The sequence below is a fragment of the Barbus barbus genome (genome assembly GCF_936440315.1).
Source record: "Barbus barbus genome assembly, chromosome: 13".
NCBI lineage: Eukaryota > Metazoa > Chordata > Actinopteri > Cypriniformes > Cyprinidae > Barbus > Barbus barbus.
The window spans coordinates 24,480,663-24,624,841 of record NC_136741.1 but is presented as its reverse complement, the minus strand read 5'-3'; the positions used below and the strand labels follow the sequence as shown (position 1 = coordinate 24,624,841).

The following is a 144,179-nucleotide window of genomic DNA, read 5'->3' as shown; positions in this document are numbered from 1 at the left end:
ATGTTCTGCAGTAATCAGCTTTAAGACCTTGAGTGCCCAAAGGTCCTTCGAACAACTGTAGAATAATTGTTCTTCACAGGTATTTGAAGTCCAAATTGCTTAATAATCATAAATTTAAAGTCAAATATGGTAGCAAAGACTTAAAGGCAGAGTCCTGGAACTTTAAATGTGCCATTAGCAATATTAAATCACTGAACAAAGGCAGTTGTAGTCGTAATTCTGTCTAACGTCTGTCAAATTATGCCCCATCTCCAAAAAAAAACTGCAAATCTTGCTATATTGCTAAATGTGATTAGTAATTAGCGAAAACAACAAAAACGTAAGGCACATTTTCAGGCCCACACTGAATGTAATTTTGAAAGTTTCAGAAGGTTCTTTTATTCTTGTACTTGTATTTTGTTGCTTTAAGGACAAAAATGGTACATTTCATACATTTCAACTACCAATAGCATTGTACAATTCTAAAGGTCCTTGCACACAGAGTCAGATATTTTTGTATGCATTTTTTTTATTGTTTTTTCGTATTCATCATCCTTTCCTATCAAAATGCTTGCTACGGATGTGAAAAAGCAGAAAATTGAACCTGGTCCAAATTTTTTTTATGACAGACGAAAGTTTCGGAGGCAGTGTGCATAAATGTGATTGACACAATGTGAGGTCGTATTTATTTTTTAACGTCCAAAATGTTTGGACGAGAAATATGCTGAATGACATCCTTATCTTCCAAGAGACACCTCCTCTTATTCGCAAATCAGTTTGAACTTTTGACAGCAAGTGAGCAGTTGGTCGCACTGCACTGTTGAAATCATTTAATGAACAATTTGGCGCATACACACCACCATTAAAAGCACATTTGAGCACAACAGTCCAAGGTAAGACATCAAACAGACCCAGGAACACAATAAACCACTCACTGTTGGAACACGCCAATCAATGAATACCAGCTGTTGTGAATGTTTACACTGCACTAGAGGGTCTTTTACTCTGTTTTGTAGTTGTATGCGGTCTACCTTGAGCGACGAGTATTTGAGACATATCACATTAAAAGATACAGGGGGATATGCTTCAGATTTGTCCCAATTAACCTTGTAATAAGATGTATCAAAGGCCTTATTAATGATGGTAATGAGAGAGATGAATTGACAGTGTTTAAAACAGTGCTGTATGAAGATAAGCCTGCAGCATTAGTAGATGGAGGGAGACCACATTCGTGAAAATGTAGGACAAAAAAGATCCTTACCAGCAAGGACACACACACATAGAGGGAGAGAGAGAGAAATACAAGGCTAGCATTGTGTTACCCTTGACTCTTAAAGTATATATGAATCAAGGAGCTTATTATCTGGTTGACACCATAAGAGAGTTGTTCCTTCCTCAGCACTACTTAGGGCTCACCTCATAATGTGCCTGCGCTTAAACCCAATCATAATCTGTCTTACGCAATAACAACAAGACAATACTTTACTGAGAATGTCTGATGTCATATCATAATTACACTAATGGTAAAAGCTCTCTTTGCAAAAAAATGCTTTTTTACTTGTATGGTTAATTGTTTTGTGCTAAATGACTGGCCTTGGTTTTCTTTCATCAAATAAAAAAAAAAAACACTCAATGAAGTCAAAGAAATAGAATAAGATTATATATTTATATTATATATCTATACAGATGGAATATATGGAATTTTGATTATGGAAGTCAAACAACATATAGTTCAAAATAAGTTCAAAAAGACAAATGTGACTACAAAATGTCTTAGCAGGTTAATATAATCTGCTCCTCAGACTGGAATATCTATATTCTACTAGAATATCCATTTAGTGCCAAGACAATATTTCCAGGAATATCAATAATTCAAAAATATTCATCAAAGATGATCATTTTGATTTTGACATCTAATTAAATAAAAAACAGAGAGTCAAATAGTCTGCCTTCAACCAATGTGGGGCTATCAGCTAATAGAAAAAAAAAATCTATTTAGTCATTTACTGGGTTGAATAACTTCAAGGGTTTTCCGAGCCCCCCTTGGATCACCCTGGGAATTCCCAAGTGAAGCCATCGCCTTAGGAAACCTTCACTTTCTTTGTTTGAGAGAGAATCCCCAACAGATTTAAGTCATATACTGTTTAACTTCACCAAATCCAATTTCCTCCTTTTCTCATATTCCTGTGATATTTTGCAGTATTGTGAGGCCATTTATCTGTAGTCTTAATTGGAAATTCTGATATCTATTTTGACTGTCCTTGGGAGGGATATTTCTTTGTCATTTTCACTGGAATAACCTGGTATGATGGCCTGGTCACATAGCTGTCCTCAAACATTTGATAGAAGCTGACAAAATCGGGAGATTTATTGACATTATTAGGAGCCTGATGACATCATAACCTTCTTCGAAAATTGAGGAATTATCTGCTTTAGATAAAGTGTCGGGAACAATTGGAAACTTAAAGCTGAAGCGTGTTAATTTTAACCTTTTTTTTATATATACACACACATATATATATATATATATATATATATATATATATATATATATATATATATATATATATATATATATATATATATATATATATATACTTTTTCAAATATTTCTCTTAAAAAGCTTAATATGCAGAGACAGCTGCTTGCTGGCCTGTTGTGCCCAGAAAACTTTTCAAAATTAATATGTTTGCCATTTCATGATACAAATGGTGCAGAAATTACACACTTGAGCTTTAGAATCCTTCAAGTAGCTTCATTTTACTCCAATCAATCCATTAGAATCTTAACTATGAGTCTATCAAAGTCATTCTGTTTCAGCTCATCCATCATCATGTAAATCTAGGAACGAAGTGTCTGTGTATGGGGGATGGGAAGCTATATTTATCATTCAATTTAAAGCAGCAAGGTTTTTCTCCTTTTATACAAATGAATTAATCTATTTTTGTCATTACGCGTAATGTATTTCATTACTGGAGGATAAAAGAGGGGTTAACTCATAAATAATTTAGAGAAAGGGAATCTGGTTGCAGTATAATTAATTATCAACTGGATTTAGAATATGACTCCATGGATGATCATTTTATCTGTCTTTGTCTCAAGGTAAGAAGGAAATGTTCTATGAGACAGAAATAATGTTTGATGAGACAGCATATTCAAACATGTCTGACATTTTACAAAGGTCTACATGCAAAAAAGCAAACAAATATATATGCGTTGTATGTTGTCTTTATGATATATAGCTTAAAAACACAGCACTTACTCAACACTTGCTTTTGAAAAGGCATCTGGTCCAGTCTATCACGCATTCATATTTTTTCCATTAAAAGGCCCTCTGTTCTGTAAACATATGTAAACAAAACTGATTAAAACTGCATATCATTGCATGTTGGTCTTAGATGATATATAGCCTAAAAACCTTGCAAAGTTTGATATATTTATCAAATCTGTACTTATTAAGATTGCAATCCTTTATAGTGAATTATTATAATTTTTTTGGGGGGATGAAACATGAACTGCACGGAACCTACAACATTTGATTGATTTATTTAAAGAAAGTTTGTAGCCGTGTTTGTAACCAAACGTGACCGTGCATTCTGACTATTTTTCCTCAAGCAAATTTAATGTATTATAGTTGTTTTATAGTTAGTATAATGTAGTTATAATATAGTGTAATGTATTATAGTTGTATTATATATGTCACTTCACTTTGTTTTTCTCTATCTACTGCTTTAGATGTGGGATTTGCTACATGACACACATTTCATGATAATCATTATGGCACAAAGGAACATATTGCAATGAATCCTTGTGATCTGAACATAATCTGTATCCTGCCTGTTGTATCCAGTATGAAATATTCTTCCACAGGGTGCTCTTCACACTTAACCAGCAGTCGCTGTTGAAGAAGGCATCTGGCACGGTCCACTGCCACAAACATTCCCACATCTTAATTTTTCAATTAGCAGGCCCCTTGTTCTCTAAACATATGCAAACACAGCAGGGCATCCTTTAAAATGCAACTCTAATCTGCAGGCTAGTTAGAGTAAATTGGCAGGCTTGTAAACCTTGAGAAATCTGAATAGAGCTCATTATCAGTTCATCTCTGCTGACTGGCTTTTATATGAGAAGCACGTGTTGAAGAAGCTGAGCTATGATTGTTTTGTGTGAATAGGTATGTGTAGACATGTTAGTGTGCAATGAAAAAAACTACTGAACTTCACTGCAGTAGTGCTACAGGCTACAACATAAGGCTCTGAATAAAAAAAGTCTCTCTTTTTTTCCCCTTGTGAAACTGTGAATAATGCTGGAAGAAAGTAGATTCATAATTGGGTGTTTCTTCCAACTTATGACACTTTTATGTCCCAAGGGTTGATTTTTATTAACACTTACAACTTTTTTTTTCCTTTTCTTTTTGTTAGGCTATATCCAGTTCACATTCAAATGGTCTTGCAAAGTTTTTACCATGCTTTGATTATTTATTTTTCGAATACCACTAGATTTTATATCGTCACAGACTGAGACTTTCAATCTTACAACATGAAAACCCATCATGAATGAATTATTCAACTTAAAAAACAGTAATAATATCAAAAGTACTGTATTATACTAATATATTTCAATATTTATAGTATGCATATTATTTATATAATTTGTTTGAACGTTTTTTTCTTTTTAGGGTTGTTATTTCCAGCACAAACAATTATGCAAGTGTTTTTTGTTTGTTTTTTCCCCCATATTAGTGTATTTGTTTACCGAGTACAGAAAAGAGAAGTCAGAGAAGAAAAAAAAGCGAAAAATCTTCTGTATTGCACATGTCGGCTGTTGGACACAGTTATTAGACAAATTTAGTAAATAGTGGGATTGTTAAAACAATGCCAAAGTGTCAAAATGCCTATAAGTTAGTTGAAGAAACAACTAGGCTAACTGTGGAAAAAGTGCCACATCTCTGAATCATCTCTGAATGATATAAATGATAAAACGCGATTTTACCTTGAGTTTTTGTTGTCAAACACAATCCGCGTCACGACGTCGTCGCTAGATTTGGGTGCGTCACATGCGTCAATCAAAGTTGCTTCTCTCTTTAAACCAGCAGTGACGACTAGCGGGAGTGTGAGAGAAACCAAATCCTCCCATTTGCTTTGATGACAGTCTCGCTAACTGTCTTAATAACCAATCATTAGTAAAATAGCTTTATCTGCTTGAGTGAGATAGGAATCATTTTTGTGTTGCTGAAGGCGTGTCGCGCATCTTTAAATCTCTCACGTGATGTCTTTATATTCCCGTCACTAAGATAACTGTATATCAATGGTAAGTTTTCATACACAGCTTTAGCATTGTCTTTGTACTTTTTTCATGAATCGGACCATAAATGACATTGTTTTGATATCACACTGTTAGACAGATGGCTGGACAAAACTCTGAAATCGAGCTTGATTTGATCAAAACTGGAGAGAGAAGCTCTTTGGTAAAAGCTGGTAAGTTAAATAATAACAAACATGTTCGCATATTAGTCTAACACAAAGAAACGATTTTGGTTTGGTGCATGACATATTGAGAACAATGTTTTCTCACTCATTTTGAGATGGTTATTGATTGAAGGGTGCAACAGTGCATTAGCTTTCACAGCAGAAATAGATGAATCCTGTCCCCTGTCTTAATGGGTCTGTTTTTATCTCGTTTTTTCACTATGACTATCCCTTTCCCTATCCAGTAAATCCCCCCCAAAAATGTAGTTTTTATGATGGTTTAGTATGCTCAGATAAGGGGTGACCGGGGCTAGTTGTCACACTGTCTATTACTCCATAGATTCCCACATTTATTTATAAGAAAGACTTGTATTAGAGATTATACCATGCATGGTTATGCATGACAGCTGTGCTGTGATTGTGAACAGCTGATAATGGCACACCTGAGAATCTGCTCATTTCAAAGCTGCTGTTTAAATCCTGAGAATGTGTTCTCAAAGAGCATGCGCTCTCCTCTAATAAAACACGAAAGATTAATCTTCTACGTCTGTCATATCATAACACGTTCACTTCACAAAGCGAGAACACGGTGAAGACAAACCACAGAACTTTCTGGAGAAACAATTCTTTATCCTCTTTTCTAAATTATTCAATCTGTAGGAGAGAGAAAGAAGAAGAAAAAAGGCCAATACAGCCCAAAGCCATTTTCATTTGTCTTTCCCCTGCTCTTTTTTATTTTGGACTAACAATGCAGATTCCTCTATGGAAAATATGTCCCGTGTGTTAATTAATCATAAGTCATTAAATGTTAAATAAAAGAGAGAAAAGCACATTGAATAATTCATTTGGGATAGGTGGAAGAAAAAATAAACAAGGTAGTGCAGCCAAAGCAATGATTCATTAATAGTTTGCATTCAGATCTGGCAGATTCATTATTGAATGATTTCTGGGCTCACTTTGAGACCAGTGAGAGCACAGGAACACATCTCAGCATGTTTTCTAGACAGGCCTTGATAAACATTGCTTCAGGATGAAAGAACTTTTGAAATGAGAACTGACACGGTGGATTAGAGAACATTGATTCCTCTGCATATATATTGGTAGATTTGTTACTGACAGGGATGTTTAGAGTATTTAAAAGTGATGTATTTTAGCACTGCAAAAATTACACTTTCTTTGACCAGTTAAATGTGCAGAGACAAATATATAAGTAAGCTTTCCAATACAGTGTAAAAAAAAAAATGTGGCTCCATGGCACTTTCAAAACATTGCATGAAATGCTGGAGTCTGGCTCAGACAATGGCATGAGTTTGAGGCGTGAATATAAAGTGCAATAGTGCCCACCCCCTTTTTCAGCAGACTTGGTTCCAGGAGTAATTTTCAGTTTAATTTTTCTCTTAGGGATTTTTTAAAAGTCCTTGTTAAAGAGTAATAAGCCATGAACCAAACCAACCAGCTGTGCAATCACAACATTACAAACTTTGATTTGAAGCTAAAAACCAGTCTACTTAATGGCTTTAATAAGTGTTGCGAATGTGGAACAATTATTTTTTACACTCTTACAGTGAAAGTGAATAGGGACCAGGGCAGTGAAGATCCAAAAAGGACAAAAAAAACATAATACAATTTCCCCATACAACTCTGACACTACATTCAAACTTTTCTGAAGTCACCTCATAGGAAAAGACTGAATTTATGTCATTATTTTCTCAAAATCCTGCTTTGAAAACCTGGTTCCTGTTCACTTTCATTATATGGATATTCTGCTATAATTACCTAATTTTCTGTTCTTCAGAAGAAATAAATCCATACAAGTGTTAAAATTATGACAGAATTTTCCTTTTTGGATGAACTTTTTCTTTAACACTTTAGAGGATTTTATGAAAACCTGGTTACACTTTATTTCTATAGTCCACTTTAGACATTCTACTAACTATAAGTAACTTTGTAACTACATGTCAACTACTTCTCATTAATTTGCAACTACATGTCTACTAACTCTCAGTAGGGTAGGTTTAGGGTTAGTAGACATATACTTGCTAAGTTTCTCATAGTCAGTATGTTGTATGTTGTGGACCCATCAAAATAAAGTGTTAGCAGATATTAAGCAGACAGCCTACTAATACTCTAATGACTGCTAGTTGACATGTAGTTGCAAAGTTACTTACTGTTAGTAGAATGTCTAAAGTGGACTATCGGAAAAAGTGTTACCGAAAACCTTTTGTATAATCTCACTTACCAGGTGAACGTAAATCAATATATTGCTCAATAAGTGTAAACATGCAGATTATTCAAAAACACTTTCTCTTTTGCAATACAGAGGTATCCAGCACTGCACCTGGAAGGCTCTCACCCATTCCTGAGCTGGATCCCTGGGAGATAGAAGCAGAAACGAGCTCTACAGAATTCACATACTCCTTATGCTCAGTGGACAGGTACAGCACTGCCTCCTCCTCCAGCAGCTCCCTATCTGACTCCCAGGAGAGAGGAGGTGAGTCACACATCATCACACCTGGCCAGCTTCCTCTTTCCCAGCCCACCGTACTGCCCTAAAATGCTCTAATGAATAATAATTACAACATCAACTGCCACCGCAAATTGTCTTGTATTAAAATTCCAACTCTTAATTTTCTCTCAAATAAGCGCTAGTTTTATACATTATCTTGTTTTAAAAAATCCTTTGATTTTTTTTTATGAATTTATGTGTTGCCACAAGCATATAATTATGCATTTTTAAATTGTAAATTATTAAAATCTATCTATAATTTAAAATGAAAACTAAGGAAACGCATGTGATTTTAAAGCTGTCTACATCAGTTGAATAACTGAATTAAGCAGCACATTCGATTAAACTTGCATATAGAGATGAATTATTAAAGCCATGCACAGAGAACTCTTGTGCATGACTATTATGATTCAACAGCTTTTTCAATATGAAATTAATTAGAACAATATATTTCCCCTCATTCAGCCGGTAGGTTCAGATGAGTTAAGGTGCAGTCATTATGTCGTAGTGTTGAGGTTTACACATGCGTTACAATGCCTTTCCTGGTACAATATTCTGAGGTTAATCTAATTCCTACTCTTATGCTCAGAGGCAAGGGTATTTTGTCCCGCATTATGCTCAAATCTGCTTAAAGTCTTGAAAGCCCCATTTGAAGCTTGGCTTATTTTATTTTTTTACACAAAACCTTGGGCTGTGTGGGAACATTTTTTAAAAACAGACCATCACATTAAGTCGACTACACTAAAATCCCCCTAATTTTTTGTTTCTGTTTCATCCCCGTTTATGTAATCACCTGGAAGCGCCTGAAAAGGAAAAACACCTATACAGACAGATGATAATTGATTACATCTCCACACAGCTCTATTCCTTTTCTCTTTGGAAGGAAAAGGTGATTCAGTAAATTATGCATGTAGAAGTGTTGTATACAAGAGGTGCGGACAGACTTCAGGTCATTAAGGGCCTTTGAGTGTCTATCCCCATCAGCCGAGATCCCAAGGTAAGAGTTTTCAAAGAGGTATTTAGGTTCTATAACATATGTAACGCTCCATGGGCTTTTTAAGCTCTTGGCATGATCATACAAACTGTACTTTTACAGTAAATTACTGTAAATAAAATCCAATTCATCAGTATACTACTTTAATTCATTCATTTATAGATTTCATTAGATTTTATCATTTTTACATGGAATTCATTTTATTTTTACTCTAGGTACTACTGGCATTCAATTAAAACAGACACAATAATTACAAATTATCAAATTCTTTATTTAAAACATTGCATGTATAACACTTAAAAATACAGTCTTCCAATTCTGGAACAGTGCATCTTCACCATTTCTCCTGTCTTAGGACGTTTTGCAATGCATTATCCTCACAAATAATCTTTAGGCAACAGAAACATAATGGGGGAAAAAGACAAGCAACAAAAGAATACATAGCCATCCACAAAATCCAGGTGCTGCTTCAAAACCTGGTCACCACCTTTGCTCACCTTCCACTTTGTTAGTGACAGAAATGTCTTCTCTGAAAAACAAGAAGTAGAAATGACACGCTTTTAAAAGGCAAACCTCTAGAATACACAAACCTCTCAAAACCATAGTTGTTCTCTTACCATGAATTATCAGTCTCAGGGTGGCTGGCATGCTCATGTATTTCTTGATGCTTCATTGTAGTTGCCTTTAAAACACAAATACAAAAAATGCAGTAAATCTTAAATTCCATTAAAAACTATAACAAACTAATTCTAAAACTAGAAAGGCAGCTAGCCATAAAACTTGTTTAACCTAGCTAGCATACGATTTTATTTTCTTAATAGACTATGGCCAACACTAACTACTAACACCTGAACAAAATTTCACATTAGTTAACCTAATGTTAATATAAGATAAGCGTTGCTCGTTAAAAATTACTCGACAAAAGACAATATAGAATCCATTATATACTATCTACAGTGGATGTGGACAGTAAAGTGAAGCCCCGGTATATTTCTGACATACAGATGTAGCCTACTCCAAGTGCTGTTTCTGACGTGAAAGACAAACTGATTTTCCAATGACTACAAGCGATTGTAACACATCCAGTGTAGTCAGTCCCAAGCTGTTGCGGCATTGTAGACACGGTGTAGGGCAAATCGTGTCAGTCCAAATGTAAGAAATGAGGGGGAAAAAACAACTTCAAAAGAATGGCAATTTAAAAAAAAATACAATAAGTCTCTGTATGTGGGGTCTGACGTCACAGAAAATTCCCATGATGCAAAGGGTATTACAGTTATTTACTGTAAAGGGAATTTGCAGTATTATACTAGGTGATATACAGTAAATAACTATAGCAATTACAGAAATGTCTAACAGTGCATGTTTCTGCTAACTAAACAGATAGAAAACGGCAAGTGTACTCTCCATTAGGAAGGTTTTACACGCTTCTTTTAAATACACTTCCTGCAGCTGTGAAAAAAGTATAAATGCTTTAGCATTCCCTGTTGACTGCCCACAATCCCATGATTTCTTATTCTTGTTATTCAGAGTTCTGTGCCGGGATTGTGCTGAATTGTCTCTTCTGCCGATTCTATGACTTGTTCCTCATGCTACCTGAAACATGTGAGCGAGCTGCTAACTCCATCTGCCCTGCCTACATGCTTTTCTCTCCGCCTGCGGAACCTGCACACAATAACAAGTGGAACTGCAGTTGTGATTTTGACTGTGGCCTTATGGACGTTTGCCACGAAACAGGGGAATGTCTTGAACTAGCGATGGAAATTTCGGAGGTTTGCTATCACTGAGGTGCCTGCAAAACTGAAGATGTCGCTTTGTTGGGAGAAAACTTTACAATTCCACTTCACCAAGTTGGTATTTTTCATCACAGAACACAACAGTCTATGCCAAGCCAAGCTAATGCATGCTCATTTGGACCTAGCATAATCGAAATAAGTCATTCTTGGTTGGAAAATAAATGTAAACATGATAAGCTATTATTAGTGATTTCTGCGCTACTAGCAACAATTTCGACTCTTATATCTAATATAGTCCAGCCTCTAAACTCACGCCATTGGCCAAGTTTTCCGATTGGTTAAGGTGAGTGGCTTTCACTTAAATAACAAAACCAGGCTCCTTGACAAAAAGTGTGTTTTGACTCTTTTCAGTCACACTATCGAACTGATCAAATACTGAGAACAGAAATAAACTCGCAAGCACTTTCAGGTTTGGCATCGAAAGGCTGATGAAATGATCCTATCAGCTTCACTAGGTAAACAGTTCTACACAATAACAGGCCCTTGTGCCAACGTATGTCGATTTTTATCACAATGAAGAGCGAAGTGGAGAGAAAAGGCCTTCAGTGTGTCCCTGTGTAGATGGCTTGTTTAAACTAGAGTGCAGTTGTTAACAGCCGATTTGAGACGGTGTTTTGTAGGACACTTGTCCTTCTAGGGCCCATCAACCTTTGTTCTTTGTTCAGGAAGACTGCTCTCTCGAGTGCACGGCGACAGTGTAATAGATTGTTTTTGTCAGTGCCAGGCTCTCGTCACGTAATGGGGAAAGCGACACTTGTGTGTGTGTGTTTGTGTATAATTCAGGCATCTATTGTATAATTCAGGCATCTATTTCAGGGAGAGGTCAAGGTAAGAGAACGATTATGCCAGGCAGTGGGCTGGAGTGTTATTGTGTTGGCTTGCTAAACATTTGTTTTCGGTTATCAGATAGAGATACCAAAGGAGTAACCGGGTTGTTCAAACAACAGGAAAAGCTCAGCGCAGATAGCCAAGAAGTGGGTAGTGCTGTTTTTCCCACACAACATGTCATGGCGTCAAAATCATATGACTTTTTTATCAGTCTACCAGCAAATCAAAATGCTGGGTTGTCACAATAAGCTCTTTCACTGGATTTACCATATTAGTAGCATCATATCTTAGAATTGTTTTCAGTTTTGATTAAAGGACTTGCTAGCATGTAAAATTGATATCTACAAGCAAAACTGTATAGCCTGTTTTGTTTTCTGCAAAATGTATTTTTGTGTATATATCTTTATTTTTTCTGTTCAAACGTGTGTGTGTGTGTGTGTGTGTATATATATATATATATATATATATATTAGTGCTGTCAAAATTAGCGCGTTAACGCAGGCGATTCATTTTTTCAGTTTTAACATGTTAAAATTATTTAACACTGTTAACGCAGGGGCGGAGCCTGGGTTGGCCACTCCACTCATAACTGCTAATTCTGTCTCTTTTTTTTTCTTGACAAGAAGTGCATTTATTCAGTCGCAGGACGTCTTTACAAGCACTTCAGCATCAGGCACGAGTCAAACGCAGCGCATGCTCTTCAATACACGCACAAAGGTGCCAGCACGCACATAGCCTGTATCATTTCATATCAAATCGCGAAAGAAACTACGAGCATGCAATGTCATGATCAGTTAAGTCATGAAGTTACCAAAAAGGCGATTAAAGCTGCCATAAAACTGTGCATGCATGTAATATGCTAATTTTTTGAGAAGGACCTGTATATGAGTCATTAAGAACATGTCTCTGAAATGGTTTTCAAAACTGTCCTGGTGCATCCTAGCACTGTCTTCCTCATCTAACACACTCGATGCAACTTGTCAGCTTATTAGTAGAGACTGAAATGGGTCCGACCTGAAGTCGGTCAGAAAAGGTAGAGTTGAGAGAAAATACGATGCGTGTCAGATCCGTGTCATGTTAGGTAGCGGCATCTCTTAAAGAAATAGCAGCCAAAATAACCTAACAACCAGCTGCTGTGATTGTTCATCAAGACCAAAAAAAGGAAATCAATAACTTTTATAGTTTTAGGTATTCATCTGTATTTAGTCTAGAATTTAGTGTTTGATAACTTTATTCAATTTCTGTATATTTCTGCTGAGGGGCACAGGTCGATAAATATGACATTTATTATAATTGGTTTATGTGAAGATTATTTTAAGTTCACTTAAATAAGAAGTTATTTTTAAAGTCTAATAAGTGTTAAAATTGAAAGCTCTTAATGTAATGTTAATGGTTAAATATTAGGGAAATCAGTATTAATTGCAGTGATACTGGCCTTCAGCCATAAAAAAAGATGGCATTAAACAAATGTTAAAAATATACTGTCTTTATGTTGTTTATACATTAATATGAAGATTGAATGTGAAATTATTGCAATATAAAAGTATATTTAAAAACTTTTTTTTAATTTTCAGAAAAATTTGCGATTAGTTAATTTTTTTAATCGATTGATATATTATATGTGTGTGTATATGTGTATATATATATATATATATATATATATATATATATATATATATATATATGTATATAATTACATACGTGTATGCGTGTGTGTGTGTACACACATATATATATATACATACGGTTTTGTACATATGTTTTGTGTGTGTTTTGCTCCCCATGTGTTCCCTGTGACCCAGTTTCTCCCTCATGTTGATTATTAATTTGATTCCAGGTGTGTCTCGTCTTCCTCCCTGATTATCCTGTGTTTAAAAGCCCCAGTCCTTTCAGTTAGTGTTTGTCGGTTCTTGAATGTCTTCCCTGTGCTCTATGTTCCCCGTTGGACTATTAAAGACTCTAGATGTGCTAAATTCCTTGTCTCCTCGTTCCTTGCTCCTGGTAAAGTGTGACATATATACAGTGGTGGCTAAAATTGTTAGAACACTTGGCATATTTTATAGGTTTCAGTTGTTTTTGTTGAATTGATCATTATAATACCCATAAAATTAACTATTGCTGGAACTACCTGCGATGGAAGGAATCTGCTGGAAATGATGGACTGGCTTCCTCAAAGTCCGGACCTCAACCCCATCAAGCAAATTTGAGGCGAGTTGGAAAATAAACTGGACAGATCTATTGTACATTCAAAGGAAAGCCTTTGGCTTGAGTTGCAGAAGGCATGGGACAACATTAGTGTTGGAAGTTCTCAGGAAATATATTGACACCATGCCAGAGAGATGTGCTGCTGTAATTGCTACAAAAGGTGGACATACCAAATATTAAAGTTAAAAGTGGATAACAATAGTATGACTCACTTCATCTGATATTTATTGTGCTCAGAGCAATTGTCTGCATGTTTCATGGACATTATGAAATGAAATCATGTTTTGGAGGCAAAAAAAGATCAATATTTTCAGATTTCATATACTGTATATATATATACACTCACCTAAAGGATTATTAGGAACATCTGTTCAATTTCTCATTAATGCAATTATCTAATCAACCAATCACATGGCAGTTGCTTCAATGCATTTAGGGGTGTGGTCCTGGTCAAGACAATCTCCTGAACTCCAAACTGAATGTCAGAATGGGAAAGAAAGGTGATTTAAGCAATTTTGAGCGTGGCATGGTTGTTGGTGCCAGACGGGCCGGTCTGAGTATTTCACAATCTGCTCAGTTACTGGGATTTTCACGCACAACCATTTCTAGGGTTTACAAAGAATGGTGTGAAAAGGGAAAAACATCCAGTATGCGGCAGTCCTGTGGGCGAAAATGCCTTGTTGATGCTAGAGGTCAGAGGAGAATGGGCCGACTGATTCAAGCTGATAGAAGAGCAACTTTGACTGAAATAACCACTTGTTACAACCGAGGTATGCAGCAAAGCATTTGTGAAGCCACAACATGCACAACCTTGAGGCGGATGGGCTACAACAGCAGAAGACCCCACCGGGTACCACTCATCTCCACTACAAATAGGAAAAAGAGGCTACAATTTGCACGAGCTCACCAAAATGGGACGGTTGAAGACTGGAAAAATGTTGCCTGGTCTGATGAGTCTCGATTTCTGTTGAGACATTCAGATGGTAGAGTCAGAATTTGGCGTAAAAAGAATGAGAACATGGATCCATCATGCCTTGTTACCACTGTGCAGGCTGGTGGTGGTGGTGTAATGGTGTGGGGGATGTTTTCTTGGCACACTTTAGGCCCCTTAGTGCCAATTGGGCATCGTTTAAATGCCACGGCCTACCTGAGCATTGTTTCTGACCATGTCCATCCCTTTATGACCACCATGTACCCATCCTCTGATGGCTACTTCCAGCAGGATAATGCACCATGTCACAAAGCTCGAATCATTTCAAATTGGTTTCTTGAACATGACAATGAGTTCACTGTACTAAAATGGCCTCCACAGTCACCAGATCTCAACCCAATAGAGCATCTTTGGGATGTGGTGGAACGGGAGCTTCGTGCCCTGGATGTGCATCCCACAAATCTCCATCAACTGCAAGATGCTATCCTATCAATATGGGCCAACATTTCTAAAGAATGCTTTCAGCACCTTGTTGAATCAATGCCACGTAGAATTAAGGCAGTTCTGAAGGCGAAAGGGGGTCAAACACAGTATTAGTATGGTGTTCCTAATAATCCTTTAGGTGAGTGTATGTATATATATATATATATATATATATATATATATATATATATATATATATATATATATATATATATATGAATATTCAAGAATTCATTTGTGATTAGTTTGCTTTCACGTTTCTAATGCATTGCACTTACAATATTTCACTTAAATTGCACTCTAAAAAGACTTTAGGAGCCTGTCACATTTTCTCTGACATAAACTGTGCCTGAGCAAACAGATGCCTGCTTAAACGGTAAACATCTGCATGTCTACAACTTTTGGATCTCTGTCAAATTACCTGATAGCTGTGGGAGCCACAGGGGCTGTTGGGCTTTACTAATGGTTCTGCATATGGTCTTACCATCTATTAAAGAACTTCCCAAAAATTAATTTTATTTCTTTGCATCTGTGACTTCTTTTCATTGTTGAAAATGACTTTATGGCTGTTGTACCAATCAGGGCATGACAGGGGGGGAAATCCTATAGACCTACACTGAAGGAGCTACCATCTATCATAAAAAAACTGTATGCTAAAAACCACTCCAAACACCAAAACAACCCTACAGCAGTGCTCTAGCAACTAACCACAATGCCCTCCTCTACATGAGCAAGTCCAAGTTATATTTTCTTAATGTAAAAATCTAGTCTTTGTCAATGTTACTGAATGTTAAAAAAGAAAAATCTAGTGTAAATAAATTTATATGGTAGCCAAAAATATCATGTGTTCTTATCATGTGAAATGATCTCAGAATTATGAATGCTGAACAATGTAGGTGTGAAGTCCATTATCCCTTATTTCCCAAGATTATTTAGTCCCCAATAGGCTATCAAACAACTCGTGGCTTTTGAATCTGGGCCATCCGAGTGTGGATGTATGTCAGCCATATACACAATCAAAAAGTGAGCTCCCCCTCTTATGAACTAGGTTGGGTTTTATGCCTTTGGGCTATGCAGATGTTCAATCCCAGTGTGTGTTTCACGGGCCCATCAAGCCCATGGGCTCATATCAGAGATACCTTTCAATCAGTAAGAGATCCCCATCTGACATGACAGGTGATTTTCCTCTGCGTCCAATTAATAACCTCATTTTAACAATTAACAGTGGAGGATTGTGGAAAGCCCTGCGGAAAGGGAAGGCCTGAGGGATTGGTAGCAGTTTTAGGTTTCGCTGAAGCAAAGCAGATCCCCCTAGGTTGGCTCCCATCATCCCTGGTCAGAAGGCCATGCCCTTTTCCAGGTGTTGCCCTATGAGAGGTCTCAGAGGACGGGACGAGGTAAAAGGTGGAGTTGAAGATGGTCTGGGGTGGGAGAGCGCATATGGCAGGGAATGATGAAGTATGGAGTGAAACCTCTCTGCCTTTACACCCTGCGGAGAAGAGGAAATTAAAGACCAGGCGGAGGGAAGGAGCGCATTAGGGGGTGTTTGTGGAAGGAAAGGGTGATTTAAGTGTCAGGACAGGGGGGATGGGACTGTGGAGTTAATTACTGAGTAATGAGGGACAATTTATTGTGTTCTTGTTAGACACATCAAAATGCCTATTGTGAGACTCTCTGTTAATGTGTCCCCTTAGAGCTTGGTGCTAAAGGTCCCAAAAGCTTGTCTGGAGCTTTAGTAGCCTGTCCGAGTCTGATTCAGCCATCCTGGGACCCCAAGGGCCCCACGGAGCCACTGAAATAGCACCAGGTGCTTTTAGTGTCGGTCCCCGAGTCAGGAGAATTTATTCCGAGAAATAATGAGAGTTGCATTAGCAGAGTATCGATCCCCCTCAGTGTGGCCTTCCCTCATGAGCCTGCAGTAAGTCTTTAGAGGCACCTCTCAACCCCACTAAATCTCCACTTCCTCAGATACAGCCCTCTCCTGTTGTTTCCTACCTCGTGTCCATCTGTTTTATTTTAGGTCAAAGTTCGTCGTTCATCTCTGGAAATACTAAAACTTGAAAAAGAAAGACGTGATTAGATGTTTAATCTCTCTATGTACAGTAAAACAATGAGAAAAAGAGATATATGAGATATATTTTGAAAATATTTACATGTATATATTTATATTATATTTTATATTATATAAATATATATAAATATATTGAACATATAAGCATAACATATTTTTCTTAAATATATACATGCATGTGTTTGTATTTATAGACATAATAAATATACACATTATGCACACACATATTATGTAAACAAACATTTAATTTTTGGATGCGATTAATCGCGATTAATCGTTTGACAGCACTAATAAATACATACATACATGCAGACATACACATATTTTGAACTTTCTATTCATCAAATAATTAAATTAAAATCTGAAAAACTAAATATTTCACAATTTTCACAAAAATATTACGAAGCATAACTGTTTCTTTAGCAGCAAATCAGCATATTAGAATGATTTCTGAAGGATCATGTGACACTAAAAACTAGAGTAATTGCTGATGAAAATTCAACTTCAAAATCACAGGAATAAATTACATTTTAAATGTATTACAATAGAAACCAGTTATGCTAAATTGTAATAATATTTCACAATATTACAGTTTTATTTTAATTTTTTATTAATGAAGTAGTTTATTCATGTATTTATTTTATTTAAAAAGTGCAGTCTCGATGAGCATAAGGGACTTATTTCAAAAAAAAAATTAAACCAATCTTAGTATGTAATTTAATAGTAATTATGTAAAATATAACATTTTATATAATTAAATTATATACAATTCTTATTAATTTAGTATGATTTTACAGTAATAACTATTGTATTTAGGTGTAACCCATGGTATGTTTTCATAAGGAGAGAAATGATGCAAAACTTTTTCAGCTGTCAGTTCAGTGAACTAAAAGTGCACGTGATTCTCAAGGCCACTTCTAATAGACAATTTTGGAGGAAAAGTCAGTAAAATCATCCTTCAGCCCTGTCCTAGAGAGAGAAACATCAGCCTTTGATGTGGTGCATGTGAAATCAGACCACAGAACAAAGCTTCCGTCACCAACAGCCAAATGTCAAAAGTGATCTGCACCATTATTATTGAGACCTGTAATGCATGATTCACAAGCAGCGGTATCAATAGAGATATGTATGTCTGCATGACATATAAACCACAAAGGAGATGATATAAATAAAATCAGCTCTAAATAACACCTTAAGCCATTGTGTTCAAATGAAACATGCTTAAAATGCTTATTTTTGGTTTTCTTCAACAAACTTGCATAACCAACATCTTTTTTTTTTCTTCTTCACAGCAGATCATAATCTAAACCCAGTAGTAATGGCATTTCTAATCTGTGATAATGCAATTCTAATATGAATTGTGTTCCTTGTTTTGTTACTCAACTGAGTATGTTCCATCAGCAGCTGAATCTGCCTTGGAAATGATCTCTCTGGACGCACGAGTAGAATATGCGATTTCTATAGAATGCAAATGAGCTTTCTCTCGACGTGCATAAATTAAGCAATGAGGTTCCAGCAATAACACAAGGCTGCGAGGAGCATCTATTAATAGATTAATAGAATTTGAAATGAGGCTTTATTTACGACTCCACTCTGAGAACTCTGTCCGGTTTATCATGGAGGCCTTCTACAGGAAAACGCATCACTTTTTGCATTACAAACAAGAACTGGGTGTGCTGAAAGTGCATTTTAGTGCTTTCTTTATAGCACAGTTGAAAGCGAAAGACACCACAGCAACTTACGGGTCACATTTACAGTGCTGTGCTAATACATACCGAACGCCATACGTTGACTATACATTATTGAACTCCTCCTGAGTGGTTTTCTAAGACATATTCGCCGTGTTGTTTTCCTTTGTTCTCCATACGTCCCTTAGGGGCGACCGGCAGCAAGCTCAAACTCTTTTTGAAGAGAGACAACAATTTTCCACCATACGAGTCAACTTTTTCATTCATCAAAATGGCAGAACACATATGCATCCAGCTCCCCATAGAATTCTCCCCTTAGGAACATGCTTGTCAGTTTGAGAAAACAAGTATACCAACACTGTGTTAGGTAATAGGCCACCTCATCAATCACCAGAAGTTATAGCTTATGTAATGGCAAAACAACCTCAGCTCAACAAACTCATAACTTTGTGTTTGGACTCATGTCATGTACAAACTTGGTTGTACTATGATTTTTTCCCATTTTTAACTAGCAGACAAGCTGCAGTCGAAGACAAATATACAGTACATAATGGGAAAAAAACGTGTCTGAGGATGAGGGAGCAGTAGAAACAAATGGATTTTGCAGAAAACTGGTGTTTGGATGAAAGATATTACATTCATCTGTAAAGGCCATGAGTGTTTCATGTGGAATTTTCTTTATTAAAAAGTTTAAAAGTGCAAATATGGTGTTCTGTATAGCACGAGGTAGGTTATATAATACAAAAGACAATGTCAACTGTATAAAAGGCTGCAAATTCAACCAAAAAATATTTAGAATATATATTTTTTGATTTGAGAATCACAAGCAAAGTAACTAAACCTAATTTTCAACAGTTCAAACAAACTACAGTATATTTATCACTGCACTGTAAATAAATATTAAAAAATTTAATATTAAAGGCTTACAATGGAACATCCTGTATGTACATACATATATATTTGCATTAGCTGGATCAGTTTTTTTTGTTTGTTTTTTAGCTTTGAGCTTAAGAAGCACAAATTATGATACCATTCTCGAGTTTATTCCTAATGCCATTTAAACATATCACTAGCTTTGTTTCCATCCAAAGATTCAAATTTAACTTATGTGCATAAAACATTTGTGAATAAAGCACCGTTTCCATCAAACGAGTCAAAAAGAACAAAATCGTCACTTCCTGATAAACTGCCACTAAATATCACTAAGAAAAGTAGGAGAAGCCAATTAATATAATAATTTTCATATATGATAAATTACTTGCACCTCAGAGCGAGCAGACGAAGCACAATAAATGCTGTCATTGCTTTTGGAGGTGGATGCCTGCTGTTTGCAGTCGTGTAATGTATCTATATATGTTAATAATTTACATTATACAGAAATACTTTGATGACAGGCTTTGCTCAGGCATTTCAGAATGACCAAAACATTTCAGTTCACGATTGATCTGCTGGTTAAAGTTATCCCATTCCAACTTGCAAAGTCACATGATTTTTTTGATGCACATGGTGGAATTTATTTGGTAAATTTGTTTCCATCGCACTAGTTTATGCACATTTTTTCTTATCAGATAAAATTTTGATCCTACTCAATTGTGCACGTATATTTTTATGCGCGTTTCCATCCAGCGTTTTTTTATGCAATATTCCAAAATGCGTATAAAAATAGGTGGATGGAAACATAGCTATTGAGAAATATTTTCAGAGAATTTGGTCTTTCCTCATTCAAGTAGAAAGCAGCGATACATAACTAAAAATAGTTGTTAGGATAACTGCAAGTGAACTGACATACCTTAAAAAGAAGCAAAGCATTTCAATGTTAATCAAATGTTTTTTGACATGACTTCTGTGACAGCACATCAATGAAAGCCAACTTTTATAATTTATGATGTTCACATTTGTTTTTTATAACAGCTCATTGGTTTTGTTGTGACTCAGAAATGCAAACTCTCAAATAAAAATTGTGAATCAGTAATTCATGAGGTTTAATGTTTAGGCAGCTACAGTCAAAACAGGCCCTTAATCTGCGAGAATGATGTGTTGTACACTGCTGAGTCGTCTACATGAATAATGCACATCTGTGTGGCCGGTTTCCCACCTCTATTTGAATAGAATCGAGAGGTACGGCACACATTGACAAAATGTTGCCCTTTTTATTATTTAGTGGTAGTGTGCCTTTCTACGTACTGTAATGTGTTTTGAAGTCCTGTATGTCAGCAGTTGAGTTTGATCCGAGCAAACAGCACAAGCTTGCTATCATCAATATGACATGAGATCACAAACAGGGCATAAACAGAGCTTACACATCAGAATTAAACACTTGTACACTCACAAACATTTGGAAATGCAACTAAAAGTCTTCACCTGAGAAAGAAGCCTGTTTATGGTCAGCTATTTTGTCACTGAAGAGAAACTGTATGAAATAAAATTTCATGACCAGAAAAAAACAGCTAGCACTGCCGTGATAGCAAGCCCCTTGGGGTTGAGTACATTGCGTTTATCGATAATTGCTCATTTCAAAATGCATGTAATTACAACTCACAGTTATTCCCAAGTTTGAAGCAAGGACTCTCAAATGTCAACTGTTTAGCAGCGAAGAAAGGTTACAGTGCGGTGGCATCTGTGCGAATATAAAATGTGTGTGCGTGCCTGACATTTGTATACTCAAGTTATAATATAAAACAGAATAAAAATCACTCTAGACAGCTTATTAATATGGACTAAGAGTGCTGCCTAATGTATCTATATATGTTAATCATTTACAACAAATCTAAAACTGTAGATGTTTAAGAATAATCTAAAGATAATTAAAAAAAATCATTCAAATAAATATAAGGCTTAAAACAATTTAAAATATAATTATAAAATTAAATTTTAATATGTTTAATTTATTACAAATTTTATCTATCTGCATTTGCAGTTTGCGTTTGTATATATATATATATATATATGCCTTGCAGATTATGATGTCATTAAATCATCCTGGCGACCCATTTTTGACCCAGGGTTTGAAAACCTAGGCTGTATAGTTAGGTCCATGCAGAAATTTGTGAACGATGCACTTATAGTTGTGCCATCACCGTTTAGTGACGTCATTGAATGTTCCAGGTAAACTGAAGTTGTATTATCAGTGTCAGTCACGGCGGCTTTTAACTGCTGATTTGGATCCGGCATGTTTCATTTACAAATTAAGCACTGTGCAAGGGGTATGTAAACTTATGAGCACAACTGTGTGTATATATATATATAAATATATATATATCTACATTAATCAAAGTTCATGTGAAGAATGTATAGGCTACTCGAGAGAGAGAAAAAGCAAAGCACAAGTTTCTTTTTCCACTGAAGACGTGTTTAGCACAACAGCCGTGCCCATGCTCCTGACAGTAATTGCAGCTCAAGGAGGTCATCAATAATGTATTCAAGATCACTTACACATCATGGAGCAGTCATAGGTTTGAAGAGAGCTGCTTCCACCCTAGCCTAAAAAAAAACCTACGGTGCAAGAGGTTCAGGGAAAATAAGGTCTTCAAAGAGAGCTTAGAAATAGTATACAGCCGTAAACACAATATAGCATGTATAACAGTGTTTAAGACGTTTTCTGGGGGGGAAAATCTGAAAAAAAAAAACTTATGCTTATCTTTAGTCTGTTACAGTTATGGACTTTTGTTTGTGTTCTAGTCCTCCTGCCTTAGTCTTCTTTTGACCTAGTTTTCTTTAGTTGCCCTGATTAGTTAATTAGCTCACACCTTTTTCTGTTTCTCCATGATTGTGTTTATAATTTAAAGCCTGTGTTCTCCCATGTTCCTTTGTCTGCTATCGTTTTGGATTTGTGTTTGGTTGTGCCCTGCTCAGTCTGTGGATCATTAAAATAACTATTTATTATACTCTTTCGTCGTGTGTTTTGGTTTACACACCAGACACGTAAACAGAATAGCAGACCCTCGAAGTTGAGTAAACATTAGTTGTGTTTTTCTTTCTGTTTATTTATTTATTTTTTCTCGTTCCTCTAACCGGAATGGACAACCCAGCCGCCCAACTCCTATGCCTGGAGCAACAGGACCATTCGCTGGAGGACCATACCAGGGACTTTTTAGATCTGGCATGCCTTACATAATTCCCAGACCGGTCGCTCTGCGTATTCTACATCACCAGCCTAAACGAGCAGTGTAAGGCACGCCTACCAGCAAACGGTCCCAAGGAGAATTCCGTCGCTTGTGTGGAGTGGGTGCTGGAAAATAATGGGTTTTTCTCTGTCTGCCCTGTCGAGGACAACTCCAGCCCCACTCCCAATCCAGAGCCCAGTCAGCCCTCACAATCTCGCTGCACAGAGTGTTCGCCATAGCCCACCGCAGCCACAGAGCCCGAGCCGGCCACGATTTTTAAAGAGCCAACAACAATTAAAATGACAGATCCCCGGAGCCAGGACTCAATGCGACTGACCAGGTGTGTGAGCCAGCAACACCGTTCATCGTGGGAATTATTGTGGAGATCGATGGAATGGAGGATAACCCCACCCACACTCCCACCACTGAGGGTGAGCAGTTACTGGACTCTGAACTATTGGACTGTTTGAGTGAGGAGGAATTCTGGCTTCTCCCTTTCCCGCTGGTTCCGTCCAGCTCTCCAGAGCCCCTGCTGGTTCCGCCTAGTACTCCTTCCTCAGCCAGCTCCTCAATGAAAATCTCAAGGAGGTTCCCTCCCAACCTCCCACTCCCTCCTCCTCTGTATCAGCCAGCCTGTCCATCAGCCCTGTCTCGGCTACCTCAGGAAAGTCCCTCAGCACGCCATGTCCGGTGGGTCGGTTGCGCTTCGGGACTTCCTATCACCAGCTACCTCGGGGTTGGAGGATCCCCAGTCTCCGCCTCCAGTCTTCGAGACCCGGACTCCACCTCGGCCCTCCGACCCATCCGGCTCCACCTTGGTCAGTCGTCGACCATCCACCGCCTCGGGACTCCACTCCTCTGGCTTCGCCTCGTCACTCCATCCCTCTGGCTCTGTCAGGCTCCTCCTTCCCTCCGGCTCCACCTTCATCCTCTGTCACTCCGGCTCTGCCGCGGCATTCCGGATCCCTGCCTCCGCCTCATTCGCCTGAGCCGCTGGCTCCGCCTAGACCCTCCAGATCCTCTGTGTCACCCAGGCTCTGCAGCTGCTCTGCTCCAACCTGGGCTCCTACTCCACCGGTGTCATCTCTGTCAGTCGGCCCCCTGGTGTCGGCGGTCCCATCTCCACCATGGCTCCTCCCGCCGTCGACTCCACCATGGGCCGCCATCCTGGCTGGCCTCGGGATTGCCACCTGGCTCCTCCTGCTCTGGGCTCCTCCCACCCTCCACTCCCCCATGGACTTATTTTTTGGACTTTTTCTGCCCCTTTCTTTTTGCCTGCCCCTCATCTGCTCCACGCCCGCCTCCTGAACCTTCCCTCCTCTGTTGGACTGTTGTCGGCGCGAGGACGCGCCGTTCTGGGAGGGGGCGACATGTTACAGTTATGGACTTTTGTTTGTTCTAGTCCTCCTGCCTTATTCTTCTTTTGACCTAGATTTCTTTAGTTGCCCTGATTAGTTAATTAGCTCCACACCTGTTTCTGTTTCTCCATGATTGTTTAGTATTTAAAGCCTGTGTTCTCCCATGTTCTGCTATCGTTTTGGATTTGTGTTTGGTTGTGCCTTGCTCAGTCTGTGGATCATTAAAAGAACTTTATTATACTCTTTCGTCATGCATTTTGGTTTACACACCAGACACGTAACAGTCATTTTGCTTCTCAAGTAAATGCATTTTGATTCAACAGTGTTTAGATATTTATACAAGAAAGACAAATTAACAAAATATATTTTGCAGTGCAGCCCCATACTTTCAGATAGATAATATTTATATAATCGTAGTAGTAATAATAATGTATATAATTTAAGTGTATATAATAATGTTATATTAAATGTTAACATAATAATGTACACACATACATATGATTAATATATCAATTAAGTTGTATTGTTATAATACTATTATAATATTTATTAATAATCAAACAAATTAGAATAAAATAACCTTTTACGCACTTTAGTGTACAGTGCATTTTACTACTAAATCTAAAGGTCACCTGTGAACTGCATAAAAAAAAGTCTTTAAATATCAATAGACTGAATACTAAAGCAAACATTTAACCTAACATCCTAAATTTTATTTGAAATAGTATGAGCAGCTTTTTATATTAAACATCTTTCCAAAAGGAGATAAACTCCAGATTCCCTATGTACAGAGTGTAGACAATGGGCAGTGACAGTTGGATAGTTCTTCAGAGATATGTGCTGGTATAAAAAGAAAAAAAAAGAAGCACATGGTGAACTGAAGCTTTCTGACTCCATGCTTCCACTTTGTGGACAGATACTGAATCACACTTTTAATCTAATCACTGATTCTCATTAAGTCTTGCTGATTTTTAAAGCTACTCAGTGTATCTGTTTAATATAACTTTGCCATTAAATACAAATTGTGCCCCGATTAGTAGTATTTCTGACTTTAAACTCATCCAAACATGCATATTTTGTATTCTTGGATCTAAAAGTGAATATGTTGACAGTTAATATGATGCTGGGCTTTAGCAGAATGGTCGATCTAACATAACAGTGAAGCTCTCCAACACCAATCTCCTCATTTACAGTACTAATTATGTAAATATCTGGCCAAGTATCTGAGCTGATGGCATGAAATTATAGACATTTATGTGCATACCTGCTGTCCTATTGCTTTACTAATGGAACTAATTGGCCACTCCTTTATAATAATTGCAGTGACTGGGGTCAAGTTCTCCACTGGCCTTTTCATTCAAGTATTGTTTTTCAGCATATACACAGAACAGAGAGCAATTAAGATAGCTGTGGGAGAGGCCCTTACAGGATCATGCACGACTGCTGATGGTGAAAGAGACCGGTAGTGTTATACACAAGGTTGAACATGGGTGGATAGACCTGAACGAGTGTGATAGCAGGTAGTATTGGGGTGCGTAGCATTGCAAATGCACTGTAAAAGTTATTTATGATGCATCTGAATCAGGGAGCAAATTTAGTAGTGATTACATTTGGAGAAAAGTTGTGCTACACTTATTTGACCAGTGTTCAAAAACAGTTCGTCATTTCCAAGCCAAAATTGTAAATCTGAACACTTCAAAAAGTAATAACACACCTCTCCACAACATGGTATTTATTTGTAAGTCGCTTTGGATAAAAGCGTCTGCTAAATGACTAAAAGTAAAGTATCAACCATGCCTATAACACAAATGATATGTGATGAGTTATGTGCTGAAGTTTAATACTTGCTACAATGCATTTTCTTACTTAGTATTTGTCTTATTTTCCAGTCCAAATATCTAAATGTTCTTAAATCAAGATAGGCCTACATTTACTTGAGAAGCAAAAGGACATCAAATAATTAATCTTATCTGAAAAATGTATCAAAATTAAGTGAGTTTATGGTTAAAACAAGAAACAAATGTCAACGGGGTAAGAAAAATAAACTTAATTCAAAGGAAAAAGGAAAATTTCCTGCCGTATTGGCAGATATTTTTTTCTTGTTTATGCAAAAACGTTTTTCAGAAAACAAAATCTTACAGTAGTGCATGTCATTCTGCTTCTCAAGTAAATATATTTTGATTTAAGAAAGTTTAGATATTTGTATTGAAAAACAAGCTAAAAAAATGCAGTGGTTGAGGTTATTTTTTACCACAAAATAAATATGTGAAACTTTAAAATATACGCTGAAAAATTTGGAGAATAAAAACATTGTGGAAGGCAGTGTTTATTTGTAAAAGTGTTCAAATGTGAAAACCTTGTACAAAATGCACTAGTTAAATAACGCACAAGTACAGTTGCTTACAATTGAGACACTACACACTAAACAAGTTCTTGGACCCTTTGATTACTTAAAATGTACAGTACATACCTTCATGTACTGCATCATTAAAATAAAGTTAGTGACCCAGTATCCTTTAGGAACTCTAGGTGAAAGTGTATTACCAAATCTGAGAGGCAAACTTTCTCTACCACAGACTCTGACCACCCTCTATGACTAAGTTATGCCCTGTCATGTAGTCAGAGGCATCAGATGCCAAGTATACCACTGCAGCTTGGAGGTCTGTCACTTGAGCCAGTCGTCCGGCTGGGATATCTGACAGCCAGCGCTGAACTAGAGGCTCCAGACTCTCTGAATGGATGAGAGGGGTGTCAACAATACCACTGTAAAGAAAAAGAGAGAGACCGACAGAGACAGATCAGACATGAGAGGCAGAGAGACAGTGTTGTTTCAGGGCCACTTGTTTCAGTTATAGCAGTCACAGTGACATAAAATGAAGTTGGCTGTCCTTTAAGGACCTCAGTACTGAGCAGAACAGCTCTGATGGTGTTTACACTGGTTCAGTGTCCTTTGATGGATGGATAGTGTGATTGACTCCCTCCAAACTGAACTTCAGAAGTCTGAAAGTCCACATGAAATCAAAACTGACCTACATTTACTTTCTTAAAACCTGGTTCCTGTTCTTATTGTGCATTCTTGTTTTCATGATCTTTCATAAGATCAAATCTATTTGCAACACCTCTAAAATTGCTTACCTATTTGAGTGTCACCTAAGCCAAACAGCTATAACTCCTATAAAACAGCAGCCATTTCACCAATGGTCTTTAATTGATGTTTAGCAAATATCATAATATATGTGACTAATGGTGATTAACTAAAATAAAATGCATTACAATTATATATTGGATAAATACTGTTCTTTTGAACTTTCTATTCATTGCAGAATTCCACAGAAATATTAAGCATCACAACTGTTTTCAACTGTGATAAGATTAAGAAATGCTTCTTGAGCACCAAATAAGTATATCAGAATGATTTCTGAATGTGACACTGAAGACTGACAGGATTACATTTTTTAAATTGTAATAACATTTCACTATATTACAGTATTTTTGGTAAAAAAATTAATTCAGCATGTTCTAATAAATTTATTTAAAATTATAGACAGACATTAATTGACACAACATACAAATATACAAAAAAAAAAAAAAAACAGTATAACTTTTTGAGAGTGAGCTTCCTTCACCATTCACTTCATGGTCACCATCATGGTAGAGACTTATATAAATGTCCCAGTAATAAGGCAACAATCATATCCAGGTCTGGCTCCATTTGGTACAGAATGCACACACTCCAATCAATTTCCAAAGGATAAAATCAATACTTCCCCTTTTTTCTTTTTCAAATGAATTGGGTTGCTGTTGCGATTGCCATTTCATTATGACTGTAATATATAATGAGTATATTTCTAATGATATAAGCAGCACAAAAAGAGCTGCATGTGTTAAACTGGTCTACCAATTCTCCACATCAACTGTGATTTTGAAATTACGTTCAAACTGGAGTGGCATTTTAGTCCCTAACTAAAGGAAATGCACTCCAAATTGGAGCAAATGTACTTCACTACGGCGCAGCCGCATGGGAAATACAGCCTGTCTGTTCACACACTCACAGACAGCCCAAATTCCCAACAGCCTTCCGCGCCATTTACGAATAGATTCCATTCGACTTGATACCAAATCCGACACCGCAGCTAAATTAGCAGCGCTGAAGTAGCATGTGACACCTTTGGTTAACATATTTAAATCTCAATTATATTTCTCTTCAGGATTGCTTTATCTGGGAACCCGTCCTGGCAATCAAAGGCTTACTGTTTTCCCTCAGCCAATTTTGCAGATAATGCGGCTTATCACTGTCGCGGCTAAAGTTGCCAATGAAATCAGGCGGCAGTCAACCTCACACGTGCTAATTGCGGTCCCCCCTGCCCGTATGCATATTTACCAACCGTCACTTACAACCGTCCTGAGAAATCAGGGGCCCATTGAGAGACCTTGTGTTTGAGGGAGGGGTGGGGGTTTGACAGAGAGAAAAGAATTGCTTCCTCGCAAATTAAAATTAGAAAACAATCTGGCGCTACATAGAAATGAATAAAGAGCACATGTGCGCGTGTTGCGGATTTGCTGTGGGAAGCACGGGGGCTTGGGGATGCTTGGCTTCAAGCGACACGTGCACGCTTCCTCTTGCTCTTTTCTTCCTTTCCTCAGAAGAACTGCGCTGACAAATAGATACAAACAAGGCTGCCATTGTTTTGCTGACACTTCTGCTGAAGAGGCTAATTTGAATCCCTAATTGAATATAACAATTAAAGAAACTGTTTGCTCTTCTCATCCCACTAGACGTCATCCAATTAAGCAGGATTGCATTGTTTCACACTGTAATTTAGTAACTGAGTCTCAATTGTGTAGCTCATTGTTGAAAATAATGCATTTTGACCCTGTCAAAACAAATTAAGTTTCCACTTAAATATCAAAACAGTCCTCTCTGCTTAATTGTTGCAATTGCACATATGAAGAGAGAAAGGCCTTTTTTTTGTTTGCACAAAAAGTTGGCATTGATTCATGTGTTACATTTGAAAACATAATACTGGGAAGAACCAGAGGACGTGACTCTGCTTAAGATTGCACTAAGTAGGAAATAATCATGTTAGCAGCAATGAAAATGTATTTCAGTGAAATTTTGACTTACGGGGAGATGCAATTGACTCGAACGCCTCGGTCGATCCACTCTGTGCCCAAGGTTTGCGTGAGCTTTACCACCCCAGCTTTGGATGTGTTATAGGACAGTTGCTTCTGCGGATGCGGCACTATTGAGAAGGAAACAGGACATTTAAAACTTAAGAACATTTTATCAGTAATTTCAAGTAATTTTAAGAGTGAAATCCCATTACATTAAATAGTCATTTGATAAAAGAGTCAAATTTCCTATAGCTGGACAATTGTGATGGTACACTTTTTCAGAGGCCTTGAGTCGAAAGGTATTTTTCCAATTGATTTTCTCCATAAAAAATGCTGGGTTAAATACAACCCAGCATTTTTTAGAGTGTAGGGATTTAAAAAACGTTTTTAATAAACAGTTCTGTTAGTGTTGTCATCAAAAATCCATTTGCCTTTGGAGAAAATGAATTAGATTTTAAAATCAAAACCTTACTGTTGCACTACTTAAACCAGAGGACGTGGAGGGATATATCGAACCGACTATCATTTATTAACACTCTTAAAAATAATGGTTCTTTATTAGTATCTACAGTTCCATGAGGAACCTTTAATATCCATTTCCACTGTAAAAAAAAAAAAAGGTTCTTTATAGTGGAAAAGGGTTCTTTAGATTATTAAAATGTTTTTTACACCAAGAAAAAAATTGTTATTTTAAGAACTATTCACTGAAAGCTTCGAGGAACCCAAAACGGTCAACCATGTCATCCCTGCAAAAGCCACCTTTTGGAGGTTTTATTTTAAGAGTGTAGCCTAAAGTCTTTAGTTTATGTCATAATAGAAAATCCCGATTTGCTTCATCCTGTTAAGTCACCTCCAGGTGGCTTTACTGCTAGATGACATTTTTATTCTAGATTAATTTTATTGGACAAAACATTTATATACACCTCTGTGTGCAAGATGAGCCATCAATATTTTTGTGCATTTTCCCTGAAGAACCTGCTATGCATCTGCAGCGAGTACCACATGTTAGAACCAGCTTTGAAGTAATTGCTTTAAGTATTACATCAATAAATTGAAATGAATTAAACCAACTTTTCAACTTTTAAACACACATTAAAATCCATTTCATACTCTGTAATGACCTAAACATGTGATTAATACAAGGCCCGATTACTTCATTCCCTCATAACTCAGCGAGAGGGTCTTGAACTCCAATGTGACATGAAAACACTTTCATTAGCTTTTGGGACCCCGCAGATGAAGCGATGTAAAATTAATTACTTGGGATATTCGAAGTGCATCATCTTCAGGAACAAAGGCAAAACGCCATTCGTTTGCCTTGACCATCACAGATGCTCGACGCTGCATGCGATGCGGGGAAAAAGGGGCTGGCTTGATTAATCATCATGAGGGAGGCTCCAAGTTAGATGCAACTTTAGTAGTTAACCTCGTCACCCGGTGATCTCACTGCCAAATTGCCGTGGTTGGGAGCGAGATGATAAATACGGCACAGCTGTGTGAAGGCAGTGGCCGGTCCTGTGGAGATGGGTTCGCGCTCTCCGGCCCCTCGTTTGTTTTAAAGGAGAAATGCTAACCGGACAATTGTCAGGCTGCGCTGGGCCTGGTTTTCAAGGGAAGCTGCTGTTGTTCAAAAAAGAGGCCATTCTTTGCCTACAAATAAGCTTTACGCCTCAAGGTTCGTCTTATCGGAACACAAAAAGGCCAACATGTATTAATCCTAGCAGAAAATGTGGCAAGAGAACAGGTCTTTTTACTGTATGCCTCAGAGCGGCATTGATGTTTTTAAAGAGTATTGTAGTTTTAAAGAGCAGTCGGCTGGAGAGGATAAAAAGGAAAGTGAAACATATCTTAAATCACATTTAACATCCATCCAGATTTTCATTTCACGTTTTAAAAGCAAAGAAACAAGGCTCCGCTCTGATCTGTAAATTTCAGAGATGTTGCAGGCCAAAGTGATGTCATCAGAGCCTGATTTTTTTCATCCAAGGCCCATGAGGGTTAAATGTATAGTTCACCTGCCAAAAAAGGTAATTCTGTCATCATTTAGTCACCATCATGTTGGGCCAAACCCATATGACTTTATTTATACCGTATGTGGTATACAAAAAGGGATGCTTTGTGGAATGCTGTCACTGGATTTTTTATATTTTCAATGAATATGTAGCATTAACATTCTTCTAATCTTTTCTATTTGTGCTCCACAGAGAAAAGAAACTCAAATGAGTTTGAAATTACATGTAGGGGAGGGCAGTATATCGCCCTCCCCTACATGTCATTTCAAACTCATTTGAGATATGATTAACTGGGAGAAATTTGTCAACCAGTAGAGATTATGGACTATCATCTCTATCATGGTTACATACTCGCATGACGTTGCTGTGCTACGTGGTCACGAAAACGTATTGTTTGCATGCATTTTTAAGCATTGCGGTTTAAAACTAGTGATTTTAAGACATTCAAATGCAATCAGCAGCGGAAGATAACTCATTTCTCTATATGCACACACGGTCTTAGAGCGCTCTCAGGAAGGTTCTCAGAGTGCGGTAGAAATTTTCCCCGCTTTATAGGCCTTGAACAGTTAAATACACACACTTGTATGTGTCAAAATGCCCGTCTTTGCAAGTATCCTTGTAAACACAGTAATTTAGGTCTTAAATGATAGCAAACAGCTGAGAAAGAAAACACATGTAACAGTCTATTGGATCCGGGTAGCTCTTAAAGTGACAGCAATCTCATATTCCTCCTGTCTGTCATTCATGTTAATAAAAAAACAAAAGAGAAAATCTCTCACTGCTCTTGACTAATTCACTATTGTAACTTTAATAAGAAGAAATTTAATTTACACAGTGAATAATATGCAGTTTTTATACATTTGATTACTTTATACAAGGTAACATGTCTTATTTATGCTGTAGTTTTTTTTCCTATTGCTTGTAATTAATAATAATGCATTTTATTTAATGGCGCCTTTCAAAACACCCAAGGTCACCTCACAAGCAAGCAAAGATAAAAAAAATTAAATACAAATCACTGCACAAGACAAAAACACACAACAAACTTTTACTCCGCACATACAAATAAAATGCAGTAAAGACTCAATAAAACATATTATAAAAACGTTTACATGGTATCAAAAATTTTGATATCATAAAGACCTTATTTAAAGCAAAAATATGCCTAATTATATTGTGTTATATATCGTTGCCGTAAAATAAAATTACTTCTATAGTAACAAAATATTTTGGTGATATAGCCCACCCCCTAGACACATGAATGTATAACTGATGACATAATTTGTATTTTTGGGTCAACTAGCCCTTTAACAGCCAGTCTGTTCAGGTATCACTTCATTTGTAAATGCGCAATGCCATTTTAGGCTATATCCACGGGCTGTAAAGCAGGAAACTACAAACCCACACAAATAATATCAATTTTACCATAATGCATTCATAAAATGCCCATCCACGGTGAAGGGAATGCAGAAGAGAAAGAAGAAGAGAGGGGAAAACACAATGCTATTCACCAGATGGACAGAGGCAGTGTCACTGTGCATTTTAATTGAACTTTCAAGATGTATTCCCCAACTTGGCTACAACAGCCCCCATCTGATTACACATTATGACAATATTATAACAGATGTCCAGGCCAATAAAGAAAATTCCTGAAGGACTGTATGTAATGTGAGTAATTGATCACTTTTTTCCCTTGCCCTCTAGTCCCCCTTCCTTTTCTCTTTTTCTCTCTCTCTCTCCACTTCCTGTAGCAGCATGCTTCTGTGTTACAGATTGCACCCACAGTTGGGACTAGCGTCCATATGGTACACAAGTTTATTGGCTACTTGACTACACTGTTGATGGAGTGCTGCTGTTGCACAGCAAGGGACCTGTTGGAGCAATTGTGCTACACTGCGTAGCAAATAACGTTCCTTTATAGCGTGCTGCATAAAACCCTTTTTTTTTACCGTAGTTCAACACGGAGCACCCAGGACCGGCGGCATACCAGGAAGTCCCTTTACACAAGACTGAACCACAAGTTGCAATTTACAGCCTTTCAACAGCATTACACAGTTTTCATGTTTATAATGATGCAAACACAGGCTTGTGAGGGGCAATAGGGTTATGGGTTCTAGTTGAACAAACAATAAAAGGGTCAGTGTATTTTAGATGGTTGTACACACACACACACACACTATATTAGATCTGTTAAGATGTATTACATACAATTTAGCAGCTGTCAGTAGTTTTACGGAGTTAAAAGCTATGCGGTGCAGCCTGTGTACAAAACTAAAGATGATTCTATGAAGAGCATGTTTTAATTTGTGTATTAAAATTCATTTTGATGTAGTAGAATGTCAAAAATGTTAGGGTGATACGACAGTGAAATCATGATGAAAAAGTTTCATTAAAAGGACAGAATTATTGAAAAGAAAACCTTTTCAAGTAGTTTGGCATAACTTTTATTAGTATGTCTTAGAGGGATAAAAATATATTATTTTATTAAATATATTTCAAGGTGATTTTGTTTCTCTCTATATAAATACATTTTCAATTTATTATTATTATTTATTTATATATGTAACGATAATATGCATACATGTAAATGTACATTTTTACAATGATTAAGAAAAATGCTATTACATTTTAATTGATAGTGACACGTTTTTTTAAACTGAAACTTTGCATATAATGATATATTTTTTTAAACCATATGAAACCAACGTGACAGAGTTTGGCACATGTTTTAACCTAGATTTCAAAACAATTTTTCCTTGTCTTTATCATTGACACGTGTGTACGTATCTATACCCTATAACAAAAAACAGTCAAGTTTTCTTTCTCTTTCTCTATTTTACTTGTCTGATATTCTCTTTCCAAAACCCTATCCTTACATATGATGATAGTATTAAATTCAGAGGGAAGAGACAGTGTAATATCTCAGCTTATGGCGGCATAAAAATCATCACTCACCTATTAAACTGGCCATGGAAGCTGTGTTGATTATCTTGCCGTATCCTTGCTTCAGCATGACACGACCGGCCGCCTGAGGCAGTAATTTGAGGGAGAGAAGAGACAAATGTGCTTTCAGAAGAACGTCACAGTATTGACACCTTCACTAATCAGACTTCCACGTCTACAGGGAGAGGAATAACAATCCCTGGATGAGCAGAGACAAAAAGTGTCAAAAACTCCCGGCGTTCATTTTAATGCGCGTGAGGCATCTCCATCACCTCTCGGTTTTGTGTAAAACAGCTTACTCTGATTTATTTGGTGCCTGGCAGGATTTAATGTCTTCTAATGCTGTAGGTATGAAATCACTTTCCTTCACACCTCTCTTTTCCCCTATCAGAGCTTTTATTCCGTCTCCTGGGAAATGTCAGAAACTAATGGAAAAGTTGTTGCTAATATACAAAAGCAATTAGAATCTGCAAAAGTTTGGGCAAATACAAGTAATAGCAACCCACGTGGCAAAATGTTAAAGCTGCTCTTTTACATACAACAAAAATGCATGGTGATTAATGGCTGTTAGGTACAGTGGCAATTTTGCACCTGGGATTTGAACCTGGGTTCAGGCTCTTATCTGGTGACAACATGATGCTGACTGACTGTGGGACTTTGAAATTATTTGTAAATGCATGCCGCATTATTAACAATAATTTTTTCAGGAATGCCTAGACTAAATGGTTTATCTCAGCTGGAATTAATGACAAACTAAATATATAAATGAAGTGGTACCTGGCAACACATGAAAGTCCCTCTGAGGTTAACGTTAAAGGTTTGGTCCCATTCTTCTAGAGTAGTGTCCTCACTAGCTGAGTTCTTGTTTATGCCAGCGTTGTTACAAGCGATGTGAATTGTGCCCCATTTTGAAACAATGTCATCAATCATCTTCTGAACGTCCTCTGGTTTGCTAATGTCCGCGGACACAGCCATGCTGGAAATGCCTGGAACGACATGACACATAAGAAAACAAATGATAAGACAAAATCCAACATGCGCATGAACAGACAAAGACCACTTTATTATATAAAGATGTAAACGCGGGGTTTGTCCCAGTTTTAAACACTTCCTCAATCATATAAACTATACAAAATTTATACTGTATATATATATATACACAAAAAGAAGCAAAAATGTCTTGGAGTCTTGTTGTCTGAAAAAAAAAGTCAGTTTTTGCTTATAACAAGACAAAAATATCTGCCAATGGGGTAGGAAAAATAATATTAATTCAAAGGAAAACAAGATTATTTGTCTTACCCCTTTGGCAGATATTTGTTCTTGCTTTAAGCAAAAACAATTTTGATCTTCTTTTTTTATATTTTTTCTTTTTTTATATTTTTAATATTTTAAGTAATTTTGCTTCTCAGGTAAATTTATCTTGAAGCATTTTAAAATAATAAAAATACTAAGAAAATAATAAAATACTAAGTAAGAAAATCATTTTTTTTGGCAGTGCACACACAAAATTGTTAAAACAAAAGATGTCAAAAATAAGTCTGAACAGCTTTGAAACAGTTTGGTTCTATGATACTAGTGCACCATCTGCTGGTTAAATTAAGTAGTGTAAGTATTATAAATATAAATATAATATAAGTTTGTGAAACTAGTGCACTATTTATCAAATCCAGTATGCCTATAGGACCCCTAAAATCTGTTATTTTAGCATTATTTATATACTATAGTATTTATTAATATTTTGGATTAGCTTTTAATTTTATATTTTCTGTTTTCATTTTAATCTTGGTTTTCAGTAATAGTTCAGTTATTATGTTATTCGATTTTAATTTTAATTTTAGATTTAGTAATTTTAGCATTTTAACATAGTTGCCATTTCTAATTTTTAAGTTATTTAACTTTACGTTTTTAATGTAATATTTTTTTTTAAACTTTATTTAGTTTAAGTTGCAGTTTTAATTTTAGTTAACAGTGACAAAACTGCCTGAAGTACAAAAACATGAAAGTACCACTTACCTTTCAAAGTCAGTTCATGGGCCACATTCTCTGCCTTTCCTTTGTCCATGTCTATGATGGCGACTTTGGCTCCAGCCTCTCCGAGAGCATGTGCGAAGGCCCTGCCGATGCCCTGACCGGCCCCGGTCACGTAGGCCACTTTTCCATCCAAACGTAACCTGTCCAGCACTTGCTTCCCTTGAACTCCTCGGAACACCTCATCATAGGTCACTGTACTCTATGAAGCATAGATCATCAGTGTTCTGATCGACAGCTGTACCGAAGCTTTATATTAGACATGTTAATTAGCATAAATGTGCATTTGAACACACACTTAAGCAATTATTCTTGATATTCTTGTATACTATACCTTCATCTGTGTGTTTGCCTGAGGTGTGTAGGGCACTCTTCGTATTATAGTGAGGCCATCTCTCAGAGGAATAATGACCTATAAACAGAGATCAGACAACAACAAATCAGTCCTACATCTGTCTGGGTTGCCTCACTGTTGATCGTAGAACATAAGTTTTATAAAGTGAATAAAAGCTCATGATTGAGAGAAAAACATGCACACCTGCTCTACTCGAGGATCATTTGTGACAAACTGATTAAAATCTTGCAAGGCTTTTCCAAAATCATCTGCTGAGTCCTTGAGGTAAACTCTCCCTTTAAACAGTGTGTTGTCTACACATATAACACCATCTATCCGCAGCAGGTTATGGTCCAGGAGGAACTTGTAATAATTTATGTAGTTATGTTTGTCTGCATCAATGAAAACCATGTCAAACTGCTCTCCCATGGCAGCTAATTCCTGCAACATAGTACGCTTTTTTAAACAAAATAATCACATAATCAAAATTCATTTCTAGACAGGACATATTTAACAGTTCAAATGCCTGTAGAGATGTAAGTGGGACTTGTTTTTCCCCACCTTCAGGGTATCCATAGCAGGTCCTGTCCTCACGGTTATCTTTTTACCATGGGGAGACTTGTCAAATATAGGTTGTGCGAAGTCTTTCAGGTAAGGCTCGAGCTCACAGGCAATAAGTTGGCCATTCTCTGGTAAGGCCTCCGCCATTGACAAGGCTCCATATCCTGTGAACATTCCTATCTCTAAGACCCTCTTCGCTTTGCTCATATGGACCAGCATCTTCAATACCTGACCTACAGAATGACAATAATCAGTCTTAAAGAACAGTCTGCATGTATATGCTACTGTTTAAAAGTTTAGGGTCTGTAAGATTTTTCAGTGTTTTATAAAGAAGTCTCTTACAGTTGCATTTATTTAATCAAAAGTCAGAAGTCAGAGAGAGCTTTATTGCCAAGTATGCTTGTGCAAACAAGGAATATGTTTTAGTGTCACAAGCTTCCAGTACACAGAGACATCAATACACAAACAATAAAAAATAAGATGCGAATAAAAATATACATGTAAATATAAATAAACAATTGAAAAATAAAATCAATTGTATGTACAGTTGTGCTATAGATAGAATATAATAAAATGTAAGATGAATAGAATAGAATAAAATAAGAAAATACAAGAAAAACTGTAATATTGTCAAATATTATTACAATTTCAATTAATTATTTTACATTTTAATATATTTTAGAACAGAGCTTATTCCTGTGAATGCAATGTCACATTATCCTTCAGAAATCATTCTAATAAGCTGTTTTGGTGCCCAGGTAACATTTCTTATTATCAATATTGAAAATGGTTTTCTGCCTAATATATTTGTGGAAACAGTGATATTTTTCAGGATTCTTAATGCATAGAATACATTTAAAATATAATTTTTGTAACATTATAAATGTCTTTAGATCAATTTAATGCATCCTTGCTGAATAAAAGTATTAATTTCTTTCAAAACAAAAAACTTAACAGACCCCAAACTTTTCAACAGTGGTTTATACTTTTGTTTTATGAACTGAGTATTTGTGTGTATCTATGAACACATGAAACAAAGTACACAATAAATAAATTTAAATATTCACAAAATGTTGCAATTAATCTAAAAAAAAAAAATAATTCAAAGCTAAAGATTTGTATTTTAAAGATGTATACCTTCTACCTGTCCAGTGATGCATGTAACAGGAAGCCTGAATAAGGTTTTTCCATCCTCATGTACCTTATTCCAGTCATGAGAAATTGATTTCCTTCAGAAAATAATTAAACAGATTTATGATGTGCATACTGCATATACATACACGTCATAAAACATTAAAATAGCGTATAATTGCATGTGACTGGCAGCCAAAATAATCTTGCACTGCATAAACACTTCCAGGATAAACAAAGTGTAACCACAAACACACCCTAAACAAAGGTATATCATTCACAAAACTAATAATCTGCAACCCACACAGAGTTTCAGGTGAATAGTTACCTATACAACTCAGCCAACGGTTCACTCTCCCGGCTACTCATTTGTTCAAGATAATCATCCAATCCACAAGCGATGTCCAGGGCCCTCTGAAGATTATCACGCAGCTCAGCGGGAACATTTGCATTATTCTCTGCGATCTCTTTAGCCTTCAGCAGGTACTCAACGACAAACTCCACAGGAGTGTCTGAAACTAATATTCAAAAGAAGGATTAGTAAATTAGTAGTATGTAGTGTTGCCACCCGTCCCTTAAAATACGGAATCGGCCCGCATTTAAAGGTAAAATGATGCATCCCGTATCAAATCAATACGGGACGCGATTTGTCCCGTATTTTACGGGGTTTTCACAGACATTTTTAACCTTTCCCTCTCTCTGTCTGTGGTTCCCTCATGCTTCAAAAAATCCATCATTGTGCCCATACCAAATAAAAATAAAAATCACATGCTTGAATGACTGGAGGCCCGGTGCTCTGACACCCATCTTCAGCAAGTGCTTGGAGAAACTCATCAGAGACTACATTTGCTCTGTGCTGCCTGTCTCACTGGATCCGCTACAATTTCCATATCGCAGCAACCGTTCCACAGACGATGCTATTGCCTTTACCCTGCAAACTGCTCTCTCCCACCTGGAAAATAAGAACACCTATGTGAGAATGCTGTTTGTGGACTACAGCTCAGCATTTAATACCATAGTGCCTGCCACACTGGTTGAGAAGCTCCAGACTCTGGAACTAAACTGATCTCTGTCCAGCTGGATCCTGGACTTCCTGACAGGCAGATGTCAGGTGGTCAGAATGGGCAACAACACTTCATCCCCGCTGACCCTCAACACTGGTGCTCCTCAGGGCTGTGTCCTCAGCCCACTCCTGTACTCCCTGTACACACATGACTGTACAGCCACACACAGCTCCAACGTCATCGTCAAATTTGCTGACGACACAACGGTGATAAGCCTGATCACTGACAACAATGAGACGGCCTACAGAGAGGAGGTGAAAACCCTGACTAAATGGTGTCAAGAGAATCACCTCTCACTCAACATCGACAAGACCAAGGAGCTGGTGGTGGATTTCAGGAGACAGCAGAGAACACACACCCATCACAATCGACATGACACCTGTGGAGCAGGTAAACAGCTTTAAGTTCCTCGGCATTCATATCACTGAGGATCTCACATGGTCCGCTCACACAGATGCAGTGCTGAAGAAGACACATCAACGCCTCTTCTTCCTGAGACGGCTGAGGAAATTTGGAATGAGCCCCAGAACATTCTACACCTGCACTGTGAAGAGCATCCTGACCGGCTGCATCACCGCCTGGTTTGGAAACAGTACGGCTGGCAACCGCAAAGCTCTGCAAAGGGTCGTGCGAACTGCCCGTCACATTGTTGGAGGTGAGCTTCCCTGCCTCCAGGACATCTACGCCAGGCGGTGTATAAGGAAAGCCCAGAGGATCATCAATGACTCCAGCCACCCGTCCCACAGACTGCTCTCACTGCTGCCCTCAGGAAGACGTCTCCGCAGCATCCGATTCCCCACTAGCCAACTGAGGGATAGCTTTTTTCCTCAGGCTATCAGGCTAATGAACAGTCAGAACTAATACACCCTACAGCGTACTCCCACCTTACGGTATGCCACGCACTGCACTTTAATTCCAATACAGTTCAAACTGGACTACCAGTACAAACTACACTAATACAACAATCTTTTTGCTACCACTGGTTACCATCCAATACACATCCATGACATTTTCGTATTCAGCTTATGTATAATCTGCTGCATCTTCGCATATTATTGCGTGTATATATGTGTACATAATGTAGAATGTGTACATACGGTGTATAATGTGTATTGATAACTGTAAGTATGTCTAATAGTACACTGTGTGTACTGAGTATATGTATGTGAATATTACACATACGTCTGGAGCACGCTCTCGAGAATTTCACTCACCAAGGCACATGTGCTGTGGTGATGTGACAATAAAAGTGATTTGATTTGATTTGAAATGCCAACATATAGTTGAATCAACAAATAAGTATTTTGCCCTGTTTATAATACTAATAGCAATTATAATTAAATCAATTTCATACGAGGTATTAGAGAAGCTCATTTGCACGTGATTGCATTTTGGCGTCTTTGTTTTCATAGAGTTTAGCACGAGCTAAACAAACCTGTGCGGTTTTAAAACATTTAGGAGCTCACGTCCGCCCTTTGAACACAAGGCTCTCCAGATGTAAGGCTGAATGGGAAAGTTATCAATGGGTCTGTCCAGTAACTAATGATGAACGCTCAGTTTGCAGAGAAGCATTTTAGTTGCTCACGGTGAACTGTCGGACTTAAAGGGATGGTTCACCCAAAAATGATTTTTTTTTGTCATTGTTTACAAACCCCCAAGTTGTTCCAAACCTTAACAATTTCTTCTGTTGAACATAAAAGATGATACTTTGAAGAATGTGGGTAACCAAAAAGTTTCTGGTCCCCAATGACTTTTTTTTTTTTAAGTTACTGAGGACCAGAAGCTGTCTTCTTTTGTGTTCAACAGAAGAAAGAACTTTATGCAGGTTTAGAACAACCTTGGTAAATTATGACAGAATTTTCACTTTTGGGTGAACCATAAAGTGACAGACAAATCTGTGCTTCAAGGTATAGGCCTACTGTTTTAATAAAATTTGGATAGTCTGTTAATATAATAAATACATTATCAGAGCTTGGTAGACATAATTATTATATTTTTAGACATTATAGACAGATGAATTAATGGATTATAATTAATGTTAGAACCTATTTATTAATTTATAATTTACATTAATCATAAATATATACAATTTGGCATTTAAATTGTTTTTTTTAAATGCTGAATTATTTAGATGAAAATGGGACAATAAATGTAGCCCTAATTTGAGCAAATGAATATAAATAAATAAATACAAATTCATCCCATCCAGGTAACAACTGCAGAACTGTCAAAAAAGACTAATAATAATTAATAGTAATAAATAATCTAATTTAAAATAAAATATATTACTATTACTATGTTCTGTTGGAAGTTTACATACTTGAGCATGGGTCGTGAATGGGTGTCCCTTATTTTGCCTCACTGAAGGTGGCAACCCTAGTAGTATGTATGTGATTGATTTTCATAGAGGTACACCTAACATCACATGACCTTGTGGCCTTTGAAAAATCCTAAGGTATTGTGCGTCATCGTGTTACTTGCCATTGTCTTGTAACCATTACAAGATGCAAAAACAACAATGTTTGTTGCTAAGAGGCAGGTGACCATAAAAACATTTAACTTAATTTGCCATTTCTTCTCCCACCTCACGAGCCCCTTGCACTTCGGTTGTGAACCGCTAGGGGTCCACGAAACACGAGGTGAGAAAACATCCACTAACTTGCAGCGTTGTGTGTCGACCGAAACCGGTTTCTTCTTTTTTCATTAACAACTATAAATCTAACTGTTACTGAACATTAGTGTATTTGTTGCTGTTTTAAAAAAAAGCAATAAAGACTTTACAAAATGTAGATGTGCCTCCGTTGGAGGCTATTACAGAAACTTAGTAGGCTACTCATTTTAAAAATAAAGTTAGGTTATTCCCTAAATGAAATTATCATGGATTCTGATACATGAAATAGCCTACATGGGATGTTTCTGCAAAAATTAATAGATTTGACAGAGTAGCCGTAACATTAAAATTAATATTTTTGTATTAATAGGTATATTTTTCAGAACTACAGAAAATACAGAAAGTAACTCTAGTGTTTCTACACAAACCTCTAATTTTCCATAAATAAATACAACGACACATGATTTTCAAAGTAGGCTAAACATGGAGTTGGCTATTTCTATTGTCTATGCATCTTATTGTTTGCTGCACGACCAGTGTTGATATTGCGCTGTCAACTTGATACATCATCCAGGTGGATGCTGCACACTGGTGGTGGACGAGGAGACACCACCCCTCACAATGTAGAGCGCTTTGAGTGCTTAGAAAAAAGCAGAAAAGCGCTATATAAATGTAATGAATTATTATTATTATTATTATACCACTGACCGAGTTTAGTAACACACTAACCCTGACTGGAATGGCGTTTAAAGTTATTTTTGGCTGTGTGTAAATTCTAAGTAAGAGCTGTAAGACTTTGTATTGAACATGCTTTAGGTCTGCTACAACAAACAGAACTGACGTTACTTCAGAAAATGTAAAAGCTGTAAAAAGTTTGGGAATACAAAGTGACGCACGTAAACATTCCTACCTTTTTCTGCCTGCATTGCGAATCTTCGGAGCTACAACTGGGAGGGTTGTGTTGTCCGTGTTCCCCGTTGCACAATCCCAGTTTACAAGCATAAACCTTATGCAAATGATCACGTCACAAACTTACACAAGGTAACGAATTCGCCCTCAGTGCACCGCTCCGTTTCTCACGTGTGCGTGCACAGACTGCGTAACTGCGCTTCCGAGAGTTGAGTTTCGAGGGCTTCGAGACCCTTACAGTCCACGCCCCTCGAACCCACCGGTTTGAGCTCTAACCATTGCGCACCTTATGTTTTATGAAGTTTCAATGTGTCAAATATGTAAATGACTGCAAAATAGATTTCTTACAGGCTAACTGTCACATGGGTTGTGGGTTTGCCTTGATTGGCTACCTGTCTTGACAAGGGTCTTCGAGAATAAAAACAGTATTAAAAGCTGAATTATTATTAAGCTGCAACACTTCAAAAAAATCAGGATATCATTCATGTACAACATTTATAAAGAATGTATATGCATTAAATCTTTTTATTTTTAGTTTTTCAAAACAATCACAGGGAGTCACTGTTGAAACCCCTGTATTTATAATGTAATGAAAGTTATTTTATTATTTTTGACTGATCATTAACGCTTCTGAAAACTATATTTTATGTTTGTTGAGAGAATGTACATTACATTTTTTAAATGTTTGTAATATAAACTTGCTTTATTGAAGTATTAAATGTTAATTAATATTAAGAAACCTCACAAACAAGCAAACATGATAGTGATTCCAAAGTTCCAAAGTATTGGATATTGGAAAGCTTGACATGGGCCATGCACAGATAAAAAGTCATTATTTTGCAATATGACTGACTGTGTGTTCTTTCTTTTCTTTTCTTGTTTTTTTAGGCAACCTAAATGTTTTTAATAATATAAATTAACTTGTTTATTCAAATCTTAAATCGGATGAAATATTACTAAAGGTTTTATTACTAAATTTTACTTTTAAAAAAAAAAGAACATGCAAGTGATTCCAAAGTATGTTGTATAGCTTGCCACGGGGTATGCAAAGTTCAAAAGTCAAAATATTTTTTAATGTAACTGACTTCATGTAAAAACTCCATAAGATCTCATTCCATCTCAAAATCATAACATTTCCTGACAGCATTATTACAAATTATATCTACTTAAAATAAAAAATGCTACTAATATGCAGAAATTCTACAAATCATAATTCATAATTTTACATTTTTGAATATAGCAAAGGTCAAAACTGAGGTCTGCACTAACTTTGCTTGTGTACACATGATTTCTTATCAAACAGTCAAACCTATTGAACCAGCTTCTCTTTACACCAATGACTTCAGTGGTCTTATTTGACTTATTTTGTTATTGTTTTATTTGTATCAGATTAATTTTGGTGTATCCATTAATAATCATTTATCTGTTTGTGTGTGTGTGAAAGAAAATTCCAATAACTGAGATAAAAAGAGGATGGGTGAACCTTATGACTGTTATCAATGAAAATACACAATAGCAGAAACATTGCACACTCTAAGCATTATCTTTGAATCTATCATCATTGAAAAGTCATCGCCCACTTTAAACATTGATATTGACATAGTGCTCTCGGAATGGAGCACTTTCTGACATTCTGCATATTCATGAATACAGTGCACTTTGGTGCTCCATTTAAGAAAAAATAAATAAATACATTTGACTTCATAATCGTGGACAGGTCCATTTACTAAACAGCACCCGGCCAACATCTATATAACATCCAGTAATATTTCATAACTCACCCACCTCTGGGCGTTTTGCGCACGCGTGATCATCACATATAACTGTTCCTAAAGCGAACGTGAGTTATGTAAGTTCAAATTCAGTGAGACATCACGGTTTTGGAGAGAGAGAACCTTTCATAAGTTTTCCGCGCAAGCTCCTCCCAGATTCCTGCTGATGCACCTCATGACATTATTTATTGACGCTTCACTTATGGAGAGACCTGGGGAACCTTTAACAGTTAAAACACCTGACATTCGCCAGCCAGCTGTTCCTAGCCAGCCATCTCTGGAGAACCCGACGATGGAAAACCTCAACCGACAGAAGGAAACCGTATTCAGCCTGGTGCAGGTGACGGGGACGTGGAAACGCAAAGCTGGGCAAAATGTGAAGCAAGGAATAAAAGGGCGCGTGTCAGCTGCCAAAATGTGCGTATAAATCAAAAAGTATTGCGAACATTTATAGAAAACTTTATTTTATTTCTAAAAATATGTTGTCGTGTGTTTTATATGGAAACAAGGAAGTGTGTTTATGGAAACAATGGAAGGAACTGGTTTTATTAAAGTCAGGCTGAATCTACATGCATTAGGGTCAGAATTAAGGTCACATCGATTTCAAATAACTCATACTGTCCTGAGAGACTGGACACATCTGTAATCAGTTTTGTGACCCACTTAGAAACATAAAATATATGGATTTGCAGGTCTTAAGGATGTTTTTTATCTGATGTATAATGTATTAAAATGTAATGTATTAAAAATATTTATATATTTAGAACAAATACATTTAATTTGGATGGATTAACAATATTTGAACAAAAATGTTTATGTGCAGAAATGTATGACAACTTCTGTATCATTTTGCTATTAGTAAATGGACATACTAATAGAGCTATGATTTTTGTTCATTCATACATAGGCTATTTCTTTTGTCTTCAAACTAAGTCTCCAGTAAGACAGGAGGAGTCATATATGAGCTCACTTTACTTATCCAATACAATCATCCGCTTCTGCAAAGCAGGTTGTATCAGTATTACAGCAAAGTGCTGTAGTAGTTTGTGTTGCTATGCATCCATGGGGCCTTTTACACCTAAATATTAGAAAAAGATATAAGAAATTATTAGAAAGTATAAAATATTTAGCTAAATTAAATTAGCTTACAGTAGTAAATACTTTAGATTTTTATTAGTTTGAAAACAGAAATATTGCAGTCAGGTAGCACCACTTATATTTGTGATATAAAATCGTGTTTGCCTGACAAAGGTCTTCGGACCAAAACGTTGCTTTTTTTTAAAATTTTGAATAAAGGGAATAACAGTGTGCAGATATTTTTTCTACTTTTTAATATATAATCTGACATATTTTTTTTTAATCAAAAACAAGCTACAAAATGAGTCATGAGCTTTATATGTTGCAGTTACGAAAGCACCTCCTCTAGTGGCACCACCTGGACAGTGGTCACCCCCATCACCTTCACATATACAGTTACTCAGACCAAAAACCTTCTTGACCCCAGCAATGACACTCTGCTTTTGGGCCACATCAGAGACACTCAGCAGCTTGAGGCCGTACGGTCCAGCACCAAGCCCTTAAAACGCTTCATAGTCATGGATGAGGTAGTATACAATCTCTATGGTTCCCAGGTCACTGACTACCTCGAGGCCAGACACGTCCTGTACCAGATCCTGCCCCTGCCCACGACGGAGGAGAACAAGTCCATGGAAATGGTTCTGAAGATCCTGGAGGAAGTCCACCAGTTTGGCATCGATCGGCGCACTGAGCCCATCATCGCCATCGGAGGTGGGGTCTGCCTGGATATCGTGGGTCTCGCAGCGTCCCTCTACAGAAGGCGCACTCCGTACATTCGCGTTCCCACCACTCTTTTGTCATACATCGATGCTAGCGTCGGAGCAAAGACGGGCGTGAATTTCGCAAATTGCAAGAATAAGCTAGGCACCTACATCGCACCTGTTGCTGCCTTCTTGGACAGGTCGTTTATACAGACAGTTCCTCGCAGACACATATCTAATGGTCTTGCAGAAATGTTGAAGGTACAATTCTTTCCTTTTTTGCAATATTTATAATTATAAGTTTTATCATTACACCACTCTGCATCATATTTGCAGAATGAAATCCAATACTAGTTTCTTGCTCATTTTTAGATGCTGATTCCAAAAATACTGCCTATTTTTCTCTAGCACATCACACTTTCTCACAAAATAGGATGTGCATTACAAAGTGTTTTTGCTTTCGACAACCATTTGTAAGGTGAAGAAGTCATGTATTATCCCTTAATCACTAAAAAAAACTGCCACTAAGACATAATTCTTATCTTATCTCTGAACTAGGTTTGAACTACAGTATTTGTTCAAATCTCAGTCAATTTTCACATGTATGAATAATTCTAAAGACAATTTTTATGTCTAATCCTGATTTCAAGGTTAGAATTATGGCCAGTGATGGAGGAAAAAGTAAACAAGGCCTCAGATTTTTTTCTGCTACATCTGTGGGTGTTTTACTAAATCCAAAAAAAAATAAAAAATTACAAACATTTTTTTTTGTAAAAAAGCTTATTTATTTTAAAAATTGTGTTTATGTTCTGATATTAAATGGAGTATTAGAATATATATTGATGATATTTTTTAACTCAGCATCATCAAATTATGTAATATTAAGCCTTTTTTGCAAATCAGCAGAATTTTTTTTCAAGATGCAGGCCTGTGTTTTTATTATTATTTGTCTTTTTTTATTTATGTTTATGTTTATATTTGTGTTTTATTGTTCTAGATGGCTCTCATGAAGCACAGAGGGCTGTTTGAACTTCTGGAAACGCAGGGACAGTTTCTTTTAGACTCCAAGTTCCAGTCTGGTTTGGTTCTAGAAGACGACCGCATTGACCCTGCTTCTGTTTCTACACGTGTCGCCATAGAAACCATGTTAGAAGAGTTGGCCCCAAACCTGTGGGAGGATGATCTTGACAGACTGGTCGACTTCGGTCACCTGATCAGCCCAGAACTAGAGATGGTATCTTTACTTCATCAGCTGCACATTCTACTATTTCCAAAGGGTTGGGTGGGGTTAAAAATGACAGTCTTTGATTGATCTGCTTCACCTCAAGGCTTTTAAAATATTTTCTTGTTTGAGATACATTATTTTAGGAATGTTGACTGTCTGAAAACTGCTCTCAGAATCGGATGCGTCTCTCCAAGTTAAAATGCCTTTGTACAGTATACAGTACATGCAAAATGCAGCAATAACCGCATGTGAAATACTTAATTATCTTTTTTTTTTCATTCATAGAAAGTCCTACCAGCTTTACTCCACGGTGAGGCAGTAAATATCGATATGGCCTACATGGTGTATGTGGCGTGTGAGATGGGATTGCTCACAGAGCAGGAGAAGTTCAGGATCGTCTGTTGCATGCTGGGACTGGAGCTGCCGGTGTGGCATCAAGACTGCACCTTTGCTTTAGTTCAGAAATCTCTGTGTGACAGACTACAGCATTCCGGAGGGCTCGTGAGAATGCCTTTACCAACAGGCCTCGGAAGAGCAGGTAATATATTTCAATCTTAAGGTTAAAATGCTTTAAAGGCTAGTCTAGGTTTGATAAAGAGTGGTAAATGTAAAACATTAAATACAACCAATTATATAATTGTGCATGGTTAGGGTAAACTGGCTTATCAACTTTTAAAAGGGAGCCAGGCCATGTTTTTTGTTGTTGACATCAAACATGTACTGACATTTAACTCATATTTGGCACAATTTTCTAAATCCCATTGTTAGATTCCAGCATGGTCAGGTTGTTGGACATCCCTTCATACTCGAAAACCTTAAGGACTGAGAAAATATTACCCAGACTGCTGTAGAGGCTGAAGCAAGGATTTTTATAAAAAGAAAAATTGTATTTTAACATGTTATCTGCACAAACAAATGTTGAGTTTTTATTAATTATATAGTTATAATTATCAATAATTATTTTGTAAATTATACACACACACGCATTATAATGCAGGTATAAGCAAATCTTACAAGTACGAAATTCATGACTTGAGGTTATTAAAAATAAAAGATTTTAAAGCACCCAAAAATGATTTTTAACATTGCGTGGTGTTAGTCACATGATTTTGAAAAAGTAAAAATTCTTTCCACATTCTTCACTCAGAAATCTTCAACGACACTGATGAAGGCACTCTGTTCCGGGCATACGAGAAGTGGTGCGATGAACTGAGCACCGGATCACTTCAATGAGACCTCAGCCAATGTTTACGTAAAGGGGAGCTTCTTAGCTTTAACAATTTATACACATGTATTATTCTATGACAGCTTTTGTTTCCTTTTTATTTTGTACATATTATGGGCATTTAAGTGTTTTACATTTAAAACAATTGCTTCTCATTACTATGATTGCCATTTTTGTAAATGGTCATGAATAGAAGAAGGCTGACTTGATATGTGAAGATTTTTCTTTAGTTGTGTTTAAGGGTTTCTTTCCCATCATTTCATATTTGATAAAGGTTCATTTCGGTTAATAATGACATCATTTATTAAAATGTAAAAACGTCTGCCTGATGTGTTGGATGGAGTGCATGCAAGTTTATAATAAACAATTTACTTATTAACAAAGTCTCTGTTATGATGAGAAAGATGAATTATGTTTCACATCATCATGAACCATCACACACACCACATATATGTGTGGAATACATGACACCATTGGTCTGGTGAATGTTCTCTAACCCTAAGTCTTAAAAAACACAAGAATAATGCATATTAATAAAATAATACTACTAGATTTGAATCAGATAATCTAATATGAATTTTTACTCCTGTCTTCTTCAATGATTTGCTGCATAAATAAAACTTTTTTTAATCATTTTTGAGACCTTATTGACAAAATTGCAGTAGACATCTGATAACACGTATAACATGAGGTAGAAGAGACAAGAATATAGAACAGACTTGTAAGAGAATTGTACTTTAGCTGTTCAGTAGCAAGTCATTCATCATTATATAGATAACCTACATGTATATCATTGTGATAAAAATTTGTTTTTATCAATCACGATTTTTGGTACTCTCAGGTAATATATCTTTATACAAAGAAACATCTAATCATCTAACTTTGGTTCATCAAAGTTTGTTTACAATGCTAACAGCCATTTTCATGTTCATCCATACTGCTGCTGCCGCTGCTGCTGGATGGGATGGGGGAGCCGGAGGACAGCAGGGGGTCACTGCTGTCCACTGGAGACAGGGTGTTGTCCATGAGCATGTCCTCCAGCTTGGTGGAGGCCTTGTTGGGGCTGTCGTAGACTCCCGGTTCCTCTTCTTCCGTGGGGCTGTCGTTGTAGCTGATGGTGCCGTTGTTGAGGTCCAGAGTGGTGGGACGGGACAAGTCAGGACTGGGGAGGTGTGGGTATAAATCAGACGTGCAGTCCCCTATATCAGGCTCTTGTTTGATGGCTCGAGCCACCAGTTCAGTTGAATAGAGGCTGGGAGAGGCTACAACGGCGAGTCCATGAGCACGGGCTTGCATCTCAAGCTCCTGGACACAACCAGAAATGACAAATACACACACTTTAGCATAACATGGAGTAGTGCATTACTAAGAAATGTATGTGTGCGTGAAAAGTTTTGTGTATGTAAACAGTAGGGGTATTGTGAACCAAATGCCATGTCTCAAAATGAGGGAAATTCCCCATAATCAATTACTCCAGTGTAACTCTTGAATTTCATGCAGCTGAAGCACTGAGCATAATTTATATGCTTTCAAAGCAATGTTACGCTTGGTGTTCAGCCATCTAATTAAAAAAGCGTTTTGTCAAAGAGCATGTCGAAACATATTTCTCCAAGAAAAGCTGATCATGTGACTAGTTGCCAAGAAATTTTAACCAATCACAGTGTGTATTTTGAGCTATTGTTTATTATTTGGTTCACCTGAATACGAAGCAGGAGATGTCTGTTGGCATGTTCTAGTCTCTTTTGTCTGTTTTCCAGCTCTTTTGCTTTTTGCTGCTCTTTCTGCAGTTTCCTAATATAATCCACTGAAGCTTTCAGGATGGTGCCTTTATTCCATCTCATGTCTCTGTAAAAACGAGATACAGATCTGTGTAACCACTAAATTTATAGTGATATAAAAATGGCTGGATATATAAATACAGTATATATGTAATTGTAAACCAATGTTTATATTTTTGAGACTTACGGATCATTTGACTTGGGAATTAACGTCCCCAGCTCCTTAATTCTGTCATTTATATTAAAACGCCGCCTTCTTTCAACTGCATGGATGGAAAAGCCAATAAAGTTTAGACATTATTATTATTATTAATATTATATTCTCTTATATTATACTTAACGTTTAAAATACCCAACATGTTCATGCTCATAGACTCACTGAGGTTGTGGTTGTCTTTCTTTTGTCTCTCTTTGGCCAAGGCTCTGACCTCTGCTTCTGAAACGCATAATTATATAACTGAAAAAAACTTTCTTCATAATTACTTAACTTCACTGTATAAAAAGCAAAGCTATACAACATTACAAAAACACAGAGTTCAAATTTTCATCCCTAGTGTGCCAGTAATGTATCACTGTATTAGAAAACTTGTGAATGTATGTAATTGTAATTTCAAATGCAAAACTTGTTGACACACTTTAGGTAATCAAATAAGATGTTCTGGATATGAATGAACAGTCTCACAAATCTCTTTTTTCATGCTTAGAGCCTTCAGAGGCTGAGGAAATGGAAACATACCTACTGGAAAGCCTTCAGGCCTTTGATAAGTGTCAAAGTTGCCATATGATCCAGGCTTGTCCATTATGTGCATCATGCCAGGTGCTGGGGTAACTATGTAATACAATATATCTTTCATTGATATTGTGCATTCGGAACTGCACACAATATGGATACGTTTACTAGTCCTAAGAATGGTGGGTTTTGGCATGGTAACCAAAAGTTTTCTTAAACATTAATTATAGGTAACAATGTAATTTTACCGGATAATTCCCTTTTGACGGCCGGTAGGTTAGATGGGCAGGAGTTGTTAATGGCAACCCCAGCTGGAGGAAGAGCATGATTGTTGTACATGTCCAACAGGTTTGCAGAAACTGGAATCTGGTAAATGATAACTATTCAGTGCATGTGCTGACTGTTCAGGTGCTTATAAGAATCTTGAACATAAACGTGCATGAGACACTACAATCCTGATCATATATTAGTCCTTTTACCGTATTAGTCATTTGAAGCCCTGCATCCATGAATCCTAGAATGTCATCGTTGTAGCTTGACTCCAAACTTATGATGTCTTCAATTACATCGTCCATCTGTAACAATTCCAATATTATGTAAAACCAGCATAATGTGTTTACATCACCTTCGTTAGTAATGAAGTCATGACCTGGCTAAAAAAAAAAAATTGCTTAACCAATAAGATGACTGACTGTTAGAACAATGAAATATGATCATATGCCACATTCATGAATAATTTCTAAGAACTTCTGTGCTTTTTTTCCCAGAAACCCTTGCAGCACTGATGTACTTTAGATCAAAGGCTCTACTATGCTGTCATCAATTGCTCACAGACAAAGGCAGGAACTCTCAGAAGAAATAATAAGAAACTTTTTAGTTGTGCAACTTACATAACTTGCTTATTTGATGTTTGATGTCATATTTTTAAGAAAATAAAAACTTTTATTCATCTAATGGCAGTACGGATGTTTATAATGTTATGAAAGATTTATATTTCCATTCTAATTCTAAATGATGTGTTTTTAAACTTTATTCATTATAGTATCCTGAAAAACTAATCACCTAATCAGCATATTAGAATATTTTCTGAATGATCATTTGAAGACTGGAGTAATGATGCTGGATATTCAGCTTTTCCATCACAGGAATAAATTAATTTATATATATATATATTGAAATATAGTGTATATCAAAATATTTTAATAAGAAAAATATCCAAAGCTTCATGCTTTCATACGGAGAGGGATTCTTGTTTTGCCTTACCCTTTTCCTTATTTGTCCATGGGCATTGTTCACATACATTTTAGGAAAACTAAGCTGCGCTGGAATCTTGTCACTGCATTCACCATATTTTGACACTTTAATTTGGTAAAATGTTATTTGACAATCTGATTGACATAACTGGCAATGCAAGCTTTTGCTTCTACCTCTTTCTCACAGTTGAGGGTGAGAAGGGCCATAGGGCTATTAGGAGCGCTGGCTCCTGGTCCAGGGGGCATGCCGTGCTCCGTGGAATGGCTGGGGCCGGGCCCGGTGCTGCCCTGTGGGCTTAGCTTGGCTCCCAGTGCACTGGACAGGTAATGCTTCACCTGCTGCCTCTGGGTCTGCTGTATGTGGTACTTGGAGGGGCTCTCCAGGTGGGTCTGCACCTGAGTCACAAACAGAGAGGTGATGCCAATGTGTTCAGCAAGACATTTAGACACGTGCTACTGTATGTGTTCTATAGCGATTCATTTCTATTATGCTTCCTATTTTTTGTAGAAAAGAAGCTCACATTTGGACTAAATGCACTGCATATATAAATACTTTTATAACTGCTCTGTGTACAAATATTGCAAGCATGCTTAAAAGGAAAAAACGTGCAGGCTTGGCTATGAGTCTGAGAAAGGAAATTTAAGGAAACACGATAGAAGAAACAGTCAATAACAAATTCAATCAATCCTACAATGTTTAAACATAATATGAACTATGTCTGTTCTAGATCAAGTTTCATCTCACCTGGTAGTGACTGTACTCAAGCATCTCCAACATGTTAAACAAGTTTATTTGTTAGCTTAAAAAATATTCCCTTTGTGGATTCAGTTTATGATGTGCAAAAATTGACCAGTCGTCTCGGCCAGTTGAAGATATCAATGCCAAAGAAAAGACTGAAAATGTATTTAAGGGGCTGGGAGGGGATTGCTGTTCTCATATTGTTTTTTTTACCAAAACGATGAATTTATGCCTTTATAGATTTAATTTGACGTCACCAGTCCATTTCCACAAAAGGCCCATTGAAATGATGGGTTACTAGTGTCTAAACTGAAACTGGCTTACGGCTAACTAACGTTTCATCTTTAGTTCCACTCATCCTGCATAAAACATTGTTTGTTCTCAGCATCCGGCATACAATCACTGCCACTGTTAGTCTAAAAACAAGACTAACAGTACTTTAATATGGAGTTATCTCTGAAATGTTGAAGGGGGAAAGAAAGGAAAGAGAACTTTGTTGCCTGATGGGCCTTTGGTTTTAAAGGTTGAAATATTGTGCACACGTATGTAAGTGCGCACAAACAATCTTACAGACGTACAATTCATATCCGGTTGAACCCATTGGTTTAGGACCGACAAAGGCATTTAGAGGCAGCATCTTCTGTTTTCTGTATATAAAGAGCTGTTGGGTATACAATGTTATGAAAACAATAATCCTCAAGCAACCACTTCTCAAAATGTCTAAGTAGCTCATTTTAGATTCAAACATCTGCACAAAAATACAAAAAAAAAAAAGCTTAGAAAAATATTAATGCTTACAACCATAAAACTTATGTGAATAAATCTTTGAAATGTTGTTTCAGAAGTTATTTATCATTTACATATCATTAAATATCATTTACTCTATATGGCAAGTTAATCCACACCAACTTCAAAAACTTTAGGTTAGAGAATACTTTTTCACCTCAGTATTATAAAAAAAGCTAATCATATTGATCTTAATTATACTTAAAAAAAAAAACATTTACTTTCATAAAAAAAAGCTTTATTTTCATTTGATTTATTTAATTTGTCCAGACATTTTCTGAACAACAACAACACAATAGCAGCCCTGGACCTTTGGGTTGCTTTCACAACCCTCTTCCCCCCCCCTTCTAAATGTTTTCATAGTCCTTTGGATGTCTTAAAAAGCTAAATAGTTTTTTAGAAGTCAAACAGAGGGGTGATTCAGACCTCACATTAATGGCATCATTAGTCACGTGCAGATCAAACACATGAGATCTCTGGACTAGAACTATATATTATTAATGCACTAAACCAGCATGTGTGTTTGGTGATGGTCAGATTGCACTGATTATACTGATACTAAAACTACTCAATGAACCTAGTTTAGTGGAGAAACAATCTCGGCTATGTAAATTTTAGTGTCCATTCTAATTATGAATCAATACCACACGCTATTTAACTTAAGGCATGCTTTCAAAAACAGAATAGCATAGGAATTAACAAGCTGCATGATTTATTATTAATGCATTACATTGTAATGTATTGCTATTATGCACATAATGGCACCACGAGACACATATACACTGAAAATTGTAAATTCCCTTCTGGTTAACTATTTATTTGTCACCACAATGTAAAGATTGTTGTTTAGAGTCCCTGCAGCAAAATAAATAATTATTGGATTTTTATGGATAGATTAAAACAGACAATATTTACATGTGGCAATAGTCATTGCTTTCAAAATTACATGACTTTTCTTTTTTTTTTTTTTGCACCAAATGAATGCAGGGAAACAATATTATGTTCTACCGGTCCTTTGCATAATGTGTGTGTTTATGCATGTGTTCCAATGTAGCCAGACATCATAAAATGAGTCACGTGTGGATTCTGTAGACAGCTTTAGTCAGGGCATATAAGAATGCTGCTCTTTTTCTTATAATATAAGGGGAAGGCTTTTCTTTACTCTCACTTGTACTATCCTTCTTCGCCTTAAAAAGGGTTCAATAAACCGTTCCTGCTGAAGAGAAGCAGTATTGTCTAAATGCCTACAGCTACTGCGTTTCTGAAGATTCATAAATTCATAAACAGTTTTATCATCTTCCCATAGGAGAATGGCTGAGGGAGGTAATAGTCAATAGTCAACCGTGTCCTTAAGGAGTTGGTGACATTTTATCGGTGACTCTAAGACTCAAGACTCAAAGTGCCGGGTATGTTGGGTGCTGTTCAATAAAAGACATGCAGTAACACTAAACTTAAAGCAATAATGAAATACACAAACATAAATTTAATTATTCATATTTTAAATAGTTTTTAATTATTTATTTTTTAATCTAACCTAAAATATGTTGTTACTAAATTTAATCCTACATTGTATTGGAGCTTCAAAAATAATAATAATAATAATAATGATAATTCACTTCAAGCACCGACTAAATGCTTCCATTAGGAATTGTTTTTTTTTTTTAGCACCAGGGCTACAGTCTCATACTGCCAATACTGTGTCTTTACAAATGCTCACTCATAATGCCATGCCCCTTAAAAGCCATACTAAAACAGGCTGCTTCTGATCCCCTTACCACCTAAATCAGAAGAAGGTCTGATAAAGTCAAGCTTGATCATGACTAAAAATACCTGTGGCTTTGCTAAGTAGCCTTTTGGACAGGAGGTATTGAATGTGCAAATTCTTTGAATTATTAAAGTAAAATTTGACATTTGAAAAAGTTGTTATATTATTGGTTATTTGAGAATTATATTATGGTTTATATTTCACAAACATCACTGAACTCACTTATATAAACTGTATACATATATAAACTGTAATTGCATGCAAGAAATGCAATGCAACTCTAAAGGGCTTTGTTGTAAGTCTTGATTCCAATCATTTCTATTGAAGATCTATTGAAACATCTAAAATGAGATGAATCAACTCCTTTAAGCATTTTACTGCAAAAGGATATGACATCCTTCTAGAACAGCAAACTAGCAAAAGGTTATCAAACATAGAAGACGTACATAGTTTTGGGCATCAGTGGTGTCTTGATATTTAGACAGAAACAAACAAACAAACAAAAAAAAATACTGAGCTTAAAGGAATAGTTCACTCCAAAATGAAAATTTTGTCATAATTTTCTCACCCTCATGTCGTTCCAAACCTGTATGAGTTTCTTTCTTATGTTGAACATAAAAGAAAATGTTCTGAAGAATGCTGGTAATCAAACAGCTGATGATCCCCATTGACTTTTCTCTCCCAACTATGTAAGTCAGTGGGGACCAAGAACTGTTTGGCTCTTCAAACCCCTTCAAAATATCTTCTTTTGTTTTCAACATTAGATAGAAACTTATACAGTTTTGGAACGACGTGAGGGTGAGTGAATGATGACAAAATTTTCATTTTGGGGTGAACTATTCTTTTAAGATCTGTACTAGTATATGTACATATGAACATGTACCTCCAGCAACTATTCAGCTGGTATACAAGAAGTAAAGGAGATCATGTCAGTCATGTGATTTGCTAGAATGTTTTTTGATTCATCATCTTTTATGAATGAATGAATTAAAAAATGAAATATAAAAACACTGACGCAACATTGCTGCCCATAGCAGAAAAAAATTAAGTAAATTATAATCACTGAAACTATATCAATTACATACCTACATTAAAGGAATAGTTATTTTTAACTGGAGAAAGCGATATTCTTGATGGATTTGTTCATACAAACATGCAGCTTTTCACTTTACAAAAAGGTAATCAATAGACTGGAGTGGTGTGGATTAGGATCCATTTGTAAGCAAGTAAAACTAAATTTCTCCAAATCTGTTCTAATGAATAAACAAACTCATCTACATCTTGGATGGCCTGAGGAAGAATATATTTTCTTCTTAAGAAAAAAAAAAAAAAAACACCATCCACTCCACACTAAACTTTCCTGACAATAACTTATCTGAAGCCATATGTTCATAGCATATTTGAACTTTTATGTCAACCTAAAGGCCATAAAAGATCAGTTAAGGGGTCAAAGTTCAGACAACTTATGTAGTGGTGAAAGAGGTGAGAATATAGAATGATCTGAACCACACTCAAAATGTGCATGGCCAGCATTCCGCACATTTAAGACAACAGACACGTTGTATGAGAGAGCATTTGAGGAAAAGAAAATGTGTGCATTTACGAATGTGTGCAAGATTGTACGAAGCATGTGCATATACATCAAAGAAAACATGAGTGTGTCAAACTAAAATAGAAAGCATAAGAACACTTCACAAGACATTTACATTATAAAACAACAGATATACTATTAAAATAAGAGACAAAAGGTACTGTATTTAGACACTTTCTGGTTGGACAAAATGTTCATAGATAAGACATGAACTACACCTGACTTTTGGTTAGTTTGGATAGAAGGGATGCCAAAAATATTCACAATGTTTATGGTCGCAGATGCTTGGTTTTATATTTTGTTATCTAATGCAATGACATTCAAACATTATTAAGCATGGCTTATTGGTCCAAATACTTTTGGAGCCACTGAAAGCATGAAAAAATTAATTTGCAAGTGTAGTTTGTTATAAATAAACACACAAAGTATTTATTGTGTATTGTGTGTGTATGCATGTGTGTGTGTGCATTAGGTTTAAATGCAAGCCTGAGGGGTTTGAATTAGCATTTGCCCTTAGTGAAGAGAAATTCACATTACGCATAACGGGCCATGATGAAGACACGCAGCTCAATAGGAGGGGTCTGAGACAAAAGAGCAGCTTTTCTCCAGCCATATTCGTGCAATGTGCTTTTGGGCTTGTGGCAAGAGGCATTAACAAGAAAGTACCACAGTCGGACCAGAATGGGCAACACTGGACCATTGACGAGGGATTACAAAACTTGCACTTGCTTAAATGACAGACAATACTGCTTATGTGTGCAGCTGGGATACTGTCCCAAGTCAAGTCTGATATAAATTCAATAAAACTCCAAGATGCACGCGTTATGACAGTTGGTGGGCCAGGGCAAAACTGAATACACAGTGTACCATAATGTGGGCGTTGAGAGCACAAATATTTGTCACAGTGTCAGAGGTCGGAGAGGCCACACAGGCCAAAAACAGAATGAATGATGACTTTATAGTCAGACTTATATAGAAATAAGAGGCAATTAGTCACTCTTATGAAAGTGAATAATACACTGCTCACAAGTCTAAGATTATCCAGCAGATCTGCAGAAAGCCTTATAGCGAATAATGAGGACAATGTAAGTTAGGAGACTCTTCAAAGTGAGCGAGATATATATGTTAGATCTTTTTTTATCTACAATAGATAAAATTTATAAAAACAATAATTTAAATAATTTACAAAGTATAAATTAGAGAGAGAAAAATTCTGTATGGCAACTCTGCGACAAGTTATCAAAAAAATATTTTCTACATCTTTCCATAGAATTTAGCTGTGTGCAGTTCCTTAAAACATGTGACAATTGTGTAGACTAAAACATGCATACAATTAAATTATTGCAAACTTCCAAATAAACAAATAACTGAAATTGCATATCTGATGCCAGTATAAAAAATACCAATTTAGGAAATGCATTACTGAACTGCCATTTGGCATAATAACAAATATTTCTTGATTTGATGTAAATAGATGATGTTGTTTCAAAATTCAACATTATCTAACAATTTATCAAAATTGTATTGTGTTATTAAAAAACATACTAAAATATTCTAAAAACATAATATTATTGGCTTCTTTATAGCAAATATACAATTTATTGTAGATTTTGTTTTTATAAATAGCTAGCAATTTAAATGTTTCCATGTACAGTATACTGTAGCATAGAGTAAAGTTAGCTTATAATAAATTCTCTAAAGTTCAGCATGCCAGTAAAATGTTATTTCAGTATATGTTCTTGCCGTATTCATTAAATCTTCAGTGAATTTTACAAAGGCACTGTATATTAACACAATATGCTCCACAATGCAGTTCAAACCAAAAAATTAAAACAATAGTTTCTGAATGGTACACATTTCCTAAAACGGGCAATCATAAAAGAACCAGTAATCATATGTATCAGCTTCTTATGTTTTCCATAAGACCACATATTTACATTACAGCCCAAGAAGACATTAAGTGCAGTATATGTCCCAGGGTGACTTTCTCAGCTATTACTGTAATACTCAAAGTTAGAAAAGTTTTTTTTAAACTGAGTATACAGTATGTTCTAAAGTCTTATATATTACTGAACAGCCCTTTGCATGCCAACTGTTTCAGTACAAAACCAAAACCTCTGAACGAACAATTGACACAACTCCATAAACCTGCCAGCAAAGCAATACAAACTATTTCTCAGAAACAGACTGGCCTCCTTTTTTTCTCCACAGAACAAAAGCTCTTTTTTTGTTGCTGTCTATAGGTTTTGACAGAGTACAGCGCCTCGAGCCTCAACATCTCCTGAAGCTGGCATACAAAGCAAGAGTTGTGTGTGCACACGGACAGAGTCCTGAAGCATCGCAGTCTGAAAGGTCATCCCAACCACCAATGAGCCAAGCACACAACGGTAAGCCATTCGCATGTGGAGATGAAATCTGATGGCATTTAAAGTCATCTGATTTTAGAAAACATTTGCAGGGCTATCTTACTGGAGAAATAATTACAATGATAGCATGCAACAAGCTTTATTGCGTTTTATTCAGTCACGTGAAGCTACGAGAACAGATCGCTGTGTCACAAAGCAAAATAATGTCTTGCCTCTCTTGTAAATAAGCTAATGAAGTTATCTAGCACTTTTTGAAAACGGATGAAAAACAGAGGCTCTACTTTCCATAGTAGAGCAAGCCTTTATAATGAAATTAACTTAGCAAAAACATTGTGAGCTTTTATTTCCACGTTGCTGATCATGACGTTAAACCCCGTAGATAGGATTCTGCCCTGTCATCATATCAAAGAAGTCAGATTTTTTTTTCCCTAAATAATTTGAAGAATGAGAACAGCGGCCCTAATTATGAGCATTCTTGCTTGAATTAGCGCTGTGTGTGTGTGTGTGTGTGTGTGTGTGGCAGAACTGTTTGCCTTTGTCTTTGTATCTGAGCTGATTCTTTGCTTATTTCTGGTCAGGTCAGAGGTACTTCAGCTAATTAAGAGTTCACTCAATCTTTGGTCAAACCCATCTGGGCTTAATGATTTTACTTTTCTGCTTCAGCAGTCTCTGCCTGGTACCTCACAAAAAGTCAGCCTTATGGAGACATGGACTAATCTATATGTTTTGTACCCAGAAATTAGCTAAACATGGCAAAATCTCCTAAAACCGCATTTTAGGGACAATATATATATAAAAAAAAAATATATATATATATATATATATATATATATATATATATATGTATTTGTAAAAATGCAAAAAGGTTTTCTCTTAGATTAGATTAGATTATAGTATTTATTATATATAAATATATAATTATCATTTTTAAAAAATAATTTAATTATAATAATAATAAGTAAAGTTTTCTGTTAGGATTATGCCAAAAATCATTAGGACATTAAGTAAAGATCATGTTCCTTCTGTAAATATATCAGAACATCACTTTTGATTAGTAATATGCATTGTTAAAAACTTCATTTGGACAACTTTAAAGGCGATTTTCTCAATATTTAGATTTTTTTGCACTCTCAGATTCCAGATTTTCACATAGTTATATCTCGGCCAAATATTGTCCAATCCTAACAAACCATACATCAATGGAAAGCTTTTTTATTCAGCCTTCAGATGATGTATAAATCTCAATTTAATAAAATTGTGGTCCATATATATACACACACACACACACACACACACACACACACACACACACACACACACACACATATATATATATATATATATATATCCTCCTCATTACAAAGCCCAAGATAATGCTTCAACAGATGGCCATGTTGGCATCTAACATGAGCAAGCAAACACAAGAACACCACAGATGTGTCTTAAAAATGTAAACGGATGTCAAATTAAAAATGTATTTAATAAATTAATAAAATAAATGCAACTACATTAGTTGAATTCCCCATTTTCACTAACTCTAAATGGATGGCACCTCTTTTACTTGATCAAATTACTTAAGCATAAGTTACCTTAATATTACAGCAAATCTAGTACCGCAAAATGTGTTATTGTCAAAATACTACACAATTACTGTAATATATTCTCCACAAATGTACACAAATTAGAAATCCTTACCAGATTCTTTCAGCTAGTTCCTTTCTGTCAGAAGGGTCATTTTTTGCTGCCAATGAAACTACTTTGTGTGTCTGTGCATGAGATTCGCACTATCCACTTGTGTAGTCCAATCAGACCAACCAGAAATCAAAGCCATGAAAATACATCAGTGTAGTGGAGCAAATAGGATTAAACTTTTTGAACGCCAAAAGTCTGGAAACACAGCACAAATTAGGAGAGGAATTCACTGAGTACAGATAATCCCTCATATGGACTTAACACAGTTTAGTCTTTAACACCAGTATTCTTTAGCCTAAGACACAGTCCTTGGAATTTTCTCTGGAGGCCAAGATCCTACAACTGGGATCGTAACAGAAAATCCAGTGAAGTATAGCACCACTGTATCTCAAAGATCAAGAAAACAACTTTTTGTGAGTTCTATCATGTCCATGTCAAAAAACAAACAACTCAATCGGACAGCCATTTAAAAGTCACACATGTACAATGATCAAAATAGTCCTTATCTACAGAAGGCCTCACCTTCTGTGCTTTAACGGTAAGTCAAATGTCAAGGGTTGGGATTTAACTGGTAGAGGGCGCTCTAATTTGAAGTTGCTCAGGCCACCTGATGGTCTGGTTCTTGTTTCTTTTCAAGAATCTGATCCTGGAATCATCCACAGATGGATTGATATGGTTGATGATGGCATTGTCGATATGCATGCTCACATGAGTACATATGTACATATGATCATACAGAGACCCAAGAAATTGAACACGTGAATACCAAAAATGCAATTGCCATAGAAACAAATGGCAGATTTACTTACTCTGAACTTCACGAATCATAAGAAATAGGACAGAAAAAAGTGGCGCAACAGCATCCACAAGGAAGTAGCAAGGGGAAGTAATAGATGCAGACAAGTTACAAGTGTGTCCTAGTGTAGACACACTGAGATTAAAAAACAAACAAACTGTGGCATAAAACATACCTGATGTAACATAAGCTGCACACAATCAGATGCAAAGCTGTTCATTAATGCATGATGTGCTTGTGATCACAAAATTTCAAGTTAAACGCCAAGTGTCACTGCTTTCAATATTCAATTCGACAGTTTAAAGCCATAATTAAATTAAAAACATGCAACCATCAAAGTTTAACTGAAATATAAATTGATTAGGCTATTTGGTTAAGGAAAATAAACACTGTACCATGACACCCTTGCCGCTTGGTAAAATGTGTGAACTAGTGACTAAATTCTAGGCTGGCCTCCACCTCCTTTCAAGGAAGCTTCTAACCGTCTTGAACAACTCAGGACAGCATAAAATAAAAATCAAACAATTTAAGTTTGAATGTTTTGAAAAGTTTTATAAAGTTGGAGAAATCATCTAACGTCAATGAAGGGGCAACATACATAAATATAAAAGAGGACGACTAAATGGCTCTTGCCTGAACACTGAATTTGTTTGTAACATGCACAAACTTATTTACACGCATAACACTTAACTAGTCTTGATAAAATGAGGACACGTGCAACAAAAGCATTTGGAGGCTTAAGCAAGAAACCAACGGAACCTGTCTAAACAACCTGTCAAAACAAACTATTTTCCTCACATCTAGCTGTACTGTATAATTCTGCAGAAAAAAGAAAGAAAGTTGCTCAGGAGTGGAAAATTTCAACAGTGGTTATTCTGAGTGCTCTCTGTCAGACATGTAAAATCAAAGTGACAAATGATGATCTGTGCATGTTGTAAGTGCTTATCTACTTTCTTACATGAACAATGAAGGCAAGGCATCTCTCTTCAGGGCTGTGGAACAAGTCTTATCAGCAACCAAACCTAATGCCAAAATTCATAACACTGTTACAAAACAATCACTCATCCAGAGTGACAGATCGCATAGAAACACCTGAAAACACGTGAGCTACTGGGGCTACTGGGTTCAGATATGTTACAAACAGCCTCCAGAAAAATACCTCTCAAATGAAACTGTGCCTTTTCAGGCTAAGGAGAGCAGCGCTCCCAAGCTGCAAGCTACTTGCAGTCTAGCTCAAAGACAGATCATGTCAATCAAAACGGTGGACTTGCATCACTTGTGACATTGCAGTAAAATCTCAGGTAGTATATCAGTGTCAGGCTTAAAGCTAGGGTGTTGCTCTAATACTGCTTAACTTTTTATTTAAAGAATTGAACTAAATTAAAAACTTTTGCATTCACACAAAGTATGAAAACTATAAACCTAAAAAACTTGAATACAATTATTTGAGAAGTGTGGATTTAAATCCTGGGGCAGTTTGAATAAATGCCAATAATATAATAAAGAACTGGATCATAATTCATCTTTAATTGTGCAGTACAGTTTGGAATATGTGAGACTGTTAAAATATGGATTTTTCCATTTACTTCAGCTTTTGGCAGTTCTGAGGTACAACATTTAAAATACTCTGCTGCAATTTGAATACTTTTAAGAAAGGAAGGGAAGAGCTTGCAAATCTTTTTGTGCATGTAAGAGAGTTTTTGTAGCTCTTAATTGAATTACAGTTACAATTTAGTATTGCTATAATGATTTTCCTATCTATCTATCTATCTATCTATCTATCTATCTATCTATCTATCTATCTATCTATCTATCTATCTATCTATCTATCTATCTATCTATCTATCTATCTATCTATCTATCTATCTATCTATCTATCTATCTATCTGAGATGGTGTGTCCCAAACAAATAAATAAATAAATGAAATGAGGTTGTTCGGTATTTTGGTTGTGATTTGTGAATATTCATAATTGTTACAGGGCATGATCATTTTTACGCTGGGAATAAATGTGAACATTATGACTCACAAACACAGCTGGTCTCTCACACTTGGACCACAAAAACATCCAATATGAGCATGGATGGACAGAAATGCAGGATTTTTAATTAATGGAGAAATTTAGAAGAAACGCAGCCTTTTTGTGAGATGGGTTTTCCTCGCAAGCAACGGTCGACAGTTTTCTGTTGACAGTAAATACTGTATATTGGAGCACAGATTGACAAATTTTAGGTAAAGGTAATTCAAATATATCATGAGATGTTTTAACGAACATCAGAAAAGTCTTTAATTCCAACCCTGTAATTTAGCTAATTATTAAAAACAACTGTGATTCACGTTATAACAAACACAACTGAATGCACTTCTTGTGACTGAAGTGAAGAATGTTTCCATATCTGACTTTTCAGCCTTTAATGAAATGTTTCTCCAGCAGATGGTGCTAAACATTTCTCCCTGACCAGTCACATATGTTTTATCCACTAGATGGCAGTAAACAATAGCTTGTCATGAGGAAATGGGAGCAGAAATCCATTGTCTTTGCACAGGTCGTTTAGTCTCTTAAAACAGGGGAACAGAATATAATTTATCAATTTCCACATTAATGCACCAAACACTGTGTTGGCTCATTCAGTGTTGGCTCATTCTTCTCTGTGGTCGTTCTGGTTGTTTAACAGATCAATACTGAGAATTCATGAATATGTCCTTTATTCAGTAAATTATGTTTTTCTGAAGGCATCAAAAATAGGTGTTTTAATACTGAACCCTGTAACAATATTTGAGTTTATCTGATTGACAATAGGACAGTAACAGAGGGGTGCTATTTTGTTGTTGTTGTTTGTATGTACATTTGATGTGAAACTAAAAACTGCAAGGTCCATCATATAATAATATATTGGCTAAAAGCCACACTCTTCCCCTTTTGTAAATTTTTCCTGCAGTACTAGGCCTATTGTTTCTGTTTTTGGGAGCTTTTCTATTGTTTTGAGCATTGACACTCCCTTCCTTCCCCACCGCACTCCCTCCTTCTTTCACAAGCTCTCTCTTTCACTCCCTGTGCTTTTTCTGTAGTTTTTGCCGTTTAGAACATAAAAAGGCATTTTATAGTGGAAAGCTTACCTCTATGTACACTACACCTCATATTTTTGTAGACAAAGCAAAATTAAAGTAGTATGATGATTGGTAGCATACACTATAACTAGGCTATATGTGATCAGTTGTGTGCATGTTGTTGGTACAATTTGTCATTGGTGTCATCAGTAAAACTATCATCAAAACCAAGAAAAAAAACTTTGTATTTTTGATTTGATAAGAAAACATGCAGTTATACTTTTGACTTCAGTCAATATGAAGTTCAAGGTGACATGTCCTTCATCAGGACTGTAATAGGTCTTAACAAATGTGTGTTGTGAAAATGTCCACTCGTTTGCTGTGGTCGCTGAGGTGAGAAGTGGAACTTTTCTCCGATGACGAGTCCAGAGAACTCATTAACCCGTCTCACTGGATAATCAACTGAATCAAAATAGGTGTGGGAGTGCAGTGCTGTCTAGCCATGTGTGAAATCACAGAGCTGGACAAGATGAGGTGGCAATCTCTCACACTTATCCAGGATACAGAAAGGGTCTAAGAAAAAAACTGGGATCCTTTCACCAAAAGATTAATCAATTTTATTATGTATTTTACATGTATTTAGCTGATGTGTCACATATTGTTTTTAGAGTAATGGTTATATAGAACCTATTAACAACACACACCTGTAAGAGGTATAGGGCTTTACATTGAACATGTCATTATGACACTGCTAATATACATTATCAGTGTAAATGTGTGGGAGATTCCTTTCAAACAAAGGATACACTGCCAAGTTGAAATTGTATATTTACAGTGTTCTTTGGACCCACCTAGTCAAATTAATATAAGTTGTGGTTTACTTTTTCTGATGACACTAAGATTCTTCAGAAAAAGCCAAACAACAACAACATTACAAGGCTAAATGTCCAAAATCATGTACTATTTTTCTATCAAGTGCATAACTAGTTTCTGTACATAATGATTATTTGATTTGGTAGATCCCCATTGTTGATATAATTTTTGGTTTAATGATGGAAGATGTACTTACTCAATTTGTACTTGAATTTTCATTTTTGGGCACATTTTATATTAATAAATGTAAGAGCCTTAAAACAAAACCATTGTTTTCTGTTTTTCAAAGGGAATTTTGGATGTAGGCTTACTGTCAATCAGTAAGATTGTTAAAATGTAAAACTGGGAAAAAAAAACTGTTCTAGTTTATTGTAGAAATTTAAACTATTAGAAGACTATTGTGTAATTTTTTCTTTCTTTATTCTCTCTCTTCTTGTAGTTTTTTTTATAGCTTTTTCTTATTTTAGTTTCATTTTGTTTTGTGCTCTGTTCTATAGACCTTCTTATGATCTATCGTCTTTTTGTATGTGTATTTTCATGCATTATAATTTTTATTTTTATTTTTCCCCAAACTTTTAACACCATCAAATGACACTATGCCTTAATTTTTATTTTATTTTATTTCCATGCACTGTAGGTTCAGCCCGCGTTCGCGTCAATGGCATTCGTATCCCCATGGCAGCAGCAGAGGGAAATTCATTTGCTCAGTCTGGACTGACTGTAGGGAGCAGAGAGGGGCGGAGGAGGGGTAGATGAGGGAACCGACGGACGGGACTCTACCGACAAGAGCCTGTGTCCTCACAAAGCTGACATGAACTATATCACCGGCTGCTTGTATTTTGTGCATCGGTTTTCCTTTTGTGTTCATGACTTTGGACGCGAAATCATTGAGACAACAGAGTCATTTTAGCCTCCGGTAACAAAAAAGACAAAAGATTTTCGCAAACCTGGGGGCTTGAACACAACAATACGGACAATAAAGAGAGGTGAGTTCCGCTTGCTATTGAAAGGGCTGCGTGCTCTGCACGTTTTCCCCTTTTTGCGCTTTAGAGATAATGGATATACAATATTATATCAACTTGAGGATAAGAAGTTGAGTTTCTTTGATATACAGAATGTTTGATATACGACGATGTCAGAAACTTCCTACCATGGTCACTGCCTACTATGTGAAATACACATAAACGAGCTTATTATTCATTCTCCAGGATTATACAGACAGACAAATATGATTTAAACTTTGCGGAAAGCTTTTCTGGTGGTGAGACACAAGGTGTAATTTTGCCAGGAGCACCTGACTTCTCTTAAATCAGCCTTCAATGGATGATTGCAATGTAAAACCCCTGTTTTCCTTGATGGTAATACTCTTTGTAAAGTTGTAGCTTTTTCACCAATATAAAAGCTAAAAGTCTTTTATACCTTGTTCAGACCTTGAACAATGACACTCAAGGGACTACCTGGAGTGAGAACGTGTGTGCTTGTTTCCTGTTGACACATGTGAAAGCTGTTGTTTGGAAACCCAGGCTCATTTTAAAGGACCAAGGAAGACAGAACTCCATCAAAAAGCCCATTTCTCCACCGCTTCTGCAGACGCTGATTCTGAACTTCCTGCTTCCTGAGAAAGACAAACAATAGGAGACAGGAGCATGTGACATCCTGATAGTCTGTGAGGGTGACGCAGTTCGGTCCAAATTTAAGAAGGATAAGAAATGCTTTCTTCATTTGAAAGAGTTGTTTTGGGGAGCAGGTAATGTTATTCAGCTAAATCAAAATGAAATTTAAGGCATAAGCTGATTGTGTTTTTTTTATTATGTGCATGTGGTTCAAAATTTGATTTATGCCGCAAGTGGTTATATTTGAGCTGTTTTTCTGATTAAAGCACATGCACACACCTTAAACACAGATGCATGCTAAAAATTAGGTAGGCATTGTGTTAATTATAATCTGACAGTTCAGTTGCATGCATGCATTAAATGAGGTCAGTTTTCCCAATAAGCTATAGAAAATTCCATATTTGGTACTCAGGGTGCATTAGCCAGTCAGGGTGCATTAATGGGTTTGCCTAGAAACTAGGCTTTTAATGTGCAACTACCATTTTAAAGCACGTTTTTTTGTTTAGGGTAAATTGCTTAATTGAAGCACATTTTAAACACTCACCATTCCCCTTCTCACGATAGCATTTCTGTCTATATGTTGTTTAGGGCCATTTTGTCTTTCTGCCCATGTCAAATTTCAGTTGCTTTCCATTTAATACTACATGATGCTGTTATATGATATAGTTGTAAATCCAGTATGTTCACCATGTGTAACCTGACAACCAGCTCACCGTTGCACAACAAAGGAAGACTGACCACAAAAGATAATATTCCATGCCTGTGTATACGTGGAGGGCTAATGCTTCCAGAAGTGAACTTTAGGGAAGCGAGTCAGTTTTGGCTCTTTTAGAAGAGTTTTTTAAAATTTCTACTCTTGATTCCAGCTGGATCTAAGCTTAGTTTAAGATTTAGGGAGCTGATTGTCAATTTCTCTCTATGGGTCAGCAGTAATCTTTAAGCTTGGAAGTACAAATCAATTCAAAGCTTCTGCATTTAGTGATGCTGGCAATGCCTCAGAGGGGTATGTGGATTCAGTTCAATTCAATTAAACCAACTCAGTTACAGAGCAAGTGTGACCCTGTGTCGTATAATTGATCCTTTATTGCATTAAGGACACTGGTGTCAGTCCTTAGAAAGGCATGCTGGCAAATACGGCATCATTGTTGAGATGTTGAAACATGCAAATTACATTGCAGATCTCTATATAGTGGTTGGAAGTGTGTTTTTGGGTTGTATTTGCCAAGACCAGATCAATTCTATGATTTTGAGTGAGGCCTGTTTGTATTTGACTTTGAGTTGTTTTGTACATTTAAAAGACTGTATACAGCCAAACAGCTCTAGAAGGAAAATACTTGAGAAATACTGGAAAGTACTGCACTAGCAAAGCTAACCTCTAAAATAAATCGCAAAATTGAGCTAATTCTCTTAAAATAAATAGGTAGCCTTCTTTCCTTATTTTTTTTAGTTTAATCAGTTCCTCAATTCAAGCCTCAAAACTGCTGAAGTTTCCTTTAAAACAAATGAGGAAAACACACCTCTTGGTTTTATTAGTAAAAAGTCTTCAATATTTTCTGTACAACACTGAATCACAATTTCTTTAATGAAATATACACACTATTTTTAAGTATCACCTTAATTTTTTTAATGAAAATTACAAGACCCATGATTCATTTTTTTACAGTGTACTCGCTGCCAGCTTTCTGAGTAAGATTAATTTGCAAAAAAATTAAAACGCAAATTATCCAAATTCTGTCCAAAATTATTGTGGGTCATTGCATTCATGTGTTTTATAGCTGTTTTGGACTTGTTTTCCATTGTTTTGTTTACTTTACTTGAGTTGTAGACTTTACTTGAGTCTTTCAAATGTCCAGAGGCACCTCTGAAAAACAAAGGATCCAAACTAGTTTGGAAGTCCATAAACCTGTTCCCAGGCCTAGTTCAGTCTGTATAATACAGATTGCATAATATAATGCTTTTGTCCATTTATCCATCACTTTATAAATCTTTATATAATTATCTTAAGTTAAAAGCTCATAGACCAGCTAAAAAGCTGAATGTTTTTATTATCTGATGCTGTTCTGTTCCAATAACTGAACTTTAGCTTCCATGATGCCCTGCTACTGTTCTCCAGGGAAAACTGAGAATGATCCCCATAGTTATAACTCATTTTCTCTTTTCCACTGGTAGGCATATGTTCAATTACATTCCATCAATGCCCGAATGAGAGCGACTATTAATATCAGTTCACCTAGACACAGAGAGGAAGCGCTCATGATAATGGGCCATCCGCTGCTGTCTCGCCTACCACTGCTGGTGTGTGTGTGTGCTTATGCTCTCTCAAGAGAGGCCTTGGTTTGGAAACATCCTCACTGAAAAATAGACATGGCCTACAGTCTGGATACAGTGGAAATCAATAGAGCTGTATGGTGCTGCTCCACATATGTGGTAGCGCTGGAGGGGTCATGGCTGATTCTTCAATATTTCTGTTTTATCTCCATGCCTCCTTTTCAAGAGAGATAGATGGATAGAGTGAATACAATGTCTTGTAATATGGTAAATATTACCAGAAAGATGTTTCATAAATAGTGGGTTAGGTTAGTAGCACACATACAGCCCTAAGGCCACAGTGACAATGAACTTCAGGCAGGATATGGACACAGGTCAGGAGCCCTTTTCATCTAGCAGATGGATAAGGAATTGCTTTTCATATTACAATGAGTGACAATCAAATCCACCACATGCCCTTTGTGGTGATTATTCAGCCTTAAAGAAACATCATTTTTCAGTAACAGATGCTGCATTATTATTAGTGGTATTTGTTCATTTGAACAAACCCCTAAGCCTTAGTAGACTTCAGTTGTCATTTGCCCCGCAGTGTTTGTGCTACAGAAATTGTTTATACTTCAAACTGTGTGGTGTTGTTGGGGAGAGGTGTTTCTAAGTTATCTGACTTATGATTTTCCATAAGTATTGGAAGCTGTTTTATGACATGGCGATTTTTTTTATGAATGTGATCTGTATGGAAATCCCTAAACCTAACCATCAGTGTGGTGTAACCACATCTTATGAAAATGTATGAATGAGACTGTATGAATTAGCCACCAATTTGCAAAAGTTACAGATTGCCATGAGTGTGTTGGATTTTCACCTGGTGAATGATAAAACAAGTGAAATTAAATACCGAGACTTAAAGGGATAGTCAACCCAAAAATAAAAATTCTGTCATTAATTACTCACCCTCATGTCATTCCAAACCCGTAAGACTTTTGTTCACCTTCGAAACACAAATTAAGATATTTTTGATGAAATCTGAAAGCTTTCTGACCCTCCATAGACGGAAGGGAATACCACATTCAAACCAAGAAACGTAATAAGGACAATTGTTAAAATAGTCCATGTGACATAAGTGGTTCAACCGGAATTTTATGAAGCTACGAGAATATGGTAATAATGACTTTATTTAATGATTTCTTCTCTTCCCGTCACTCTCCGCCACCATTCACAAGAGTACCATAACATAGAATTGGGTCCACATCTCATTGAAATCACTTTCAGATTCAGAATGATAAAAACTGATTGACAGCCAATAAGAATCCACCTGTAAAATAAACAGAACAATGTCAAAGTCCCTTTCAAGGAAAGTCTGTTCAGTGGCCATATTTGCAACACCTCCAGGCAGCTCATACAAGACCAAGTCCTATCTAAACGAATGGGGGAAATCCTGAAATCTCAAAAACTGCTCGCTGAACTCGCAATTAAATTAAATTTTATCAACGTGTACATTTGTAATTGTTGTGGTTAGAGAGTCGGACTCGTAACCCAAAGGTTGCGGGTTCGAATCTCAGGTCCGGCGGGAATTGTAGGTGGGAGGAGTGAATGTAGAGCGCTCTCTCCACCTTCAATACCACGTCTGAGGTACCCTTGAGCAAGGCACCGAACCCCCAACTGCTCCCTGGGCGCCGCAGCATAAATGGCTTTCCACTGCTCCTGGTGTGTATTCACGGTGTGTGTGTGTGTGTTCACTGCTGTGTGTGTGCACTTTGAATGGGTCAAATGCAGAGCACAAATTCGGAGTATGGGTTACCATACATGGCCACATGTCACGTCACTTTCACTTTTCACTTTCACTAAATATAAATTTGTAAATGCATTCATGCCACCTCTGTGCAGCATTAAACAGTCTGATGAAGATTATGAAGACGCCTAAGTGCCACCTCAGAAGTGCTTCTGTGCCACCTTTTGCAGTGTAAATCTGGCACTATTCAGAACACCTTAGCAAACAGCACTCTAGTTTCACATAGCCGACTTTCACACCACTCACAATTTCTTGTCAAAAATTTTAAAAATGATTTATTTTCAGAACTGTCCTTTGAACACTCTAACTTCTCTGCTACTGAAGATGACCTCTGCGTATTAGTAACCTGATATTTAGTAAGTTTCCCTGCTTTGGCCTTCAAACTCTGAAATATGGATGACTCAAAGAAAGAGAGAGCTTGTCACTGTAAGCTGACCGTCAGGTATGACTAGCCTTGGGGTGGGGCACAGGCCTTCATAAAGTCTTGTCAAAGGGCAGTGACCTTTTCATGCCATGAATGACCAGCAAGAGGTGATTGAATCGTTGCCCAAAGCAGTTAGTAAAGCTTTGCAGGATTTTGTGACAAAGGCTAATTTCATACTTCATCAGCAATTCACAGTGAAGACCTTATCTTTTCATCGTGAGAATGATGGCTCTTTTGCAGAATTACTTGTTTATTGTTTGTTACTTGTTTATTTATGCTGACACATGGCATGTGTCTGTGGGCCATTTACCAGCATGAGAGAGGATAAATATCTCAGTTAAAGTCATTTAATTGTTCTGTCCTTCTGTTTCCTGTTCATGGACTCGGTAGCATTAAGGCAATGTTCAGAAAAACTTCTTATACTTATTGTACTACTTCTATAATATATATATATATATATATATATATATATATATATATATATATATATACTGTACATAGTATGCAAATTTGCAGATACTGTTGCTTGTGGATGTGTAATATTTTATATACTATTTCACAGACAATGTTTGGATATTTCCCATTCTGAATAGCCTAAATGAGCACAAATGCTCTCATCCACCACATGTTCAAGGACTGTGAATTATTACAGGATCATTTTGCACGTGTTTGGTCAATTCCAATGCCAAATAGTGTTAAATGAGATATAAACAATTTTACAAGAGGTTGAGTTTGTGTCTTTGTCTGAAAAAACTAACACATGGCCTTTTACAGCAGTGACCTTACCTTGAACTCAGCCTGTTGTGTTGCAATAAATACTATACATAACTCATCTGTATTTATTAAAACACATTTTCTCCAAATATTATTACACATCTTTAGGCCAGAAAAGAGGAAAATTTTCCCTTTAGCATGGCTCAAATTAAGGTGAAATGTCAGACTGATTTTGAACGATACGACAAGAGACAAGGACATAAGGTTCAGCACAAATGTTTTGAAATGTTAACACAGTGGTAGTTTGCATAATGTATAGTCGAAGATGTGTTGTGAACCGGGAGGGAACATTAAATATTAATAAGGACAAGAGCCAAGAGAGATGGGATAAGCTAAACCCTTCATATGCTTCAGTAGCCCTAAGATTACAAATTCACAAAAAATGCGCATATATAAACATATCAGGGTGAGGATGCATTCAGTTATGGACTTCAGAATGTTTTATGTATATAGACCGTGTACACATCGTTTTCTAAGAATTATGTGACACATGCAGATAATGTAAGAAGTCAGTGCTTCTCAACTGGTGGGTCATGACCCAAATAAGTTACAGATAGTCCTAAATATAAAAATAATAAAATGTAACAAACCATGTAACCAAATAAAAAATACCATTATACATTTTCAGGGTTGTGAATTCATTAAAAAATAAATAAATCCTGCAGGGTTGTGTGATTAATAGTTTGAGCGTATCACAGTAGCTACATGAAGTGGGACAAAAATTAATCATAGCCTCAGAAAAAAATGAAGACTGCATTAATTATTTAAATGCATTAAAGATACATCTTAATTGCAGGGTTTTTTTTAAAAAAGAAAACATTTCAGGAGCTGAAAATCATTTTAAGTCTGTACATCTATTCAAACTATACTGTATTTTGGTGCAAATTCATCTGGCATTTGGAAGCAACCAAAACTGTATGTTAGAAGCACCCAAAAAGGTAGATGGCTGCATTAAAAAGTTTCTTGTCATGGTTTTTGATGAGGGCATGAAAAAAAAAACTGTTTTATGGTGTGAATTTAAAAGATTTAGATTTAGAATCCAAAATAGTCCACTTTTATTTTCAGCGTATGTCATGTTAATAATTTTACAAATTGTTGGGCCTATGCAGTTAATTTTTACATTTCATTCAGTGCTTGACCAAAATATTCATTATTTGAATGATGAAAGTCACAAATTAGTTGCATAATATTACTACGACAGCTTAAAAATGGCTTATTCAGTCTTTGTCTTTATCTCCCTCCGCTCTTTTTTGCCCGGCTCTCACTCACGCTTTTTTCTTTGCCATTGTCTGCCCCCTACAGCTACAGTGAAACTACGAGAATCCATTCATGGTTTTCATCTCTTGCAAATGATATTTAAACCCAGTGGCCCCATGTTCTCAATCTACCGTTCTGCAAAGTCCCTGCACCCACAATCCCGTGGGGACCTTATTAGAGGGGGCAGACAGACAGTACGTGCAGAGCGCTGGGCAGAAGCAGCAGTGACCACCTCCCCCGTCTGCTCCGTGGCATCTGTGTTATGCGCACACGCACACACACTCGCACCCATCCTTTTTGTCATGGTTCAGAGGTTCCAACATAACCCAGCTCTGTGTGCTATGGCCTACATCAGTCCCAAATCCCAGTCAAACAGACACTTCAATAGGCTCACTGTGACAGCCCAGATATACTAAAACCCCACTAGGACACATAAAGCAAAGACTTACTGTAATCTAAACGCCTATGCTTAAATATTCATGAAGTCGTAAAAGCTTATATTTCTTAATCTTCATAAAGATGTCTATTTTTTTGGATTTCTGGATTTGAATGTGTTGCTATATAGTTTCTAGGGTTGTCGAGGTGGTGGCTAGGTATTTGCTCACTAGGCCAAGTCAAAAGTGCCCATGCCAAAGTCTCTGATATTAATATTCATTAGATGCACTACCATTCAAAAACACGGTAAAAACAGTAGTATTCTGAAGTATTATTACAATTTAAAATAACTGTATGGTTTAAAAATTATTTATTCCTGCAATGGCAAATCTGAATTTTTTTTAGCATCATTACTCCAGTCTTCAGAGTCACAAGATCCTTCAGAACTCATTCTAATATACTTATTTGGTCCTCAAAAAACATTTCTTTCATTAATGTTGAAAACAATTGTGCTGCTTGATATTTTTGTGGAAACGGTGATCATTTTTAATTTTTTTTCAAGATTCTTTGCTGAATAAAATGCTCAAAAGTGCAGCATTTTTTAAACAAATCTTTTGTAACATAATAAATGTCTGTAATGTCATCTTGGGGAATGCTTGTGACCCTACACTTTTGAGCAGTAGTGTGTGGCTGGAGTTCATCTATATCACAATCAAAAACTTTTAATACCAAATTTAATACTAAAGCTTATGGTTTATAAACCAAAGATCAGAGACCCATGCTTTTTCCCCAAAGGCATTTTAAATTAAAATGTAACAGAGCTGAATTTATTATGTCTGACTGATTTTGATCTCTCTCTCCGTTATGAAAAGCATTATTATTTTTTACAGAACTCTTTTCATTCACTTCAGATTCAGAATATTATTGATTTTCCTTCCAGCATTCCACCTGTCAAACCATCTGTAACCCAACAGAGACTTCAGTCAGTCAGGAGGCTGGTCAAACAGCCGTGCGGTGTTGGCTCTGTACAGTAGCTGAATGGTTTGGAAGGCATCCCAGTAATGAAAGGGTAATGCAGACACTGCACTTCTCAAAGCATCGTGATGCACACTTTTGGGGCCATCAGCTGTTGATATGCACACGTGTACTTTAAACCAGCTGCATACCCATCATGTCTAAGTGTGTATGCCCTCTGGATGCATGAAATGCCTTCCCCTTTCAGCCAATTAAATATGCTCATATTGCATTTGGTAATTGATGTCACGTTATTGCTATGCTGGGGGACCGCACAGGATGATGAGGATGGCAGTTCTGTGCCGCCCTCCTCTGGGTTCTCAGTGGAAATTAGCTTATTAATACAAATCAGTGTATGAATGTAACCATGGGAGTTTCTCTTGGCAAGATAAAGATAAAGACTGAAACAAAGAGAAATAGACAGATTTTTTTTAAAACGATTTTAGCCAATTAAATGTCTCTGAATCTTGCTGAAGCATTACTCTCCCTCAGGCCTTCCAAGATGTAGATGAGTTTGTTTCTTTATTGGAACAGATTTTGAAAGATTTAGCATTGCATCGCTTTCTCACCAATGGATCCTCTGCAGTGAATGGGTGCCGTCAAACTGAGAGTTTAAACAGGTGATAAAAACATCACAATAATTGGCAAGTAATTCACACGAATCCAGTCCATCAGTTAACATCTTGTGAAGTGAAAAGCTGCATGTTTGTTAGAAACCAATCCATCATTAAGGTGTTTTAACTTTAAACCATCACTTCTGGCCAAAATACGAGTCTATAATCCATAATAACGCTTCCTCCAGTGAAATAGTCCATCCCCTCTTGTCCTCTCACATCACATCAAAAAATAGTTTTTTCTTGTAAACAGTGCTTGATCCGTGCATATTTCTCTCCTGATTCAGACGAGATGACGCTTTGACTGGAGAAAGGAATATTATGGATAGAGGATGTGTTTTTTGCTGGAAGCATCTGTTTGAAGTTAAAAATGTTTTAATGAATCTTGACAGAGTCTGTTCATTTGCAGATGATTTGGACACGAGATTGAAAGCTTTTGATCACAGTATCAATGAAATAATAATATATTATTTTTCATTATGATTTTAAGAATACTTTTTTTAGAGCTGCCACTAACGACTAATCTATCAACTAATTTATCGATTAATCGATTAATCTAAACAATTAATAACAATATTACTTAAGAATATTTATTAAACTATATTTTATTAAACCAAATTAAATCTAAATTTCTATGAAATCCTTTTTTTAAAGCAAAAGTAAAGTGCAATAGAGTGCAAGAAGCAAGTGTCCATCTCATAGTCCAAATCACTGAAATCAAAGTTCAGTATTATAGTGAGAATGACAAAATATCCACGTGTTCTAGTCTACTAATAATAGAATTATAATAAAAAAAAACACTTTTTAAAGGAGTATTTACCAGAAATATTATTTACCTGAATTTATTTAGGAGAAAAATGTAAATGTGCAGTATATCTGAATAATAAAATATATATATATTTAGATAAAATCAATTAATTGGAGATGCTTTTGAATATTACAATTTAATGGAGCCATTAAAATGGAAAACAGAATTTGGTAAAGATAAAACTGTAAAACTCAATTAATTAGACAGGCTTTTTTGATTAATAAAATTTAATTTAACCATTAAAAATGGAATATAGAAAAAATGAAAATGGAAAAAAACTGAATTTGGAAATAAAACGTATTTCATAGGGCCCTAAAATTATAATAATTTTTTTGTGGTAATAAATAAAACTAAGGGTGTGTAATATTGATAAAAAAAATCTCAACATTTTCTGGGATTTTATCGATAAAGATAATTAGACAATATTTTACTGAGTGTGCTATTGTACTGGTATCTTAAGGACTGCCGTGGACAGCTGGCTCCTAAACTTTTTGATATTCTTCATATTCTGTGTGGTCAGTTCACAGCAGTGATAGAAACAAATCTTTTCCGAAGTTTAAATTGATTTTTACTAGGGCCGGGACTTTAACGCGTTAATTTAGATTAATTAATTACACAAAAATAACGCGTTAAATTTTTTTAACGCATTTTAATCGCACTTATTTTTGCACCGCGGAACGTTTCTCACTGGATGAGTTTCGGCGCACCGATTATACTGGAGCACCAACTAGCGTTCAGAATTCCAAGAACGGAAAGAACGGACTTGCGTTCTCGTGGAGACCGGTCTTGCCAGGCTTCCTTGGAAGAACGAACTCGGAAGGACGCGAGAACACAGAACGCACACTTATGAGAATTGAGATGTACTGCATTCTTGCTTAACTGACGCATAGTCTCAGCATAAGAAACGACCAATGAACAATAAATATTACAAAATGTCATAACTTATTAAAACATTTCATACTATTATAGATATTACTTTCATATAATTGTATTGTTTTATTTTAGAGCGTTATATGTTTTACTGTTAAGATTCATTTTAATATGCCAATAAAAATGCAGACTTTCTCCGGGTCTTACAACTTTATTAAAATTAACCAAAACAAAACGATAAATATTTACTTTCAACTTGAAGAGCCGTTAAGTATTTGCGAGAGCGAGTTTAAAGCTTACAGGCTTAAGTACACCGGCCACCCACAGCGTTTTCTGGGATTTCTAAAGGCTGATTCTCTCAAGTCTGCACTCGATGCATCCTCAGTTTCAAGAACATATCCGGGCACTTTCATGCATCCTCTGTACTTGCGTTCTTGAGAATTGGAACTGAACTTTGACGGTTAATGATGACGTAGAACGAGAACACAAGCACGCAAGATCGCTGAAGAACGCATATTGAGAAACAGCCAAAAACAAACCACAGTGAACATGGACAAAGAAGCTGATGAGACCGCTTTGGTTGGCCCTGTGGATGGGAAATTTAAAAATCCATATAAAAAAAAACTTACTTCTCACTGTTCTCAGGTCAAATATTTATATGCGATTAAAATGCGATTAATTTCGATTAATTAATTACAAAGCCTCTAATTAATTAGATTAATTTTTTTAATCGAGTCCCGGCCCTAATTTTTACCTTTTATGGGCATTTTTACCTTTATAAAGCCATTTTTTTCTAAAAGTCAAGTCACCTTTATTTATATAGCGCTTTTTACAATGCAAATTGTGTCAAAGCACTGCACAATATCAAAAAAAGGAAAATAATGTGTCAATAAGTTTAAATAGTGTCTTTGCAATAAGGAAAAGTATCCATTATCTTTTGAGTCAAATTCTTACATGAATGAATGAATGAATGAATGAATGAATGATGCATTTATATAGCGCTTTATTGTGTATTGCTGTACACCCAAAGCGCTTTACAATCATGTGGGGGGGTCTCTCCTCAACCACCACCAGTGTGCAGCATCCACTTGGATGATGCGACGGCAGCCACAGCACAACGGCGCCAGTGCGCTCACCACACACCAGCTACAGGTGGAGAGGAGAGAGAGTCATAGAGCCAATCAAGTGTATGGGGATTATTAGGAGGCCATGATAGACAATAGTATAATATAATAGTACATTTAGGCTGTTACTAAACAAATGAAATCAGTATCAATCAAATGAATCTTTGCAGAAGTTGCATCTGAAGTGGCATTTAGATGCATTTACACATGTTAATGCATCTTAGAGGGACATGGAATGCTTATAATCTTGCTTGCAGGCTTGCACAAAGGCTGTTTCTATAAAGTGGGGCAATTCCAACTTTTTCTGACGCTTCTGACTCACAGCCTGTAAGTACGTTTCTGCTACTGACGATTCAAACGCGAGTTTTGAGCTGTGCTTGTTGTTTGTTGTTTCTCCGATCACAAATGCAGACATGGTAATGTTTACGTAAAAAGAGAGTATAGGCATTGTAATCAGTAATTATGTCCCCACTGGATGCAACAAATGCAACACATTTGTAATGGGTTTTATTGTTTTAGTCTCGTCTAGTCGGGAAAGGCCATCACAACGTAACATTTCCGTCTCATGCTTGAGGTATTCGGCCAATCACAACACACTGGATAGCTGGCCAATCAGAGCACGCCTCGCTTCTCAGAACGATGAGCTTCGTAAAAATCGGGCATAGAGGAGCAACAATAATGTACAGTATGTGGAAAATAATGTTTTTTTAACCACGAACCATGTAAACACATTGCATTACACCAAATACATAAAATAATGTTCTTTTTAGCCACGTCTTATGACCCCTTTAAGAAAAAACGTTACTCTTCGTGTGATATTGATTAACTATATGAATTGATATAAATATATAAATCTTCATAATCATGAAAGTGATCATTCTTAATGCATATTAATAAACTGAATCATGCAGTGAAAGAATGCACTCTAAATGTGCATGCGCACTAGTTAGTCTAACCAGACTTCATCACGTAGTCGCGTATGCGTGCACTCTGTAGGTGTGTTTTGTTTGGTTTTTGCAATATACTTGATAATGTCATGATGTCTAACGAGTTCAGGATTTGCACTAAACCTGCACAGATTTGGCTTACTACTTCCCCAAGAAATTAATGAGTGAACATAACTTACGAAAAGTAACCCGCCAAATTGGCTAGTGATTTGACAGCGTTACCCGCCACAGCTGGCTTTTACCCGCACTTCGCGGGTTGGCGGGTGTTAATTTCAAACCCTATCTGTAAGACATAATAATCAAAATTTCTTGAAATATTTCACTCTGTGTGTAATGAATCTATATAATATATGGGTTTCACTTTTTGAAATGAGTGAAAAAATATTGACCTTTTTCATGATATTCTAATTTTTTGAGATGTACCTGTACATAATGTAATATAAACAATAGAGCTAATGTACATAACAACAAAGGCCTGCAGGGGCGCCAACGGCCTGACGATTGTTTTTACACATTACTGTGCGAGCTAATCCTTGATTAATATTGACCAAGCACCATTTAATTCAAATATCCACTTAATCTTTAATATTTGGCCATTTCTTTAGGACAGAAATGCTATAGCCACTGTAATTAAATGAATATGTGGACATCAAAACATGTAAACTCAGAGTAAGGGTTTGAGCTTTTATTTTGAAACCGCAATGTATTCTCCTGTGTTTGTGTAGATTTATAAATGATTTACCTTACAAATCTGATGAAATGGCGCACGATGTGTTCCCAGATGAACGTTATAATAAACCCAAACTCGCAACAACATGCAGAGATGGAGTTTGAGACGCTCCACACATGTAAATGATAAACGGAACGGAGCCGCTGTGTGACGCACGTAGGCCTACTTTACCAACACGCATATACTGTATTAGAACTGCATCGCATATAATTATTTAATTAAATCGTAGCGTTTGTGAATTCACAATTATGCTTAATTATTATTTAAATGGGTTTAATATATCATGCAGCCTTGGAAAACAGTCGAATAATGTGTTTTATGGATTCTCGTCCGTGAAATGCGCCACTTCCGGTATTTGGCCGGTTAGTCGACGCCAGCAAATTTTTAAAAATCGAATAGTCGTATAAAATCGACGAATCGTGACAGCCGTAGCTTTTTTTAATTCAACTGGGATCATGGCCCCACCCCCCAATCTGGCCCAGTCTATGCAAATTTGCTGCTGTCACATAACACAACATTCGATTGTCTTGTTTGTGTTGGAAATACAATAGCCATTTAATTACCAGCAGGGTGCCATCAAGCAACAATGCCATTAAAATGAATAGGATCCCATGTTACTGAGAGCTTGAGTTTATGCACATGACACCGAACAAGTGCCAGTGTGTGAGGTCATCATTCAATGCTGGCCAAAGCTGTAATTGTATCTCCACAGTTTCTGTGGCAATAACATGTAATGTTTGTAATAGCGCATAAAACGCAAACCAAAGCACAACCCATCACTAGCTCCTGGGCATACTTCCCCCAGATGTTTTTGCCTTTTGAACACAACATGTGGAAATTAAATTTGCCATTTGATGTTTTTCCCCCACATTGATGTGAAAGTCTTTGTTTTAGTTAACAATATGCTTTCTTTTGAGTTTTGGCCTAAAATATGGCTTCGAAAGCTACAGCTGTGTTTACTTTTAAAGGTGCAGGCATTGTGGACCTTGGTTGCTCTGTGTGTTTGTGAATACAGGCAGTTATTTTCCTTTCATAGAGGAGCTCTTGAGTGTGAACCTCATGCTGTGTGTGTGTTTGTATGTCTTTGTGTATTTGTACTTGCATTCCATATTTACAGCCTGTATTTTGAGCATTTCATGTATGTGTATTTAATGTATGTTTGTGTTTTTGGGCTTGTGCTCTCTCTCTTTCTCTCTCTCTCACACACACACACACACACACACACCTGAGAGGTTTAACCAGATGCTTTTTGTCAGATGTCCCCAGCGAATTACCTAAGACCTTCCACTGAGAATGACTTGCAACTTCGTATTCTTCAGTGTATTCTGTCCTGAGCTAAATTTATAATCTGCAAGGATTCTTTAATCAACAAATTATATAACAGGAGATTTTGTCGCATTCAAATTTTAAATATATATATATTATATTATTTGGACAATAAAAAATATATTGATGTTTGTCACTGTAAATGTATTTGAAGTTTGAAGTAGGCCAATTAGCTCATTGATTTTGAATATAAATTATACTTTATCATAAATTAAATTTATAAGTCTGAAATATAAATTAAAATAAAATAAAACAATATATATTTAAGGATAAGTCAGCTAGTCATTATAGAATAAACCTTAAAGGGTGATCAGTACTGCATTGCAAAAATATTTTATGAATATTTAATATTTTTTTAGATTTATTTATTTTTAATTTAAATTTACTATGTGAAGAATAAAGAGCCAATGGAGTCATGTGAGGAAAAACAAGAAATCGGTTCTCTTTGTATGGCTTAGTGGTCACTATACAAAAATATTTGAATGTACAATGCCTCATTCAGAAACCTATTACATTTTGTGAGACTATTATGAAAAGAAAAAAAAAAAGAAATGCTTCCTATTTTTCATGTATTTATTTATTTATTTTGGTTAAATTGTTTTCAGCTTATAGTTTTACACTAAAGTTGAGGGGTAAGGCTTTTACAGATCAATGCTAGACCGCAGTTTGCCCTGTTTCCAACCCCTGTGTAACACTTACCAATGCCACAGGCTCTTTGAATTCCCAGAATGCACTTAAACCCTTGACTCTTTGCCTCCCAGCATCCAATCAGTGCTTAACATCAATGGCTGCTCCGAGAGGGAACTGTTGAGCACAGATCACAACTTTGTCAGTCATGGTTGGAGGCTTTTTAAACTAATTCTTGTTTAATGCAACAGCTTGTATTTTTTTCACCTTTTTCAAGTAGGGCTCGCTGCAGTCCATAAGATCCAGGGGGTGTGGTTGGATCCACATCTAGGGGGTGGAGATTGGTAGTTTTAGAGGTGGAGATGGGGTGGGTTTAGGGATCAGGGGGTGGAGATGGGTAGGTTTAGGTAAATGTAAGGTGGGAGGAGTTGGATCTGGATCCAGCCACGCCCCCTGGATCTTGTGGGCTGCAGCGAGACGCTCCTCGCCTTTTTGAAGATATAAATATTCATGCTCAGAACTGTGGGACTGCAAGAAGTTTGTGTTTACTTTCGCTAGCTTTCATGGTGTCGATAATGCTGTATATTATATGAAGGCTGTTCTTCATGAGCTACAAAGTGTGTGGTAAAAAGGACAAATTAATCAAAGGTGACAGTAAAGACATTTATAATGTTACCAAAGACTTCTCTTTAAACAAAAGTTGTTCTTTTGAACTTTCTAACTCTAAAAAAAGTATCATGGTTTGCACAAAAGTATTGAGTAGCACAGCTGCTCTTAACATTGATAAGTGATGTTACTTTAGCATCAAATCAGCATATTAGAAAGACTTCTGAAGGATCATGTGACATTGAAGACTGGAGTAATGGCTGCTTTGCCATCACAGGAATAAATCAAATTATATTTTAAAATATATTAAAATAGAAAAAAGTTAATTTTTAATATTTTACAATATTAATATAGCATTAGAGAGTTCTATCAAAAACATTAAACAAAAATCTTACCGACCCAGACTTTTGAACAGTAGTGTTTCTCTATTACATTGAAGCAAATATGTGTTGTGTGTATTGTCTTCATTAAATATACACTATGCACAGATGTCTGTGTGCATAACTACAGTAATTTATCACATCACTTATTGTGTTGTCACAAAAGTGCGGTCTTCTTAGTCCTTTTTTATAGATGCATACGGTCTGTATTGATTGGCCCATTTTTCTACTATGGAGCTACCACTTAACTGACTTGTTTACTTCTTGTGTTTCTCCATTCTCTCTAAGGACTTTGTTTGCATCATTTGAGATTCTGTTTACCCCCTGGAATAAGCGATTGTAGCAAGTGAAATCCTTTTCAAGTGTTTGATTCATTTCTAGCATTTATTCTCTTAGTATTAATAGTCTGTTTGCATCACATCCCTTTAGTTCTAGTGCATTCTTTATGTTTTAGAAGATTTAAATCTTACAAACATACAGAGACATTAAAACGTCTCTAGAAACTTCTGCCAAATATGACAGCTGTGTGTGCATGTTCCTCTTCGATTTGTACAATTCCCTCTCAGAAGGACCTTTAAGCCTGTACTCTGCCCCAAGATAATGCAAGACCCCAAACTCATACACAGACAGCAGGAGGAGAAAGAAAAACATCCTTTTGGAACTTGAACATCTGACATATTGAATGTAATCTAAACTAATTTGGAATAGGAAATGATGCTGTGGAAACCTAGAGGTCAAATGGATGATAGATTTATTTGAGGGGCTCACTGAGAGGATGGAAAATGTCCTATTTTATTCCATTTTGTCCAATAAAAACCCTTACATTGCCTCTATAGTTTGCTTTAGAGTTTTAGTCATAACACATCAGCCTCCTATATTGCGTATGGCTCAAATAAAAGTAGGTATTTTTATACATTTGTCCTTTATGGAATATGCCGGGTGGAGAAGTGTGTCATCTGAATAAGAGCCAAAGATATAAAGTTGGGAGTTTTTTATTTTGATCGCTATGACTAACAAAACATTCTCATTTGATTGGTCTTATATAAGTGTCTGTAAAACGTTGGTCACAAAAGACATACGCTTGTGAAAAGCTCAGAGAAACCACAACTTTTGTTTATGAGAAGGGACTGGCACGGCTGGGATGGTCATTGTGTACAATTTGCGTAAATATGTGTGTGTATGTGAGTCTGCACTACATTCTTTTGTACATGAGTGTGTGCATCACTGAGTATGTATATGGAGCTTCGGTATAGGATTGTCTCTGAGTGTGGATTGTTTGTGGCCTGCCCTCTCTCTGTGCGCTCTTCCAAGGGGGAAAGTCTTGGACAGAAGCCTACATACAGAGCCTCAAACCCAGCCAGTGGCATTCCGACCCTGGCTCTTCCAGGCTCCAGTTAGGTTACATCAGCCTCAGAGGGAGCACACAGCTTCTTAGTGTGCCAGGCAAACAGGGATGGCGCTGGGCTTATTTTGTTGCGTAGAGGATCTGCTGGCCGCTGGAAGTCAGTTAGTGTGGACTGTGGCTGAACAGGTGCTGAGGAGGTTCCTGCAGACATGGTGTCATCTGGGAGATGTCTACCAGGTATGAGATGTCTAAATGTATGTCATACACTACTATTCAAAGATTTGGGGTCATATATATATATATATATATATATATATATATATATATATATAAAAATTCAATACAGTTAGTCATCAAGGATGCATTTAAATGGATCAGAATTGACATGGCATTTTTTCTCACTAAAATATTAAGCACAGCACAACTGTTTTTAATATTGATAATAATAAGAGATGTTTCTTGAGCCTCAAATCAGTATTTTAGAATGATTTCTGAAGAATAATGTGACACTAAAGACTGGAGTAATAGCTGCAAAAAATTCAGCTTTGCCATTACAAAAATAAATTTGATTTTGAAATATAATAAAATAGAAAACATTTTAAATTGTACTAATATTACTGTATTTCTGACCAAATAAATGCAGTCTTGGTGAACATAACTTTCATAAACAACATCAACAAAAACTCATACTGACCCCATTCTTTTGAGCAATAGTGTAAATCTAAATTAAAAATGTGTGCTTAGCCAAGAATAAAGATTCTGGCATCATTTACTCATGTTCATGTTGGTCCAAACCTGTATGACTTTCTTTCTTCCGTGGAACATAAAAGGATGAGTTCAGTCAAATGTAGTAGCTACTTCATATAATGAAAGTGAATGGAGACCAGAGATTTTCTAGAGTCTAACTAAACAATGAAAAAAAAAAAAAAAAAGTATCATACAAGTAGCCAATATGATTTATTCCAAGTCTTATGAAGCCATGTGACAAGCTTATGTGAGGAACAAACTAAATAGGATTTATAATTCAGTTAAACTCTTACTTGACAGCTGCTGTCTCCATTCACTTTGAACATAAAACTCTTTTTTTTGCGTCATGGAAGATAGAAAAGGATATGGGTTTGGAACAACATGAGCGTGTGTAACTGATGACAGAACTACTCCAGTGGATGTCTGACAAAACGTTTAGTTGAGTTTTATTGAGAGTAATTCTATTAAGTCAAAATATGAATGTAAATAGTTTTTTTTGGACGTTGTCAAAGCAATTCTGCTCAATTCATTTACTTTTAAGCATCACTGTTTTGCCTCTTATTGTTGTGCTGTGGTCTGTCTGATGTCATTGTGTCTAAAGAATGCTGTTCTAATAACCTTAACCTGGATTCAGTAATTCATGACATCTAATATATAATATATGCTGTTAAACACCGATATGGTTTCTTCAGAAGTCAAGACGAACTGATGGTTGTTGTCTTTACAGAAATTTGAATTGGTAAACAATCATGAGCTTTTCTATATTTTAAAGTTGTATGTAAAGCATTCGGAGAACGTGTCTGAAGTCTTTGTGGAACCACATCTTTTTTCAAACTCTGTGAAGACAGATGTTTATTGACCATGTGGACTCTATGTGAAAAACGTGTCAGCTTGTAGTACTTTCCATGAATAGAGTGTAAATATGGATATTTGTTATTCTTTGTCAACAAATGGTCAGTAAAAGGAGGGGCTTCATCAGAAAATGTTGTAGTCATTCTCAGGGATTCTATATTTAGAAATATAAATTAAGGCTGCCCAGTTATAACAAGAATTAGAACTCTTCATAGATTTTGTAATTGTGATTATTAATAAAATGTACATTAAAATACTTCTTCTGTGGGGAAACTGCATGCCATATTCGTTATGTAGGCTAAAGATGCAAAGCAAGCAAATTGTTATTTCAGTGCTCTCTGACTGTCAAGTGCACAGACTGTCAGGTGACGTTTCTAAAGCACAATATACTGTACACTGTCACTGAGAACACTAGCAAAACAAATCTAGCAAAACCTCATTTGTTAGGACTGCTTTGCATTTACTGTTTAGCTTATGGACTCATTTAATTACTTCAGATTGCTCAACTGACTTGTCCATGATTGCATTTTATAGGTTTATTTTATATATTATTATTTTCTTCTCTCAAACAAAAATCATTAGTTTACAGGATGCTAACACGACTCTGTTTTATATGGTGAAAGTGAATGGATACCATACTGTGGGCTGTGAAGCGTAACAAATTGCCAAAAAGCACAATATAAAACCATAAAAGAGGTCCATACTATTCCAAGTTTGTTAATGATCATGGTCTGAGCCCACATGATGTGAGAGAAACTGATCAAAATTTAACTAGAAATTTAATCGGCAATTTTATTTATGTGTTTTCTTTAATCAATTTTATTGAGAGTCACTCCACAGTTGAGTGATATTTATACATCCAGACAGATCTTCTCTCCAGATGTTTTTTTTCTTTTAAGTTTTTGACGTAGTTTTACGTGCAAGTCATTTGATCCTTTTGTTTTTCTTGTGAAAAAGAGACTGTATTGTTTGTGTAAGATTGGACTTGAAAATCACACTCGCGCCTTGCAGAGGTTAAGGGTCTTCAGGTCTCAGATGATGTAAGAGTTTGTTAATGTGTGACATGTTTGAACTAGTGGTGTTAATAATGGTTTAAGTACTATTTTTTAATTAGAGCTAGTGGTGACTGTGTCCACAAGCATATTTGTGTATATTTTTGGAGAGGGAGTATGGGGGCTTTGTTTGAACTCAGATTATAATTCAGGGTGAATGACCCATATGTCAAGAGCATTATATGTCACATGACCCTCTCGTTTTGCATGGTCACTCATTCCCTTCCCCCACTTGCACATATACTGTATAGGCTTAATTCACACAAACACAAATACATTTTGCTTTTTATTGTCATCAGATATTAGTTATAAGTTTAAATATTCATTACAGATCCCAAACTCTACACTAACTTCTTTGTCTACATTGATCTGAGTTAGCAGACTGATATAACAGCCACTCAGTGACTAGTGATGAACGTATAGTCTGACAACACACAAAACAAGTCAGATCCCTGCATGAGTAAATTTATACTGGACAAGCAGAAAATATATAAGTGTGTTGATGCTGCATTAAGCTTAAATAATGCTGATGCTGAGTCCAGTGTAAAGCACTTTCAAGAGCATTGTTTTTGGCAAGATAAAGTTCAACTCAAAGCCAGTGAGGCTCGCTGCATTGCTGGTGGAGCAGATTTTCCTAATGTATTGTAATCGTTATTGACTGCTATGGTATTGATCTAATCAAAATTTAAATATTAAACTCAACATTAAACTAAGCAAAACACTGCCTAAGAATGAATTTCAAGTAATGTTTTCCATTTGGAATGAATTTGAAAAAAAAACCCCAAAAAAACAAGATGTATTGTTATTAGTATGCATGTTCTATCTCATATTTCAGAACAAGTTTTATTAAAGCATGGCTTTAAACATTCATTGGGCTGGGCTATAGTGTTGTAAAGGGTTTCTATAGTGACTAATCCAAGCTTAGACAATGGAGCCTGTGTAATTAACAACACCAATAATTCTCTTCATTAAGACGGCTTAAATGCAGGTCCTTGTTTTTTATAGCGACTGGCCCTCAGATTTTCTCTCTTATTCAGTAGTAAGCTATTATTATAGCTCTTGTTTGATCACAAAGAAATGTTACAGTTAAGAAATGTTTACTCTTTTAGAAATATCGTACCAATTTTTAATAAAATCTAAAATAATTTACAAATTATATTACATTATAATATAATATATTATATTAAATTATAAAAAATATGAGCCTCAAGAAAGTTGGTGAATTCACATGAGAGTGGCTAATTTTGGTTAATTAATCAACTGTTATCAGTACATGTACACTGGTGGATCTGGTGAAGAGAGATAGTTTGGCTCTCATTAATGAATTAGAATTCACGCATGCTCCATGTTGAATCCTCAAGCTTATCACCATTTTAATGCATGAAGGAGAAAAGTTAATTGTGTGTGTTAATAATTTTGCAATTGATTTAATGTGGCATTACAAATAAGATGAGGGTGGATTGATTATACATAATTATAGTTATATTATCATGATAAAGCTTATCAGGAGGCAGCTTTGAACGGTACAAAGATTTGCAGTTTGGAATTTCACATGACTATGATTCACTCAGATTATATTGAATTAAATTAAAGCTCAGTCTTGTACATAAAGGGCTTTCAGTTATGCAGCTGCGCAGCCATTGTGTAAGAAACATGATGTATACCGCAAAAATTAAATATAAGCGTTGTACTAGACATGGTGAAGAGAACAATGTGTCCTTACAAGTTCAGGTTTACATCAGTTCAAATTTTTTTTACTCTCTCTCTCTCACTCACACTCTCTCTCCCATTCTAAATCAAATGCTTCACCCTAAATAAGTTCATACATAATTAGTACTTTCATTTAATTCATATGTAGGATATATAAAAGGCATGTTATGTAAATAATAATAAAATAAGAATTATGTTCATAATTTATTTTTTCCTCTGACTTTGCTGAATACTCCTAAAGTCACCCTGCTAAGAGGCTGCCAAGATCACATCTAAATCCAGCTGACTGTACACAGAGATCAATCTTCCCAATGGGAAAAACAATCCAATTAATTAACCCAGTATCAGAGGACACACTCTCCTCACATCATTGGATTAGTGTTTATAAGTAAAGCAGTAGGTTATGATGATGTCTAAATCTGTATTAGAGGTCATGGAGGAGTATGTTCAAAATATTACACACACATACAGTGTCAATAAAAATGTTAAATACACTACTGTTCTGATGTGGTTCTAAAGAAACCTTTCTTATTAATAATGATGAAAACAATTGTGCTGTTTATTTAAAATTAAATTATTTTGTAACATTACAAAATGTCCCTTTTGATATAAAAATGAATGCATCTGTAGTGATAAAAGTATTCCTTTAAAATCCCAAACTTTTAAACAATATGGTTGTTATTTTTATGAATTAGTTGAATAAAAATATAGAATATTTTCAGACTAACTGGATGTGTGTTTGACATTGACAGATGACAGAGGGCCGGCTGTGTCAGGTGCTTCTGCTAGATGACCGGCAGCTGGAACTGCTGGTCCAGGTAAAGCTAACTCACCACACTAACTCATAGACAGACAGACAGATAATGTATGGAATAAAAATAACACCTGTTTTCTCTAATACAGCCAAAACTGTTGTCCCGGGATCTCCTGGATCTGGTTTCATCGCATTTTAACCTAAAAGAGAAAGAATACTTTGGAATCTCCTTCACAGATGAGAAGTAAGTTGGTGAAGTGATTTGTTGTCAATGCATTGAAAGATGTAGTTATGATTTTTTGAAATCTTGCTTGTTGCTTATTAAGCACGTCGCCACTTAATACAAAGACGCTCCTGGGTAGATTTATAGTATGTAATCATTAGCCAGACAATCTCAAATAAGAACTAAACTTCTACTGAACTACTATATGTCTTTGTCAAATTGCATGCTTTTGAACAAAAGGCTTAGTTAGGGCTTTAGAGGTAATTCCAGTTTACAAGATAATTTTTAAATACCTGCTTACTTTGGATTCTTGCCAGTGCTAAGATCCTTTGATCATTCATTCATTCATTCATTCTTTCAGACAAAGCACATACAGGATCATACACAACATGTGAGGTTAAATGATGTAGTTCTTACAAATCTTTAAAAGTCATCATTATAGCAGATGCATGTTTCTTATGTGAAAGTATTCCATTAAACTTATTGCTGTTCATCAGGGGTCAGAAGAACTGGCTTCAACTGGACCGCAGGGTGCTGGACCATGACTTTTCCAAAAAGAGTGGACCTCTTGAGCTCAAATTCCAAGTCAGGTTAGTTCAGATTTCCTCATTTGCATGTTCAATGACTATCCAATAGGAGGCGCCAGCTGCACAGACATGCTGATGCAGCTTCTACATGCAAATACAAGATATGCTTAGACCAAGATAGAGAAGATTTGGCATTAGGATTGACAATAGTATCTATCTACTCCTTCATATGCAATGTTTGTTAGTTTCAGTTAATTATAGGAGTAAATTTATGTTCTGCACTGATTGTTGCTGTGTTTTCTGTAGGTTTTACATTGAGAGTGTTGCATACCTAAAAGATGCTACCACCGTCGAACTGTTTTTCCTGAATGCTAAGATATCTGTCTACAATGTAAGTGATCCAAGTATTAACAGTATGTCACAGATCAAAACAGCTAATAATGTATTGCAGAGTTGTTTTCTTATGTTTTCTACAACAATTGTCAATTGAACCTTTTTTTTTTTTTTTTTTTGGTTAGGCTTTAAAAGAGCTTGGCAGGTGGCTTCCATTAAGTTCTTTTTGATTACGGGCATTTACAGATGACAGCCCTGACACAGCAGGATGCTGCTGGGTTGGCTGGCTCCTCTCTAGCCTCTTCCAACTATAAAGGCTATTACTGAACCACCAAATCTAATCCAGCCTAACACATTTAATAAAGAAAGAAAAGAAGTATGAATTGAACTCACTCTTACAGATTTCCAAATTTTGTGTGTCTAAAAACATGCTATTGTAAATCACACAATTTCAAAAAAAATAAATAAAAATCATATACAGTGTTTGTATCATATACAGTATCATATACAGTAGTATAGTATCTTGTAGCTACTACTGTTGATGCTTTCCACTGTAACAAAAAAGGTGGTAAATACTAATTTCAAAGTTTTTTTAATGTAATTTTATTTTGCATTGTATTTAGTATTTGCATTTTGTTGTAATATGAGGCTTAATGCTTAAATGCAGAGGCGTCATGCCCATTCAAAGTGATTTTTGAGCCAAGTAGATTTTGAATGCAGCTTCCAAAAGACAAAACATAGTCGATTAATATTTTCTATATTTAATACAATCACACAGGCGTGATTAAATCGTTCAGCACGTCAGATCATCTGCTGCTAAATTCAATTCTGTGTTGGCTGAGCCAGAGACAGACGCTTTTTAACAGCACTGCGCATTATAACCAATCACAAACGATGCTGTTGAGCTTAAGAATGCAACGACCAATCAGAGGCGCTCAGATGAGTCATCGCTGAAATGCCGGTGTTTTCTTCACTCGCTCGCTGACCGAATTCCTCTTTCTGGCAAATTATCTCGTCAGAAACAATAAAGTGCAAATGTGTTTACGAATCTGTTAGTAAGATATTCATTTCATAGTGTAAACAGCTTCAGTGATTTTAATGGGAGTGCTTGAACTCTAGACTGTTATTTGCTCTCTTTCTGTGCAATGAAAGTGTCACGATTAGTAGCCTAATTTACAATGTTTTTATTCACATTAAATATAAAGTCAGTTGCATTAAAAATATGTTATGGACACCCATATCTGTTAATTAAGAAAACAGACAGGTTTTTATGCATAGTTAATAGATTACATTATTAGGTTACTTTGACCATCGCCCACTAGATCAACTAACATAATCTATAAAGCTGAGAATCGAGATATTTCATGATATAGTTAATGCGTTTGGGAATGTTTCGAATAAAAAGGAAAAAATAAATAAAACAAAAGTGCTGTTGTGGCTGCTGTGTGCCCCTGCTTAAATGTTTAAAATTTGAACTGTTACACCCAATAATAAATGTTGATATATATATATATATAATGTGTGTGTGTGTGTGTGTACATATAGTATGGTATTTTGCAACTGTTTACTTTCTATTTAAAGCTAATCATATTTATATATAAATGTATTGTTGTTTATATATAAATAAATTGTTAAATTTATTGATTGCTATTAGTAATGAGCCATTTGTCTTTCTTTGTACGGTGTTATGGTGTGATCCGGGTCCTCGCGGGGCGTGATTGAGCGGTTGGGGATTTCACTCGTTGCTGTACAGCGACCCCATGTTGACTGATTAAATATCTACTTCTGTAACTGTCGTACTTCAGCCACAAACTTCAGTTGTTATTTATTTGAAATACCAATCGCGACCGTGTGGTGAAAACAATTTATTCAGGTTGATAAAGTATAATTTTGCTTTTGTGAGACGCTGCTAGAGTAAAGTTATTTCGATGCAGCGCTGAACCTGCTCCCAGACTGTACCATGTTATCCTGGGGTGGTCCAAGTTATTTCTCGCAGTCATTCCGAATATATTAATGACCTTTATTGTTTAAAGTGCTAGATTCTTGTATTATTGTAAAAATGTGTTAGTCGTGTAGTGATATATTCCGTGTGACGTAGATAAAGTGGATATTTTTGTGAAGACAGCCTGTGGCTGTTTACAAAGATGGTGTAGTCCACAGTGGAACCTGTGCTGTGTGGAAACGGTTGGTGGGATAAATAGTCAGATTCGGTGTTTGCTGAAAGCCGAACGAATAAAGCGATATTTTTAACTGCTTCCTTTTTTAAACTTACAGGAAAACATTGAAGTGGAGAGTGAGATCGTTTTTAAGTTAGCCGCATACACTGTTCAGGTGAGTGAGACTTTTTAATACTCTGGATTAGTTTTGACAGACTCGCTAGGAGTCATTTTCATGCGCAATTTGTATTATTAAGCTGCTTTACAACTTAACCGCTAACAATTACATGCGTGCTACTGTACGTCCTGTTTTTAGGCAAGAATTTGCATTTATCTTCTCGCTGAACTGTAGCAACGTCCCCTCTTTGCATGTTTGTGTTTGTGCATTGAATGCTTAGGATGCGACGCAACTGATCAACTTTTCATTAACTGGCAAATGTCTAATACAAAGTTTAGAGACTTGTGGTCTGTAGTAAACCCACTCTGGAGTTAAGCTTCTTACCGCATTGACTCAATCATGTATAAAGGTCTGAATGATTCATTCACAAGCATTTTGTCTTTTTTCTTTAGGAGGCATGCGGAGACTACACAAGGTAAGATAAATCTGAACACATCTTGCTTTGAATATTGCATTAGATCGGGGCAATCGACCCCTGAAATATAGATTACTATAAATGTATAAATGCATGCACTATTTAGTCAATTTTTAAAAGTTTGTTTGGCTCTGAAATTGAATGCTTAATAGATATTGTTCAAAAATAGGGCAAAAACGCTGGTGAAAGTTTATTTATGGACTAGTAAAATAAGTGTAATGTAACATACACCTGCCATGACACTTGTGTGAGCTTGAGAACTGATTGATAGGGTCACTGTATGCACTTTAATTTTCTACTTTATTTAGATTTTTTTTTTTCCTTTTTAGAGTGTTGCTTTTTTATTCATCTTGTAATGAAATCGTGCATTAGGATGATTTAAGGTTTGGATCATATGTCTGGAGAAGGACAAAGAAAAAAATGTTGCATTCTGTTTTGCTACTGATGTGTAATTAACTAAAAAAATGCACCATACATTTTTCAAAATAAATGTCATGTTCTGGGTTTTTATTTTTATTGCTAAAATTAGTGTCCATCCAGGAATTGTGTTTGTGAGTTAGATGCATCTAAAAGCAAGCATTTTAAGTTAATGTTTAGGCTGTGTGCCTCAGTGTTTTGTTGTGAATCCAGTCCAAGTTGATCATTTCCAAAGGAAACATTTAATAAGTGAGTAGAACTGGCAGTACATATATCTGATGTAAATGTCCTTGGCTTGGATATTTCTGGACTTAAACCTTTAAAAGGACTCTTGGCATGTGCTTTTTGTGTAAGACAGAACATAGTTCAGTTTAGAGAAGCACATTACCACAGTCATCTTACCGGTGGGCATATTACCTAGTTCTCCCTTCATAAATTTTCCGGAGGTTTACTCCAAATGATTGGTTATTGTAAGTAATGGAATTCTTTGCCTTCTCTGTTAACATGGACTGATCTTGAGGCAGTGAATGGGATGCATAGGGATAAAGCAATCTGTTAACACAAAATGTAAGGGAGAATTGCTCAGAAAGGTTCAGCATGTGTTGGTCACTCTTTCTCAATAGCCTTGCAGTTCATTATTGGAAAACAAAGCTTTTCCACTATTGGGAACAGAGGTGTGTGTAAACCGTCCTTTATACTCTGAAAATGTTTACCTTGCAACAATGACTGCTTCTGTTTAGCAGTGGGGAACTTGTTAAAGACCTTGTAAAATGGCTCGACAAGGTTTGTTTTCTTTGTGTTGATTTGTTTTTGTCAAAAAGGGACATATTGAAAAGGTTTCGCGTTAGAGTACACAGGTGGCATATCGGAGATGCTTTCACTCTGCCCTTTTACATTTACTGTATGTCTGGTACTTCTCCAACAGGAAGTGGCACATTGGCGGTGCTCTTCTTTTCAGTGGAATCGTGTTGATCTCACATGATGTGCATGGTTGATTATATGAAAATGAGTTACAGATGTACATTTCATTGTTTGTGTGTGTGTTTTAAATAAATTATATTTCAATAACGATATGATAAAGAGAGAGAATATACAATATTGTACAGCACTGTTTGTTGTTCCATTGTTTGTGTCAGAGATTTTGGGTTTTTATGCTCATTGACCATTCGCAAAACCCGCCCACCCTTAGTTACTGTTGCTATGACCGACAAACAATGATTAAAAAAAAAAAATCAAACAATAAATACCGTTTTATGGCTCTTCAATGTGTCGTGACAGATCACTGTATTGCCTCAGTTCAAACAGGTGAATCGGTTGTCTTTTCATATGTTCTTAAAGCACGAAATGAACATGATTAAACATCAGAAAGTATTTTATTTCAACCGTGGAACACACCATTTTTCAAGTGCAAGTCCGCCAAAGTTAATCTACTCTCCTGTCTGATTTGTGGTTAAGGCTGGAAAGGATACAGCTGCAGCTACTGGGCACGTGCATGTACATATTTTCCGAGCCGACAATATAACGTGAAACCTATGAAAATGGTTTTAAAAAGCACATGGCGTCGTAGTATCATCACTTTACAGTGTCGCAATGACCGTCTTTTTGCAGTAAAAGACCTGTCATAGTTTACTGAGTGGGAAGATGACATGAAGCGTCGCGGTTAACCTGCATTGAAAACAGATGAGTGCACATGTGCCTATACAGCTCCCAATCGGGGCGAAGTTCATGGGATTTTGTCCACAGAATGATAAGAGCACACGTTTTAACATATTATTTTATTATTTCACACAGTATTTTAACTTAAGCACCGCAAGCAATGCATACAGCGCCAGACATGACAGGTTTTCTGGTGCACAAAACAAGTACTTTAAAGGAATACCTTAGCTTATTACCGTTACTGTGGCAGCCAACAGCAGCAAAGCTTAACCCTCCGCACATAATTATATTTAGTTATATTGAAAAAGTTTAAATTCAGTCTATCTTTTTTTTACCCCGTTTTAACATGGATTTTTATGGAGACTGTCCGTAGCTGTCGGGCAAGATGGCGGATAGCATTGGTAGCACATAATACAGACCCTTTTTCTGTTAGTAAACATTGTGACGATTTTCTGTGGGCGGAGCTTAGCTGGAGGCAGAAAGATTCCTCTGACCGCTTCACTAATGCTAGCTATGAAGTCTGCAGCTTGTTTTTTTTTTACAATAACTGGAGAAATTCCAATTTTACCTGCTTATGTAAGGTCACTCACTGTCTGCACACAGACATTATTTCATACACGACAGTGAGATGCATAAGAATGCTTTATTTAAACTTTTCTGATAATAAGTACTGCAAATGCGAGCATTTTTGATGATCGTTTCTGTCCAGTCCGCTCATTTTATCGTGTTTAACCACAGCTGTCGTTGGTTCTTTTGTCTGGCAGTGGCATCAGGTATGCCTTAAAATTTCAAATTGTAGCCTCTACAACATCGATTCTGGCACCCAACGTCACAACAAGATGATATTTTAAGCTCCTTATGTAGCCGAATCTGCGCTGGTTTGAATTGGCTGCCTCCAGTTTTAGTGTTGTTTTGCCTCCAGCTAGCGCTGTGACGTAATTGTGACGTCGGCACAAAAAGGGTCTATACGTGTTCTGATTGGTCAGATCGTCTTTCAGTCAAGCTCTTTGCGAAGAAGAAAAACCTGACTGTTTTAATGTTCCAAAAGATTTCTATATAAAATTAATGCTGCTCTTTTTAACTTTCTATTCATCAAAGAATCCTGGATAAAAATTTGTCTGTCTTTGAATTTTAGATTAGATTCAGATTAGATTTTCTGAATGTGTGAAAAGAGTAGCGTCTAATAAAAATTCATCTTTAACATCACAGTAATATGTTATAATATTTCACATAATATTATTTTTACTTTATTTTTGATTAAATAAATAGCTTCTTTCAAAAACATTAAAAAGATTTAACTGAACCCATATTTTTTAAACTGTTGTGAATGACCAGTTTTTTTTAGTTTTTGGTTAAAGATCGGTGGGTCGTGTGAGTACATTTTTATAGGTGATAGGCTATTCCCTTTACTCTTTGCTGGCAAATAATTAGGCAGTGCGGTCAAGCAGTTCTGGTAGCAGCATGTCATTACTGATAGCGTCTTTTTATAGTTTAAGTGGCTTAGGATACAGCAAGCCTTCAGACCTTCTCTTCCTCTGGTTTCTGCTATTTCCATGTGGATGAAGGCTCCCAGATCTCATAAAGCCTGAGCGGTTGCATTTGGAGGCCCAGGGCTTTAAGTTTATGTAGGAAGTTAGAAGACCCCCACCTCTCTCCATATAAACCTCCTCCTCTCCACTGTTAAGACTGCATAGATGTTAGAGGAGAGGGAGTGGAGACATCTCCCGTTGGCAGACGATAGGGCGTCATGCAGGATGCTGATGTCATCCATCTGCAGTTTATGTCGGGGGGTTCTCCTAGAAGATCACCCTCCATATGTCCTAGTTCTATAGACAGAATATAGAAAGTTCAGGAAGTGATGCCACTTTTAAAATAAACAGTGAGGACTTTATTAAATACGATTATGATAATACTTGATCTTGTTGAACCTGAATTCTAAGCAAAAGTTGCCTTCGGTTCAAGGACGTCGACTTCAAATGACCCATTTCCCACTGATTTCCTTGCAATGAGGGTAGGTGTATTCTTGAAAAAGCTGACACATGGTTTTAACTCCTCCATGCGTTGCTTGTGCTGGGTTAAGCATTTGCCCGCCCTTCCTTGCCAACTGTTTGATAGTACAGACAGCATAATGAATTCCAGATTGCTGACAAGGCATTGCGATCTCAGGGCACCAGCTTACCACATCATCAACCCGGCCTGCTAGATTTATACCTTCAAACTTATCATAAATTGCTGAATTACAGAACCAACTGGCTTGGAAAGGGAAGTGCGCCAGAGAATATAGTGGTGCTTTGTCAAGCAAGGTATTAATGGGCCGATAAGCAGGGTTAGAAAGGTTTTACATGTTATCAGTTCTGTGACCTTTTTCCTTTTGTTTTCAATTAATTTTCTGAGTATTCTGAATCCAATGTTATGGTTTTACATTGTTTTGCAAAATTAGATAAGTTCTTGCGCTTTGTTTTGAGTAATTGCTTCCTGTAAAAACAATAATGCCCACTGCAACTTCAAGACAGTTTAGAAAAGATCAGATCAAAGCTTGCTAGAACAGATCAGATGTCTGGAAGCCCATGACATGAGGGTTTTCAATAACACTGCTGCCCTGTTTTATGAATTCAGGTGTTGCGAATTTTGTGCCAGTTTTGTTGTAGTTAGATGTGTGGCCTCCTAACTCTTAAAGGGTAGTTGACGCAAAAATACAAATTGTGTCATTGTTTACTCACCCTGATGCCATTTCAAACCTGTATGTCTTCCTTTTTTTCATGCAACACCTAAGAAGAAAAGTTTAATAATGCACTAGATGAAGTTTGTCAATGCAATTGCATGCTTTTATTCCACGGAAAAAAGAAATCACACAGCTTTGAAAGAGCATTACTTAGTATTAAAAATACTAAGAACTATTACTTTCAACATGTTTTGTAATTGAACGGCACTTTGCTCTACCTGTACATTCAGGTCACAGACTTTGACATTGAAGTATATCATAATCTCTCCACTGAGATAAGATGCTATTAGCTCAAGCACTACATCATCACTAACTTCAGCTTGAATTTGTAACATTACATGGGAAAGTTCAGTTTTACATTTACATGTAATCTTTATATGTAGGCTCTAAATGACTATAAAAAGACAAGCCAAGATTTCTGTAGTTGCAGAATAGAAAAAAAATGCACATCTCGTAATATGTAATTTAAACACTGATTGGTTAAGAGTTGAGGTGGGAGCCCGTTTATCTAAAAAGGAATTCCAGCAGGGTGATAAAAGACACAACCAGTGTACTCTTCAAACATCAAGAAGCTCAATATTCAAACATTGGTCTATCAGTGTCATCACTTGTCACCTGAGAGTTTTATTTCAAAAGAATGATATCTGCTCTCCTCAGACAAACATCGTTATCTCTTAAATCACACCTTGTTTTAGTCAAACAAGAGTGGCTTCTACAGAATTTAGACATTATATTATTTTAGGTTTGCTACATCATTTTGAAAATGTCAAGTTTTAATCATAGATAATAAAAAACATCAAATCAAAATGGAACAATTTATTAATTAAAAATATCTATTATTTCAGTGTTTTAAGTAACTGTGCTTGACTGTTAATCTTTTTTTATCTGACTGTGTATTAGTTTCTAATGCTATTGTCGTTATCATACTGATGTGGTATTTAAAGGTTGTGTTTTGGAAAATATGTTTCACAAGGTGTTAAATTGTCAGTAAACATCTCAGGCCTCACTTTTAATGCCTAAAAAGGACATTGTTTCAAAGATTTTAAACATGAACTTGCCTCAACAAAGATTTCATGAGAATCACCCATATATTGCTGGAAGTTATAGTTATGCTATAGCCTATACTATAATTCTATCTACACTACTGCTGTTTAGTCTTTATACACTATAGGGCCCTATGATTTCCGCGAAGCAGAAAACGCGGACGGAATCACGGAATCCAGTCATAAAAACGGAATTTACAATTTAACGCGGAATGTCACGGAATTTGTCGAAGTTTGGATGAATTAATCAAAAGTAGGTCGTTACACTTAAATCAAATCGCGATATGGACTAGTATCTGTAAATATTTAGCCGCAAAAGTGGATTTAAATATGAATCCTGCGTGTTCTGCGCGTCTCTGTATGAATGGAGCAGAATTTTAACGGTGATTTCAGCGTCTGCCGTCTCAATGAGGACATAAATACATGAACAACATCTCCAGAACTGCTCTGAGAGTCACTTTACGAGCATTTTACCATTTAATTTGAGTAAAACTAGCGTCATATCATATACACACAGAACTTTAAAAGTATTCACGGCGACCCGTCAAAATAAACGTTTGGTTTAACTTATTAAAGACATTGTGCCAGAAACAGGCTATATTACTATTATTTAGTAGACTGTACGTAATCCAGAAAAATTAAAACAGAAAAAAAAACGGAATCCAGAAAAATTAAAACAGAAAAAAACTGAATTTAGAAAAAAATTAAACGGAATTTGGGAAAAAATCAAACGGATTTCATAAGGCCCTATACACTAGCATATATTTAGCTAGGCCACCCAGTATTTATTTCTGAAGTATTTCATTTTAACATGCTGTTTTTGTTTTAATTTTCAGTGATGAAAGCACAAGATCAGACTTAAAAAAGCTCCCAGCTTTCCCCACTGCGGTATTGAAGGAGCACCCATCATTAGCATTCTGGTGAGACTGCATTTTTGTTTTTGTAGTAAATAAAGGTAGCTTCTGTAATATGACATTTTTGTGACAAACACAGTATTCAGTAGGACATGATGTAGACAGAGACTTGATTATATCCATCAGATTTGGATTGATCTTGCAAAATGGGCTATGATATATTATTAGTTAATGTTTTATTGGTCTGTGCAGCCTTGTTTACATCAGCATGAGATTATGTGCATTTATTAAGGAAGTAAATGTCTTCATGTCTTTTAAGAACATTATTCAATGTCTGAAACTCAGAAATGACACAGATATTCCATAAGTTTGAGTGTATTTGGACTCATAAAAAGCTGCACGTTTCAGTGTAGCCAAGTGTAATGTGCAAGCTGCAGCCTGTTTATTTCAAACGAACCTTGTTAATTAACTTACTTGTTAATGATGCCTGCCCTCTGGCTTCTGTAACCATAGACGTCTAGATGTTGAAGTCTACCACCTTAAAAGGATTGATGTGGCAGCTTTAATCAATGCCTATTGAGTGTGGGGAGCAAAGACAGTAAACCAGTTAACGGACAGCAATTATTGAAGTGTGTGAGTGGGAATGAGTATGTGAGGAAACAGCTGTGCGTTAGTGCAAGTGTTTAAGAGACAGCTGTGCGAGTGCATGCAAAAGCAGCTGGGAGTTTATATACATAAAAATGGCCTATATTGTAATTTTATTGGTGTTCTAGTTTCCTGTAATGATCATCTGCCATATTCATTTCCTTTTTTGTTGTTTCCTAGTAATAAATGAATACTTACAATGTGTCTGTGTGTTTGAGGAACCGGTTATTAGAGTAATTGCCTCAAACTGTTTGTGTGTGTGTGATTCACAGGACAGCCAGCCAGATGGCATTTCACACATGGGTGCACCTGGTTAATAGTCTGACTAGCCACTTCATTTAAATGGCACATTCACATGTTGGTCTCATGCTCAATTGCTGGTTTGTTGCACTTGCATGGATGGTAACGCTTTTCTCTCTTGCCCTCTAGTGAAGATAAAGTAATTGAGCATTATAAGAAGCTGAAAGGCCTCAGTCGTGGACAGGCTATCATACGGTAAGCACACTAACCAATTATATGTCTGACATAACCTCAAGGAACGTAGGTACAGGGACTACAAGTCTGAGCCTGTTGATCTACCTCTGATAATTGCTCCACGGTTGTTTGTGGAAAGGTGAAACTGCGGAATTAATTAGACCACATTACTGATAGTGACTGCTTTCAACGGGTCTAGCCACATAGTTGTCACTTTATTTTTAACTCATTGGGAAGAGACAAGGTCATTTCTGTCAGCTTGATTTGTGTTGCTGCTTTGATATATTGACATTTTCCCTCACTGTGAAAGCACTGAGAGAAATCAATTGTAGGAATGCTGTCAGTGACCGTTATAGATGATTTATTAGGGTTAAATGTTGTTCATCCTTGATGTTTAACTTTCTGTGCTACACTGTTGTTCAACAGGTATCTGACCTTAGTTGAATCCTTGCCCGCATATGGAGTTCATTACTACAAAGTGAAGGTGTGTGATTTGATTTATCGTGTGATATTTTAGGAAATACAGAGCTAGACATAAATACTGAAGCTGCCATAATGAATATGTCCTTTGATTTATGGTTGGTTAAATAATTAACCGCTAGTAAAATGTGTGTGGTCTAATTATAATTGTGCTTAGATCATTAGAAATGTCTTTGGAGATCAAACAGTGCTGTTAAAATAGCTGCTACTGTATGTGAATGGCTATGTAGGTTGGACCCATTTGATCTTTTGATTTCACTACCATTGCCAGACAAAGCAGTAATTACCTTTCATTTTCAAAAGAAAAAAAATCTCATCCCTTTCACAGGACAAACAGGGCATACCGTGGTGGCTGGGGATTAGCTACAAAGGCATTGGCCAGTACGATCTGCAAGACAAGCTCAAGCCACGAAAGGTTTGCTGTGTTTTTTTTTTTTTTTTGCAAGTGCTAAAATTCACAGTGGTGAAGGAAAAAAAATCCTACAGTTCTTCCTATAGGTTCACAGTCATAATTTATGGGTGGGTTCATCTGAAATTCTTAAGATCACTATTTTAGACCACCATGAAAAAAGTATTTCAAATAATTGCATAGCAGTGTGAATGCTTGAACAGAAACTGCTGAATAAATTTGCAGAAATGTGTGAAGACAGTGCAGATTATTTCACTGGGAAAACAAGTAGGAATATAAATGTTTTATTTTCAGAAAGAAGTTGAATACTTTACTTCACCAAGAATGCATTTAAGTGATAGTAAAGGCATTTATAAAGTTTCAAATAATTGCCGTTCTCTTCAACTTTCTATTCGTCAAAGAACCTTGAAGAAATTTATCGGTTTCCACAATGATATTAAGCAGCACAACTGTTTTCAACATTGATAATAACAAGGAATGTTTCTTGAGCACCATAGCAGCATAATATGTGCAAAGGATTTCTGAAGAATTGCTGGAAAAAATGCTGCTAAATTCAGATTTGCCGAAAGACGAAAAATTTACATTTAAAAAATATATTAAGTTAGGCTGACCACACACTAGAAGATTTTAAGGACGATTTTAAGACCGATTTGTACCCCCGAACGATGGGAGTGGCCCAATTCGAGGCTTGTCTCAAATTATTATTTTTTTGTCTAAAAATCCTGTTGTGTGGTGTCATTATGATTATTTATCTGCTCCAGATCAAGACGGAGCATCTCGGAACTTCGTAAAATCGGACATTCAGAAAATCTCTTGATCGGGCTACCTCTGATGTGATACCTGCAATGAGCGAGCAAGTGTCACTTACCGGATATTGCGTGCTTCTATAGCTGAAACTTGGCATCCACAAAATGCCACAAAAGCAGAATACATCACCCATATTCTTTTTTTATACTTTTGTTTTTCACTGTGAAACAGAACATGCGCTGCTAGAGCCAGCTAACAGCGTAGATTGTTCTTCATTAGTTTTTTTTCTGTAGTCACGTTTGATCTTGTGAGTCTCTGTGAGATCTTGTGTCACTTTGAAGTCGTTCCTGCAATCATCAATTGTGTGGTCTCACAGTCTGGTCCAATCGTCTAGTGTGCGTGTTCAGAGGATTATGAGGCTAAAAAGTCTTCATGTCTGTGGCCTCCCATGGTTTTAAAATCGGTTAAGATTTGAAAATCGTCTAGTGTGTGGCCAGCCTTAGAATTTTTTTAAATTGTAATACTATTTATTGCACAATTACTGCTTTTACTGTTTATTTGATCAAATAAATGCAGCCTTGGGTGAGAAAAAGATACTTTTTTCAAAGAACATTTAAACAAATCTCACAATTCCCTAAATTTAAAACGGTAGTGTACAATTCTTCTTGTGGATATAGTGTGCTGGCTACCAAGTGCCTAAAAATCTTTCAAATATCTTTCACATTTGATGACTATAAGATGGAAAATCCAGTTCTTAGTTCTTAGAAGCAGACATTGCGGTACCCCGTGAACACAACAGTATTGGTGTGCCTCTTCTGTAGATATTGCTTATCTATAATTTTCTGTTCATTGACATTTTTAATGAACATGCTCATTCATCACGTTTTTATCACATGTCTGTCCTATGCGAGATTAGTAACCATTGCATTTTTATGAGGAGAGCTTCTATATTTCACCCCAGCCTCACTCATTAAAGTGTCTGTTAATTAGCATCCATTACACCAGTGCTTTGTAGGATGCAGCTGGGTGTGTATGTATATTCAGCTCTGTTCCAGAGTGTTAATGGGCATGTCCCACTCTGAAACCCTGCTGCATGGCAGCAATGAACACTAGTCCCTCCCTGTGGAAGGTGTAATTATGGAGCTTCATGGGGAGCAGCGCTGGGCGGGAGGGGCAGAAACTGGAGTGGTGCCTGCAGTGTGATGTCTGAATGGGGATTGGCTCTGTTGATGGAACCCCAATCAGCTCATCTCCTGGGAAAAGCATCTACGGGGTGTTACGGGAGTAAACATTTTCCTTTTTATTTCTCCTTTTGTCTTAACAAAAATGTAATGTGGTGGCACTATAGTACAGTGTTGCTATCACATAGTATCACCAGAGTACATTGATATACATATTCAAGGTACCTTGAAAATTTGGTTATCTTCTCTTCCATTCCCTCCTTCTCCTTTTTGTCTTTTCCCACTCGACTGAGTGTTTTAACACTCTCTTTTTGAAAGTACACTAGGCCCTGTCAGAGTGCAACCCATCATCTGGCCAGTATTGAATGTGCTTCCTGCCAAAGAGGGCAGTCTTTGTGTCCACCCGCCCCCCAATCTTCTTCCAGAACGCCAAGCTCATTATGCAAATCTGACCGTCATTGTGCATTTCACTCAGCCCAGACAATTGATCAAGCAATAAAACACAATTAGCTTAGCAGGGGGCCATAGAGGAGAGCGAGGGGTCTCGCGGCTATGACTCCTCCACATGCGAGAGCTGTTGGGGGTCTGCGGTATTAAAAGCTGTGAAACTTTTTGTCTGAACTTTCCCGGGCTCTGAACTGATGCCCTATGAAAGAAGTAAATGAAGTGTATTTTGTATTACTCCTGATAAAGATAAATTTGAAATATCAAAACTCCCGTCATTAGTCTGTCCCCAATTTTATTCCATATATTTTTGTTCGAATGATCAGTTACTTTAGTATAGGGAAGTTGATAAAAGATCAGTCACAGGCAGATGACAGTTAATACATTTTTATGGTTTAAATTGTGTTTACACTAAATTATGTGCTCTTGTGTGGTAGCCTATTTCATTGGGTCATCCTGTAAAGCAGGATGGTTTTAGCAGGATGGTCATCCTGTAAAGCAGGATGGTTTACAGGTTTTCAAACATTTTGATGCCAAAGGAAATGTGATCTCCTTGCAAGGGACCACCTTGCCAATAAAATAAAGATGGTAATATAGTTTCAAGTATTAAAACCCATTTAAATTATGTGGAAAAAAATGTGTGATGTTATATCGATAAACTGTTGTTTGCAAAATTAAGTAAATCAAAAATTTAAAAAGGTGCACTAAAGTCAAAGCAAATGAGTAAAGTATAATATGGAAAATACTGACTTTATATTATACTGACCATGTATTTAAAACCACTCTGAAGATCATAGCAACCGTATAGCAACACCCCAGCAAGGTGGTGAGATTTACATATGCAAACACCACACACATTTCTTTCTAAACTGTTTTTACTATTTAATTGTGGTTACTTCCAGAGGGATTTTGTCTGTACGAGTGTCTGAGAGAGGGTTTTTGATTGAGTCATCATTCTGAGCTGACAATTGAGTCTGGATTGCTCCTACTTGATCACGTGTATTGGTGCTGTCTGGTGTGGCTTCTGTTATATTACTTGCAATATTTTTTTTATCCCTTGCCTTCTGAAGAGTTCTTCTTTTTCCCTTAAATCTGTCAGTGTGACAGTCCAGCTCATTCAAGTTGCAGTTCAATTTAAAAAGCATGGGTTTACAAAACTGCATGTTTTTAAGTCCTGAAAATTGTGATAGTCAATTTGGTTATAGAATGCGGATATCACTCTCATCATATATCTGTGTGTTTATATAACTTTATCTACCACTCCAAAAAAGGACTGATAACCATGTGAACACAGTCAGTCTTGAAGATCTAGTGACGCATCTTGAGGGTGTGTTCATATTCATAACATATTTCTGCACTGCATCATCATTAGCCCAGTGACATGAAAGATTTTTAAGGTGTGTACGATTATAAAATACTACTTTCACACATCCAGGTTAAGCATGGGCTGGTTTTTAGATTAGTGTAAATTTAATCCACTGGTTAAGTGATACTAGTGCTAAACAAATTGTGACCCTGGATCACAAAACCAGTCATAAGTGTAAATTTTTTAAGTGTAAAATTGGGATTTATACATAATCTGAAATCTGAATAAATAAGCTTTCCATTGATGTATGGTTGGACAATATTTGGCCGAGATACAACTATTTGAAAATCTGGAATCTGAGGGTGCAAAAAAATCTAAATATTGAGAAAAACCCCTTTAAAGTTGTCCAAATGTAGTTCTTAGCAATACATATTACTAATCAAAAATTAAGTTTTGATGCATTTACGATAAATTTACAAAATATCTTTATGGAACATGATCTTTACTTAATATCCTAAGGATTTTTGGCATAAAAGAAAAATCGATCGTTTTGACCCACACAATGTATTTTTGGCTATTGCTACAAATATACCCCAGCGACTTAAGACTGGTTTTGTGGTCCAGGGTCACAATTGGTATCACATGCGACAATTACATCCGGATCAGTGATACTTAAATACATCATCAGAAGGGTTTGGCTCAGCATGTTTGCCACCCTAAACATTGTTTGTTAATTTTCATTATTTTATTAATTAGTATTTTAGTTAGTTTAGCTTAATTATCTATTTTTATTTTGTTAATTTAATTAAATTTTCTTTTAATTCTTAACATATCTGCAGACTTCCTAGATTTGCCTGCCTCTCTTGTTTTATCAGTCTGAGGTGTTGAAGATTGTTCCCATTGTCTTTCCATTTGCATGCTCTCTCATTTGCCCTCAGACTTATCTAGTTATCAGTCATTTAATTGTCTTAAAGAATTATGCTGAAAAGCTTGTCTCGCTCCGCTTTTTAAACTGCTGTCATTAGTAGATTGTTGAGAATGCTTTTATCGTTCCTAGTCCTGGTTTTAAATGAGCTGATTTAGCACATTTCAGAGTCATAAGAAATACATTATAATGTGTTATTACGTGTTCTGGCAGTAAGATAATGGCTTGACAAAAAAAAAGTAATGCTTTTGGGTCAATTGTGTGTTTATACTGCTAATTTTGAGTTGGCTAATCAGTACCACCTTTGGACTTCAACGTATGAAGTACTATATATTTTTAGTGATTTTTGTTAAATGTCAAAGAAAGGTCAAGGAACTTTCTAGTTGTCAGATAGTGAGACATTCCCTGTTGTCGTCGCATCCGCTATTTAGTCACTATGAGAGAGGCATGCTGTTTTCACCAGGAGGTGAAGAGTGCCATGGCCAGCCATTAATGATTACAAGAATGTAGTAGATTCCTGGCATTTTTGCCTTGGGAAACGTAAGGGATCGAGCATCCAAACCAACGGTGAAGGATTATGATTCAGACTGTAAAAATGAAACGCGCCAGGAGAAGGAACATGGAATAATGAATAGCTATAGAAGGCTGTTCATTATGATCAATGCTCCAAATCCCCTCCCAAAACAAAACAAGAGGAATAACATTTGATGTGTGTGTATTTCAGAGAGCGTAACCGGTTTGTCTGGTTTGACGAGGACAGGAATCGGGTATCAGAGTAAGAGGGAGGTGACCGTAGAGAAAGAATGAAGTTGTGAAGGTTTAATTATATGTGTGAGTTGGAGTGTGTGAAACGGAGCGAGACACTTGGTACCTGGTACTTGGAAGAGAAGTCTAGCTCAAGGTGGGTAAGGGCAAAGTGAGGTGCTAGTGATGTCACAGGAAGGGGGAGGGAAGGGGCGGGGCTCAATCGCCTGAAACTCTTGCAACACCTTTTGGTCTCTTCGAAAGCAGACAAGAGAGAGTATTGTTCGAGGAAGCCACAACCCTGTGGGAAACTTTAGATCGGGATTATACTGAACCTGTCCAGCTATTCAGGGACTTTAAAGGCTTATTAACTGAACTGGTAAGGTCCATTTTTTTAAGATCTCTGAAATTAGAATAAGTTGTCATTATTCATTTTTTTGTTATGAAACATAACTGTCAGAAATGTGTTAAGTTTTAATATGCTCTCGGCAGTCAAATCTTCTGTGCGATCCACGCTCGGATCATATTGTTCCTGTGTGTATTACTCAGTGCTGCATTCGAGCAGTACCTGGTGGGAAGCGTTTATTAACATTCCTGGTTAAATCCTCACCCCCGCACGCTGATAGTAGTTGGATATTGTACATTCCCTGCCCTAAGCTGGGAAGATCTATGACGGAGCTCTGGAATAAAGATCTAAAAGGACAGTTCTCATGAATGGCAGATGTTTTGGCCATGCTTTTACCACAAACCTGTTTTTCAGTGCTCTCCCTTTTAGGGCAAATTTGATAAGTTGTGAGCTCAGTGGACGCTTTGCTTCTGTAGTGCTTTGATTGTATTGGCTTCATACCCAAAGCAACTGTCTTGTGCTTCCAGCTAAATATATCAATATCCATACTGATGTAGTGATGTTTTTGTGAGGGATTTCAGAGTATAGTGTGTCCAAGAGGGAATTAAAATATATTTTTCTTGGTTTGACGGAGAACGCAACAAAAAATTAAATGCTGAAATATAGGGATGTAAATGTTCTCAATGGGTGAATCTCACAAAGAAATATCTAGAGCATAGAAATTAGTGCAAATCCTATTTGTAGGACTTCTTTGTCATTGAGATATTTTCATACTTTTCGCGTAACGGTGTTCCTAATATAGTTCCTGTCTAACTCATTTCCTTTTTCTTTGTAGCTCTTTCTGTGGAAACAGCTCGAAAACCTGTATTTCCGAGAGAAGAAGTTCGCTGTAGAGGTCAACGACCCTCAGAGGTGAGAGAACAAGATAAATCAGTCACAATTTATTTTAAGATCCAGTTCTCACTATTAACAAACCATTAACTATGACTTTTGCCGCAATAAGCTCCTAATTTGCTGCTTATTAATAGTTATAAAGGTAGTTGTTAAGTTTAGATATTGGGTAGGATTAACGATGCAGAATGCGCTTAAGTACTAATAATCAGCCAATATGTTAATAATAGGCATGCTAATAAGCAACTAGTTAATAGTGAGAATTGGTCCTTATCTTAAAGTGTTGCTAATAAATCGACAATAGGTCATTGCTAAGCATTATTTCTTTACTTATAGACTATAGGATGTGGCCTTTGAATAGACCAAGTAAATGTTAGCGATGCAAAGCCTTTTGACGTAGCTAATGTGTTTCCAACGCTGAACTGCAGCAGTGAAGTAATCGGTCACTTCACGTTGTAGTAGTAAACAGAGATGATAGCCACAATGTCACTGACCTCCTTTATAGTCAGTCGGTATTATATATCAGGTAACCTTAACTGCTTCATGTGGTGACATCTAATTTATTTGGATTTATCAAATTAAAAAGCTATTTAGTTTGAATCAACCTGACTAATTTTTATTGTCATAATGTAGCGTCACTGAATGTATTTACTGTTCAATCTTACCATTTAAATGATTACTGTTACAGTAACCAGTATTTTAATTTCATTGATGCAACATAGGATCACAAATGCGTTGTTTGGCTTCAGTGTGCACATGTGTTAATCCACAGAAAAACAGCTTCTAGACGCACATTTGGTCAATCTGGTCAGGTCATCTACGCGTGGTATGCCAGCCATTCTCTGATCAAAACCATCTGGGTGATGGCCATTAGCCAACACCAGTTCTACCTGGACCGCAAGCAGAGTAAAGTGAGTATATATTTGTGCATCTTTAATTATTATTACTTATAAATTCAGAATTGCAGATAATTGCTTTTTTCTAGGCTGAGAGCATGCAAAAGTGATTGAGATGCTGTAATAATAATTTTTTTTAATTGCATAAAGGCTAAAATAACTACAGCAAGAAGTTTGGGTGATATTGCCATGGATCTCACAGAGACTGGCGCTCCAAGGAACAGTAAGCTGGTCAGCATGGAGAGTAAAGGCAAGCTCATCATGGCCAGCAATGGAAGTTTGGTCTCTTCCAGTAAGACAGTCTGTTTCTCCCATTCCAAGAACAGCTTAATGAACTCTGTCATTCGTACCGATGTCGTGATTGAGTTTGCTTTTGCTTTTATTTAGATTCTGGAGACAATGAAGTGAATGAGGAACAGAAGAAAGAGAAGATTGCAGAACTGAAGAACAAACATGAGAGCATAAAAGAAAGTCTGTCACTCAAGGAAGAAGAGCTGAAGAAACTTTGCGTCCGGGAAGCTGTTAGTGGCTTGTCATATTTCCATATGCTCTTTCAACTATGTCAGTTTAAACAGTCATATCTTAAGATTTTCTTTGCTTTCTCTTTTTATTTGATCAGGAGTTGACTGGTGTGTTACCTAAGGAGTATCCTTTGGCACCAGGAGAGAAGCCCCCTACTGTTCGAAGGCGCGTGGGAACTGCTTTCAAATTGGATGACCTTTTCCCTTATGATGCGGTGGGCTGCTCAATTGCTTTTCTCAGAAATAATGCAAGAACTGCTTGCATTTTGTGTACTTTGCTAATTCAACTTGTTTTCCTTGCAGGATCCTCATTTAAGAAACCTGGAGAGCTGCTTTGCGCTCCAGAAAAAGATTGTGGAGGCAGCGAAAAAACTCGCCTATGAAAATGAGCTCTGTAAAACTGTGAAGAAAAAACGCAGAAGAAACCTTTTGGACTCTACCAAAAAACTCCAGGAGATCGAAAATCAGATTAATGAATACAGAGTGAAGATTGGCAAGGAGCCCACGCAAAGAGCTTCCGTCATCATTGCTGGTGCTTATCTGGTTTAATTATTAGTCATGATATATGTGTGTGTGTGTGTGTGTTGGCCAAAATGTGTGTGAACCCTTAAAACGTGCATGCTTGTACAGTGTAAGCAAACTTGCACTGTATTGACAGTCAAGGTTTGATGCTTCACTTGTGATGAGTTAATGTTTTATGTTATGTAGAGATAATGGATTGTGGCTGCAAAGAAATAATACTCGCAGAACTATAATCTCTCTTGTTGTTGCAGATGATGTGATCCTTGATGGCCTTTCTGACTGCTTGAATTTGGAAGATGGTGAGTATTACTAGATTTAATGGAATATTTTAGTGTAGAATTTTATACTGTCACTTTTGGTCAATTTAATGCATCCTTGCTAAATAAAATTTCAAAAGTATTCATAAAACATTTGAACAGTAGTCTTTGCTACTTATCTCTGCAGGCTAGACTAGGTGTCTACCCTCTTAATCTTGTTAACTTGTTTTGTCTTAGACGAGCCATCGCAGAGACAACGTTCACGTTCAGTGCAATATTCTCCACGTCCCAACTCGTCAAACTCCTTCGCTGCATCATTCCATTCCGATCACATAGATCATGCCAATGAAGACTACCAGGACTGCGGCAGGTGAGAGTCCTGCCAACCACAGCTCTTTGGGATTAAGCTTGAGCACTTCTTACCTTTCCCTGCCTATGGCTGGTGTTTGCTTTTGCGCTGTTGAACTAGTAGAGACCTGCGAATAAGGAATCAGCCGTGCATTCCAGCATTCCCTTGCCTCAACTTCTTTCTTCACAATCTCCTCTTATCAGCCCAAACACTCACAGTGTTAAAAATAGTGCCCCAGGAATAAGCATGCCACTGCTTGACTGCAAAAACTCCAGCAATAATCACAAAGTGGAGGCGGAAGGGGCATAAGCAGGAAAGCGGTTCTGGAAAATCTCACAGGAACAACGGGCATTAATAGAATGTGCTAGTGAGATGGAAGTTCATTGGGGCCAGACGACTGAAATCTGTCCGTAAAATGATATGGGATTCAGTTGTTTGCTATTTAATAATTTGTTCCTCAAAAACCATTGAGCTTTTGTATTAGATTTAACTAGGTACAAGGGTGGCATGCCGTGAAAGGTTTTTGTGTACTTCCTTGGAGGTTTTGTGTGCGGTAAGAACTCCACCCACAAAGGAAGTTTGGTTTGATAAAGCATTGTTCTTATCTGTGTTCTAGATTAAATTATGGTGAACTCCAAGAACCTGTGGCCTATTTACACGGAGACAATTTATCGACACACAGCAGCCCCTACCATCAACCCTCACGCCAACCCTCTGACTCACGGAGCATGCCCCCCACCCCTCAACTTCCCCGCAACGCCTACAGCAGCATCCAGCTCAGGTACAGAACACAATCGACCCCTCTTCATCACCCAGCCACTAGTGTGACCCTTGAATGACATCTAGGAAGGAATAAAATCAGTGTTCCCACGATCATGGAAAACCTGTAAATGTCAGGGATTTCCAGGCTTGGAAAAGTCTAAGAAAAATTCATGGGAATTTTAAAATTTTGCTCCGTCCTAAAATATTTATTTGCCTAGATATGACTTTTTGTAAGCGTTTTTGTGAAGTAAAATGGCCTACAAACCAATGAGAAACAATTATTGGGTTTATATATATATATATATATATATATATATATATATATATATATATATATATATATATATATATATATATATATATATATATATATATATATATATATATATATATTTCAAATTTGTACTTTCCATTTTAAATAAAAAATTTTTTTTTTCTTTTTTAGATTTTTGAATTCTTTTAAAATTACTGTTCTTTTAAAAAAACTGATTTTGAAAATGTTTTCACAAATTATTTTGCTTCTTCCTGCATGCAGCACTCATTTTCGGCAACGCAGCGGCAGTCTCGAATCTCAGTCACAGTTCCTTACGGAAAGCGAGCCATCTGAGCCTGTCTTCACTATATCTCCTCCTCGTCGTAGCAATAGCACTGAGATACTTGACGATGGTTCCTCCTACACCAGCCAGTCCAGTGTGGAGTACTCTGTACCCGGCTGCCATTCCCGTGCTAAAAACCGCCATCGGCGGAGGCAGGGAAACATATACGCCAACACAGGCAGCATGCCCAACCTAGCACAAAACGAGACACGGGGTTATACACCCCAACCTCGGCAACAACCAACCACCACAGCCTATTACGTTACCGGATATCCACGGTACATCGAACCTGAGGTGTACCCAAATGGACCGTACATGTACGAGACTGAGATGGAGGGACACTATAATGTTAACCCATCCTACTACAGACATGACCCTCATGGGAACTATGGCCAGGACGAGATAGATGGTTTGGCTCATAACCTTTATGCCACAATAAGGCCGTCAAGGAACCGTCCTCCATCCAGGAATGAGAATATTGTTAAAAACATGCAAAGGGCTGAAGTGGTGGAACACTTGCGTGGTTGGTACAACCGACAGCACAGACAACCAGAGTATGATACATACAGGGGACCGCAGCAGAACCTGGGCTACAGGACCTTGTCATCAAGTTACGTACGCAGTGACAGTACAACTTCCTACTCGACAGGTGAGAACTGTTGCATAAACACACTACCTTACGTTTCCTCATGTTAGAACTTTTTCTGGACTTCTAATGTCATAATTATCACATTCATAATATCTGTATTATTTTATTTTAAGTAAAAAAAAAAAGCCTGGTTTTGGACCATTAAGGTGGTTTGCATTGCGACATTATTATCAGGACATATCAGTAATGTAATGCAGGAAAAAAAATCATATTCTCATCTTGTTTAGACATATTTTTTTGTTTTTTTCAAGATTACTTTATTTATCCCTAAGGAAATTTGTCTTGTACATAAAGGCTGCCACATACAAGAATGCATAGAATATTTGTATGTGGTGGCCTACAAGAAATTTTGCCTTAATTATGTTAGGACAGATCAGATCTGACTGGAAGTGAAGTGGGAGAGAGAGGGGGGTGGGATCAGGAAAGGTCCTCGAGTCAGGATTCGAACTCGGGATGCCCGTAGCACCCATATGTCGGCGTGCTGCCCACAAGGCTATCGGCGCCGACAATATTTTTTGAAAGAGAAAAACAAAAAACTAAAAAATATATATATAATTCAGTTTTAAATAAAAAAAAAATTATTTACTGTTTCGACATGCCATTTATATATCATTAAATTTGAAAATGACTTAATTGGCATCTAAAACTTTTGTTAATCTGCCATAACAGTCAAATATCAGCCATTTAATTACCCCGGCTGGTCTAAAACCTTGAGTGTTATTGATGCTGTCTTGAGTAATTTTTCTTATGTCTTGAACAGTAATGTTATCTGCATGAGGTTCTCCTTTATTAATTTCCTTTAATCTCAATTTCATTGCAGTGGGTTCGGGAAACTGGCACGGTCGACCAGCCATGGCAATGTCAGAGTACGATATGCCTCCCGCACACCATCAGTCCTACGGCTACAACACTGTCCATTACAGCCAACCGTTACACAGCAGGTACGCCTCTTCTGTGCTCCATCGTCCTTTACTGATTACCTCATTAGCCTTTATCTGAACCGTCTTAACCAGAATTAAACACTACCATCACAATGCCATGCCAAGAAACTCATTACAGCGTTGGGTCTATAGGGTCTTTAGCTCCAACCCTGAAAAAAAACTCATCTGCCTGTAGCGCTAGTAATTCTGCAGACCTTGATTAGCTTGTTCAGGTGTGTTTGATTAGGGTTGGAGCTAACTCTACAGGCCTGTTTACACCTGGTCATTTCATGCGTTTTCGCTGATCGGATATCTATCTGATTTGTTAAGACGTTTCCATTTACACTTGGCCACATCAATTTCGTCGCAAAATGGATATAAATCCGATCTGCAATTCCCGCGCTATATTTAAATTTGAGTTCACGTCAACGAAATCAAAAGATAAGCGCTGCATTTTATTAATTATCAGCTCATGTCAAGTTCAAAGACCGCAATGGGAGAGCGCGCGGCATTAGCACTGGAAAGATAAGTTTGTCCTACTACTTTTAATGAAGATGATTGTGTGTTGAGCGTCTGCGTCTTACTTTCCGTTTCATTCATGGCAGTTTGCGCCTCGGCTTGCTGAAGAAATACTCAGCTGCTCGTCCGCGGTGGTGCGTGTTGCATTAGCGCAGTCATATCTGACTATAATGTCATATAGCCTTTAACACGCTCACACGTTTATTATTTAAACATTTTGGGAGAAGTAAAATTTACATATGTGGTTTCAACAACCAGATGCATTTACACTTGTCCAGTTTCGTCTGGAATGCGGCCCAGACCACCTCCTGAAGTGGTTTGAGAGATCAGATTTAAATCCGTCTCGAAAGCGTTTCGGAGGGCATTTACACCTGGTCTTTTCAGGATCGGATAGCTATCCGATCAGAAAAAACGCATGAAATGACCAGGTGTAAACAGCCCCTAGAGGACACGTTGCCTACCCCTGTAATAGAAGCTTGGGTGGGCTTTTTGACTTAGCCAGTAAGCATCCACCAAGAATACCCTATAAAACACCCTTTATTCTAGATAAATCAAATGTACAAAAATTTACAAATGTACATAAAAGTACAAAATCTGTCACTGGGGCGGTACCCTTTCAAAAGGTATTAATTTGTACCATTTTGGTTCTAATTTGTACATTTTAGGTACTAATACATAACTTTAAAGTGCTAATATGCACCGTTCAGTGGTAAATTGGGTACAAAGGTGTGCCCTTTGAAAAAGGGTACCATCCCAGTAACAGCTTTTGTACTTTTTCTGAGTGTGTCTAGCTGATATGCTACAGTTGTTTATGGGCATGTTCTAGCTAACAGCTTGCCTGACACTATGCATCTGGTTAATTCTGCAGGAGCGCTGGTGCAGTACCTGCTCTCACTCACGCTTTGTTCTCCCTATGACCGTTCTCTCCCTCACAGAGGCTCCAGCTCGCACTCTAAGCGTGCTTGGCACTACCCCGCCAGCCCTCAGTACTATCCTCCTCATTTTTCCCAAGCTTGCTCTTCCTCCCTCCCTCCTCCTCTTCCTTCTTCCTCCTCTTGCTATCAGATGAAGCAGATGGGTTTGTCCCCGCCTCAAACTGGTGGTACAAGACATGCAAGAGTTAATAAAGCTTCATTTGCTAAGTGTAGCCCATGATAGTAAGTAAAGCGGCAGCCGTGTGGAGTTTCTCTGTCTGTGCTCAGCGTGATTTGTTGTTTAGTCAGCGTCTCAGGATGTCTGGCTTGTTGTGTGTTGTAAAAGTACAACTGCATGGCTTCCTTTTAAATGTGCTCGTGTTTCTTCAAGCAACCTTTAAAGAGTAGTTCACACTTTTGTACTCACCCGCATATCGTTCCAAATGTACGAGTTTCTTCTATAAAAATGCAAATGTAGAGGTTGTCGAGCATCCATATGTATCCATACGACTTTTTCATTTTTATTCCATGTCTTTTGAAACCATTGTATATTTCACAAACTTCAACATTTTTAGGGGTTTTTAAGAGTCGATTTTTCAATTAGGTTTATCAATTTAAATTTTTTTTAAGAAGGTAAAACTTTTTTCCAGCAAGGATGCTTTACATTGATTAAATGTGACAATAAATACATTTTATAATGTTAATAAATATTTATATTTCTAATGTGCTTTTGAACTTTCCATTCATTAAATAATCCTGATTTTTTTTTTTTTTTTCAAATTTCCACAAAAATATTAAGCAATACAACTGGTTTCAACGTGATAAGAAATGTTTCTTGAGCACCAAATCAGCACATTAGAATGATTTCTGAAGGATCATACGACACTGAAGATGGCTGCTTAAAATTAAGATCACAGGAACATTAAAATATAAAATAAAATAAAATAGTAATAATGTTCCACAGTGTTTTTTTTTTTACATCTTTGATCAAATAAATGCAGCTTCGGTGAACATATAGACAGAATTTTATATGTATTGTTTTACATTTGTTATACGTGATCAATAATAATTTATCAAATGTTTCATTTTCTTTATATAGAAACGGAAAAGAGCTGAAATAATAATACACAGGAAACTATACAGGACACTTTTTTGCTGTGGCAAAAATGATCAAGTTTCCATAAAGTTCACATATTAAAAACAGAATGTTTGTAAGGCAAATAAATACACATAACATTGTTAAATGCCAGAAAAAAAAGATATATGCAACAACATAAAAGGGTGAGTAAATGGCCAGTTTTTTTTATTTTGGGGTGAACTATCCCTTTAAGCATCCACATACATCCAGTGGTCTGTCTCTGTTTGGCTGTGTAGTGAGAACACATGAACACTTACCAATTTGATCTGACTGCTGCTTACCCTTCCTCCCAAACCAGCCCTGACCCCCATCTGCTGGCTCCGCCTCCTGACCCTGTTATGGACAGATACCCACCCGAGTACGGGTGGATGACTCCGGGCAGGAGAAGCCCGTTGCCAGCGCCTTTAGAGGTGCCTGGTGCTGTTGCCAGTGGTTATGACCTGGAATACTTTTACACTCATTGCTAGTGACACAGACAACACATAAAACATTGGTGAGATATAAAGGACTCGCATTTGCCTCTCTAATTATAATGGCGAATCACTCAGGGGTTAACAAAACCGCAGTCTTTTCCACAGCACTTTCTACCGCTTACTCACTGGTGGTGGGATGGTTGTGTGTCTGCTTCCAAAAAAGGGTGAGGTCTCGTTTTGAGGGGAAGCATGTGACCCTGTTCTGTTTTTGATTGCTGTGTGCAAGTTATGACTAGCATACATGTGTGTTTTTGTATGGTCTGCTTCAGGTGTGTGAATGTTTAACACTGTTCAGTGATGTTGTGTCTCACTCAACCTACTTTGAATCTGTGATGAACTGTTTAAACGTATTAATCCAAAAGCAATCATCAAAATGGAAACGAGGCTTGTTTCTTGACCAGATATACTGAATTCCTTAGTGAACAATGCTGCAAAACCAGCTGCACAAGGAGTTATGTTTGTAACATTGCAACATCTTGCAAAACTATTGACCGTGACTCTGGTTTTTAGTATATCTGGTATGTTATGTGCTACTGGGGTTAAATGTTCAATAAATCAGCATATTTGATCATATTTCTTTTTTATTATTAAAACATTTTACTCTCTTCTATTTTCAGATCCTATATAGACGTGAGCCACCACGATTCACACACAAGCAGCCCAATGGACAGCAGCTTTGACTCTGAAGACCAGCAGACGCTCTGTTGGCATGAGAACTCTAAACCTGGAACGATAGTGTAGAGAGTGAGAGAAGCTGTTCACTCTCATGTGCCTTGTTCTCATCCCATTTGCTTATTAAGTTCCAAAGGTAGGAATGTTGCTGGATGAGAGCCTTAAAACATGCGTGTGAAGTAGATCCTGCTAAGCGACTCGAGAATGGACAATGCATTCAACCTACGGGATAGCACTTCGTCTTCAAGACACAGCTGCTGTGGAAACTTTGGGTGAAGCTTTTGACGCTGTGGGTGTCAAAAATTAACTGGATATCTCGCCCCAATGCACACTTTGAGATCGAAGGATATTGCAACATTAATATTTCATCAGGCACAAGCAAACAATGATATGAAGGATTAAAACCAGATTTTTCTCATGTGCAAAACCTCATCAAAATATTCTACAATGCTTTTTCACACTTGTATTGTTAGTCGTTCGTGCTGATCTCGACAGACTTTTTACAGTGTTTTTGTGTGTTCGTAAACCAAGTTTTTGGAATGTGATTGTGCAACAACAGCCTTTTCATTCAGTATTTTCTCAGTCATCAGGTTCAGTTTTAATGCATTCACAATAAGAAGTATCCATCCTTTCTGGCTTTGTACTGGGAACATTTTAATTTAGTTCACAAGCAGTGTTTCTGTACTAGTAAATCATGTCTATCAACATGTTATTTTGCATCAGCCAGTGCCAAGTATTCATTTTCTTTTCTAATCCGGTTAAAACTCTTAATTATTGAGACATGACTGTATGGGAGTATAATTGTTTTTATACTGTCACTAACAATTATCCAGGTACAATAATTATGGCCATTTACTGCACTTTTATACACTAATGGACTTTGCTCACTCTGAAAGATTGGAAACCGTGACTGAGCGCACAGCATCTCTTTCTCTTTAGAAGGGAACTGTATATGTTTGTAAATACTGTAAAAACATTTGATACATTTTTCATCTTTTAGAGATTTGTTTTTATCATTTTGAAAGATTTGTTTTTAAAGCATGTAATATATAGTTTGGATTTCTCAAGCTGGTTCTTAGTAATTTGTCTAAAAACAATTCATTGGAATTAAAAGAGAAAACCAACCAATTATCTTTTGTATTTTTTCAGAATTGAGTATGAATGGTTTAGGCTTTTATAATCAGAAATATAACTTTCTTATGGCTTCATAAGGAAATACCACCTGCTTAGATGCAATAAGGAAGTGGCAAGCTTGACTAACCACAATTGCTTTTGTATTATTTAACATTAATAAGTCAATTTTATGCAATAATGGTTACATTTATACTTTGAACACTTGCACAAGAAAAAGCAACTTCCAGGTAGCAATACAAGGGATTCATTGTATATCTGTCTTAGTAGCTGAAATATTGAATTAAAATTCTCAACTTGTGTTAAAGCTATACACAAAAGTTTTTTCTGTCACTTCAGACTCTGAATTCTCATGAGAACAAGCAGCTCGTCATCATGTGTGGAGTACAGTATAAAACCAGAAAAACAAGTTTTCAGGCTCCAGCTAAGAGCACACGAGCCACTCCTCTGAAGATAAGCAATCAGTCATCTGTGTACAGAATGAGCTCACAACATGCGGCTGGCTGGCTTTTTATGCTACACCTTTGATAAATATCCAAAACTCATGTATTTATGTTCGCACTTGAACTGATAAATACAAAGTAAGTAACATTTAAAATACATTGAAAGAGTCCAAATTTATTTTGATTTGGTCCTGTTAAAAAAAAAAAAAAGTATTGTGACCTCTGACCTATAAACTCTCTCATAATAGCGGAAATAACTTTTACATTAATAAAACAATCATTAATCAATCATGCATACAGTTTATATGATATATATTACATTTTAATAAAATGTTAAACGTTTTAATATGAGTTATGGATATATCATAGTAGAATTGTACTCCGTTCTTGCCTATTTTAATGATTTTCGTTATTGTGTTGCATAAATGTGACATTTTTTCCCCTCAAATTGAAATGGGGAGTAAGTTTTAATCATGAGAATGATTTCTAAATGCAAAACATTTGAATGGGTCAAGCTTTTTCCTTTTGATTTTAGTGTGGTATTTCTTTATGACATTCACCCAACAGCTCTTGAAGTGATTTCTCTCCCCTCACATTGCCCTCTGCTCTTGGCTCTGAGAATGAGAGAGATACAGAGGCTTTGTTCTGATGAACTGTGGCCTGGGGCCGTCCACCCTACACTGCTTCTGAAGTATGCTGGGATGTTTGTGCTGCAGCTGTGCACTTCTGTCTAACCTCCCATTGCTCTTGTAGCCACCAGCTGCACGAAGACATCAGCCAGGTCATCCGCAGCTGACTCCAAACCCATGCAAACAATGGCCAACTATTAGTCCTTCATGAACACACACACACACACACACCATCCTTCCAGTTGTCAAGTGGGTTTGTGGTTATACACCCTACTTCAGCTTCACAGTATATAGACAATATTATTGTAATATAATCAACTGTGGTGATTTATTTACCTAATTTTTCCAAACAAAATGTCAGTGCATAAATGGGCCCATACAATCCCACAATTCAATTGCTCACCTAAAATCACTTGATTCAAGATGTTTTTGTACTTCACAACCTTTTACTCTTCAGACTTGCTGCATCTTCCGAGTTGTCAAAAGGTACGATTATTCCAGTACTTCAGTGACTTAAAGAGAGTAATTTGACCTTATGCACCAGAGGGTCATTAGACATGAGGTCATGTTTAACCTTTAGAGATGGGGAGGGTAGTTTCTGAGTTCCATCATAAATTCACTGTAGGTGTCTTAGGAGGTTTGTTGTAATTGCCCGTTGAACTCTATCATGGTGCAACAATAAATAAAAATAACGGTGTGTGTGCTCAACAACTGATAGTTGTTCACTTACATTTCTGAAATTATTTATTAGCTATTTGCTCAGCATTGTAGAATTCAAAGAGCTTAGATTTGCATCTGTTTTTAAGTGTAAACACATGAAAGTGAAGTTGCTGAATCAGCAGTTTCACATCTGGAGGAACTAAGCATGATTTACTGCAGGCAAATTTGCACAGATGTTGTGAGCTGCTCTGAAACAGAATATGGATCAGATTTGGGAATAAACTACCTTTAAAGTCATATTTCCTCATACATTTTAAGAACTCATTTTTTTATGTAAATCCACAAGTTATGTCATTCAGCGAGTTTGTAATGAGAGTCAGCTGTTGGAAACCGTTCTAAAGAATTGCTCAGTCACATGCATTGTTTGGTCCACTCAGTTCATTTGTTCTTCTTTAAAAAGGTTTTACTCAAAGTGAATACTTTTGGAAAACAAGTTTCAAGTCATGTACACTCACAGGAGATGAAGACTCATATCAGCAGCCTAAGATTCATTTATTTTACATGGATCAGGTTGGGCCAACATGCTGAGATCAATTGAATGACTACAAGCTCCTTTATTTTCAAACACTTTGATTGTGGAATTAATTAGTCATGTCTGATTGTGAATATGGCATTTTTAAAATGACCTCTGCATGATGATGCTGCATTCAAGCTGCAAGACAGCATATTGACCAGCACAACATGAAACAATTGCTGAGTGCAATTCATTTGATTTCTAAATTAATATTTGATTCAAATAAAACACATGATGGTACCAAAATGTGACTATTAACACATTTTGCATAGATTTAATGCAATCACGTCCAGTTATTTTACTTGTCAGTCCATTATGCCACATGATACGGAAAACTGGTATTTGTTATTATATTATTCTACTTCATCATAATCATAAACACACTGGTTTGTAACACAAAAAGCACATTCAAAGAATAAAACTTACTTCCGTAATGCAAAATAAGGTTGAGTTATTTTACCTAATAGGTGACAAGAAAGCAATAAGCCATGAAAGGCTGTGCATTAAAGCAATTAACCAAAGGTAAGGGATGCTCTTAGACGTGAGTTTTTTTCTAAAACCCCCTTTCCTATGGTAAAATTACTATACTGCAGGGCTCAAGTTGCTTATACAACACAGCTGCATCAGAAATGTGATAAAAGACATCAATGAACAATTCACATTAACAGCAACAAACAGAAGTAAACAATCTTCTACAAACTAATACAGTTCATTATAGTACCGCAGGAGTTTCCAGTTGCCATAGAATTCCAGTTATCACACTGCAGAACATTTGAAGATCTCTAAACTTGAGGATATATTGTCATGTTATATTATTGAATTGTCCTAATATATATATAAATAAATATATTTTGGGAGAGAAAAACACTAAATTTCCCTACAGGTCATTGAGAAATCTTTGGAAGACGTTTTAAATTGCATTCTTTTACATTTGACCTGAGATGTAAACAAACATTATAAAACACTTATTGTCAATACAATTATTTCATGCCATGATAGAAAAAACACACTATGAAAAATACGTTTTGCTTTGCCAGTTAAAGATGTTGGAATAAACAGAGTAGTATTCTGAAACTGTGCCAGCTGAAAGCCGTTCCTTCATTCGAGTGAGAAGCTCAGTAAGAGTTCACTCCTTGAGTTTGCTCTCCAGAAAGTCTTGAATTTTATTGATGTTCTCTTCTTGTTGACCCAGTGCTTCAAGTAAGATTCCCATGGGTGATTTCTTGATTCCGGCGCTCTCCATCTTATTCTCCAGTTTGTTTTTCATGTTCCGTAGGCGAAGCGATGCATGTGCAAAGATCACTGAAACGCAAAAATGACAAAGCACTTTAAACTTCCAGATGCTTCATGTTGCATGTTAAATGACATAATATCTGGATTTAATAAACTGCTGCTTTGCATTTGTTTTCCTGCATGCCACAAAGAGTCGTACTGTATTCCATCTAAAAGATTTCCATCTTATGAAAACAGGCTGTTTTTTCCTAACAATGACAATTTTCATACAGAGAAGAGGCAGCTTGATTCCAAGCAGGAGCACCATAACTCCACCGAAGAGCGACATGAGGAAGTAGCTCACAACCATCACCAGGAACACAAACAGAGCAGGGTTCTCCTCCTTGAATTTTTTGATGATTGCCTTGTTCTCCCCTGCCCATACAGAGCCAATGAAGACCGAAGCGACCACTGCAGCACCGGTGAACATGCTCACAGGGTTCAAGAACCTGCACACAGAGAATCAGATGGTGATAGGATGTTACTGAAGACAAATCAAAATCATAGTGATTATACTTCAATCAATGTCTACTTAGAAATAAGCAGTGAACTGAATACGCCCTTAAGTTCACTTGAATTAGTTTTAGATCACATCCCTCTAGTCTAGGCTTATAATACCGCAAGGATCAGTCAATAGTGACACCTAACGGCTATAAAGTGTAAACGCAAAAATATTGTTGACAAAAGGAGGCATTTTCCATGTTGTTTATTAAAAAAATTATAAATTTGACAGTTAAATAATAATCTTTACTTGAAAATAGACATTCAGTTTATGATTATACGACTAAATACTGCTCTCGTGCCCTTAGCTCAGTGTCATGTGATCACACCCTTAAATATTGTTCAGTCTTAGCAACTAGCTATAATATTAGAGCCAAACCATAATCCCCCAGATATTAGACTGGCTTTCATCTTACAAACACAGCTGCCCACATATCAACACAACTATGTGTGCTCAGACCAACTAACTACCCACTAACTATATTTAGCTAAGAATTACCTCATGTTCTAAATTGCACAGGGCAACAGCTTATTTTCTTTAATGCAACATGAAATTCTCTTTCAAAAAGTACAGTGCTGATACCAAGTTATAATGATGATGTCAAATAATAATATAAGGTACTGAAAATTGCTGGTACGTATCCAAAAAATACAGTATCATAGTACAGTGCTTAAAAAGATTTACAGTGCATTTAAAGCTGACTTTACGGTGTATTTTATTGTAACAGATATTAACTCTCGCGATACTTTCTGTAATGCGATATTGGTGTTGACGTGCCCACAACAAATTAGAAATACTATTCTGTTTACAGTTGAATCCCATATTGTGCATGCATGTTCACCAAGAAGACAGAGACAGCTGGACTTACCCTACAACCAGGAATACAATGATTGCCAGCACCAAATAGTTTGTTTGGTAGTACAGCAGGTTGCTGACCACTCTGTTGTTCCATTTCGCCAGATCTCGCGTGTCTGGTTTGGCGAAGCGCTCTGAGCCTGGGTAGAAATCATCCCAGCTTCTCAAAGGGGCGATCTCCACTTTAGCCATTAAATCAAATTAACCGGATCCCAGCAGCTGCTCACTGCATATGCGACAGCCTGCCACTTCCTCCCTCTCGCGATGCGCTTTGGCTTTAAATGGGCGGTAACTTTAAATATAGACAAACCATCATGTTTGAATATTTAGGACTTGATGCAATCAGAGAAATAATGCTTTTTATTAGCATACTACTCACTTTATGGCTGGCTTACTGCCTGATTGAATTAACCGGTAACTTAATTCATGAACGAATCATTCTTTTGAGTCTGATCTTGAACCGTTTCTTACAAAACCCCAGCGATTTTAAAGTCATTGGACCGATAACCTATATAGAGATTTGATTGATGAGGACAAAAGCGAATTACTTTAATAGCTATCATTTTACACATCAGGTTTTTATTAAAAAATATTTTAAAATAATAATAATTGTCTGTACTGCGTTAGGCTATCCATGTCCTCATTTGTATAAAAGCGTCTGCTAAATGACTAAATAAATAAATTAACATATCACAGTTTTATCAGCACGAATGTGAAACAAATTCAGTTTGAATTAAAAGCATTAAAGCCCAATTTAATTTACAGACAAGAAATGCAAATAAATCTAAATCCAGCATGCTGGGTGGGAGCCTGAAAAAGTAAATAAATAATTTTCATTGGTTGTAAAAGTCATTACGTGGCTATCCCGGAAGCTCTGTGTAGCCTGGCCACGCCTCTTCTGTGGACGTCTGTCATGGCTGCGCGCAGCGTGATGTGCTGAAATAGCATCTATTTTTTTCTTTAGGTGAATAAATATAACTTATTATTTTATGTTACATTGGATACATTTGTTGTTCATTTTAGAAACTCCACAGTGTTATCTTTTGGTTTGTGTTCATCACCTTAAGAACTAGCCTCGAAGAGTCACCTCAAGTCATTAGCTATTTACTAACCTAACGTTTATATATTTAAGACTCAGCATTATTTATATGACTTTATTGTCTTCAAGTTCACTGATGTGGGCTAAATTATTTCTGCGCCCCTCGTTTATCAGCCGAGTTCATCATCTCACGTGGAGTCACAGATCATTAGTCACAATGCAACTGAAGACTAAAGAGTTTGAGTCCTTGTTTACCGACGGGCTGCTTGGGTTGGCCGGTAAGATCACTTTATCTCACGTCTTCATCACCTTTTCAAAAAATACTGTGGTGGTACCATGGTACAATGATAGTATCACCACTTCAATACCACTTTCATATACAGTGCCACTGAGAAGTTTGGACACACTTACTCATTCATTCTTATCAGCATTTTCATATTTTAGAATAATAGTAAAGTCTCTAAAAACTATATAATAACATAAATGGAAATACAACTATTTTGCATTTTATTATGTACATTAAGTTAGGCATGTCCAAACTTTTGATTGATCATCATTTTAGTGTACCATGCTATTTACATTGTAGTACCAAGGAACATGTCCAAAATGTGATATTTTTTATGACAAATAGAAATGTTTGAAAAGAACCAGTTTGAGCTGAGGATTGCAGGAGGGGCAGTGCGCGACCTTCTGTCAGGAAAACGGCCTGAAGATGTGGATTTTGCCACCACAGCCACTCCAGAGGAAATGAAGAGCATGTTCCAGGCAGCTGGAGTCAGGATGATAAACAACAAAGGAGAGAAACATGGGACCATTACGGCCAGGGTAAGGTGAAGCATTTTGCTCCAAACCTCTAAGCCATATTTTTAAAGTCCTGCAGTGGGTTTAGGTGATCTGTTTTGATTGGTGACAGTTTTCCACATAATGTCAACATTATGAAAGCAAACTGAAACATGCGGATTTATACATTATATAGCTTCACGATGAGAACTTTGAAGTGACCACTTTGCGAGTGGATGTACAGACCGATGGGCGGCACGCAGAGGTGGAGTTTACCATTGACTGGCAGAAGGATGCAGAGCGCAGAGATCTCACCATCAACTCCATGTTTCTTGGTAAAATACTTCACCTGCGTTAGCTTTGCATTTCTCGTTGATTTGTTGTTGACTTGGATTTTGAATCATTAACATTTTTGTACATTTAATTTGTCCTATATTGTGTTTTTCACAGGGCTAGATGGAACTCTCTATGATTATTTCCAAGGATATGAGGACCTCAAGAACAGGAAAGTAAAGTTTGTCGGCAGCGCGTCACTACGGATCCAAGAGGACTACCTTCGAATTCTGAGATATTTCAGGTAAATATGCGCTATTACTGAATATATGCCTTTGAAATGATTTAAGGGTGAATAAATGATCCTTTACATTTGAAAATATAATTTTTTACAATAACTTTTTTTTTTTTCAATGATCATTATAAAGTGGAGTCCACTGTATAGCCTATAAATGGCCAGTGTGGTTTATCTTAATTTTTTTCTGTCTTATTGCTCTGTAGATTTTATGGGCGGGTGGCAACTGAGCCTGGGCAGCATGAAACCGAGACCCTGGAGGCAATAAGAGAGAATGCCAGAGGATTGGCAGGAATCTCAGGTGAGAGGATCTGGGTGGAGCTGAAGAAGATGCTGGTTGGAAACCATGCTGATCACCTGCTGGAGCTTGTCTATGAGTTGGGCCTTGCCCAGTACACAGGTGAGAAACAAAACATAGTGATACAAATATTTAAGGAACTGTGGCTGAAAATCTAAACATACAATGGACAATTACCTGTCACTGATTTTTTTTCCCTGTCCAAATGTATTATTCATATGGGCAGTTTTCTATGATTAACATGCTTTAAATTTCTGAATTAAAGTTAACTTTTATATTTTTTGTGGGGCATAAAAATGGTAATGTAACTTTCTGGAGATGTAAAAAGAAAAAAAAGTCAAGTTTTTTTTTTTTTTTTTTTATGAGTGCAACAGTTATATATCAGAATATTGTTATACTGTATGTTATGAATGTTCAGACTTGCTGTGTATTTTCTTGCAGGTCTTCCAGCAGATGGCAATGTTGAGGAGATGAAGCAGATTTGGCAGAAGGCTCATGACTACTCTCCTAAACCCATGACTATCCTGGCTGCTCTGTTCCGAAGCCAGGATGATGTGGAGAAACTGGATCTGCGACTGAAACTATCCAGAGAGGAGAAGAACTTGGGCCTCTTCTTGGTCAAATACAGACAAGATCTCGTTAAGGGACAGGACGAACATGACTGCATGAAACCATACACAGATTTCATCATTGATGTATGTGCATTTCCTTCTGCTCTAAAACAGTTAAAAAATTACATCAGTTGTATTTAAAATTAAATCAATGTACAACATTTTAATTTAAATTGATTGAATTTCATGTAAAACATTTTGACATTAAAAAAAAATGAATTAGCTTTTAATTTAGTATTTTCTGTAAAGTTTTTTTTTTTAATTTAAAGTCATTTTATGTACTTTTATCATTTACATTTTTTACAAATGTTTTATTTAACTTATTTTTATTTAAAATTTAGTAAAGTACATTTTTAGAACTTCAGAACTTTATTTTAGTTAGTATTTCTAACTAAATATAGTTATAATATTTCTATATATTTAATACTAGATTTAATATATATTGTGTTTTTAATTTCAGATTTATTTGAATTACCGAGAACATTTTGAAATAGTTTTAATTAACAATAACAACACTGAATTTTTTATATAAATATAATTTTCTGGGGGGTTTTTTCCATTGAAGTCTAGAGAGCCGGACTCCCAGAGTAAAGTCCTGGAGCTGCTGAAGTATCAGGGAGAAAAGAAACTCTTAGATGAACTGAGCAGGTGGTCCATCCCGCGCTTCCCAGTGAGTGGGCATGACCTACGCAAACTGGGCTTTACCTCGGGTAAAGAGATCGGCACCATCCTTCAGGAGCTAAGGGACATGTGGAAGAAGAGCCACTATCAGATGAGCAAAGAGGAACTCCTGGCCACCCTCAGCACATCCTGATGCCAGATAAGAAAACATACTAGTGGTAAAAGTGCTTATGTCTCTGCATGCATGTGCAATAATGCATTATGAGTCTTGTCTACAGAAGGTGCACCGCCATAGTGTCAGTGAGAAGGAACCATCAGGGCAGTCATATAAATAATTTTGTCCTACGCCTTTGTAGATACAATGCAACCAAAGGTAGATCTGTGGTTGCTATCTTGGGATTTTGTATTGGCTATGGTTTTTTTGGATGGTATTCAGGGTGCAGAAAATGTCTTGAAGCATCAAAGTGCACCTTTTCAGATTTAGAATGCTTAATATATGGAGTATTTACCCTGTCGTTGAACCATGGGCAACAAACACTCTATAAAAAGTTTTCTTTTATTAATTACTCATGAATTTCCCTATAATTTTATTTTTTTATATAGATGGGGATTTAGCTTGGCATAATATCATATTCATTCATTAATATAATTGGTTTGAACAAGTATGCATCTAAATTGAATGATGTAAAGTTCATTTTGTTTTTTGTTTATTTGATGTGGGATTTTGCCCTTTCAGATGAATGGTGTAATTATTAAAGTGAAGGAAGTCATTTAGCTCTCTTGCAGAGAAGACATCTCATATGAAGCTGTAGCCATGGTTTCATTTATGAGGAAAATGATGTTGCTTTTGTCAACAATTCATAGTTATTAGAAGGTTATGCAACCAACTCTTCAGGTGTTTACTTTGAAATAAAGTAACCCACATAATGTCGTACAGTGTCGTGCTGTCTTGCTTTAAAGTCCATGGATGTTCAGAGATTGCATAAGGATTATTTTTGATATGTTTGTGAATTACTTAATTTGATAAGCGTTTGATATTGATACGTTAGGGGTAAGTTGTCGTCATTTTTGCATTGATTATTATTTGTGTACAATCCCATGTCTTTTTAAGATTAATTCAATGTAAAGGTGTCAAATTTAAAGGGATAGTTCACCCAAAAATGAAAATTCTGCCATTATTCACTCACCCTCATGTAATTTTAAACCTGTATGACTTATTTATTTTATGGAACGAAAAATATATTTTAAAAAAATGTTTCCATGTGTGTGTTTTTTCCCCTGTCTATAGAATTAAAATTTCAATGTTGTGGATTTTATATATACAACTTTTAGTTGAACTATCCAAATAATAATGGCCTGAGATGGCCTGAGGGTGAGTAAATTATAAATATTTTTTTATTTTTGGGTGAACTATTAATTTAATATGACTCCCAAATCATCATTAGCGTGTGCACCTGATTGGTTTTAGCCACAAGTAATTAAATGGAGATATCCTATGTTGGCTACATTATAAATACATTTCTATGTGGAAGGTCCAGAGGAAATATTTAAGAAAAATTGGCAAAGGGTGAATGTCTTTGTATAAAAACATATAATCCATCTTTTCAGCTTGTGGGTTTCTGAGTGCCATATTGTGTTCATGAGTATTTCTGAATGAAAGACCCTCCCACATCCACCAGAGCAACCTATAAAACCTGTAGTCTCCTTGCGCTCTCACACGCTAAAGATGTGCAGATGTGTGAATACTGACAGTCTCGTGCGCACTGGGTCAGTAAAACTGCACCTACTAAACCTTAACGAGTTTAAAACTCTCGAGATACGAAGAAAATGCCTCTCCTTACATTGAATTTGAGCAATGCAACTTTGGAGATGGAAGACACCGGAGATGAACCCCGGAACGAGTATTTAGCTCAAATCGAGATCGCGCTTCTGAGTGTAATCTTTCTCTGCGCATCGACTCTGAACTTTGGTCTGCTTCTGGTTTTGTGGAAGAAGAAACAGCAGATGTCTAGGATGCGCGTGTTTGTGACCCATCTCTGCCTGGCGGACCTGGTGGTGGCCTTTTTCCAGGTGTGTCCACAGCTGATATGGGACATAACCGACCGCTTCATCGGTCCTGACCTCGTATGTCGTCTGGTCAAGTATCTGCAGATCGTCGGCATGTTCGCCTCCACTTACATGATAGTTGTGATGACTGTTGACCGTTATCAGGCGATCTGTAACCCCATGGTGACTTTCCAGAGGCGACGCGCGCGCTGGAACCTGCCAGTGTGCGTCGCATGGCTCGCGTCGTTCGTCTTCAGCGTTCCGCAGCTTTTTATTTTCTCCAGGGTTCAGATCGCCCCGGGTGTCTACGACTGCTGGGCACAGTTCATTCAGCCGTGGGGACCTAAAGCGTACGTGACGTGGACGACGCTTGTGATATTTCTGGTGCCCATCGCAACCGTGATGGTGTGCCAGGTGCGCATCTGCCGCGCGCTCCAGATCAACCTGAACCTGAAGACCCAGCAGCAGCAAGGACGTGATGAAGGACACCTGCACCCTCTTTCTTCCAGAACCAGCAACGTGGCGTCGGTGTCCAAGTCTCGGATTAAGACCGTGAAGATGACGGTGGTGATCGTGCTCGCCTACACCGTGTGCTGGGCTCCGTTCTTCACCGTTCAGCTGTGGTCTGTGTGGGACGCCGACGCGCCGACCGAGAGTAAGAGAAAGTCTAATAGCAGACACTTTTGGGTGTTAAAAAATTGCATTGTGCCATCTTAATCTAAATGTAAAAAGATGTGCTGTTGAGATATGCCTTTGCAAAAACAATATGGCTGATACAAGGTGACACAAGTTAATTAATATTTCTGTTTAATATCGTCACCTATGGGCAACTGACAAACATAACAAATAACAAAGTATAAAATATTGGTTAAAGAAAGTGATTAAAAAGTGGAGACTGGAAAATTTCACATCCTGAATGATGTCGTCAGATATTGTTTTATCATTATTATTAAAATTATTTGAAGATTTATAGAGCTACATCATTTTAATCAGGGGAATTGTGATGTGACCTTGGAGTTTTTATTAAACTGTTAAAAAAAAATATTTTATAAAATATTATAAAATGCTTAATACAAACTAATACAAAAGCACACACACACACACACACACACATTTGTTTATGATGTCACCTCCGTAACTCATTTCTGATTGGTTAAGCTAATGGAAGATGTTCCAAATTATGTTCCAACACTCCTCACTCCCCCTACATGTTACCTGGAGCTATGCTCAATCAATATGAAATGTTTCGGGATATTTATTAAGAATGTGATCAAATGTAATGTCTTCTGTCTAACCAGTATATGTGTATATATTTTTATATTTCAGCTGCAACCTTCACCATCCTCATGTTGCTGGCAAGCCTGAACAGTGTTGCCAATCCATGCATATATCTGCTTTTCACTGTGAAGTTCCCCAAATTGTTGGGAACTCTCCTGTGCATGAAGCATACAGACTTGAAGGAGTCACTGCCTGAGGAGGCTACAATGGTCAGCTCTCTGTATCTGAGCTTTAAAAGCCACTCTGACATACGGTGAAAATGAAACGACACTAACAAACATGTCCAAATGCCATGAACGTGTACCATGTTAGTATTCTTTGAAGTACGAAGCAGAACATGTAAATAGTACATGCATATGGTTCAGTACTACTGTATATATCACAGTACCATTATATTACCATTTGATACATCGCTGTACTGGTGCTATTACAGTACTTATATGTAAAGAAAATCACTGGTCTCATTGTGAAGTGTATCAAACAGATTTTGAGGTTTATGATTTATTTTTTTACACTGAATTAATGTTAAACTCCAATTTTATCTCCCGCCGATCCTCCATTTCTTTCATTAGCCCCTAACATTTATGACCAAACTGGTCATAGTCACTTAGTGATTTTTATTATTTCTAGTATATACAGGTACATCTCCAAAAATTAGAATATCATGAAAAAGGTCAATATTTTTTGTCACTCATTTCAGAAAGTGAAACCCATATATTATATAGATTCATTACACACAGAGTGAAATATTTCAAGCCTTTATTTCTTGAAATTTTGATGATTATGGCTTACAGATAATGATAACCAAAAATTCAGTGTCTCAGAAAATTTGAATATTACATAAGATCAATAAAAAAGGATATTTTAAACAGAAATGTCAGGCTTCTGAAAAGTATGTTCATTTCTATGCACTCAATACTTGGTTGGGCCTCCTCTTGCATGAATTACTGCATCAATGCGGCGTGGCATGGAGGCAATCAGCCTGTGGCACTGCTCAGGTGTAAGAGAAGCCCAGGTTGCTTTGATAGCGGCCTTCAGGTCATCTGCAGTGTTGGGTCTGGTGTCTCTCATCTTCCTCTTGACAATACCCCATAGATTCTCTATGGGGTTCAGGTCAGACGAGTTTGCTGGCCAATCAAGCACAGTAACACCATGGTCATTGAACCAGCTTTTGGTACCTTTGGCAGTGTGGGCAGGTGTCAAGTCCTGCTGGAAAATTAAATCAGCATCTCCATAAAGCTTGTCAGCAGAAGGAAGCAGTGCTCTAAAATTTCCTGGTAGATGGTTGTGTTGACTATGGACTTCAGAAAACACAGTGGACCAACACCAGCAGATGACATGGCAACCCAAATCATCACTGACTGTGGAAACTTCACACTGGACTTCAAGCAACATGGATTCTGTGCCTCTTCAGTCTTCCTCCAGACTCTGGGACCTTGATTTCCAAATGAAATGCAAAATTGACTTTAATCTGAAAAGAGGACTTTGGACCACTGAGCAACAGTCCAGTTCTTTTACTCCACAGCCCAGGTAAGACGCTTCTGATGTTGTTTCTGGTTCAGAAGTGGCTTGGTAGCCCTTTTCCTGAAGATGTCTGAGCGTGGTGACTCTTGATGCACTGACTCCAGCTTCAGTTCACTCCTTGTGAAGCTCTCCCAAGTGTTTGAATCCGCTTAAATATTCAAATATTTTGAGATACTGATTTTTGACTTTCATGAGCTGTAAACTCTAATCATCAAAATTAAAACAAAAAACTTTTGAAATATTTTACTTTACATGTAATGAATCTAAAATATATGAAAGTTTCACTTTTTGAAATAAGTTACAAGAAAAAATGAACTTTTTCACGATATTCAAATTTTCTGAGATGTACCTGTAACTGTACATAGCAAGCAGGAAAATAAATTGCTCACCGTGTGTGGTGTCCTAATCCCAATCACAGTGGTGTACAAAATACAGTGTCTTTTAAATATTGAGAAAAACATCTGACTACTTGTGTGGTGGATATTGTTATAAAAATGTCTGTTTGTCAATAAAGTGCTTTAACGTTTGACATTGGAATCAGTTCATGTTTGAAAGGTATGTTTTTAATGTAATTTGTGGCTTTGAGACTTGTGAGCTTCAGGTGAAAGATAAGACTAACAACAAAAGTAAGCCATGTGTGGAGAGAAGCAAAGGCACAACTAACAGGATAAAAGAGCATGACAGTATTTTTTCAGCTGGTAAGACATGACTACATGTGGTCTGACCCATTTAATTAAAGCTATAACCCACCCCCAGAGGATGAAATATCTAAAAAGGAAAAAAGAAAACTGGAAAGACGTGTCAAAAAGAGTACATACAGTTCCGATTCTCACAATACGGGGCAGGGAAATGTGTAGCAACCACCAATACATCAGAAAGAGTTTTAAAATGTTTTTCAAGAAGGCTCAGCATTTGTTCGATCAGAAATGCAGTAAAAAAAAAAAAAAAACTCGATGCGAAGTTGAATTTTCAGTATATTATTATTATTTATTCAGTGTCACATGATCATTCTGAAATCATTCTAATATAATGATTTGCAGCTCGAGAAACATTTATACAATACCCCCAGGATTGTTTAATGAATAGAAAGTTCAAAAGAACTGCATTATTTGAATTTTTTTTTTTTTTTTGGTAACTATAAAATTGCAGTCAAATTTTTTTTTTATTAAAAAAATTGTCCTTGCTGAATAAAGTATTAATGCAGGACAGTTGCCCTCCTGGAACAGGTATGGACACCTGGTGGTGCCTAATAGGTAACAGGAAAGTAATGAAAAACAAAAAATTCAACAGAAAACACCTAAATGTGGAAATTTTTATAGTGAACTTTGTGTGACTGCTTAACACCTGAATCAATGAGGCTTTTAATCTTTAGCTGTGGGATGTTACCAGATATCGATAAGCAGAAGCTCACATCTCCATGCCATTCGGCTGTGTCTGTCCAATTTTGATGTGATTCCCAGAAGCAGGATCTTGGACGGTCATATGTCATGCCAGTCTGTTGAAATGTTCTCTGCAGTCGGGACACAGTTGAGCTGCTTAGAGCACAGTGTGGTGACATGCCTGATTGCATGCTAATTTCCCTCTCCTTTGCACAGCCACTTTCATTTTCGATTACTTTAGAACTTAATATTGGACTGCTTTGAATCAGCTTTGACTGATTATATACTGTGGAGTTCTTCTGAGAGTGCTTTTGAGAACCTATTGAGTGGTTGAATGTCAGCAGCATATGACAAACAGTGCATGTATTACTCATTGAAAGTGGTTTAGCTATTAAAGTGGTACACTGGTGAGAAGCATGCGATTTCTCTGGCATCCGTTATTTAAGTTCTTGACATTGGTGCACGTACAATTTGTTGCCTTTGTAATGCTACATTTTCAACAAAAAAACATTCTAGTAGGTAGCCTAATGACAGATATGCTCCTGACCTACATGTCAATATAAAAAGTATGCTTTTAACACAGCTTGCCACTATAGGTCAAATGATTAGGAGATTAGAAATGCAATGATGTTTCTATGGGGATTTGACAAGTAGAGGTATACATCAGTTGGGCCTGCCAATGTAACTCTTTGATGGCTTAGACGGAAACCTTAATAGATATGGTGGCACAGTGATCCATCTATTCAGTCAGAATATGCATATATACACCTTTGCCTTTCTCCTCAGCAGCTGGCTTATTTTTTTATTATACGCTAGGAAGTCAGTGTAATCAATGTTCAGATTTTTCTACCTGACATGACCCTTGAAAACATTGTTGTTATATATTTTGATTACATTATTATTTTTTTTATTTAAAGCAAAGGCAAGACACCCCAGGTGAATAGGGTGACTAATAATTAACTAATAATAATACCATACTCCCCTAGTTTATGAAAGTAATGAAAGTGAAAGGTTTGTAATAAAAGTGACGTGACATACGGCCAAGTATGGTGACCCATACTCGGCCATTAGGCCACGACTTCCCAATTGATATCATTAAAGGAGCAGTTAACCCATTGGCTGAAAACATTTTCACCCTCAGCCCATCCAAGATGTAGAAGAGTAAGTTTCTTCATCGTAATTTAGTATTACATAACTGGCTCACCAATGGAATGAATGGGTGCCGTCAGAATGATGACAAGATGCATGCACAACTTGTGCTTTGATCTGCATGTAATCAACGCATGCGTGTGAGTTTTCAGTTTTGGGTATGAACTAGCTCTTTAAGGTATTTTAACTTTAAACCAAAGCTTCTGGCCAAAATAATCCATAATGGTGCTTCCTCCACTGAAAAGGTTCATTCCTTGTCGTCCTCTCTCATCAAAATCCACTGAAATTTATTTGGAACTGTTTTGGACTATTCACGTTTTTTAACGGTGCTTCAAATATTTCTCTCCCGATTCGGACTCATAGTTTAGCCAGAAGAAAATGGTAGTGCTGTCAAACGGTTAATCGCGATTAATTGCATCCAAAATAAAAGTTTTTGTACTGTATATATATACATATATATATATATACATACATACATGCATGTACATATTTAAGAAAAATAAGTTGTTTATATTTGAAATATACTCATTGATAATATAAATTATATAAATACATAAATATATACATGTATATATTTTCGAAATATATACTGTATGTGTGTGTATTTATGTATACATAATAAATATACACAGTACACAAACATATTATGTAAACAAAAACATTTATTTTATCATTTGACAGCACTATTTGGAATTTATTATTGATGGAGCTTTTCACTTCGTGAGGATTATTGTGATGTTTTTGACAGTTGTTTAAACTCTCATTCTGACGGCACCCATTCACTGCAAAGCATCCACTGGCGAGCAAGTGATGTAATGCTAAATTTCTCCAAATCTGTTCCGATTAAGAAACAAACTCATCTTGGATGGCTGGAAAAGTGAGTACATTTTTTTTTTTTTTTTAGCAAATTTTCATTTTTGGGTGCGCTATTATTTTAAGATTTTTTATATAACAGGTTAATATGCAAATAAGGCATTATCCAATTAAATACGTACTAATTTGCAAACATTTCCTGCCCAGAAATCTGAAAATTTGATAAAGCCCGTTTCAAAATTTGTTTTATTTTGTTGACTTTCTTGAGATAAATTTCTTGAGATGTTTTATTTTGTTGACTTTCTTTACAGAGGGGACTTCCATTTTATCACTCCATAAATCAGAAAATCCTGTCAATAGCGAGAAAAGAAGTACATTTTCACCATGTTTTTAGGAATAAATTGTTCATTAAAAAAACTTGTGGATGTTTTCTTTCCACCAATCTAAATGCGTATATTTTGATACAAAATTATGCTACTGTTGGAACATGCATGGAAACTGTATTTTGTATTTTCATGGAAACAGGTCTGTGATCTTTGAGTGTTGAATGGAAGGAAGCACATGGCATGAAATTGCAAGCACAGAGGAAAGAGATGGTCACATGTATCACTGCTGAAAAATTGTGATATGAGAGCTTTAAGGGAGACTATCAAAAATTGCACTTTGATATACGCCAATCTTGTCCAAATTATCAGTGTGCAACATAAAACGACATGTTTTTGATCTTTAGTCAGTGTGTGATAGTAAACACTTTATCTTGTTCAGGACAGGGGTTTAAAAATAAATAAGTAAATAAATAGATCCAAACCAGTGTTATTTTAGTTTTACTGAGATGTTGTTTGCTATATTTTTAATATTTAAAATGAGTTTTTTTTTAGATTTTTCATCAAGTTTTAGTTTTAATTTAGTTGTTTTTAGCTGTTTAAAATATGTCTAGTTTTATTCATTTTTATTTCAGTTTTAGTTATTTTAGTAAGGTTATTGCCTTGGAACAATATTTACTTTTAAATAAACTATACAAATAAATGTCCATTGAATTGAAATAGTGCTTTTTTCATAATTGGCTTATATAAATATGGCTTCAGTACAACAACTAACTAACTAAATAAAATGATTTAATTTTGGAAACATGTTGTCTTTGCAGGTATAATTTTTCATACCATAAATAAGTATTTTATATTTGGTGGTTGGCTTTGTTAGATTTTTGGACTCCAGACTCTAAAAACAGCTTGTGTTGAACATTATTTGTGTGAAAACAGCATGAGGCTGGATGCGTTTGTGTTGCACAACTGCTCCCGTTTTAGCATTTTCACTATATCTCTGTGTCTGCTGGGCTCACAGACCTGCTGTGCAATGAAAATGCGAGACACTGTCTTCAGAGGTTTGTTCAATAACCCGCATGATGTTTTTCTAAATGTTTCCTCCCATATTGTTGCTTACTAGCAGGCAATATATTCATGTTACGTAATATGCAACAAGATCATGAATTACTAATAAATGAATCTGTAAATCAAAATTGACATACTTTTTATAATTGTGTTAAATCTATAGCTGTAAAAATAAACTTCTTTGAAAACATGTTGAATTATCATACACTGTTGTTCCTCATATGAGTTTGTCTTGTTTTCTTATTTTTACTGAAAAACAAAACAATTAAGACCGATTAAGTGTGGAAGGCTTCATAGAGATTATCAATGTAAACAGACACATTTGTTCAGACAGACTTTCAAATCTTCTTTTATCAATGCCACATCAACATAACACTTCTACATTAAATTTAAGTAGATTTTCACTATTTTCCCTAAGCAGAGAAGCTTTGGTATTAAACTTGAATATTGGAGTAATGATTTTGATTTTGATTTACCCGTGCAAGGCTTCGTTCAGCTGCTGTGGAACTTCAGTTCATTCAGTCAAGATAGAGGGGGCGGAGTTATGAGATTTTACTGACAGTTTGAGCGGATCCAACAAGATTTAGTCACAAGCTCTTTTTAATACCCCTCACTGGCTAAATATTTGTAAAACAGGCAGACAGACGTAAAGGGTACCAATACCATTGTTTTATGGAAGAAGAAGAAGAAAAAAAAACACTGCCACCAAAAAAAAGGGCACTTTGGAATATAAGGGAAAAAAGGGCATGTGCTCTGCACAGGTTGAGCCCTACCTGTGCACGTGCCTGCATGTCACGTTACAAATACACACATTGTTTGTGCCTGCCTATACAGAAGTTAAAAAAACAATGACAGTTCAATATAAGAGCAAACCATCTGATACCAATCATACCAATCAGTAACACTGTAAAAAGTGAGAACATGCAACTGTCACATGCACTCAGTCAGTCTCAGTGACTTTCACTGATGCAACTAATGTAATCAGGTGGATTTAATTGTAAATAGTACATTTTAGATCCTAAAAACAAAAATAAAAAACAAAGAACTGAATTTCGAATGAATTTAGATCCAGGTGCCTGTTGTATTTAAAGAGATAGTTCACCAAAAAAAGAAAAGAATCACCTCATTGCATGCTGGAGCCACAAAACAGATGCTGGTAAAATCGTTAATTTTATTATTATTATTTATATGTGCATGTTGGTACTCATACCACAATGTTTAATTAATAAGTTGATTTATAATGTAAACAATGATCCATAAATGCAGTTTTATTTATTTATTTATTTATTTTTCATGCTCCTGTTCACTTTGATTAAAGTGTGGTAGTGCAGATGGACCTCAAAATGGCTTTTGTTCAGAAGAAAATGCTAAAAATCACTCTCTGTTCCGACAGACAGTAGGAGCAGGAACTGCATGGCTTCTCTGATGCTTCTTACGTGAATAGTCAAACACTGTGCAACTGCAGTTCAAACAGTGTGAGACCAATTTGAGAGCCTCTGTGTGCACGTGTGACATCATTTGTGCAAAGATTTTGTACACGTGTCCTCTGAAATATATGCTCAACTGCAACCGAGGCTGTTTATATGATGTATAAGCTTTGAGATTCTCAGAAAAAACCCATGACACCAATGAGTCACACCAACGCACTGATAGACAATGCATCCAATCAATCTAATCAAGATTTTGAGGGTCAAACACTTTATGTCTCTACAACCTGCTATCCTTAACCTAAAAGAGATTATCTGCACTCAAAATGTAAGAGACTTTGTTCCAGTGACACAGAAAATTCTCTTCAATATGCTCCTATATTTAATAATAAAATGACAGCTAATAATAAGCGTGATGTTGCACAACGTTGAGGGAGACAGGAAAAATAAAACCCTCTCAACTTAATCAATGCACAAATGATCAGATGAAACTACATTTCTTCTTCATTTTAAAATATTCTTCAGTGTACACAGCATCTGTGTGAGAGGTTACGTAAAACATAATTAGAACATGTCTCAGAACGTGTCAAATTGAGCTGCAAAACAGAGCAGATCCAAGGTAATAAACTCTAACAATGCAGTAATGTATGCTTCACTTTTTTCTTTCCTTTTCAAACTCAAAATATAATGGCAACATGATGCAGGTTTCTGACCTCTTCCAATTTTTGAAGATGGATCTCAAAATCATACAGTCACTGTTGGAAAGGGTTCAAATATGCAGAAGATGCTGGAAAATTAAACAAAGTACAGGAGCTGGAGGATTTTTCTGAAGAACAGCAGGCAGTTGAACTGCTCAGGACCAACACGGGACTCATGAACAACTATCACAACACAGAAAAACCCGTGGATCATCCAGGAAACAACACAGATTATTAAAATTCAAGGGTATGTAAACTTTTGAACGGGGTAATTTTTTATTAAATCAGTTATTATTTGTCTTATGGAGTATATATAAACATCTCTTCTGTGAAATAACTTATTCAGGAGAGTACTAAATAAAAGTAACTAAATAAAAGTCCCTCTTATTTAGTTAAACTTATTTGCATATTCTGCAAGGGGTATGTAATCTTAAGAGCACAACTGTATATATATGTGTGTGTGTGAGTGTGTTCTTTATGAAAATCCCAGTAAAAATTTATGACCATTATAATCAAAACAAGACAAGCATTTATGATCCAAATTTTGCTGAGGCACAGTGGAATTAAAAAATAATATAAAAGTGTGCCGCTAGAGAGGAAGTGAGCTGGAAATGAGTTTTGGGGATAAAAAGATCTGATCTGTTCATAATAAGACTTTGATGCCTGCTGACACCGTTAGCTCTGGCATATCAGAGGCTTTCAAAGAAAAGAATTGGATCAATGAACGTGTCTCAATAAGGGCTTTAAAATTTCCATACAAGCTTTGAACGTTGGGCAGACAGCATAAGGAAGCATGAACTGACTGAAAATGGATAGGCCAATGCAGGTGGACACAAGGAGTAGCATTCCATATGTCTGTCAATAGATCTCGGCAATTTCTTCTTTTTTTTTTGTATTATGTTTACCCTATGTTGGTGAAAAATAAACATTGGACAGTAAACAAACAGAACTGTTTTATCTACAAAACCATAACCATACCAGTTTTTAAATTCACAGACTTTAAGAGTTATACTTTGGTGCACAACTCATCCTGCACCATTTGACATAGCTGATATCTCAAAACATGCTGCTTGTTGAAGAATGTGTGCTTTTTTATTAGGGGCTGAAGAACAGGCCAACAATTTTAGTCACAGCCTGACGCTGACCTCAGGCTCAGGCAGACCACAACAAGCTGTGACTGAACTGCTTCCCCTCAGGAAGATACAATAGAAGACATTTGCAAGTTTTGTTTCTTACAATGCAAATTTTAAGTAAATATTACCCTCATCCAGTGTTCTTTTTGCTTTCTGCCTTTCTGAATAAAACAAGTGATACATTTGTGAATTTGGCATCACTTAATCTGATTCTAAACAGCTGATAGAAAACACTCATACTTGATTGCTGAAATATTATCAGAAAATATGATTCTCAGGATCAGAGACACGTTAAGATAACCAGAGGCCACTGGGCTACAGCATTACGGTAGGCCCCCCTACCCCAGAAAATCTCTTATTTTTATTTTTATTTATTATTATTTATTTTTTTAAGCTTTCTGACAATTCTTTGTCACATATCTTTTTTTTTTTTCTTGTTAATATGCTAGTTAACATTCACAACACTGGTTCTGCGTAAATGAATATGCAAATTCACTCTTTGCCACAAGGTGGTGCTTATGGAACATCAGAATTATAGCCATTACATAAAGTAAACATACTATTACAAACTCCATATAAATAATTATAAAAAAAATATAATTTCCCTGCAGCCAGTGGCCCCCTTTCCAGTGTCGGCCCCTGGGCTTCAGCCCCCTGGAGCCTGTGCGCTAATGTGCCCCTGCTCAGGATAGTATACATTAGTTTTTATCAAGTCTAGCGATTGCTAGAAGTTTCTAATGAAAGTGGTGAAGTAAAATACACAAACAGGTGACAGAGAAGATCTTAATACATAAATGAATCTAGCAAAACCTCCACAATATCTTTTTAAATCCACATACCATGACAAAAAATATTTGCTTATAGCATAACATGACAGATAAAATAGAAGTCCACTAAATTGTAAACTTCATTACTATGATTAATTTTAATTAAAAAAAAGAAAAAGATTTATCTTAGTTGCCACAAAAGGAGTTGTCTGTGTCCACTGCTAGATCATACAGTCTTACTTCACCCCATGGTTTCCCCTCTTCTGCCTTATATTGTGTATGTAACGTGCGTGAGAAGAAGCCGATCAAGGCATTTTGATCTTAATTCCTGATGCTCTCGGGAGACAATGACCTCATCGTCTGTCCATTATTGAACACGCGTGTAAAGCGCTCAACATAGATGCTGATGTCTCCACTCCATATTCCCCACTCAACCCAGTGGACATAAAACAAATGTAACCAGAGTATCCTTTTCTATTTAATGCCACACTGTGCACTGCTTGTGCGCCTGGTTGAAAGTGGAACACAAAAGCACCTCTTAGAACACAGTAGGGATGAAGAACAGTGCACTCTAAATTCGTAAGCATGTCATCTTCCATCCATCCAACTGCACATGCATATATTCAAATCCAAATCATCAAAGACTGGTGGTTGCGCATGTCTTCAACAGGACTAAATAAACAACCGAATGCACTGACCATGCTGGCCATGTTTCTCCCATTAGACAGAACCTCTGAAAGGTTTGAGTCATCTCACGCTTTGTGGGTGCCCAGTATCATATTCCACGTGAGCCTTTTTTTTAATAATCAAACTATGTTCCTTGTTGGATCTGAGAGCTAAAGGCAAAGTAAAGGTTAGTTTCTTTTCATTATCATTTTTTGTGGCAGGGTTTTAAGATCTGATAGATGAAAGGAGCGATGGCGCATATAAACAACTCAAGGAAAAGGTCAAGATCAGTCAACATTTTCACACATTCTTAATGGGTTTCTCCAGTGAAAACCTGAACAATACGAGATGATATGTTTTTACTTCATTAGCCACAATGATGGTCCAGGGCAACACTGAGGATTTTGTACTTTTTGTACCTGTACTTTTTTGTCGTACAGAAGTTTATTACTGTCCAGATCACAGTCAAGGACAACTCTACCAGATTGCAGAAGCTGACTTGGTTGAAGATTCTCTTTTGATGGCAGTGGTAATTGATTAGTCAGAATCAAGTTCAAGTTTATCAAGTTCAAGTTAATTGTATAGTGCTTTTTATGATACAAATCGTTGCAAAGCAGCTCTACAGGAAATTAAGTTTCCACAATATATTTATATATTGCAGAACCTTAATATATTTAACTTATGGCAAAATTCTGTATGTTGTCTGAGCTTGGCATTATCTTTTCTCATGTGTTCAGTCATCTCAGATCATTTAAGGGTTGGATCCAGACTGAAGCTTCTGTAATTCCTAGTTACCACGGGATGTTAGGATTTATTCTAGATTTTATTCTAGATTTAAACAGATAGAGTGTGTCTGAACCCCGAAAGTGATCAGGAAGGCTATTCCAGAGTTTGGGAGCCAAATGTGAAAAAGCTCAACCTCCTTTAGTGGACTTTGGACTATCCTAGGCACTACCAAACGTCCAGAGATTTGCAACCTTAGGGAGCGGGTTGGATTGTAGCGTGGTAGAAGACAAGTTAGGTACGCAGGAGCTAAACCATTTAGGGCATTATAGGCAAGTAATAATATTTTTTAAATGATACAGAA

The 144,179-nt window shown here is 36.6% G+C and overlaps 8 protein-coding genes across 11 annotated transcripts; 5 read left to right on the top strand and 3 right to left on the bottom strand.

The window, feature by feature from the left end:
• Positions 1 to 5,072: 5,072 nt before the first annotated feature.
• LOC306879629 (myoD family inhibitor domain-containing protein 2-like) lies at positions 5,073 to 10,790 on the top strand. The gene is made up of 4 exons (XM_079432733.1): positions 5,073 to 5,289; positions 5,380 to 5,456; positions 7,768 to 7,938; positions 10,475 to 10,790. The coding sequence occupies exons 2-4, from the start codon at positions 5,384 to 5,386 to the stop codon at positions 10,729 to 10,731; spliced, it is 501 nt and encodes a 166-aa protein (XP_079288859.1). The 5' UTR covers positions 5,073 to 5,289; positions 5,380 to 5,383; the 3' UTR covers positions 10,732 to 10,790.
• Positions 10,791 to 26,719: 15,929 nt separating this feature from the next.
• LOC306879625 (uncharacterized protein) lies at positions 26,720 to 43,305 on the bottom strand. The gene is made up of 11 exons (XM_079432722.1): positions 43,117 to 43,305; positions 38,860 to 39,049; positions 38,538 to 38,629; positions 37,401 to 37,633; positions 37,044 to 37,280; positions 36,840 to 36,917; positions 36,491 to 36,707; positions 35,255 to 35,463; positions 34,490 to 34,562; positions 29,533 to 29,650; positions 26,720 to 27,170 (listed from the first exon to the last, which is right to left on the bottom strand). Exons 1-11 carry the CDS (start codon positions 43,130 to 43,132, stop codon positions 26,975 to 26,977), a joined length of 1,659 nt encoding a protein of 552 aa, XP_079288848.1. The 5' UTR covers positions 43,133 to 43,305; the 3' UTR covers positions 26,720 to 26,974.
• A 1,663-nt stretch (positions 43,306 to 44,968) lies between these two features.
• On the top strand, positions 44,969 to 49,492 carry LOC306879624 (2-epi-5-epi-valiolone synthase-like). Its single transcript, XM_079432721.1, has 5 exons — positions 44,969 to 45,304; positions 46,293 to 46,926; positions 47,663 to 47,899; positions 48,176 to 48,428; positions 49,038 to 49,492. The coding sequence occupies exons 1-5, from the start codon at positions 45,054 to 45,056 to the stop codon at positions 49,121 to 49,123; spliced, it is 1,461 nt and encodes a 486-aa protein (XP_079288847.1). The 5' UTR covers positions 44,969 to 45,053; the 3' UTR covers positions 49,124 to 49,492.
• Positions 49,493 to 49,726: 234 nt separating this feature from the next.
• Positions 49,727 to 53,269, bottom strand: LOC306879294 (microphthalmia-associated transcription factor-like). The gene is made up of 8 exons (XM_079432118.1): positions 53,051 to 53,269; positions 52,103 to 52,198; positions 51,872 to 51,989; positions 51,630 to 51,722; positions 51,273 to 51,329; positions 51,081 to 51,156; positions 50,813 to 50,960; positions 49,727 to 50,420 (listed from the first exon to the last, which is right to left on the bottom strand). The coding sequence occupies exons 1-8, from the start codon at positions 53,120 to 53,122 to the stop codon at positions 50,025 to 50,027; spliced, it is 1,056 nt and encodes a 351-aa protein (XP_079288244.1). The 5' UTR covers positions 53,123 to 53,269; the 3' UTR covers positions 49,727 to 50,024.
• Positions 53,270 to 67,256: 13,987 nt separating this feature from the next.
• Positions 67,257 to 119,970, top strand: LOC306879021 (FERM domain-containing protein 4B-like). 2 transcript variants are annotated; one of them, XM_079431686.1, is made up of 24 exons: positions 67,261 to 67,517; positions 90,536 to 90,601; positions 90,687 to 90,781; positions 91,258 to 91,350; positions 91,594 to 91,678; positions 93,895 to 93,951; positions 94,347 to 94,369; positions 101,044 to 101,127; positions 102,136 to 102,201; positions 102,607 to 102,664; positions 102,989 to 103,075; positions 109,598 to 109,674; positions 110,426 to 110,564; positions 110,700 to 110,841; positions 110,937 to 111,070; positions 111,169 to 111,285; positions 111,374 to 111,602; positions 111,844 to 111,891; positions 112,087 to 112,219; positions 112,815 to 112,979; positions 113,496 to 114,205; positions 115,026 to 115,146; positions 117,995 to 118,189; positions 118,787 to 119,967. In XM_079431686.1, the coding sequence occupies exons 2-23, from the start codon at positions 90,536 to 90,538 to the stop codon at positions 118,161 to 118,163; spliced, it is 2,898 nt and encodes a 965-aa protein (XP_079287812.1). In that variant the 5' UTR covers positions 67,261 to 67,517; the 3' UTR covers positions 118,164 to 118,189; positions 118,787 to 119,967. The 2 variants fall into 2 exon arrangements, with proteins under 2 accessions (XP_079287813.1, XP_079287812.1); XM_079431687.1 differs by lacking the exon at positions 117,995 to 118,189 and having other exon boundaries at positions 67,257 to 67,517; positions 118,787 to 119,970.
• Positions 119,971 to 122,158: 2,188 nt separating this feature from the next.
• On the bottom strand, positions 122,159 to 125,203 carry LOC306879265 (PRA1 family protein 3-like). Of its 2 annotated transcripts, none has more exons than XM_079432067.1 (3): positions 124,921 to 125,203; positions 123,782 to 123,999; positions 122,159 to 123,580 (listed from the first exon to the last, which is right to left on the bottom strand). In XM_079432067.1, the coding sequence occupies exons 1-3, from the start codon at positions 125,097 to 125,099 to the stop codon at positions 123,405 to 123,407; spliced, it is 573 nt and encodes a 190-aa protein (XP_079288193.1). In that variant the 5' UTR covers positions 125,100 to 125,203; the 3' UTR covers positions 122,159 to 123,404. The 2 variants fall into 2 exon arrangements, with proteins under 2 accessions (XP_079288193.1, XP_079288194.1); XM_079432068.1 differs by having other exon boundaries at positions 122,528 to 123,580; positions 123,711 to 123,999; positions 124,921 to 125,175.
• LOC306879264 (CCA tRNA nucleotidyltransferase 1, mitochondrial) lies at positions 125,034 to 130,425 on the top strand. Of its 2 annotated transcripts, XM_079432066.1 has the most exons (8): positions 125,783 to 125,871; positions 126,121 to 126,224; positions 126,578 to 126,771; positions 126,923 to 127,061; positions 127,177 to 127,303; positions 127,501 to 127,694; positions 128,034 to 128,287; positions 128,769 to 130,423. In XM_079432066.1, the coding sequence occupies exons 2-8, from the start codon at positions 126,164 to 126,166 to the stop codon at positions 129,015 to 129,017; spliced, it is 1,218 nt and encodes a 405-aa protein (XP_079288192.1). In that variant the 5' UTR covers positions 125,783 to 125,871; positions 126,121 to 126,163; the 3' UTR covers positions 129,018 to 130,423. The 2 variants fall into 2 exon arrangements, with proteins under 2 accessions (XP_079288191.1, XP_079288192.1); XM_079432065.1 differs by having other exon boundaries at positions 125,034 to 126,224; positions 128,769 to 130,425.
• Positions 130,426 to 130,651: 226 nt separating this feature from the next.
• LOC306878957 (oxytocin receptor-like) lies at positions 130,652 to 132,405 on the top strand (the record flags this gene model as incomplete). Its single annotated transcript, XM_079431590.1, has 2 exons — positions 130,652 to 131,525; positions 132,197 to 132,405. 2 exons carry the CDS (start codon positions 130,652 to 130,654, stop codon positions 132,403 to 132,405), a joined length of 1,083 nt encoding a protein of 360 aa, XP_079287716.1.
• Positions 132,406 to 144,179: the final 11,774 nt, after the last annotated feature.

Bases quoted from the DNA above. Each gene is read 5' to 3' on its own strand.
- LOC306879629 (XM_079432733.1), top strand. From the start codon at position 5,384: ATGGCTGGACAAAACTCTGAAATCGAGCTTGATTTGATCAAAACTGGA. The intron at 5,457-7,767 runs GTAAGTTAAATA...TTTGCAATACAG, and splicing joins AAGCTCTTTGGTAAAAGCTG to AGGTATCCAGCACTGCACCT. The intron at 7,939-10,474 runs GTGAGTCACACA...CTTGTTATTCAG, and splicing joins TGACTCCCAGGAGAGAGGAG to AGTTCTGTGCCGGGATTGTG.
- LOC306879625 (XM_079432722.1), bottom strand. The intron at 37,281-37,400 runs GTGGGGAAAAAC...ACTATGTTGCAG, and splicing joins CTGCTATGGATACCCTGAAG to GAATTAGCTGCCATGGGAGA. The intron at 29,651-34,489 runs GTGAGTGATGAT...CCTTCTCAATAG, and splicing joins TTCCATGGCCAGTTTAATAG to TGCCGCATCCGCAGAAGCAA.
- LOC306879624 (XM_079432721.1), top strand. From the start codon at position 45,054: ATGCACCTCATGACATTATTTATTGACGCTTCACTTATGGAGAGACCT. The intron at 47,900-48,175 runs GTATCTTTACTT...TTTCATTCATAG, and splicing joins TCAGCCCAGAACTAGAGATG to AAAGTCCTACCAGCTTTACT. The intron at 48,429-49,037 runs GTAATATATTTC...TTCTTCACTCAG, and splicing joins AACAGGCCTCGGAAGAGCAG to AAATCTTCAACGACACTGAT.
- LOC306879294 (XM_079432118.1), bottom strand. From the start codon at position 53,122: ATGCCCCCTGGACCAGGAGCCAGCGCTCCTAATAGCCCTATGGCCCTT. The intron at 52,199-53,050 runs GTAGAAGCAAAA...GAATTGTTACAG, and splicing joins CCCTCAACTGTGAGAAAGAG to ATGGACGATGTAATTGAAGA. The intron at 51,990-52,102 runs GTAAAAGGACTA...ATCATTTACCAG, and splicing joins GGCTTCAAATGACTAATACG to ATTCCAGTTTCTGCAAACCT.
- LOC306879021 (XM_079431686.1), top strand. From the start codon at position 90,536: ATGACAGAGGGCCGGCTGTGTCAGGTGCTTCTGCTAGATGACCGGCAG. The intron at 102,202-102,606 runs GTAAGCACACTA...GTTGTTCAACAG, and splicing joins CGTGGACAGGCTATCATACG to GTATCTGACCTTAGTTGAAT. The intron at 112,980-113,495 runs GTACAGAACACA...TCCTGCATGCAG, and splicing joins TACAGCAGCATCCAGCTCAG to CACTCATTTTCGGCAACGCA.
- LOC306879265 (XM_079432067.1), bottom strand. From the start codon at position 125,099: ATGGCTAAAGTGGAGATCGCCCCTTTGAGAAGCTGGGATGATTTCTAC. The intron at 124,000-124,920 runs GTAAGTCCAGCT...CTCTGTGTGCAG, and splicing joins ATTGTATTCCTGGTTGTAGG to GTTCTTGAACCCTGTGAGCA. The intron at 123,581-123,781 runs GTATGAAAATTG...TTTGCGTTTCAG, and splicing joins AATCAAGCTGCCTCTTCTCT to TGATCTTTGCACATGCATCG.
- LOC306879264 (XM_079432065.1), top strand. From the start codon at position 126,056: ATGACTTTATTGTCTTCAAGTTCACTGATGTGGGCTAAATTATTTCTG. The intron at 127,304-127,500 runs GTAAATATGCGC...ATTGCTCTGTAG, and splicing joins CGAATTCTGAGATATTTCAG to ATTTTATGGGCGGGTGGCAA. The intron at 128,288-128,768 runs GTATGTGCATTT...TTTCCATTGAAG, and splicing joins ACACAGATTTCATCATTGAT to TCTAGAGAGCCGGACTCCCA.